At 42.5% G+C, this 108,816-nt stretch overlaps 1 protein-coding gene and 2 pseudogenes across 2 annotated transcripts; 1 reads left to right on the plus strand and 2 right to left on the minus strand.

Moving 5' to 3' along the window:
• Window positions 1–6,133: 6,133 nt before the first annotated feature.
• On the plus strand, window positions 6,134–7,843 carry LOC139043579 (ral guanine nucleotide dissociation stimulator-like). 2 transcript variants are annotated; one of them, XM_070503570.1, is made up of 4 exons: window positions 6,134–6,414; window positions 6,789–6,910; window positions 7,116–7,207; window positions 7,542–7,843. In XM_070503570.1, the coding sequence occupies exons 2-4, from the start codon at window positions 6,801–6,803 to the stop codon at window positions 7,601–7,603; spliced, it is 264 nt and encodes an 87-aa protein (XP_070359671.1). In that variant the 5' UTR covers window positions 6,134–6,414; window positions 6,789–6,800; the 3' UTR covers window positions 7,604–7,843. The 2 variants fall into 2 exon arrangements, with proteins under 2 accessions (XP_070359671.1, XP_070359672.1); XM_070503571.1 differs by lacking the exon at window positions 6,134–6,414 and having other exon boundaries at window positions 6,631–6,910.
• Window positions 7,844–22,883: 15,040 nt separating this feature from the next.
• LOC139043588 (sodium/hydrogen exchanger 9B2-like) lies at window positions 22,884–77,422 on the minus strand (annotated as a pseudogene).
• Window positions 77,423–79,259: 1,837 nt separating this feature from the next.
• Window positions 79,260–108,209, minus strand: LOC139043589 (dehydrogenase/reductase SDR family member 6-like; annotated as a pseudogene).
• Window positions 108,210–108,816: the final 607 nt, after the last annotated feature.

The raw sequence follows: 108,816 nt of genomic DNA on the forward strand, positions 1-108,816 counted from the left end.
TCAATGTGGAATCCTTCGCAGGACCAAAGTCAGATTGTGCTTTGAGAACCCAGAACTTTGCTGAGTTGGGACCCCTGTCTCTCCTGTCGCACACGTCTGGGAGGGGCTAGGAGTTCCTGGGTCAGCTGCAGACCCTGATAACGCTGGTGGTTGGCAGTGGTGACCCTGACTCTGTGTCCCTCCTCGTCCCACCCAGAGTGAAGATGAGTCCACTCTGTCTGTCACTGAGGCCTGCAGGATGCGTGCCCTCCGGGCAGGCATGATGCAGAGGCTCTCAGAGACTGTGCTGCCAGCCTTCCCCAGCAGAGTCCTCTGCAGTGTCATCACCTCCCTCTGCAGCTACTCAGGCTCCAGCACAGCCCACCAGGTGCTGGACCAGCTGTTTCCCAGGTGACTGCCCGCCTCCTCCTCAGCACAGTGGTGACTCTGCCCACTGCCAGCTGTGTGTCTTGCCTTGGGAATGTCACCGCATCTCTCTGAGCCTGAGTTGGCTCCTCTGAAACGTGGGGTAGGAGAGGATGAACTTGCTAGGCTTCTCCCAGGGATGAATGGGATCAGCCCTCCAGGTGCTGCCCTGGTGCCCGGCTCTGCAGAGAGGGTGGTGGGCCATGCTGTGGTTGCTGGTGGTGATTATTTCTCTGTCCCCCACAGAAAGTAGTCTTCCTCTCCCTTCACTGGCTTGTGGCTTTTTGAGTTTGGAAAAGCACCTGGAGAGCACCCTGTCAAGGAGTTTGAGATGCCATCCAGCTGGTCCTGGTGCTTGTCCTTGGTGTAGCCACTTAGGGATCTCTAGGGCCACAGAGGGGCCACAGGCCCACTCAGACACCCGGGGTGGTTCTGGTTGGAGGTCATTCAACAATGTCTATGAAGGACCTACTCTGAGCAGGACTTCTGGACACACTAAGTGTCACTCGGTGACTGAAGCAGACAGCCTCCCTGGCCCTCCCCTCTAATCTGAGAGTCAGACAGTCACACTTGACAGCATTCACAGGTCCCATCTACCCTCCATCCCGGGCGATGCCCTCATCCCCTTTGGGACACATGGAGGCAGCTTGGCCCATTGCGTGCGGGATGCTGGAGGACAGGACCACCTCCCAAAGTGAGTGGTCTTTGGGTCGAGAAGGAGGGCCTCCTGTCTCTAGCAAACAGGGTGTGGGGAGAGGATGGAGGCTGTGGCTGGGTCAGGCCTGGGAGAAACCTGCATCTCACCCATCTTGTGATTCCCATGGGAGGGCTGAGTTCTGGTGGCTTCCACTCCGGCAGGACTGGACTCAAAGAGAGCTGTGCATGGGTCCCAGGCCCCTTGAGAATTGGAAGGGAGGCTGGGCTGCGTTGTCCCCAAGAGACCCACTCCCAGAAGAGTCCCAGCCCCTCCTGCCTCCCTTTCTCCACATCCACACCTTGTGAGCACCACCGCCAGGTCCATAGTAGGAGGTGTGTGAGCAAGCTGCTCCCAAATCTGCTGGAGTCTTCATTCCAGTGGCCCACATTCATGCAGGGCTTGGGTGGGCTCTGTCCAGACCCTTGGGGAGGAGAGTATCGGTGGGAACAAGAGACTCTCACAGACTCTGTGTTCAGCCTGCTGGATGAGCAGGCCTGCCACAGCCAGGACAGCCAGCCAGGGCTCAGGGCTGGGATGGGGCCCTCCTCTGGAGGGGGAGGGTCTGGCAAAGGGGCGCAGATGCTAACAAGAGTGCCTTGGGAGGACGGTGTTTAAGGAAAGGCCAGGCCACTGACTCTCTGGCCCATCTGCCTCCACGCAGTGCTATCTATTTCCTGCTGGGAACTTGGCTGGGCCAAGGGCAGGATTGCAGGGAGCCCCTGCGGTTTCCCTCTTGGACCCTGCAGCTGGCCACTCTGCACATCAGCTTTGGTGGCTCCCACGTGGAGGGCCATGCCTACCTTCTGCCAGGCCACCTGGAGCATCTCAAGGCCATTGAGGCCGAACGGAAAGGTGAGGGGACTGGAGTCTGGGAAGACTGTCTGTGTTGAGGTTCATGGGCTAGCGTTCCCTTAGAGGCAGTGGAGCCCTTCCTATCTTTGGAAAGGCACAGAAACTGTCAGGTGTGTGGGTGCAACTTTCTCTTTATCCTGCTCCAGAGCCAGCTCCAAAGCTCCTGCCACTTCCAAAGCCAGAGCCAGTGCCAGCCCCCGGGCTGGAGCCAGCTGCACCTCCAGTCTCACCACGTGTGGTAGAGCTGGAGCCAGCAGCCCCTGAGTCGGCCACTCCAGGACCAGAGCAAGGGCCACCATTAGAGGCAGCCCCAGAGCCCAGCTGCCCCCGGGCCGTGACCACCGAGGACCAGCTGCGGGAGGAGAAGCTGAACATCTTGGACTTCCCTCCCCAGCTGGTGGCAGAGCAGCTGACGAGGATGGCTGCGGTGAGCAGAGGAGCTCACGGGGCGGGTGGCCCCTGCCTTCCCGGTGCCATGAGCCGCCCCACACCTGCCATTCCCTGCTCGGGATTCCGATGATCTGGGTCCAAATCCCTGCTCCCTCCCTTATCAACACTGTGACCTGGGCAGCTTTCTTTCTCCCCAAGCCTTCACTGTCCCCTAGAGAACAGAGGACAGTAGAGATGGACACTCAGAGCACCTGCTGTACAGGGTGGCTGTGCCGGTGAATGAGGTGGGAGAGAGTGGAAGGTGGGCAGAGTCTGGCCCTTTGGTGGGGGATGGGCACTCACTGAAGTGCTGCCAGGTCCTTGGGTGGATCCCCCATCTGTGCAGGTGGCCCGGACAGCCTCAGCACTTAGCAGGAAGGTGATGTGTATTGACTCCAGTGGAGACAGTCAAACAAAGCCGGGGGTTGTCCCTGCCTCAGGGGGAATGTGCATGGGAATGGGGAGTGGGACCTCAGGGGCACTGGGATGGGTGGATGATGGCCCTTCTGGTGGGCATGTGTGGGCTGCCTTCTGGAGCTTGGAGGAAGTGAGACGGGGCTGGGAGCAAATGTCCCCTCCCTTCCCCACAGTACTGTGTCCGGGGTCATCCTGGACTGGGTGCATTCAGTGGACACAGACAAAACCCAGGGACTCCCACAAGCCTCAGGCCACATGCTCTGCTTCCTGAGCTCCAGTTCTGATCTCAGCCTGCTGGGCCTATGGGGGAATGTGGACGCCGAGCTGGGGTGCGGCAGGACCGGGTGACACTCCGAATCTTCTGCAGGAGCTGTTCAAGACGTTGGTGCCCGCCCACTGCCTCGGCTCCATCTGGTCCGAGTGCGACAACAGGGAACGAGAGTACCTGGCACCCACTGTCCGTGACAGTGTGATGCACGACAACACCGTGGCCAATTGCATCCTCGTCACCTGCCTTGGGGACCCCAGCATGACAGCGCGGGACAGGGCCAGGGTGGTTGAGCTGTGGATCAGGGTGGCTGAGGTAAGCCTTGGCACGCTCTGTCTGGATGCGTGGGAATTGCCTCTTGTTTCTCAGCTCTCAGGATTGAAGTCTGGGGTCTTAGTCCCTGGACTGTCCCTTGACCCTCATGCCAGGGCCACGTTGACCTTGACTTGAGGTCCCAGTGGGGACAAGCTCACTTCCTCCCTTGTGTTGAGCTACAAATCCTTGTGCCTGGCAGTGTTACTCATCGGGTGGCAGGTGTGCCCTCCCTGGCTTCCCTGGGCATGTGTCTCCTCCAGGACAGGGGAAGTCTGTGAGGGGACAGAAACCAGAGGCAGCAGAGCTTCAGCTCCCCCTCACGGCTCCATCTCTTCGCTTCCCCAGGAGTGTCGAGGCCTCGGGAACTTCTGTTCCCTCCACACAATCCTTTCTGCCCTGCAGAGCCCTGCCATTGCCCGTCTCCAAGACACCTGGGGACAAGTTTCCAGGTGGGTAGTGGGTGGTCTGATCTCCAGCCAAACACCATGAGGGTGAGGTGGCCCAGGCAGCCTGATTTGGGCCGGCATGTCCCCCAAAGTCAGGTGAGACCACCTGGGAGACAGCGAACGCCGGGCACAGGGACTGACCTGGGTGCTGGGTCTCTGAGTCTCTCAGCGCCCTTAAGCCAGCAGTTCCGTCCCAGGGATTCATTTCCTTCCAGACCAGATCCTGGCTTGAGCCCAGGTGGAGATTCTCAGGTGTTTCCTTTGCAGCAACAGAAGCCTCTATGCAGCTGAAACCAACACTGTTCCAAAGAGATCTGTTTGGGACATCTGGGAATGGAGGCCCCAAGGGACAAGAGGAGAGGCCCCTCCGCAGTCCCATGGGGACCTTAGAGCTCAGAACACCCCAGTGAAATCCCTCATCCAGGCCCCAGGCAGTTTGGATCTGCTGGGTTCTCAAACAAATGGGATTTGCCTTCAAGCATCCCACAGTTTTTCTTGCTTGCTTGCTTTCTTTCTTTCCCCACCCCGCAGGGAGAGTTCTCGAACCTGGAAGAAGTGGGTCAGGAGAGAGAAACGCGTGAGCAGGGAGCTGCTAGTGCAGGTAACCTGGAGGCTGGAGATCTGGAAGGAGGCCAGAAGGAGAGGGGAGGGGAGCATCCTGAGGGGATCCTAGGAGGTGAGGCTATGGCAAGGCTTGGCCCAGGCTGGGTGTCAGACAGCCCTGTGAGGGTGGGGCAGGCCGGGGCCACTCGGCCAGGTCCCCCAAGACACCCTGCCCTCCCCCTCCCTGTCTGTTCAGCTGGGGTCTGGACGCACCCCTGGAGTCCAGAGGTCGGGGCCTTGGTCAGATTTGGAGCCAGGGCTGGGGTGAAGGCAGCGGGGACAGGGCCTGTAGCTGGCACGGGGAGCAGCCTCTCCCAGTGGGTCCTTGAGCCAGTCACTGCCCCTCTGGGGGCCTCCGTCTCCTCCTCTGGGAAGTGGAGGGAACTGATCAGTGGTGCAGACCTCCCAGCGAGGTGCTACCATCCAAGGGAGGACAGGAACGCAAGGAGATTTGTGCCGGCTCCTCCTCGAGAGGTGAGGGGAGAGCAGTGATGACACACAGATGACTCTGAGTGCTCAGGAGACTCCTGGAAGCAGGTGACATTCTCCTCACACTTTTCAGCTGAGGAAAGAGGGCCAGGGAGGCCTGGGCAGGCCCAAGGTCACACAGGGCTGAGTCCTGGAGCTGGGACTGGTCTAGAATCAGAGCACCCTGGAGGTGGGAGCAGCAGAGGCAGCAGGGGACTGGAGCCGATGGCCAGGGTCTGAGATCAGGGGCCTTGGGGGACATGCGGAGGGGAGTATGGGCGCACTGACCCTGTCCTCGGCCCCGACAGGAGGCGACCTCCGTGTTAAAGACTGCAGAGAGGGCCCGCCAAGGAGCCCAGGAGAGGCAGCGGCAGCAGGTGAGGGTGACTGTGGGGGAGGGGCCTAGGAGTCAGAGGAGAGGGGGCTCCCCCTCCCAGCTGGAGACCTCCCTCAGGAGAGGGGCCTTCCTCCTCAGGCGAATCTGCTGTGGCTGCCAAGCATGACGGGCCTGCAGTGGCAGTGAGCAGGAGGAGGCCTGGAAGGGCTGGCAGCAGGGCAGATTTGGGGTGGGGAAGGGCAGGGGCCACTGCCCCTGGGAGGGGCCAACAGCCAGCCCTGGGACTTGACTGATGGAGTTTGGTGTTCCTGGCGGGGAGCGGGGGAGGGAATTGTGTGTGTTGGGGTGTCCCGAGGATCCTAGGCTGCTCTGTGTGGGAGCGTGGGGTGGGCAGGAGGCTGGGCTGAGGGGTTTCAGGGGAAGGTTCATGGGGGCACCTGAGAGCGGGAGCTCATCACCATGCCCATCCCGATGGCGGCACAGGGTGTCGTCCCCTCCCTGGTGACGTTCTTCCATTCCCTGGAGCTGCTGGACGTTACGATGGAGGATTATGTGGAGGTGAGTGAGCCCGGAGGTGGGTCCGGGGGCTCAGGCTCCTGAGGGTGGGGAGGAGAGAGTCCTGTCCTGAGCCCTGAGCTCTCTGCGTTTGGCAAAGGTCCTCTCAGCAGGGCCTCCAGCCTCGTGTGGGAGTTGGGGTGTCAGGCCCATCTCCCCAGTGGGTGATGCAGGCTCTGCATAAGCCACCGTCCAGGTTCCCTGGGCTGCTGAGGCTCAGAGCTGCCTGACTGTGTGGCCGCAGGAGGTGGTGTCTGAGCTGGATTCAGCGTCTCCCTCTGGCCCTGCCAGTGAGGGAAGAGAAGTCGGGCCCCTCCCAGTCAGGAAGCACATCAGACGCTGAGCTGTCCCTTCCTGCCTGAGGCCTGAGTCTCCCCACGTGTCATCAGAGAGGGTTGGGTCACAAGGTCTGTTGCCTCAGTTGCTCTGCGCCCCCTGCTCTGGAGCCCAGAGACTGGCCCAGGTCCAAGTCCGGGCTCTGGATGGGCCTGCCAACTGGCAGTAGTGCAACATTGCAAGAGGTGTGGACGGGGGCTAGTGCTGGCCCCAGGGGGCTGTTTCTGATGGACTGCGGCTGTCTGCTTTCCAGGGCAATGTGCTCAACTGTCGGAAATGGAATGAGGTAAGCGGCTGCGGCCTCCCGGTGGGGAGGGTGGGGGTTGGAAATCAGAGACCCCCCCCGCAGTGGGCAGGACCCCCTCTGGCCCAATCCCCAGGGTGGAACATTTATTTGCCCACTTCGATATACAGAGCTAGGGATCCTATGGCATTGGCGGGTGGGGGAAGGGCTGGCATCAAAGACTCCTTCCTGGAGGAGGAGCTATTTTGGGCCAAGTGTGAGAGCAGGCAAGCTCTGACTGGAATCGCAGGGAGGGAGGGCTCCCAAGTGGGCAAAGGCCCCAGACTGGCCCCTTGCCCCCTTCCTCACCCCCTCCACGAGCCCTGCAGGGTCCCCCACTCAGGCCCTGTGGGCATCCTGTGCTTGCTCTGTCCTAGCAATTCAAACTGATGGACGAGATCGAGCTGCTCCAGGAGGCTGCAAATCTGTACACCGTGCAGCCCGACGAGCACTTTGGGGCCTGGTTCCAGGCCGTGGAGCCCCTGAGCAAGGAGGAGAGGTGAGTCGGGTCAGGAGTTGGGGGAGGGCAGGGCAGCCTCTCTCTGCTGACCAGCTCCAGAGCCCATGGCCGTTGCTCCATGGTCAGCCCCTGATCTGACTGCATGGCGACCCCTGGGGCCCTTCGACCCCAGCTGCTGGCAGGCTCCAGGACGCACATGTGATGTGTGGCTCCTGAGAGCTCCCAGCTCCGCTCTGTCCCGTAGCTACAGCCTGTCCTGCCAGCTGGAGCCCCGATACCACTGGGTCAGAAAGATTCGACTCTTCTTCAAAGGCAAGAAGAACCGCTCAGGCCAGAGTGAGTGTCCAGACCGGCAGTGGCTGAAACCATGGGCTCAGGAAACATTCAGGCTGAGCGTGGGCCTGGGGAGGCAGACAGCTGGCCCTGGGTTCCAGCTCCACTGCTGAGCAGTCCCGTCCTGGGCGATTGCACTCACGTTTCTGGGACTGGTTTCCTCCTCTGTGAAGTGGGTGACGCTAAATATCAGCCCCTGTGTCAGGGACAGATGGGGTGCTGTTGGCTGACTGAGCACTGAGCACAGGGCTGGAGCACAGAGCGCAGTGGGGGCCGGGATGCGGTGTGCACTGTGGTTCCAGGGCAGGCCGCTCAGGAAATGCCTCTCTTTCTCCAGACACCAGACCCCCAACCAAGGGCCCAGTGGTGGTGGTCGATGACCCTCCTGAGACCAGCTGAGCTACAGCGGGGACACAGCGTTGATACTCAGGGTGCACAGGGCCACCTCCCCTGATTCTGATGAGGAGAACTTTGTGATTCATTTCTTGGGGTCCCCTGTTGGCCACGAGGGAAGGCACCAACCCCTCTTCCCCCTCCCCCCTTTTGCCCAGCACCTATTTCCCTATTTGGCGGGGCCATATTTTGTTGTCAATGGTAAATGCTCCGTTTGAGTATTATATTAAATTGTTGCTTCTTTCTAATCCTGGGAGTGGAGGTGTGAGTCTTTCGCTCGCAGCGCTCATGGAAACCAGATCCAGAAACTCACATTCCTCCTCGAATTTAGAAATCTCCCAGAGTGAGCGGCTCAGTTTATGTGGAGAAGGGAGAAGTGCCAGTCCCCTCCCTGGCTACTGAAGGACGTGCCCAAGTGCCCCTCCCGCCGAGAACAGGATCATTGCAGTGTGGTTCACCCTGTCCAGGAGCAGAGAGGGCCCCTCCGACCTCTTGGGACTAAGCGGTTGGAGGCGTTTTCTCAGGCAGAGCCACAACCACTAAGCTGGGCGTGTCTGTCAAACTAGCACGTGCCTGTCCCTAGCACACGTCCTGCCCAGGACAGTGGCTGCCTTTCGACACTCTGCCGGAAGAGGGAACATTTTCCCGGTTTCTCTTGCACACAGATTAGGACCTTGTTTTCTGATTCAGTCTCCGCAATGGCTTCAGCTCTAAGTGGGGAAAATACCGTCAAAAGCTCAAAACGTGCACATAGGGAGGACGAGGCCAGAGGAAGGTCCTGTGGACATGGACCATGGGCAGGCAGGACTCTTCCTTCTCGGGCCCACTAGGGGCTCCCTGTTCACCTCTGACCTAGACTGGATCCCCCTGGGCTTCTGGTCCCTGACTCCGAATACCATTTCCTGCTTGTTGCCTATCCAAGGGGAAAGCTGTGGGATGCAGCTTTTAGGGCCTCAGCCAGGTCTCCCTCCAGAAACCTAGTGCTCCCAACAATCTGTTCCAGAAAATATAACCAGAGACAACACTTTCCAACTCATCTTATGAGCCCAGCAGTACCCTAAAAGCAAAACTAGAGTTTAAAAGTAGGGAAAACTTGAGAACAGCAAGTCTCAGAAATGAGCAATTACTGTCTTCTACAAATATTAGAAAACTGAAGCCAACAATGTAAAACAATCATACACCAGGACAAAGAGGAAATTTATTCAGGTATGCAAGGTTGTATCAGCATTCCAAAATCAAATCAATGTGCATCAATTCTGTGTTTGTGAGGCTGTATTCCTTTGAAGTCTTTGGAACTGTTGCTGTCTTTCAGACAAGTCTGAGTTTACATCAAAGGTCATCAACTAAAAACAACTACAGTATAAATCTTTTAACAAATGAATTTGAGAGTCATACCCACAAACAGAATATTCTTTATAAAGAGCATTCAAACTAGATCTATTTTTTCTTTTTTAAGATAATGACTAGCTGGCATTATTGTTCAATCAGAAAAATACAACTCTGGGCAAAACTACTATTCCAATTCAAATAGACTTTGCTACTGTTAAAATTCCTATAGTATTTGGTGTTTGTTCTCAATAATCAGATATTATCTTGAATTTATATTCTTTTCAAGTGCCTAGATCTTGTTTCCACAATAAAATGGCATTCCACGGTTCAGAGTATGCTTTATATTATTCTCTTTCCCTTAGCACCAAACACATTGGTTTTTCTCACCTATAGAACAGTTGCCAACAACTTACCCAGAATCTGTTTTCCACAACATGGCACAAACTATCTTGTCAGCTTTCTCTTGAGTTCTCTGGACCCTGCATTTCAGTCAATTAAACTGTTACATGTTCTCCCACGCATTATTTGTTTTCTTTTATTTGCTCAGAATACCTTCCCACCGCATCTCTTCTTTGTAAATGATATCTGTCTATCGCTTGAGGGTCACTCCAAGGAAAGCTTCCTGCAGGTGTACCACCAAACTGGCAGTCGTCTTCCCCTTTGGAATTCTTATATCATTTTGTCACTTGCTCTGTCTTCCTTCTCCCTCTGCTTGTCCCTTCTTGGTCTTCTTTACAGGCTTCTTTTCCTCTGTCCATTCCTCAATGCGCACTGAAATGTTAGACTTCCTCGGCATTCTGCCCTATGCCGTCTTCTCTTCTTGCTCTCCATACATTTCTTAAGCAATGTATTTCACTCCTGTGGCTCTAATGGTGACCAGTATGCTAATGAGCCTGGCCTAGAGAAGCTCTCTTGAGATTCTGACTAGCATATTTAACTATTCATTGGATATCTCTACCTGATTGTCTTTACAAGTATCTTAAGCTCAACATACGCACAACTGAATTCAAGACCTTTCCCCACCAAACCTATTCCTTCTTCAGAGAATTTCCTGTCTTAGAGATTGGAGCCACCATCTACCTAGTTGCTCAAACTAGAAACCGAGGAGTCATTCCTTCTATGGACTACCCCTCCTTGCTGACATCCACTGAGTTACTCGATCATGTTAAATCAGGCTCCTAAATATTTAAAAACTTTGTCCATCTCTCTCCATATAAATTGCCGTTATTTCAGTCCAGGCCATAAGCACCTTTCCCCCAAAACACCATAAGGGCCTCCAGTCTTGGTCCTCCCCAGTGGAATTTCCACAATCCAGAGTAATCTTCTAAAATGTAGGGCAATTATGAGAACTTCCTGCTTAATATTCATCAATGGCTTCCCATAGAAGAAAAATGTCCAAATTCCTTAAACATAGCTTACAGAGCCCTCTGTAATAAGGGCTAACCTTGTCCCTGCCTATCTCTTCATTCTTCACTTGACATTCTAAACTTCAGGCATATGAAATTTCAGTTCTTCAAACTTGCCATGCATCACATCTCTGAGACTTTACATTCTGTATGCTGCCTTCTAACCCCACACCCCTGCTTTTTGCTCAGCAAACTCTATGTCAGTGTAAGAAGTCCTTCTTGTGGAAGCTCTCTTCACTTTGCATTCTTTTTTTTTTTTTTTGGGGGGGGTGAGGAAGATTGGCCCTGAGCCAATATCTGTTGCCAATCTTCCTCTTTTTGCTTGAAGAAGATTGCCACTGAGCTAACATCTGTGCCAGTCTTCCTGTATTTTGTATCTGGGATGCTGCCACACCATGGTTTGATGAGCAGTGTATAGGTCCATGCCTGGGATCCGAACTTGTGAACCCCAGGCCACCGAAGGGGAGTGTGCAAACTTAAGCATTATGCCACCTGGCCGGCCCCCAGGATGCATCCTTATCATAGCATCTACCCCTTCTCACAGCATCCACCTTACTACTGTAATTGCTTGTTTAACTATTATCATTCTTTTATTTGACAAATATTCACTGAGAGTCCGCTATGTCACTGGTACTGCATTCTCCTCTGCATATAGAATTTAGTCAATTCAGGGTATTGTGTAAGCACATAAGGTATGTGGGAGACGGTCCAAGAAATGTCTCTTAATGTCTTGCATTTCCATCTATTTCCCTACCAGTTTAAATTTCATAATCATTTCCGAGTTCTTTGAATTACCTAACACAGTGGATGGTAGATAAATATCTAATCTCATTAACTGTTGGATTTTAAACATATACAAACAATTTTTGCATTGTAAGAGGACTGCACCCAGCCATTACTTTCTACCTAGCAGAGTTTTTCTTTGATATCACTTTGGATATAATGGAGTGTAAACACTTAGGCAAACTTCTGCAGTGAAAAACGTGAGCCTCAGTATCAGAACAGTGTAATAATGCTGCCGCTTACTAGGCTGTGCCCATGGCCAAGAGCCTTAACCCCTCTGAGCCTCAGTTTCCTCATCTGAAAAAGTTAGTTACAAAGTCAAATGAGATATGAGAAAATAAAAGCATAGCACAAAATGTAAAGGGCTATCCAAATGCCATTATTACGATTGTTATTAGAGTGAACACAGATCAGGCCTCCCTGTCACTGGTCATCCCAGCTCTACAGGCAACGAGATTTCCAAATCTCATCCTTCACCTTCCCTTTATCATTTAAGAGGTAGGCTTCTGTACTTTAATAAACACATATTGATGGAAATGGTTAAAAAAAAAACACCCCACAACACCAGGAAAACCAAGCCAAAAAATTTAACAAGTAAATATTAAAGGGACAAGAGAGACAGAAGCACCAGCCTATGAAGTCTAGAATTTGGATATATGGACCAAAAAAAATCAGGCCACAATTACTTTTTTATTTTTATATTAACTAGAAGGGTAAGTGGCACAAAAGAGTAATGATCTGAATCACTTCTCAGTAAAATGGTAACCCACTGAGCTGCAAAGTCAGGAGATTGGGTTCAAGAACTAGTTTAGCTACGAACCTAACCAGTAATCCCCAGGCAGTCTACCCACCCCACACTCTGGTCTTTCAGCTCCTGATCTCCTTGGCTCCTATCATCTTTTTTTCCACCCTATCTCAGCCACACACTCAGAAGGCCACAAATATCAAATGGCCACTCCATCGAGCCCAGCGATGCTACCATGCTCCTCTAGTATTACTATATACTGAATGTTTGTGTCTTCTCAAAATCCTTAGGCTGAAATCCTAACCCCCAACGTGATGGTGTTAGAAGGTGGGGCCTTTGGGAGGTGATTATGTGATGAGGGCAGAGCCCTCACGAATGGGATTAAGGCTCTTATTAAAAGAGACCCTGAGAGCTCCCTTGCCCCTTTTGGCCATCCATGGACCAGGAATTGGGCCCTCAGCAGACAGCAAATAGGCTGGCACCTTGATCTTGGACTTCCTAGCCTTTAGAACTGTGAGAAATAAATTTCTGTTGTTTAGGGGCCAGCCCCAGGGTTGAGTGGTTCGGTTCGTGTGCTCCACTTCAGTGGCCTGGGGTTTGCCAGTTTGGATCCGGGGTGTGGACCTATGATCAGGCCGTGCTGTGGCAGCATCCCACATAGAAGAACTAGAATGACCTACGACTAGCATATACAACTATGTCCTGGGGCTGTGGGGAGGAAAAAAGATAAAAGGAGGAAGACTGGCAACAGATGTTAGCTCAGGACCAATCTTCCTCACCAAAAAAGTATACTTAGAGAAAAAAAAATTCTTAAATTTCTGTTGTTTTATAAGCCTATGGTATTTTTATAACAGCGTCCCAGACTAAGACAAGTATGATTGCCTTCTGTCCTCCCAATGATTATTTTCTACTTTCCCTTTGCCCCTTAAACTGCCTACCCAAACATCCCTAGTCTCCTCTTACTGATCATGCTCATAATTCATTGAGAAAAAGTGAATCAATATCAGGCAGAAACTCTCTCACCTTCTAATCACTGAATCTACCCATCCACCTGCATCTCTACTTATACTCATTACCTTTCTTCCTATTACTGTAAATTTTATGTTCATATTTCTAAGCCAATACTTCATACAAGTTCTTTGGATCCTATTCCTTCTTGTTTCCTCAAAGACTTTACTCCTCTAATATACACATTCTCTGTTATACTATAATTTTTCCCCCTCTCTACTGGATCGTTCCCATCAGCCTTTTTATCCCCATCTTTAAGACCCTAATTTGACCCCACATATTCCTCTGTTACCTCCGTTTCTCAACTCTTCATAGTAAAGTATCTTGAGAAGTCTGTGCTATGTCCATTTCTTCACGTCACGTTTCGTCTTCATTGTGCTTGTCAGAGCACATCACCATATGTTGCCAAAATCCAATGGTCAGATCTCTTTATTTACGTGACTCTTCAGCATGTTTCAATACCATTGGCCATGCTTTGTTGTCTTGGCTTTTAAGTCATCATACTCTTCAGGTTTTCTTCACCAGATACTCCTTCTCCATCTCCTTTGGTTGCTTCTTTTCCTCGGCGTTACCTCTGATCATTGGAATACTCTACAAACACACTTTCTCTAGGTAGTTTTTCCTACATGCTGATGACTCTCAACTTTTATCTTTCGTCCCTTACACAGAACTCGACTCCCAAATTACTTTAGATTTCTAATAAGCACATCAAACTTAAGGTGAGCAAAACAAGAATATACCCCCCCCCCACACACACACACACACACACACTATTTCTTCCCTAGTCTTTTCCATTTGGTAAAGGGCACAACCATCCACTCAAGCTCAAGATGAAAATCAGGAGCTCCCCTTTTTTTTCTCACCTCTATATTTAAAACATCATCAAGTCTGTAGGCTCTGCCTCCAAATCTATCTCACAGCCATCTACTTCCTACCACTTTAGCCCAAGCTACTGTCCTTCCTTCCCTCCTGGATTACTGCAAGTGTCTTCTGCTACTAATCTGCTCCCCATCCCTATGACCCATTCACATGACAGGTGGAACAAACCTTTTCATAAAGTAATCAGATTACTCCCTTCCGAAACACTCTGTACTAGTTTCTCATCACACTTTACATACATTCCAAATGTATACCATGGGTATATTGCCATGGCTGATTCAGAGCACTACCTGATTTCGCCCCTCCCTATCTCTTCATGCTTATCCTGTACCGCTGTCTCTACATTCCAGCTACAGCGGTCTTTATGATGTTCCTTGAAAGAGTCAAGCTCTTTCATACCTTACGGCTTTTGCAATTGAAGTTCCCTTTACCTGAAATCCTCTGGCCCCAAATATTTCTGTGGCTGGCTTTTTTTAAAGATTTTTTAATTTTTTCCTTTTTCTCCCCAAAGCCCCCCGGTACATAGTTGTGTATTCTTCGTTGTGGGTTCTTCTAGTTGTGGCATGTGGGACGCTGCCTCAGCGTGGTCTGATGAGCAGTGCCATGTCCACGCCCAGGATTCTAACTAACGAAACACTGGGCCGCCTGCTGCGGAGTGCGCGAACTTAACCACTCGGCCACGGGGCCAGCCCCTGTGGCTGGCTTTTTTATATCACTGAGGCCAGCACAAATGTCAGCTCCTCAGAGAGGCCTTCCCTAACCAATCAATCTAAAGTAACCCCTCCCCTAGTCTTTCTCACTTCACACGGTTTTACTTCTTCACTGCACTCACCATTATCAACACTTCCTTGTTCATATATTACCTGTTTATTTTCTATCTTTGTTCACCAGAATTTAACCTCCATGAGAACAGGAATCTTACCAGTCTTCCTTACCGTTGTATTCACAACGCTTGGCAAAGCAGTAGATTCCTTAAAAAGATGTGACATATGCCCATCTCTGAGCAAGTCACTCAACTTCTCTGACTCATATTTGTGGGGCTACTATTGCTAGACTTAGCTCTGGGTGTCGGGATTACAAAGGTGAATAAGGCATGGCTCCTTGAGAATCTTATCCATTTATCTCTTCAACAAATATATACTGAATGCATATTTTACTATGTTCCAGGTCCTGTTCAATGTCATTATGTAGTTCCCTCTTCAGTAAAATGGAGTTTTGTTAACTAACTCTATCTCACAGAGTGTATAAACAGGATGAGTATGAAAATTATGCACAAAAAGAGGACTGCTATCAAAATGTTACCTTATATATTACTATCCCTGCACCTGCCTCTTTCTTTTTGTCTGGTAATGGGCAGGAGCTTATGACAAGAGAGAATCAACTGACAGAAACACAAGTATAAATTCTGGTACTCATAGAAAGTAACAAATATGAATAGCATTTCATAGGTTTTCATAATGTGCCAAACGACTAAGACGTTTGGCGCATTAATGTTTTAGATGTGATAGTAATCTGTTAATTTTCTGCATTTGTATTGCACAAATAACAGTTCTATTTACCTCCCTGCGAAAAACCAGGGAGTAGGGTGTGGCCTCCCTCAGTGCCACCGGGCCAATCGCCCTCTCCATCACTGCGTCTGATCTGTCACAGACTACAGGGCACACTTGGAGGGCGTCAGGGGCCTGGCGTGGGCCTGCAGAGCTCTTGGGCGGCCTCCTAAATGATGCGCCTGACACACGGTGCATGTGCAACAGCTGTCCCATCCTCTAAACGCACTGAGCTACAGCGCGGTCCACTGTGAGAAAGCCAACACCGGGAGCGGGGCAGGGTGAAGGAGCACGGAGGAGCGCTCTCCCTGCATCAGCAGCCAATCCTGGGCCACGTCTCCAGTCACAGGCGCGCGTGAAGGCTCCTGTGCAGGTATTCACTATTTGTACAACAGGCTGCGCTGAATAAAATGGATTGTGCGGTCTGGACTGACAGACCCACTTTTTTCTTACTTGTGAGTACCTGTAAGACGAGAGAGAGGAGGCAGCGAACAGGAGCAGCGATGCGAGGGACGCGAGGGCGTGAAGGACCGAGTCGGGGGAGAGGAGGGGTCCGCGGCTGTGCCCCGCGTCGTGGGGAGAAGACGGGCGCTCCCTCGAATGGAGGGGGAGCGGCGTTCCCGCGGCCGCCGGAAGGGACCAGCGCGGGGGACGAGGCGCTGGTGCCCCGGGGCCTGGAAAGGGGCAGTGTCGAGAAAAATGGACCCTACCTACAATTCCTTTAGCATCCCCCGCCGCCCCAGGAGCGGCCCTGGCACCCAGCAACCGCCGCGGAGACCGCGCGCCGCTCTGGCAGAAGCCGCCAGGAGCGGACCTCTGCGAGGGTCACGGGGCCAGGCTGAAGGCCGCGGGCGCGGCAGGGGCGGCGGGGCGGGGTGGGGCGGGTGGCGGCGGCGGGGCGGGGGCGGGGCCTGAGCGGGCGGGCCGGCCTGCGGGGCAGGGGGCAGGGGGCAGGGGTCGGGGGTCGGGGGTCGGGGGCGGGGCCTGAGGGTGCGGGCCGGTGGGGGCGGGGCGGGGCTGGCGGCGGCGGCGCCTTCCAGTGGCTTGGCGGCCACCTCGGCCTGCGGAGGCGTGGGTTCCAGGATCACCTGGGACCGCCTGATGTGTTTTCAGTCTTTTCTGACTATTGACCTACTGGGTTATACAAGTCCAGGGACAGAGTTGACGTCACAGAGCCCGTTAGCCAAAAAACAGCGCCAGGGGCTGCACGTGCCAGAAGTAATTTATCAAAACTCAGATCGTATTTCCCCTTAAATCAGCTTAAGTATAGTGCAATCGTAAAAGGGCATAGTCTGTGGGGTCATGACCGTCAGGGTTCAAAGTTCAGCGCTGCCACTTTTTAGCTATGGGACCACCGGCAATTACATGATCTCTTTGAGCTTCGGTTTTCTCACTGTAAAGGATGTGGTGGTGAGAATAAATGAATTGATACCTGGCAAGTGTCTGGAATAGGGCTTGGTACAAAGTAAACACAATATCCTGTTATCAGTATAGAACCTTTGGCTTTTCCCCCCTCACAAAATAACCTTCATAGGAAACAAATGAAAGCAGAACTGCTCTGGTTGAAGGTGGGCCCAGAAGCCTTGATTTCTCAATCCCAAAGGTTGTCTATAAGGTTCCTCTAATGGAATCTCCAAGCTTCCTAAAATATAGACAAAAACAACTATTATGGGAGAATATCCAAACTTCTTAGAAGGACAAACTGCTCTTTTGTATCTAATTTTTCTTGTGATAATCCGAACTTTTCCTCCTGCAGACAGTACTCCTTTTTGCCTCTGTGTTTTTTCTAGTTTGTCTATCGGCAGTGTTCTCTTTCTCCTTTTCCTATTTATCACTTAAGATCTGATTCAGATTACAACTCTTTCTTGGGTGACAATGAGAAATTCTCTTTTCATTGTAACCCCCTCCCACCTTCAGCATGGTGTAGACATCTCAGCAAAGATGGAAAGTTATTTTCCTCCTTGTTTTAGAAGAGTAGACAAAGTCTTTTGTGCTTATAGGGTTAAACGCTTTGTTCTCATGGTAGGGAAAGGGAAAGCAGGTAGATCCCCAAGGATACTGGGAGGAAGGACCTTTGAGAGAAGTCCGATGACCTCCAGGGCACGGCTCTGTGCCTCAGATGCAGTGGACTGCTGGAGGTGAAGTGCTTCCGGGTCCATCTAAAGAAGTGAAGGGCACATCAACAAATGGCGTTTTGGAATTCTCACCAGGTCAGAGGGCTCAGGCCAGATTTGAGTTAGTCAACTAACACTTGTGATGTTACTTGCTCCCAAAATGGCATGAAGCAATTCCCACCTGCTACGGAGAACTACAGAAATTATTCATATAGAAATACGTTCAGAAATGTTTAAAAAATAATGTCCTTCATTTATTTAAGGACAATGTGATGAACATCTAATAATGGATTAAACAACATCTAAAGAAACATCTGATATTTTTTCTCGTAAAAAATTAACAGCAACTTAAAAATAATTAAATTGTTTATATTAGCATCAATGCCATTGAAAGCAAAAAACTTCTGAGGAACAAGGAGAACCTTATTCATGACAGCAGTTTTCAATAAATTTAATATGATGAAAATAGTTTTTTTTTTTTAAAGATTGGCACCTGAGCTAACAACTGTTGCCGATCTTTTTTTTTTTTCCCCTGCTTTATCTCCCCAAATCCCCCCTGGTACATAGGTGTATATCTTAGTTGCAGGTCCTTCTAGTTGTGGAGTTTGAGACGCCGCCTCAATGTGGCCTGACGAGCAGTGCCATGTCTGCGCCCAGGATCCAAACCAGCGAAACCCTGGGCCACCGCAGCAGAGCACGCAAACTTAACCACTCAGCCACGGGGCCGGCCCCAAAAATAGTTTTTAAAATATCTTCTATATAAATGGTTCTGTACTTCTGAAAGCACTTCAATAAAAATAGAAATTTGGCTAATGATATATTTGGTATGAATTAAGTGCCAATCTTCTCTTCCAGTCTTACCTCTCACTAATTCTATCAACCTTAAGTGTCAATCATTTACTATATCCTAAGCTTTACTGTTTTTAAACTTTGCTAATATACTGGCCCTCCACCTACTTAACCCTTTCTTCACCTTACTCCCTAATATTAACCCACCAATGCAAACCATAGCCACCCTTGAAGGTCCAATTCAAGTGTCATCTCCTTTAAGAAGTTCCCCTCACTCAGACTCTGAATCCTTCCTTTGGATTACAGCTATTTGTACATATTTTATTTTCTTGTAAGGTTCTTGGAGGCAAGTATCATGTCTCATTCATATTTGTATTCCCCACAGGGTCAATCTCCCAACTAGAATACAAGTTCCACCAAACAGAGCCCTTGACTATCATGTTCATCACTGTATTCCCCAGCAACCATAATGCCTGGCACATAGTAGGCATGTTATGAGAATATTTCGAGTGAGTGAATGAATGGATTTTAAAACATAAGCTCCATGAAGGCAGGGATTTGTCTGTTTTATTCATTGCAAAGTGAATATTTGAATATTACCAGGTGAATAAATGATTTTTTTGGAAAGCTTAGCATTCATTATAGACAACAAAAATTCTTCAATCTATATATCTTCACGGAACTCAAATATAAAGTATTTATGTTACCTTTCACCCAACTAATTCAGTGGATGATATATCTTTCTGAAAATAAGACACCTCCCAAAACTGTAAGAGCAAAATTTAAAAGAATCATAAAATGGGTGTTTACATTAAGAGTAGTTTCAGTTTTCTTCTTTGCACTTTTCTGTGTTCTAAATTTTCTGCAATGGAAATATATTATTTTGTAATCAGAAAAAAATAATATTATTTTTAAAGAATGTAATGGATGAGATCATTTGCAAATCTATGGCTGAGGAAATTTTGAGGACACTCAAATCTCATCAGGGTTATTTGGAGTTAATACTTAAAGAGCTGAAACTTAGTCTGCTTAAAAAAAAAAAGAGCTTCTCAGAGGGAAGATGGATGACACCAGCCCTAGGAGAAAAGGGCACTGAAGAACAAGAATTTATTCTGTTTATCTAGCACCATCCTTGGAACTCTGACACCCCTGCTGTGGACTGAATTGTGTCGCAGCAAATTCTAACCTCCAGTGTGATGGTATTTAGAGGTAGGGCCTTTGGGAGGTGACTAGGTTTAGACGAGTCTTGAGGGTGGGGCTCTCATGATGGGATTAGTGCCTTATAAGAAGAGACCAGAGAGGCTGCACACTCTGCCCCAAACCCCTCTATTTCCCCACCATGTGAGGACACAGGGAGAGGAGGCTATCGGCAAGCCAGGAAGAGAGCCCTCATCAGAGCTTAATCGTGCTGGCACCCTCCTGTTGGACTTCAAGTGTCTAGAACTGTGAGAAAGTCAACGTCTGCTGTTTAAGCCCCTCCGTCTATGGTGTTTTGCTGTAGTAGCCCGCGCTGACTGAGACAGATGAAGCAGTCTAAGATCTGAACTCTTAAGTGGCAAGGAGTTTTCTGATACTGGAAGAGGATCTCCTGATTTGGTCAACAAACATTTATTAAATGCCTACTGTGTTCCATGCCCTGTGCAAAGTGCTGAGGATTCAAAGATGACCAAGGCAAGGCTCCCACCCCTAAGGGGCTGATTTAATAGGAGACAAACCTGTAAAAAAAAAAAAAAAACTGAAAAAAGGTTCTAAGTCCTCTGACAGAAGTGTGTGTAGGGTACATACAGCCTTCTTTCAGGCACCCAGAGGTTAAAGTAACCCTTTCTATCTGTGGTTGGGGTGGAGTAAATTAGCTTGGTGGGAGTCAACACTCTGTATCAAGTTAACTCTGAGTTCACCAACCAAGTCAAGAGCTGTGACTTAGGATGTGGTGATGAACCTGAGACTTCACACGGTGAGCCCTGCAGAGGCCAGTACTGGACAGAGTCACAGAGATTTAGACAGTGGCCATCCACCGAGGAGAGGGAGGAAAGAGCTTGCTGCCTGCTGTGCAAAATGGAACACGCTATCGGCAGGGGCTTAGTGGGCTCTTCAACTATTTCTTCACACTGAAGTTCCATTTCTGATACTTCTTTGGGGACTTGGATATTTATAATAACATTCTCATTTACTTATACTAACTGTACTTTGTATAAGTTAGTAAGTATTCAAAGCCTGGTACTTAAACTACTGGTGAAGGTGGGAACGAGCGCTAACTGCTGCGCCCTTCGGTCTCACGTGCCCTTTGCTGTCCAGGTCCTCATCGTCCCCCATGTCCCAGCCGAGGCCACCCCCTGGATTAGCTGGGGGCTCCTGCTGCGAGCTCCCTAGCACTCCTGTACTTCTTGCCTCACAGCACTTATCACACCATTCTTCAATCTCTTGTTTAATTGTCTCTCTCTTCTATCAGACTGTCAGATCCTTAAGGACACGAACAATATTAGTCTTAATAATGTGCCTGGGTCACCAAAGCCCTTTAGTAAGTATTTGTTGAATGGATCTAGTTTCAGAGTCTGTGAAAGTGGAGGACCAGACGAGCATTCGGTTTATGGTACCACCAAGGGGCACCTAACCAACGAAGTGCAGTTTGAAACATCTGTCTGAACTTTGGCATGAATTAACCCAGTCCAAACTGACAGCACAAACACTAAGGGAATATATTACCATGGAGTAACCAGTGTCAGGCTGACATAAAAATTAAGCCTGTTAAGGCTTCATATTGTGTTAGCTTAATAAGAATTAAGCTAGTTTTGGACAGGGGTGAAAGTCATGGTGGCAGTGGCTGGAATGGTAGTCTAATGACGAGAGGAGTGGACAGGCTATATGCAGATCAGCTTGGTGGGATCAGAAGATTCTAATTCATTCATTTAATACGTATTTAATATCTCCTTCAAGATTAGCTTCAACTTCAAATTCTAGATTAAAGAGTTTAGATGGGAAGTGATAAGTAATAAACGCTTCAGGTATACAGCATGATAAAAGGTGTAAACTGTATTTAAACATGATTATTCTAGCAACTAGGCAGGAGTTGACCTAGACTAAAGAGAAACTTACGGGTGATACACAAAAGCCAAGATGGTCTGTTGAATAAGTGGGATAAAATATGACCTATGCAGATAAGCCTTTCTTCTAATATCATCTCTGTTGTCATGTCACAACGTCTGAAATTCCTGCCACAGAAGTCAGTTTTTTGGTCAAAGGTACTATCTTTAGAAAGCCCTTGTTAACATGCAAGAACATGCTACTAAGTGATGGTAACACCCAATACAATGGTACCTCTGACTCCCAAATCTGATCTTTCCATCTTCATAGGAATGTGAATGTTTATTGACAGACACTTCTCAGCTTCCTCATAGCTGGGTGTGGTTATCACCAATAGAAGGTAAGAGAAGAGATGTGTCTAACTTCCTCACAACTTTCTTAAAAATAAATTGCTTGCCTTGGACTTTCTTTTTTCCTTCTTCCTGAAGGCTAGAAAGGAGACATGGGAGAGATCTACTTCCAACCTGTGTCCTAAGCTAGGGCGTGGCGGAACATCAAGACAGAAGGACACAAATCGGGGCTGGCCTGGTGACGCAGCGGTTAAGTTCGCACATTCCACTTTGGCGGCCCCAGGGTTCGCTGGTTCGGATCCTGGGTGCGGACATGGCACCACTTGGCAAGCCATGCTGTGGCAGGCGTCCCACATATAAAGTAGAGGAAGATGGGCACAGATGTTAGCTCAGGGCCAGCCTTCCTCAGCAAAAAGAGTAGGATTGGCAGCAGATGTTAGCTAATCTTCCTCCGAAAAAAAAAAGGACACAAATCTCAGTAGACCTCATGAGCAGAGTAACCCTGTCAGCATCGACCAGGCAGCCAGTTTCATGAGAGGTAAATAAATTTCCATTTTCTTTTAAGTACTGTATTTCTTGTTTCTTCATTATAGCAGCTTAACTTACCCTGATTAATATGATATTCTTGAGAGTGGCATAGATTTGAAAATTGGCTCTCTGTCACCTAGAGAACAGGAAGAGCCTGAAGACGTGGGTCACAAGAAACAACTAAGAAAGGGCTAGACCAGGGCACGTCTTAGCGGGAGGCAAACTCAGAGGGGCCACTGAAGTGGGGGACTCTGTGGAGCCAGGCAGGAAGTTGAATGAGGGCTTTTGTCATCCAAATAGGTGCAAGAGGAAGAGCCAATGAAGATACTTTGTGTACATAAAAATTTTGGTGGGGCCAATCAGTTACAATACTTCACAGAAAGGTAGTAAGAGGGGCAGAAATGGAGAAGAGGCAGATTAACAGGGAAAGCGAGGGGAGAAACTGATGAGAGATTACAATGTATTTAAAAAGAAAAGAGGATCCAAAAACAACTCAAGGCATGAGAGGCTAGGTGGCCACGCATCATAAAACTGTGGCGGCAACAGTCACTCAGAGCGAGCTGTTGGCCAGCAGAACGCCACACCGAACTCGGTCTTTCCCCTGTTAATCTGATATCGTGGTAGTACATTAAAGAGTATTTCTCCCCACACAGATTAAGATAATGATGGAGTGTTTGAAGCAAAAAGAAGAAGATAGAGAAATCAGGCTAGAAATGTAGAACATTACCACCTACATGGAAAGGGTAATGGCTGAAAATGCTGTTTAAAGAAATAACCACACTTTAAGTTCTGTTACATTTTAAGCTTAAATATTATATATTTCAATATCTATCTTGATAAAAGCAGCCTCTGGTACAGCTTTCTAATCATATATTTAGCATTCTCTCTTTTCACCTCTAAACTTCTTCAGAGGGCTCTCCTCGAACTTCTCCATCATTATTTTGATGTGCAGCTTTCTGGAGAAGCCTGGGGCCCAGCAAACCAATGAGGAGACTTCCAATTGGGGCTGTGATGAGGATGGACAAAAATGCCACTGTCAACACATCCATTCCATATTCTTCTAATTGTTTCTCTCCATGTGACCTTGCTGTGTCCAAGGCCACGGATCCTATTGCAGCCTGTAAAAGTTTAATGGTAAAGTTGGACACAGGCATATAAGACAGGCACATAGAAAAAAGGTGAATTATTTTATCATTTGCAAAAACAAACTGCTTGTTCTTTTGTTCAACTAAGAAAGTTCTTTCTTTCAAAGTGTACTGCAATTGGTTTTGGTATTCTGAAAATTCTCCTGCCCTGGCATGGGGAAGGGATGGTGATTCATATGTACTTAGTTGCAGAAGGCAGGGTTACAAAAATATCAGGCAAATATATTTCAAAACACAAGGTAAATACAGCCTCATGATATAATTGACTATAAGACGATTCTGTATACTAAATTCCTTATGAGTAAAGAAAGTCACTGGTCATCTCACTCTTTTATCTTCAGGAATCTGGAATTAAAAAAGAACAAGATGAAAAAGTGCAGTGAGCCCTGTGGCCGAGTGGTTAAGTTTGCATATTCCACTTCAGCGGCTGAGAGTTTTGCTAGTTTGGGGGTGGACATGGTACCGCTCATCAGGCCATGCTGAGGCGGCGTCCCACATAGCGCAACCAGAGGCACTCACAACTAGAATGCACAACTGTGTACTGAGGGGCTTTGGGGAGAAGAAGAAGAAGAAAAAAGAAGATTGGCAGCAGATGTTAGCTCAGATACCAATCTTTTAAAAAAAGTTTAGTGATACTTACTGGAAGATGGCAAAGTTTTAAATGAAAAAACATAAGAATATGTATTGCTATAGAGCTAAACTAATTGTTAAACATAAAGAAACCTGAAAGTGGTAGGCACTGTCAAAACTTGAAGGTAATCTTATTAGGTATTTGGTGAACTCTTTGCCTTAGGTCTTGGTGAAATGTTTTATTTAAAATTTGTCTACTGGGAAGTATTATGAAAACCTTCATTTTCTTTTAGAGGCAAAATGCCATATTAGTGCACTTGGGAAAATAATATATTAATCAATCTGGTTATTCCCTTATTCCACAAAACACAACAATGTTGTCCTCTAGGACAATGAATCAGAAGAGAGAATGCTGGTGTGGATGAGACACAATGGCAGAGACTACTAATTGCCCACAAATATCTGAATGCCCCTTTTCCCTTCTAAACTAGAACTCCTGAGTGTTAGCTGGTCACATTGCTGTCCAAACCAAGACTTTTTTTCATCCTTCTTTGCAACTAGATGAAGCTATATATCTAAGTTCTGGCCACTGAGAGGTGAGCAGAAGTGATAAATGCTACTTTTGGATTGTTCCCTGAAGAGAAATGGACACTTGCACATCATTCTTTTTCCCCTTCCCCCTGATGAGAAATGGTGAACTGATGGAAGGCACATGCTGAGGACAGTGTCACCCTGCCAGCTCTGGAGTGTCCATGCTGGACTGCTGGTGGGAGAGAAGGAAAAATCTATCTCACTTAGTCCCTGTATGTGAGGGCTCTTTGTTATTTCAGGTTCCTTGTACCATAACTAATTCAACATTTCAAGAATTCTTGGCAAGAACTGCACTCATTACAATGTATATTTCTCTTTCAGTTCTCCGTTGTGTGTGTATGTTTTGAGGTTTGTAGGTATGCTGATTTAAAATATATTGTGATTTAAAATATATTTCTTACAGCAGGTCATGGACCAAAAAGTTTGAAGAACACTAATATGGAAAAAAACATACAAGAAAGTCTTGTTTCTTAGGCAGTGGCAAAAGAAGAAAAAAGAAAATTCCATACAATACTTGCTTCACAGTACATACATTATTCACCACATCCAAGATAATTTCTCCTTATTATAAATTTGCTTTGACAGCAGGAAAGTGCTGTCTTTCAAATTTTAACCTTTAGAAACAAATCTTTCAAACCAAAGCTACTAGAGTAATTATTTTGATAGTTACCTAATAAAGTTACCAGAAGTAGTGTAGAAGCTGGAGACACTGAGGGAGAAACTATTCCACTTATTGTACCATATAAACCTCACAGTATTCTTAGCCATTATGTCCCAGACATCTTTCAAAGTCTGATGAAAAAAAAACTTCTCTGGGATAATGCCCAAACCTATAGCCACACCAAATCTGGCATATAGTTACAGAGCATACACAACCCTCAAAGTTTCCTAAATTAAAAATATCTGATTTTCATCTCATGAAATAGAAATTTACATATTTAAATAATTGCAAAATAATCAAGGATGCAACAGTTAGATCTTGTTTGCTATAATTAGTCTGAAAATATACAATACAATCAGGGCTATTTGCAACAAATGATAATCTATACAGTTCTAATTTAATTAGGTATTCTACCAAATGCATGGTCAATAATTTCAAGCACCTGTTAGTGCCTTGTTAGAGTGCACAGATTTTGGGTCATGTGATTGAGACAACTGACAGGAAGTACAGCTAGTTTGAAAAATTTAATATTAACTAATAATCTAGGAAATCAATAAAGCATTTTCTGAGTTGTTTCTCAATAAATCTTTCTCCATTATATATAAAGACCGAGGTTGAGCATAACTGATCATCAATCATATTGACAGTGAAGTATTTCCAAACACTAACATGGGCCGCGCTATTTCTGTTTCACTCTCTTCTTAGAAGACATCAAAACGAAAAATCTCTAGGTGATTCAGAGAGCTCTGACTGATGAAAATTCAAACTCTTCCCTCCCTCTACTACTGCTTTCTAGTAACATAGGGATTTATTGGATTTTCAGTTGTACCCTGGAGATCTAAAGAAATTTAAATGAGCCATCATATTAAAGGAATCAGCATACCAAAAATAAAACTTTTAGAGTAGATTAGTAAAAATTCTTTTCATAAATCAAACTTGTTACTTTTGTTCACCAAATTTGGACAAGCCCTCTTATTCAAAATTTTAAGGGATCATATTGAAATAGGAGTTAAGATCCATCATTACCTGGACTGTGGCCTTTGGAAGCCATGCAAATGAAATAAATATCTTTTCCTTTATGTTAAAACCAGCAAAACACACCATCAGAAATGTAGTCAAAATTCGTATCAGTACTGCAATACCCAGGGTGGCAACACAAAGGCCTGTAAGAAATACTCAATTTTTAGACATAACGAAATACTGGGGAAGAAATGGAATCTCCTGATTATTGATTCAAAATTCTATCAACAGAAATAATCTAAAAACATTAAAAAATTAAAAAGACAAAAATGATTAGGCATAATTTGTCAAAACATCAATATTAAGGATCAATCAGACCATTTGTTTAAAAGAAGGTATTTGCCCTAAATTAAAGCCAGAAATTAACTAAATATATTTGAATTTCCACAAAGGAGATTTGAATGTTATTTATCTTATGCTTTATAGCAAGAACCACACTTTTTCCCATGTGTTTATTTAACAAGAATTTATTAAACTATAACTACGCATAACAGAATTTGGACTAGGTTCTGATACCCAAACACGCATAACGTACAGACTTTGCCTCCATGAACTCCAAAGTCAGAGGAAGACAGAAACATAAAGAACCAAAAGGTGAGTGCAGTGTAAATATACCGGTAAGAGGGCGCAGAAGAGAAAAAACTTAATATTTTCATCAAAGTGGTTGAGAATTCTTTACAGAGGATAAGACCAGAGGTGATATTCAAAATATTTATCAGCAAGTATGGAGGCAATCAGGCAGTCAGAAGAGAGCTGGCTGGGCACTGACCAGTCAGAATAGACACTGGCTTCTACACCTGTTTCCCCATACTGGTGTGTGCACTGACTGCCCATCACCCTGGCTGATGTGTACAGCTACTTCGTTCAGTCCTTCAGAATCCTTTGCTGATAAAGGTAAGTTCATTCTGATTTGCAAAATAAGAGATTGTGACTAGGGCAAGGCAAGCTACCGGACCTGAGAAAGGCAAAGCTAAGGTGAGTACTAGGTAATAGGGTGGTTTTTGAAAAAGTAACATTTGTTGAGTTCTTGCTCTGTGCTAGGTTCTGTATTAAGCTTTAAATGCATCTCTTTACTTAATCTTTACAACCTGTGGAGTAATTATTCTCACTTTACAGTTGAAAAAAAATGAAGATCAGAAAGGATAAATAACTTTCTCAAGTTCAAGAGGCTGGTAAAACACCAGACAGACATTGCTTGATGCTCTATTGTGAATCTGCAACATGGTTTCTTTATGAAAAGGTTCTGTGGCTCTTTATTGGAGGGTATTTTTCCCAGCGTGGTAGATTTTCAAAAGTATTTGTTGCCTTAAGTACAAGATACAAAAGGGACGATCCCATTCCCAGGAGGGAGCAGTCTGGGGAGGATGATGAGGAAGCCTTGGACACACTGAGCCTCAAGTTTTGTGGGATTTACAAGTGGTGATGTCCAAGCAGCAACTGGCTATGTTGAATTCGAGATAAAGATTTTGCAATTACATAGTTTATAATCGAAGCCACTGAGTGTAGCTGAGCTCAGAGAAATGATACCCAGCGTGAAGTGTAGAAATCTTTTGAAAGAACTTGGAGGAAGAGCAGCACTTAAGCCATATATAGTGTAAAGGAAGACTCAGAGGGCACTGGAAAATGTAAAAATTCAACGTAAAAAGTGTTGTAAAGAGGTCAATAGCGTCCAATGCTGCTGAGAGATCAAGTCAAGTCAAGACTAACACGTATTTCGTGTATCCAGCAATACGACCGTGGTGAGGGCGGGGCTGGTTGTGGAATGGGGCAGAAGCTGGGCTGAAATGTTCTGAGGGAGGGCATGAGAGTTGAAATGGAAAAGGGGGACACAGTTACCTCTTTAGAAAAGTTTGAAAAGAGGAAGAGAGAGAGAGAGTGGTAGGTGAGGGGGGAAGTGAAATGAAGAAGGGATATATATATATATATGTATATATATTTATTCAAATTTTGACTGTGGTAAAATACACGTAAAATTTACCATCTTAACAATTTTTAAGTGTACAGTTCAGCAGCATTAAGTTAAACACTCACATTTTTGTGCAACCAATCTCCAGAACATTTTCATCTTGCAAAGCTGAAACTCTACACCCATTAAACAGCAAGTCCCCATTTCCCCGCCTAAACCCTGGCAGCCACCGCTCTCCTTTCTGTCCTTATGAATTTGACTCCTCTGGATGCCTCACAGGAGTGGGATCATGCGGGATTTGTCTTTCTGTAACTGGCTTATCTTACCCAGTGTAATGTCCTCAGGTTCATCTATGTTGTCACATGCGTCAGAATAGAAAGATACTATTTTAAGATAGGAGAGATTAAAATCTGTTTCAATTCTGCAGAAGAGAAAGCTGTGACAAGGATATCTGAAGATGTGTCAGAAAAAGGGGAGACTCTGTGTGAGATCTAGAAGGAGGTGGCAGGGATGGGATCCCTAGTATGGACGGAATAATACTGTGATGCAAGAAAAGAAGGAAATAATGAGTACAGGTCTTTCTTGATGTACGATGGGGTTACATCCTGATAAACCAATCATAAGTTGAAAGTCAACTTTAAGTCAAAATATTGTAAGTCAAAAATACACTTTGGGCTGGCCTGGTGGCATAGTGGTTAAGTTCGCACCTGCCGCTTCAGCAGCCCAGGGTTCCCAGGCTTGGATCCCAGGTGTGGACCTAGCACCGCTCTCAAGTCATGCCGTGGCGGTATCCCACATACAAATTAGAAGAAGACTGGCACAGGTGTTAGCTCAGCGACAATCTTCCTCAAGCAAAAAGAGGAAGATTGGCAACAGATGTTAGCTCAGGGCCAATCTTCCTCACCAAAAGAAAGAAAGAAAGAAAGAAAAAGAAAAAATGCATTTAATACACCTAACCTACCAAATATCATACCTTAGCCTAGCCTACCTTAAATGTACTAGGAACACTTACATTAGCCTACAGTTAGGCAATCATCCAATACAAAGCCTATTTGATAATAAAATGTTCACTATCTTATGTAATTTCTTGAATACTTACTGAAACTGAGAAACAGAAAGGGTAGAAGTGTATGGGTCGTTTGCCCTCATGATCCTGTGGTGACTAGAGCTGCAGCTCACTGGCGGCTGCCCAGCATCTCGAGAAAGGATCATATGGCATATCGCTAGCCGGGGAAAAGATCAAAATTCAAAATTCGAAGTATGGTTTCTAATGACTGCATATCACTTTCATACCATGGTAAAGTCAAAAAATCCTAAGTCAAACCATCGTCAGTCGGGGACCATCTGTATACGTGTACAAATTAATTTTTGAGTATGGTACTAAAAGTCAACAGTTTTAATATGATGGCTTTTGAATGTATGAATGAATAAAAGAATGAATGAACAAACATTTCTATCCCATGGATACATATTATAGAACTGCCTAATTATCTTTAAAATTCTGGCCCTTGATCAGGACAAGCCTAGATGAACATTCTTATCGTTGGAAAAAAATTTTAAGGCCTGCATTTTCTTGATAGTAGTTAAGAGCGACACTTTTCTTTACAAGCAACAATATTTAAGGCATAAAATTTACTGTCTTAGATTGACAAACATTCTTTTCTAACCAACTGCTTAAAAGATCAGTATTAACTTTTTATATAATTGTGACAATGGGAACCACCAAATATAAACCTACTACAGATACTACAACTGAATATAAAAAGTTGATTTTAGCAAAAACACTACTTTGAAATTCTCACCCACAGTTTCTGGTCTGAGAGATGCAATAGATACCTCTGCTCCAATCAGTCCAAAGAGAAGGGGCTGGAAGATATCCCAGGCCACTGCAATAATCTTTTCAACCTCTGCCTAAAAGAAACACACATACACATACAGGGATTTTTATTATGTGAAGTTAGAAGATCTAAGAATTTTACTAATTTGAAATCTGAGTCAATTTGACCTGAGATAGGCTTTATCTATGTGGCATCTATAAATAAGAAGGTAGCTAGAATACAGCAAAAAATTGCATAAAGATACTTCTAACAGTTAAGGTATTACATAAGGTGCGTTGGTGTTGGTTTGCAAAAGGATGTTAACTATAAAGAATCTCATCAAGTCATCTCAGGAGGACTTCGACTTCTGAATACATGATGTGTGTGTCCATAATACTTAGTATTACTTTATAGTTAATTTTCACTCAACAATATGATTAAAAGATCTTGTAATATTTATACATATATCTAGAAATGCACCTTATTGCTGCATAATAATGTATGATATGGAAGTACCATAGTTTATTCAACCATTTCTTTATTAATAGACCTTTAAGTTGTTTCCAATTTTATTTTATTATAAAAGAATACTGTTTATGACTATCTCAAATCATGCACAAAAATAAAATTCCGGTATAGTGAAGTGCTGTGCCAGTTATTAACTTACTGCCCCTCGGCTCCAAATCCTCCTTTCAATTGTTGCTCTGCAGAAGATGGAGCCAGGGGCTGGCCCAGTGGCCGAGTAGTTAAGTTCGCGCGCTCTGCTTTGGCGGCCGCGGGTTTCGCCAGTTCGATTTCTGGATGTGGACGTGGCGCTGCTCAACAAGCCATGCTGGGGTGGCATCCCGCATGCCACAACTGGAAGGACCCACAACTAAAAACACACAACTATGTACCGGGGGGCTTGGGAAAAATAAAATCTCAAAAAAAAAAAAAAAAGAAGATGGAGCTGGACCCTTTTAAGTCTTTCCCCTTTGCTAGCTGGACCATATTAAATTTTGCCACTAGAGGGCGCCCAAGAGCTACTCCAAGAGGAAGGCGCTCGTCTGGTTCGGTGGCTCCTCCTAGCAGGATGCTTCCGCACCGGGTCCTGCAGCCCGGGTGGCTTCTCCAGAGCCAGGCTCCTAGGGTGTATGGCGGCCAGCAGCACTCAGCGGTCAGCAGCTGCCCCCAGCCTCCTCCTCGGGTGATTTCATAGCCAACTGCCCTGGGCAACATACCACCCCATACACCTTTAGAGGGTAGATTTCCAGCAACTTCTGCAGGCAGGGTACCATGGTGACTTCTCTGCCATCCAGTGAACCAAGGCTCTAACAAGGCTTGGATTCTCAGCCCTGGGTGCCGAAGTAGGTGGGGTGGGGTGGGGAGGTGGAAGCGGATGCTGCATCTCAGCCCTAGGGGTTTATAGCTGCTATTCCTATATTCTTTAGGGGCCTCTTTACATCTTACAAGACAATCCCTAGTATGGTTAATAATAAGCTTTCCCTATTCCAGTTACTATATGGTTTCTCATTCCTTCTAAGACCCTAATTGATATAAGTACTAACTTTATGACACACAATACAAAAACCCTTGGAAAAGATTGACATAATTGACTAGAATAAAACGAAAATATTTTGTGGCAAAAGAAACCATAAAAAAGGATAGGTGACAAACCAGGGGAAAATATCTGTACCATGTGTAACAGAATAAGGAGCAATATCCAATCAATAAGAAAAAGACATAGAACCTAATCGAAAAATGGGCAAGGCATACACACAAGTAATTTGTACCAGAAGAAACACAAGGGCCAAAAAACATGAGATACTAAAACTCAGTAATCAGAGAAACACAAATTAAAATGATATACCATATATTTTTTTGGGGGGGGAGCCATCATATTGGAAAAAAACACTAAAAAGTTTTAATAATGTCTAGTATTTATAAGACTGTAAGGAAACTAAGCAATTGGTAGGAGAGCAAATTGATAATGCTTTTTTTGTAGGGCAATTTAGCAGTACCCTTAACAGTGTCTAAGAATTTACATTTAACAGATTTTTTCAATCAACTAATAAGAATCTATGTTTTTGAACGACATTTTAACATTTTTTTACCATTTTTACACATCTAAGGATCTATACTTTCATTTACGTACTCAGCAGTTTGACAAAGGAGGATTACCTCGTTTCCCTATTTTCTTAATTTTTGTTATTTCTGGTATGTTTATTAAGGTGAAGATTCTATTTCCTCTTAGTTTATAAATGTTTAAAGACACCGTATATGAGGGGTTGGTTGATTTATTTATATAGTTCTATTCCTATATCATTATAAAGTTATGTTTTCACATCGTAAGGAATCAGATCATGACTGAGGTTCAAATTCTGCCACACACCAACTGCAAGCCACTCGCCTCTCAGCACCTAATTTTCCTCATTTGTAAAATGAGAGGTTTACATTAGATAACGTCCAAGATCCTTTATCACTTAATGACAGTGAATCGTCTGCCAAACTAAGGTCCAGATGCCACCCTTCTACATATCTTTAAATTTTACTTTTTAATTTAGTTTTTAGAGTATATCATAGCTAAAGTTCAGACTTTAGCTGATATCCATAGTTGTAAAGAACAAAAATCAACTCTATTAATTTTAGGTTACTTAGCCTTCTGTTGCCATGACTAATGGCTTAACAGAAGTCCTCGAAAGTATTTCATGTACTGAGAACTCCAATGAAGGCAGAGGCATATTGAGTTTTCTCTATCAAATTGTTTTTATTTCTAAACTTGGACAAAGGCCACAATTTGGTTTTTTTTTTTTTTCTCGCTGAGGAAGATTCGCCCTGAGCCAACATCAGTTGCCAGTCTTCCTCTATTTTGTATGTGAGCTGCTGTCACAGCATGGCCACTGATAGACAAGTGGTGTACATCTGTGCCTGGGAACTGAACCCAGACCACCAAAGCGGAGCATGCTGAACTTAATCACTAGACCACCAGGGCTGGCCCCACGATTTGGTTTTTGATTGTAATACTGTAGACTAATTTAATATCAGACATGGCCCTATATATTGTAAAACTTAAAGATGAGAGAGGAGCCACAATGTACCTTCTTGTGGGTTTTTTTGTAACTTCAAAACTAAAATGAATCTGTTTATAAAGAAAATAGAGGGGCTGGCCCCGTGGTGTGGTAGTTAAGTTTGGCACACTCCACTTTGGTGGCCCAGGTTTGCAGGTTCAGATCCCAGGCGTGGACCTACACCATTCATCAGCCATGCTGTGGTGGTGACCCACATACAAAGTAGAGGAAGACTGGTGCAGATGTTAGCTCAGTGACAATCTTCCCCAAGCAAAAATAAAAAGAAGAAGATTGGCAATGGATATTAGCTCAGGGTGAATCTTCCTCAGGAAAAAAAAAAGAAAGAAAAAGGAGTCATCAAATAGGCTAAGTACAAAAGAAGACATGAGTTCAGAGGAATGAAGACTGTGGTGTCCACTGAAAGTTAAGGCCACTTTACCTATCTGTATGCACCATTAGTAAGAATCTTCAACAATGGAAATCACTTTCCATTATGGACAAAAAGAGAAAGTTAAGAGAAACAGAAGTTTCATCATGAGTTAAATATCTACTTAAGCTGACACTTCTCTTCTTAGAGAGAAGATTTCAAGATTCAGAAGATTGAAAATATATCAAGAAAAACATCCTGTAGCTGTTAAAGTCATCAGAAGAAGCACTGCATTTGAAAACAGATGAAAAATATAGATGAAAAAGGCCTTAAAAAAGTGAGTGCATTTGAATACAATAATGGCAAGATTATAAGGAAAACCAAGCAGGAAAGTATGAGATAATGTCAGAAAACTACAGGCGCAAACAAAATTTTATAAAATATTGTAGCTTGTCAAAGCATAATTCAACAACAATATAGCTACAGCACTGAGTTTACAAGTGTTTTATTTCCATTTTCCCACATAATAGCCACAATAATTCTTTAGTGATTATTATTATTTTTTTCAGTGTACAGTTGAGGAAACTGAGTATTAGAGAAGGTAAGTGACTTGCTTGGGATTACACATCTAGACAGTAGAATCTCTGGGACTGGAATCCCAATTTCCATAGATTAAATTTTATGCTCTTTTTATTACATTGTGCTGCTCAGAGATAGTCATAAAAATTATTAGTGTGTTCTGACTAAGCACTTTGCCTTATATAGATTATTTCACTTAATCCTCCACTCTATGAAGTTGTTGCTATTATCATTCCCCACTTGAGAGATATGGAAATCGAAGACTGAGAAGTCAGATACTTTGTACATGGGCATACAGCTACTCAGGTGTAGGGCTGAGCTTAATCCAGGAAGTCTGAGTGCTCAGACCCTATGCTACACCATGGAACAAGGAGGAAAAGCAGTCCAAAACCTGGACTCATTGATTTGGTGCCTCCAGAAGTAGGGACTTGCCTGAGTACTAAATTAGAAAAGATATGGAGAGTGTCTGCCATATAAGTGATTCAATGAAGGTTTTTTTACCCTGTCTTTAGGAAATCATTTTCATATACTCAAACAGTGTGTTTTCATCCTGGCTCTGCCACTTATTAGCTTGGTGACCTTAGGCACTCTATCTACTATCTCTAGGCCTTGGTATCCTCATTTGTAAAATGGGTCTCATATCTACCTCTCAAGGTTATTGCAAAGAATAAATGAGATAACATAGGTAAGATTTCACTAGGAAAGGAATCTTTAAGAAAAAATAAACTGAGGAAAGGTCATAATAAGAGATTGATAGATCGGACCACGTGAAACTATAAGATATTTGTGTGTTAAAAATGAACAATAAAAAAAGGCACAAAGGGCTAATATCATATATATAATCAGTACATTCAACTTTAGGAGATAATGGACAAAAAACCTATCAAAGAAAAAGAAAAAATACAAATAGCTAAATATATGAAAAAGCATTCAATTTTATTGTTAAGCAAGGAGGCATAAAACAAAAAAAGATACCACTTTTGACTATCAGTAAGGATAAAAATTAAAAACAATAATATTCTAAGGCAGTGTTTCACAAAGTGTGGTCCCCAGGGAAGCAGCATCAGCATCACCTGGTAACTGATCAGAAGTACACATTCTCAGGCCCCACCGTAGTCTAACTAAATCAGAAATTCGGGGTGGGGTCCACAAGTCCAATTTAACAAGACTTCCAGGTGGTGCTAAAGTTGGATAAACATTATTCTAAGCTGATGACGATGTAATGATATAGGTACCTCACATATTACTGGTGGAAAAGTAAATGGATACAACTCTAGAAAGCAACCAGTTTGGTAATACGTGTCAAAAACCTAAAAATGTTCATGTTATTTGACCCAAAAAATTTAGCATTAAGAATCTGCCCTAAGGAAACGATATTGGATTTCAGCATAATTTAAAATAGCAGAGACTGGTTTTAAAAAGCTTATGGTGCATCCACGTGTGTGTGTGTGTGTGTGTGTGTGTGTGTAAAGAGACATACATAGGAGATTAACCAGAGGTAAATATGAAAAAAAAAGCTGTCAGTTCTCTCTCCGGGTTTTGGGATTACATTGATCTTCTATGTAATCAGCCAGGCTGCTGGCAATTCAGGCAAAGTTATGGCAAATGCAGAAAAACAGATGATTTGTTTGGTTTATAACGGTCTTTTCTACATGACTCACATCCTCGTTTTCTGAAGAATCGTGTAACCGGAACTGGCCGGGCCCCCTCCCTTGTCTTCTGCGCGAGTGGCTCACGTCCACTTGCGGTGGGCACCCGTCTTCCCCTCGACGTCTGTTGCTAAAACTACTCTTTTATGTTCTATTCCAAATGATATGGTTCCTTTTCACTGTTTATTTTTTTATCCTATCATTTATTAATTTACAAACAATCTGAAATTGCAAAGTTTGGAAGTATAATGTTTTTAATACACTTGCTATATGTTATTCGAATAGATGTCGAAACATAAAAACGTGCCCTGCACAATGATGGTATATTCTGGTCACTTTGGAGTCGACAAACCTGAGTTAAATCCCAGTGCCACTTTCTAATTTTGTGACCTTGGACATGTTATTTAAGTCCTTCTGACTTACAGTCTCTATAAAATGTAAATGGTAATATTTTTTCAAAGGTTTTTTTGATGAGAATAAATGAGAATATCCCCTCACTGGCTAGCACAGGGCCATACGGAGTGGCAATAAAAATTGATTAATTCTCTTCCCTCTTTTCACCCATGACAGTATAATATAATGAGTTGGTTGTAATTTTTGAAGACTTTTAAACAAGTGACAACAGAAAGCATTTACCTATAAAATTCAATTTGAAGAAACTTACTACAAGCATATTTGAGAATTTTCCTGTTGAATAAATGAAAGGAAATAAACCAAAATAGTTTACAGAGCTGTTGGCTTTAGGTGGAGAAATTACAAATCATTTTTTCTTTCCTTTTATCTGACTTTTAAAAAATTTTTCAAAGTTCTACAATAAGCATATACCGCTTTCATACTCAGAAATCAAATAAACTTTATTCTAAACAATATTCTCTTTGGTAATTTATTTTTTTAAATGCTAAAAAAGGTTACCATTCAAAAGTGAAGGGACAGTTTGTAAAATGCTAATGTCAGGCAAGCTCCCAGATGCTCGACAAGGGTCACAGTGCACACACAGTGGCATGCCTTCACGGAGTGAAGACTGCGAGCTCTGTCCCGGACAAGGGGGCCAGAGTGCTCCGAGAGCAGTGCGCTGGTCAGCAGCCCAGGCAGGATGGAAGGCACTCAGCAGTGAGCGCTCAGCGAGGAGCCAGGGAGCCGAGATCAGACCCGAGACTGAACAGCAATGTGTGATCACCTGCCTCGGCCTGCAAGGAAAGTGAAGCCACGGAAAAGCAAATTTTGACAAGAGCAAATGTTTATAAGAGATGAGGGATGATAAGAGGACCCAATTTATACTGGGAAGTTTATGTTTTAGCTTTCCTCTTGTCAGATGTTAAGTTACGTGAAATCACAAAGGAGAATTTAATAATACGGGTGCTGCTAAGGAAAAAAAAGTAGACCTGAAATAAGCCTTACAGCCAAGCCTCCCCAGGAGGACGCAGCAGCCCTGGGCCCATGCAGTGCCTGCAGCAGGGCTCTGCAGAGCCTTGCTCCTTGCCTGCAAAGCCCAATCCACTGCGGCCTGCTTTCCTGGGGCCTCAGTCCCTTATCTACACAAGGCTCCAGGCAGCCCCACCAATCCACCCTCCTCTACAGCAAAGGGATGCCCAACTGCACATGTCTTGCCTCCCGAGAGTGAAAGCCTCCAACGGAGTGCCATGTGCCCACAGTGAAGCCCTGCCTCTACAGACCTCTGCAGAGACCGCTCACCTGCAGGGCACTGCACACCCAACCTCAGGACTGATAATCAACATATATTTTTCATGTAGTATTATTTTAAGCTGAATTATTTTCAACAGTTGTCTTTGGTTTTCCCAAATGATATATGTGTATTTAGTTTAGGTCACCCACATCTAATTTCTTCATGAAGCAGAATAGTATATGATCCTCTCAAGTTCAAATCCATAAAAATGTACCTTGAAATTAAATAAATGGCAACCAGCTAATTTCCATAATACACATAAAGGAAATGAATAATTTTAATGATCTTGAAAGTCAGTAAGAAAAACAGACAATCATAAAAAATGGGCACAGGCTTTTGAATAAACTGGCTAGTAAATATATGACAAGATGATTAGCTCCACTTGTAAAGAAATACAAATCAGATCAATAATGAGAAACATTTTTCACCTGTCAGATTAGCAAAATATCTAAAGATTGAAAGTACACAGATCAGAAAAACAGATCCTTTCACAAACTGTTGGTGGGAATATAAATTGGTACTGCTGTTTAAGAGGGCAACTCAAGGGGCTGGCTGCATGGCTGAGTGGTTAAGTTCGTGCACTCTGCTTTGGCGGCCTGGGTTCACCAGTTTGGATCCTGGGCACAGACCTACTACACACCGCTTGTCAGGCCATGTTGTGGCGGCGTCCCACATAGAAGAACTAGAATGACCTACAACTAGGATATACAACTACGTACTGGGGCTTTGGGGAGGAAAAAATGAGGAAGATTGGCAATAGCTGTTAGCTCAGGGCCAATCTTCCTCACCAAAAAATTTTTAAAAAGCATACGTTAAAAAAAGGGCAAATTGATACTATCAAAAGTATCAATGTGCATACTCTTTCATAGAGAAATCCTATTTCTAGAAATTAATCCTATAGATACACTCAAAGATATGCTATATTTTGTTGATTTTAAGAAACACACTTTTTCATTTCTGAAATTAGGAAGTGATGTCATAGTTTAATTGGCAGCATTCTTTTTCTCTCTTGGTGGCATGTAAAATAATGGTGCTTCTTAGACTTGATAGTGTCTTAGTGGTATATGCAAGGATATTTTATTGATGCACTTTTTGTCTTGGCAGAAAATTAGAAACAATTTAAATGTCTGTTAAATTAAATTTAGGCAGGAAACTGGTTAAATAAAGTACAGTACAGCTATACAATGCAATACTCTGCAACCCTTACAAAGAATAAGGGAGGCATCATGGAAATATGACCATGATACATTTTAAGTAAAAACATCAAGTTATAGATTGGTATGTAACAGGAAAAAAGGAAGTGTATGTGTGCATTTGGGCATACGTTTGCATATGTACAGAAAATAGCTCTTATGATTAATTTTATTAACTTGATATTATGAAAGTATCTGGAAAAAAACTAATCTAATCAGAAAGTAGTCATGAGAAGAAGAACTTAAAATGAAATTCACCTTTTCACTGCTCCATCCCATGCCTGCAAGGAAAGCCATGAGCAACGTACACAGTCCTCCTGACCCAGGGAAACCAAGATACACACTGCTGAACACCGACAGCACAGACAGCCCCAAAACAAGGCACGCCCGCTTCCATACAAGTTTGTCCTTGAGGAGAAAAAACGTGGGTTAGCTCAATTATTTCATAGAACTGATTTTTAATTATTGATTTTTCCATATTCAGGACTTAGTAGAAAATAAAAATGTCTGTATCTGTGCACATAAATGCATGACATAACATTTACTTTCTTTTCCTTAACAAAAGTAGAGTTAGCATGTGTACAAACGCAGCTTCCCCGTTCAGGAACCTCAGTGAGCCTCCTCTGAAGTCATTGACGCAGAAGTCCGCAGGGCTGAACGGAGCAGCAGAAAAGAGTGTGTGGGCTTTGGAAGTGGACAAATTAGGGTTAAAATGCAAGCTCTTTCCCACCATTGGCTATGCAGTGGCCATATTACTTAGCCTCTCCAAGCTTTGTTTCCTCCTCCTTGAAAGCAGTTACATCATGGGGTTTTTGTGAAGCTTAAAGATATGATATCTCTATTATTTTTAGGTTCTCTATTTACTCTTTAATGTGATGCTCTCCAGTTCTTCTTTCTAAATCTTTGAATACCAAGAAACTCTAGGTGGCTGTAGACTGAGAGGAGTCTGTGGTGTTGATTTTTAAAATCTAAGCAATGTGCTCCTCTCTTTCGTTACTTGTCCCTGTTCAGCCTTTAAACTTCTTGATTGCTTTAGAAGGCAGCAGGTCCTTAGAAGGGTTCGACTGGAAGCGCACAGGCCCTGGCAGTGGATGAACTGAGTTCATACCCAGCTCTACGGCGTTCTAGCTACGTGACCTTGTTTAAGTCATCTCTCCCTGAGCCTCAGCAGTGAAATGGTCATATTAAAGGTATTCTCTTCATGGGTTATTGTGTGGATTGCACTAGATCAGCGCTTCCCAACAGAACGATCAGTGATGCTGGAAATTTCTATGTCTGTACTGTCTCTGGAAATGTCCTGTGTCTGCTGGAGCTGCATGTAGATAGTCGCTGCCCTGATGAGCACAGCGGGACTTTACTCAACTCACCTGTCATTTTATACACAGTAAGCAACAAAATGTAAGCCATCATTTTTCTTTGTACTTTGTTGCATAATTAGAAAATCCTTGAATTTTCTTTTATGCATTCATAAAATCTTTTACAGACTATTTTACTTGGAGTTTTTTTGCAGCACAATAAAAATTCAAATCAACATACATTCTGATAATGCAAACATTAATTTTCTTAATTAAAGTTTTACTTCAGTTAAGATTTGAATTCCATTCAAAATGCTCTGAAATCTCAAAATAACACCAATTCTTTTAGAAAAGAAAAGGTTTTTATATGTTTACCTATCAGAAGAGACTAAAGAGGGTAAAGGAAAACAAACAAGCCTTTGTTTCTCATTAAGAATCACTATGTACAGTAAAGAACTTCAATCTACTTGGTGAGAAAGAGACTATATTTTAATGAAATGTTAAGGTCTATCTATTTGATAGTATTAGAATCTAAGGTATTTTGACACTAAAACCGTGGGCCCAAAGAACCATTTTATATCTTGATTTAGTTGAGTATTATGAATAATAATAAAAATAAAAAATAAATTAATTAAAAAAATAAGACTTGCGGGGCTGGCTGGGTGGCGCAGTGGTTAAGCTCGCACGTTCCACTTCAGCGGCCCATGGTTGGCCAGTTCGGATCCCAGGTGCAACCTATGCACTGCTTGTCCAGCCATGCTGTGGCAGGCGTCCCACATATAAAGTAGAGGAAGATGGGTACGGATGTTAGCTCAGGGCCAGTGTTCCTCAGCAAAAAGAGGAGGATTGGCAGCAGATGTTAGCTCAGGGCTAATCTTTCCTCAAAAAAATGAAAATAAAAATAAGACTTGCATATCCTATTAGTTTGGAATTCATGTTATTTGTTTTACAGTGCAAGCTGAAGTGTACAGAATATAAATAGGAGAAGAAAATCCCAGGACTGCATTAACATCTTCAAGGTTTAGCTGTCTTCCTAAGCCTCACAGACAGCACTGACAGAGCAGCAAGCAGTTTTAAAATGGGGGTCATTTGCTAAATCACGTCCTTCACATGGCTCTGAGGGAGTGTTCCAGAATGTTTTCCCGTGACATTTTAGAGCACGACTTTCCCACAGATGGTTTCCTTTACCTGGTCACTGCTTGGGAAGTACTGAATAAAAAATCCAAGAAGAGCCCCAGCTGCCACACCAATTACTACCTCCAAAATGCCTCTGAGGACATTAAAAACCGTGGAACCTTAGACACACATAAAAAAAAATCTTCAGTCAGAACTCTAAATCCATAAATACAAAGACTTTACTTCAATCATCACACAAAGCATCTGATTACACAGAAGGAAAAGTTTACAGATATTTCCTGCTCTCCACAGTCTTAAATATATGTGACTTAAAGTGTCTAATAAAATGGGCCTATCTTATAAGAAAGGTATGCATTATTAGAGATAAACTTCAAAATAGGCATAAACTATGATTTGTGCACTTTTTTGTACATTTACTTCAAAAAACTTTACCTAAAGGGCCTAAGAAAATATGAAAGATAAAATTCATGATTCAGAGCTAATTGGTATGATATGCATAGGCTGGGTGAGTAGACTGATCTAGTTTTCAAACAGCCATTTAATAGCCTGATTTTTTTTTGTGTGAGGAAGGTTGACCCTGACCTAACATCCGTTGCCAATCTTCCTCTTTTTACTTGAGGAAGATTGTCACCGAGCTAACATCTGTGCCAGTCTTCCTCTATTTTATGTGGGACACCGCCACAGCATGGCTTGAAGAGCAGCGCTATGTCCGTGCCTGGGATCTGAACCCACGAATCCTGGGCCACTAAGGCAGAGCACACGAACTTAAACCATTACCCCACAGGGCTGGCCCTACGAGCCTGATTTTAAAATAACAAATGTACACTGATTTTAGTAGGTTTGATATGTATAGAATACAGGAACTTAATTTGAGAATTAAAATCAAGAATCTTTTCTTACTATGATGAGTGTAAAGGACTCATTCCTTCTTGAATGTTTATTCTAAAAGCAAACTGAAAACAAATTATTTTTGAAATTGCTCTTAGAAGAATCTTTATTTCTTACTCAGCTTCTTTGAAATAATAGAGAGGTAAGTAGAACCAATATTTTCCCCCATATCATACAGAACTTAGGAAACTTTAATTAAAAAAACTTTGTGAACACATTGTGCAGAAAATTATATTAAAGTTGCTCAAAGGGGCCGGCCCAGTGGTGCAATGGTTAAGTTCACACATTACGCTTTGGCGGCTAGGGTTTGGCAGTTTGGATCCCGGGTGCAGACATGGCACCACTTGGCAAGCCATGCTGTGGTAGGCGTCCCACATATAAAGTAGAGGAAGATGGGCAAGGATGTTAGCTCAGGGCCAGCCTTCCTCAGCAAAAAAGGGGATTGGCAGCAGATGTTAGCTCAGGGCTAATCTTCCTCAAAAAAAAAAAAAAGTTGTTCAACACATAAAGCCCTTCTTCACACACTATTCTAAGAAAAAATGTACTAACTAGTTATTGTGGGTTTTTGTCATTGTGGTTTAGAGTACGCAATATGTCACCCCAAATATGCCACTGGGGCATAAGGATTATTCTGAGTTGAAGGCAATTGAGAAGAAGCAGATATAAGAAAAGCTCTCTGCCCTCTCACTATTTGCCCAAAAGCAGGACATACATTCATAAAGGTGTCCCCTCTCCTTTTTACCAGGAAGGACAGAAGTTAATCACTGAGACAACTTGGGACACTTATGGGCCCTTATCAGCCCCAAGACAGCACCAGAGGAATTCACATCACAAACTTTGCTAAAACAAGCCCTTATCTACCGTTAGGTCCCCATATGTTTCTTTTCCCACAATTTGCTGCCTCTAGAAGCTCAAAGCTCCTTTATCTTGTGCTTCTCCACATAATTATTGTTCTTTGCTAAAATGCTGAACAAGCCCAAATTCTGACCGCTCCTTTGACTTACTCATCTTTGAGGTCTTGTGTAAGCACAATGCACACGTTAATAAACTGTTTTTCTCTTGTTAGTCTGTCTCTTGTCAGTCTGATTACAGGGCCCCAGTCAACGAACCTGGTGTGGGAAACGGTTTTTCCTCCCCTACAGTTTCAATTATCTCTTGTATTTAAAAAAATGATTACCTCTGTAGTAGTTTTATTTAGCTAGGACAGCTCTCTATTAGGTAATAGTGTGACTGTCAAAAACATTTATCTGTGATAATAGTATACGTTGCAAGATATTACAGTAAATAATTTACTATAAATGTGTAGAAAGTAACTAACCACTTTCAGTCTCCCGTATAGTAAGATTGTTTAAAAGAAAAAAAGACTTCTTGGGCCCCACCTCTGAAAATTCTGATGCAGTAAGTCTGGCCGGGCCTGGGATCCACATTTTAAAGAGGCTCCAGGTAGCTCCTATCCAGATGGTCTAAGGACTGCATTTAGTAGGGCAGGGCAGAGGGTACAGAGTATTGTCAAGTAGGAAGGTTCTTCAGGCTAGCCCCACCCCCACCCCCACCCCTCAGATTATGAAAACCCCAGCAGCCGCTCCCCACGGCCCTCCCTACCCTGCTCCTGTGTGATTTTAATGCAAACTCTGTTGCTCTAAAGCTGTGGTTTCCATTCCCAAAGATTATGATTTAAGTGGCCTAAGGTAGGGCCCACATATGAGTATTTTTAAAAAGTTCCCAGGTAATTATAGTGTGCAGCTGAGGCTGAGAACTATTGTTTTAAAGGTGTATACCAGGAAGCAGGGAGAATGTACGATTGGACAGGTACAGTAGAGTTAAAATAGAGACAAGGGTGTAGATTCGACCTAATTGGTAATAGAGAATCCTTGCTGGTGCTTGAACAAGAAAGTAAGACTATCAAAACAATGCTTTGAGAAGATTAATTCACCAGTGATACACGGTGGGGACTAGACATAAGGCAACTTCAGGGTGTGGGAAGAGGTGAAGTACTAGGTAATTGGCATACGTCAAATATAGTCATAAAATGGGAGGATAACCATGGGGCAGAGAGACTGAGAACACAAGACTTTCTAAGGTGTGTTCCCACTAAATAATCTGAAGCTAAACTTAGCCCACAATTACATTTTGTCAATAATATGAAATTGCAAATCTTATCTTCCAGTCTTGGAAACAGATTAAAAAGTGAACTTAAATGTGTGCTGTCCCAAAGGATAATAAAGGTGTTGAATAACAGTAGGGAAAAAATGCCTTAAGTTCCTGTTTTATTACTACTTAAAACAAAATATGTCTGTATCAGACAGTTATTAAGTATTAATAAGATACACATTAAAATAATTATTTCCCCTAAAATGTTAAAGACGAGAGAACAGAAACTGTCCCTCCCACTTGGACTACTTTGTCCTTTGTGCTCACTGAAACACCTGCTCACCCTCTGTGCGCAGTCTCGAAGGCTGACCCTCCCGGGTGGCTGCATGCAGAAGCTGTTCTCCTTCTTTCGACTTTGCTCTTTTGAAGCCCCCTCACGCACCTACCACAGTACTTGAGCATTTTATATTTAGAGGGTGAAGGGAGTAAAGACAAGAAGCCACTGGTTTCTCCTTAGGTATAGAACTAACTCTTGGAGTTGCTTTTTCTATTTTAATTTGCCTTAATCAATTATCAAGGAAATATGCCACACTCACAACATCATATCTATGTCGCTAGAGCATAAGAGAACAGCACACATGAACTGATCAGTTTACCTGTGGAAAAGGCCATGCCCAAGCACGTGTTGAAGCCAGTGATGGCCAGAATGTCATCAAAGCTGCCAGCAGCCATGAGTAAGGTCGGGACACCTTTTTCAACACCATAGCCCCCTTCCTGCAAAAGGAGCATTGAAGGCACCACCACAACTGGAGACACAGCACCTAAGACAAAACTAAGCAGGCAGCACTTTAAATATTTATGATAGCATCTTCTTCATTATTACTATTATTAGTGAAATTATAATAACCTCCACTCTTTCAGAGGTTACACTTTAGACAATTACAGTCTTTCAAAGGCAGTGAAGTCCCAAACAGAAACACACGCACAGCTACAAGTTCTACAGAACACTTCTTCTGAGCGTGGCCATGGACAACTTGCGTTGGGACTACGCAGCCTGTCTGAAATCTGTATTTACGGCTGGTCTGGAAGACCTAATGGGGTGAGGCCCCAGGAATCTGCCTTCTATCTAAACAAAACATCCACGGCATGAGGTTTGAAAAACACGGCCATGGACTTTTTGGATTGGAATCCAGTGATGCGAGGCCTTCTATCAGGACCTGGCATGTAAAAATCAGACAACAGATTAGAAGAGGAAGGCCATAGTGACAGTAACAGTGACACTGATAACGGCAGCAGTAGGATAGCAGAAAGCATTTATGAAGCTCACTATGTACCTAACACCATTTTAAGCACTTCACATATATTAACTAATTTAATCCTCACAACCACCCTATGAGGTAGCTACAATCATTATCTTTGTTTTGCAAATGAGGAAATGGAGGCACAAAGAGATTAGGTAATTTGCCGAAGATCACATACTGGAAAGTCAGAGCCGAGATTTGAATCTAGGCAGTATAGCTCGAGAGTGTTAACCGTGAGAAGTAAGTAGTTCTTACTTCTTGCCTACTTATCAGCACCAAATTATTATTATTTTTTTTAAAGATTGGCACCTGTGCTAACATCTGTTGCCAATCTTTTCTTTTTTCTCCCCAAAGCCCCCCAGTACATAGTTGTAGACTGTAGTTGTGAGTGCCTCAGGCTGTGCTATATGGGACGCCAATGCCACCTCAACATGAGCCGTGGGGCTGGCCCCAACACCAAATTCTTACCAAGTACTTTCATATTTATTTACTTCTTATGGCTCTTAAATCTTAGAAGTAGGAACCGGGGGCTGTCCCAGTGGCATAGTGGTTAAGTTCATGTGCTCTGCTTCGGCGGCCCAGAGTTTGCTGGTTCAGATCCTGGTGTGGACCTATATACTGCTCATCAAGCCATGCTGTGGTGGCATCCCACATAGAAGAACTAGAAGGATTTACAACTAGGATATACAACTATATACTGGGCCTTTGGGGAGAAAAAAAAAGAAAAGAGGAAGCTTGGGAACAGATGTTAGCTCAGGGCCAATCTTCCTCACCAAAAAAAAAAAGAAGAAGAAGAAGAAGAAGAAGAAAGAACTAACAGCAGGAGGAAAATACAGCAGAACAGATAATCATAAGAGCCTGGTGAAAGGAGGAGGAGGCCTGTGCTAGGTGTGGATCACCGTTGAGCATTCGTTATCCTTTGTATGGACTTTGAGGAGAGATCTGGCATCTCTCACTGGCATGGAATCAGGCATAATAAAAGTCTATTACTTCCTCAATAGTTTAAATTATTATAAAACTGTCAAAGTTAGCACCTACAAAGACATACACTATATTTTGAAGTTATAATGTTTATATGCTGGTATATTAATAGTCATAATATTATGCTGGAATATCTGTATTGTATTTTCTGATGTCCTTACGAAAATATTATGCATTCACTTATATAGCGTCAGAGAAAGTCCTAAATGTCCGTGTGTATTTTCATACGACAAAGAAAAATCATTACCCCAGTATAAATCCCCATTGCCACGGCAAACCCATTAGGAAGTGGGCAAGAAGAGCAGATGAGCATGCCTCCACAAGACAGGGACCCATGGCTAATCTTACACAGACACCCTTCAGCTTCCTCAGGGCCTGAAATATAAAAATAGACATACGAAATAACCCTCTAAAGACACACAGAGAGAATGACATTAAATGCTTTTTCTTCAGTGTTCAGACTGTCTGGATCATCCATCATGAATTTTCCAGGTAATGAGTTTTATTTAACAAACATTTCAGTGTTCTAAGTGTTTTAGAGTTGGCTTATTAGTCCTCATAGCAACCTATGACACAGGGGATAATATTATCATCATTGTTTAGATTTTCTCATCCAAAAAGGCACAAGTTAAAGCTGTTCTCCAAGATCATGAAATTAGTGAGTGGTGGAGCTTGGTTTGAGCTTGGCCAGGCTGCTTTCAGAGTCTGTGCTCATAACCTCCACACTAGCTGATCTAACCGTCTCGGTGTTGGCCATATGTATAATTTGTGGCCCCAGAATGAACGGGATGTAAAGGCAATCCTCAAGAACATTCATTCCTGCTTTCAAAAGCAAACACGAAAAAAGCACACTTTGAGACTCATTCTGTATGCTAGGCAGTTTTCTGAGCCAGCATAGTTAGTCCTAAACACTCGTATAGGGCTTTCCACACCAAAAATATGATGTCTTCTCTCTCACAACCCTTATTTATAACTACGGCCTGTATCTCTGTCAGAGAAAAGGGGAGCCTTTATTCTTGGTGCTGTCCCTAGATAGACAGTAACTCCACCTTTCTCCAAGAGAGAGTATGGGAACATCTTTTGGGGACAGTCCTGTATGAAATAAATTTCATTCTGTCGTTCTGAATGCTGTGCAAAGTGTCCACATCCATTTCCTAAAGCTCAGTCATTCTAAATACTTGCAATATTGGAAGAACAAAATTCCAAGTCAATAATTAGAAATTTATACTTCAATACCTGTGGATCAAGCCCAAGGCCAGCACGAACCAATATGACAGATAGTGCTATGCTTCTCAAAGCGGAAGACCACTTCTGCTTGATCTGTACGTTATCATTGATGACAGGGATATTTCTGATGAGAAACCCAGCAAGCAGCATGCCTGGGATGGAGAAATCAAACAAATCTTTAGTTTTCAAATACAGAAAATATTTTCAGTACTTTAGATGTAGAAGAGACTATCCCAGGATTATAATCCCAGGAACCACTTCTTTTATGCTTAGTCCTTAGATGAAATTATGTCAAACTTTTAATGAAAAAAAAAATTACAGGAGCTAAGAAAAGGCTTTAATATGCAGATAAAAATGAAAGATTAGAATAATTAATAATTCATTAATAATTGAACCTGAAAGAGAGAAACAGGATGTAGTATTTGGGTAGAAAGTATGATCAAATTCTGAATATAAAATGTTTTAATACAAGGCCCAATTCAGTCATCTCTTTGTATGCAAACAGCAGAAAGATTCTAAAATTATTTACCATGCCAGATTACTTGAAATATCAATACCTATATGGGCTCTATTTTACCTATTTTCAAACCAGATAATTTAATAAAAAACATATAACCTGCTTTGCAAAGGCTTAGAAGTGAGTTATCATGAAATAGACATTGTTCTGTCATGTCAGCTGGTGACTCTTCTTTCCTTCAGCCATTCAACATTTATCAAATGCCTTCGGTACTTTCGACACTATAGTAGGTATTAGAGATATTGCAATGAACAAAGGCTCAGTACTATCCCTCAACAAGCTTTCAGTCTATGGGGGCAACCTCAATTTTATGGAAGCATGAGGAGGCCTTATACAAGCTGAGACAAGGAAGGGTGAGTCAGCAGGGGCCAAAGAAGGGGAAGGGGAATGAAGAAGGGGCTGGAGAAGTTGAGAAGTTTCTGGGAGAAATAACAGTTTCTTCCAAGGTATGAAGGGAAAGTGTGACACATTCTGGGAACTGCAAGTAGTTGAGTGTGCCTGAGGAAGCCGGGTAGTTTGTCAGAGAATCCTGCCCTCCCTGATACCACATGCCCAGATAGGGGAAGGATTTCTCCTCAGAGACTGCAAGCCGTCCACACTCTGTTCTTCTCCAGCAGGACTCTTTTCTTACCACGTCCTTATATGGACCACACTTCAAAGGACTAAATAAATTTACTAACTTTGGGTTGTTTTATATGTAAGCTTATGAGAATAGAGATGAATTACAAGTATAGCTTTTTGTGACTTGTTCCAGACACCATTAGGCAAGGAAGCATCTCTTCCAGGCATTTCTCATTGCTGCCATTTAATCTAGAAGAAGTTATGAATTCTGCAGTCATGATCTTTCTAGAATTTTTGAAAGTAAGAACCAGCCTACAATAGCTGTTTTTAAAAGAATAATAATATATTTGCTCATGATAAAATTAAACCATGACAGACAATGTAAAGTGACCAGTACATGTCCTACCCCAAGTGCAACTTTCCAGCTTCATTCCCCAAAGGTTTCCACTGTCCAGAGTTTTCTGTGCCCTTCCAGAAAGTTTCTCTACCTATTAAAGCATGCTTCTCTGTGTGTGTGTACGTGTGCTCTTTTGCACTGGACACAAATGAGAGCATGTTTAAATACCATTGTATAATCTGTTTCTTTTCCACTTAACAATATATCGTGGACATATTCCCAATGATGCACATATATATTTGCCTTGTTTTTTTTAATAGTTGGAATAGTTTCTCGTTGTGTGGAAGTACCATAATTTTTGGACTAAGTAAGGGACTTGAAGGAACTTTCCAGACTTTTCATTACAAACAGTGCTGAAATGAGCACAGTATTTATTAACTGCATGCCAGACCCTTACTCTACCCTGGTAATGCAGAGGCGAGCTACACCAACATGGGCCTTGTCCACATAGAGCTTACATATTTGTAGGTTTGTGCAGGTATATCCATAGGATAATTCTTAGCAGTGGAAATGTTAGGCTCCAGGGTACAGTGTATATCATTTTTATAGATATTAATGAATTACCAGCCAAAAATGCTGCACTAACCTTACATTTCATTAATTTGTCAACAGTTCTTTACTGAAACTTAAAATGTGAATCTAAACCAGCCCTAAATTGATTATAGCATACAACTACCTGAAATCAAAAGGAATAATAGTCTAATAAGAACTCACAAATATGTAGGAGTTTCTTTTGGAGTTTTGGAGGGGATGAAGGAGCATTTTTCATTTCTGAGATGAATGTACAAACAATTTCCCTGAGACAGTTCTGTTTGCCGATGGCCTCCGTTGATGTGGCCACCTGACTGTGATTAGGAAGGCGCCCCCTCTGGCCTCTGAGCCCCTGGGGGGGGCCTTTCCCTTGGGTGTGGAGAAAAGAATACCTTCTTTGATAAGGAGTATTCTTCTTTCCTCCTTAATTTCTATTACGGAAATTTTTTAAAACATGCAAAAATTATCAATACATGGCCAATCTTATTTCATCTACTCTCAAGTTATTTTGAAGCAAATCATTATTGAAAAAAATTTCCAGCAACCCAGACCATCAGCAAAGGAAACAGTGTCCTAGGAAAGTTGTTTTCACATTCATTTTTGGAATAAAAAATGCTCCTTCATCCTCCATCTCTGGCAATTATTTCAATGAATTTTTAAAAATATGGAATAGGAGATCACCACACATGTCTGTCTTAACAAGTCTTCTTTATGGATTCAGATAATGTTTCAGTTTTAGATACTGGCCCTAATACGCTAAGAGCCAGTAAACTTCTGTCACAAGCGTACCACTATAGAAAGGGATGGTAAGACACATTACGTACGTGACTTTTAAGAATGATTTCAGTGACCTCAGGAGATTTCATGTAATCACAAAGCCCAAGGATTTATCATTTTGCAACATGTGTATTTTGCTTGTTGCAATAACAGGCATGGAGTGGAAAAGAGAAGGATGAGGTGTAAAGGGCCTTTTCATGGCGTCTAGAACAGTAGTCCTCAACTTAGGTTGCATATTAGAATCACCTGGGGAGCTTTTAAAAATTCTGATACCCAGGGCTACTCCATTCAATTAGTTCAGAATCTCTGGGGTGGGTCCCAGGCATCAGCTTCTTAAAAAATTTCCCAGATGATTCCTACGTGCAGCCAGGTTTGAAAACTTATGATTTTTCTGTGGAAAGTGTGGTCTTTGAGCTTATTAGAAAGGCAGAATCTCAGGCCTCACCCCAGACCTACTGAATTAGAGTCTGCATTTTAACAAGATCCAAGGTCATTCTCTGGATAATAAAGTGTGAGAAGCTCTGACTTAGATGCAGGGGTTAGTAAACATTTTCTGTAAAGCGCCATACAAGAAACACTGCAGGCTTTGTGGGCCACATGGTGTCTGTTATAAGTTCTCAGCCCTGCCACTGTAGTATAAAAGCAGCCACAGACAATATGTAAATGAATGAGCATGAGTGTGTTCCAATAAGATCTTATTTACAAGAAGAGATGGTTTGCCAACCCTTTATCATAGCACACAGGCATATTTAGAAACAGCCCCCCTTTTGTTTTTTGGTGAGGAAGATTTGCCCTGAGCTAACATCTGTGCCAAGCTTCCCCTATTTTGTATGTGGGACGCCACCACAGCATAGCTGACAAGGGTGTAGTCCACAGCCAGGACCGGAACCCACGAACCTGGGCCACTGAAGCAGAGTGCACGGAACTCAACCACTACACCACCGGGCTGGCCTAGAAACAACCCATTGTCATAATAATTCAATTAAAAACTTTAACAAAAAGCACCCATGATAAACAATATGAATTAAGTGAAATAACTTGAATTTTACCTAAATTGAAAAATATATTGAGAAACAGTGTAGAGTAAGATGTAAATAATTCTACTTCTTTTTACATTTAGTTTCAATTGCTCACCACAAATTCACAAGAAAATAATTTTGGTCTATGTTAACCAATCCTGAGGTCCTCACTAATAGAAAAAAATTTTTACTTAGGAAATGTGTGTGTGTGGGGGGGTCTGGCCCTGTGGCTGAGTGGTTAAGTTCATGCACTCTGCTTTGGCAGCCCAGGGTCTCACTGGTTCGCATCCTGTGCACTGACCTAGCACCGCTCATCAGGCCATGCTGAGGTGGTGTCCCACATAGAGGAACTGGAAGAACCGACAACTGGAATATACAACTATGTACTGGGGGGCCTTGAGGAGAAGAAGAAAAAAAAAAAAGAAGATTGGCAACAGATGTTAGCCGAGGGCCAATCTTTTGAAATAAAAAAAGGAGATGTGTGCAAATATGCATGTGTAAAAGGTACATGGTTTTTAAATAAAACTTAATGATTTATAAATCTGTGAGAAAGGGACACAAAATGTCTTTTGTGGTATACTGAAAGTAGTACACTGAAATTTTGTAATATGGAATTTTTAAAAGAAACATTAAAGATATAATACCTAGTTTTAAGACTAATTTTTACGTGTCGTATCTGCACAGTTCTCATGGCCTCTGGAAGAATAGTTTTGTAATACATGTTGGAACTTCACTCGTTTGTCAATGATGTGAGTGACTGACAACATATTAAGCCCTGGGCTGCAGCATTTGCTGATTTCTGTATTACAGATACTTCTACCAGGGCTGATGTTAACCTACCAACCTGACGTCATTGAACGTGGAGCTGGGAACAGATGGGCAGTGACACACCGTGATATAGTATTTCCATAATCTCAAGAGGAGAGATAAGAGGAAAATGTAGTAAAATAATTAAGAAGTGATTGGTTTTGAGTATTGCTCTTGTGTTTAATGCAAGTTATTTAATTGTAAGTATATATAATTTAATTTTCAAATTGCTGTTTACCAACTGGCTCATAAAACTCATCACAATTTAACAATCAGCTTTAAGGGCCAGCACAGCAAATACAGAAATAGTTTATTCCTTTATTTCCCAAACTACTATTTTAAAAATATGATTTACTCTGAAGGACACAGGAAGTGTTTGGTACTTACCAAGAAGAGGAGGCAGTGGAGGCAATGTAGGTAACTTAATGAGCCCCAAAAGTTTCCCTCCAAAGATGGCACAATAGAACAGGATTATAATTCCAAATAGGTTTCCTCCAGGAAGACATTCACTGCCAGTAATTGACCACACTACAGCCCACAGAAGAACAAGGATGGTAACTGAAATAAACCAGGAAAACTTCTATCAATAAGTTGTCATATGTCGGTTTTGATATAATCTAAAAGTTTTTAAAAATAAATACTGAATACACATACAAATATTTACAACCATGTGTAAGTTTTGAAGAACACCAGTGATATGAACAACTGGGTAATTACCAACCATCTGAAGAAATAGGATACTACCAGTGCCTTGAAGGCACCTCTGTGTTCCTCTTAATCCCATCCCCCATCGCCTTCCACACTGCTACAACTACTACCTTGAACTTTTTTCTTTTTACCATTCCCTTATTATTCTTTTTAATTTTACTATAAATATATCAGTAGTTAATAAAAAGAGAAACAATCACTATCTTTAACCTCTTCACAGGAGCATGAGAATACTTGAACAACCACACTCCCCTATTTTAGCTCTGCCTTGAATTAAACATTATCATTGTTTCTCTTCTATGTTGACGTTTGTTTAGAATTACTCAGATACTTACCTTTTTGGGGGGGACATCATTCATTGTGGCACCTCAAACCTTTCCTCTGGGACAATCATCTGGTTACCTGAAGTATTTGCTTTAGTAGAGGCATTTCTGTTAGAATGCAAAATATGTTTCCCTGTTTCAAAAACCTTGTGTTCTACAAAATCAGACACTGAAAACAAAAAGACTTATGGGAAAAACAGAGTTGGAGCAGACGACCCAAAACTCAAAACTCAAAACTTGTGACCAAAGCACTAAAAAACAGTAACAATTCTAATACAGTATCAGCACAGTTAAATCTCTACTGACATCGCATCTAAAGTCAGTCTCTTCTTTGCAGACTTAAACCCTGGAACCACACTTCCTTTTTCCCGAGATGTAGAATCTTGAGGGCATTTGCTTTAAATAGAGAGCAGCTCCATCAAAATCTTATGCAGATTGTAGCTTATTCATCAAACAAAGGTTTGTTTGTTTTTAACTGAGGGAAAAGTGTTGGCAGCTTCTTCACCTGTACTGTCAGCTTCTTCATCCACGTGTGGTTTCATTAGATAGCTTAACATTGTGGGAAGTTTCAAAAGTCTTTGAAGCCCCTAAACCAGCAACTAACTGCCCAAAAAGAACGCACTTTCACAGAGATTTCAGCTTTTTAAAAGGTCCTCAAGTTGATAAGGCTTTATCTTTAATTGTAAGAAAACATCTATCTGATTTTTGTTTTCAATTCACTTTGTATTCACTTGCTATTGCTTGATGATGAAAAATACTAAGGTGACAGGAAAAATTATGTACAAAAATGCAAATTCCATCTGGCACTCACACAATTCCCTATTTACCATCGCATAAGAGCTAATTGATGGTACAGAAACTCTCTGTAGCAAAGCATGTTATGTTTCTCATAAGGCTCTGTTGGTAGTAAAGTCTTAGTTTTGTCTGAAATTATCTTCATTTTCATTCTTAAGACAGAGTTTTTCTGCATATACAATTCTAGGTTGAGAGTTACTTTCTCTCAGGTCCTTGAAAATATTACTCTTTGGCTTTCTGGCTTTCATTGCTGCTTTTACGTCTAATTTCTGCTTTTTTAGGGAATTCTTTTTCTTTGGCTGTTTTTAAGATTTTTTCCTTTTCTTTGGTTTTCTGCAATTTCAGTTTGATGTATTTAGGTATGACTTCCTTTCGGTTTGCTTGGGATTTAAGTTTTTCACTAATTCTGGAAAATTCTCAGTCTTCATTTCTTCAAATATTTCCTCTTCTCCATTCTCTATTCTCTTTTTCTGGAACTAAGATCAGACCGTCATACTCTTCTCCATGTTGCTATCCCTCATTTTCACATTTTCCATCTTTGTGTGAACTGCATTCTAGATAATCTCTTCAGATCTCTTACTAGTTCACCAATTCTCTTGTCACTTAACCCACTGCTTCATCTATCCACTGAGTTTTACATTTCAATTACTGTACTATATCTTTCATTTCTAGAAATTCGACTTGGTCGTTAGCAAAATGTTTATTTTTTAAAAATAGTTCCTTGTTTTGTACTTATATTTGCTATCTCCTCTTTAATTTCTTTACAGATACCAAAAATATTTTCTATTCTATTTTCTGATAATGCAAATTTTTGAAATCTCTGTTTCCTTGTGCATGTTGTGATCTTTTAAAATTTGTTGTGACAGTGACCTCTTCCTTGGAACTTTACCTTTGGGGATTGTTGGAACCTTAGGTTGAATGTGAGTTTTCCTGGATCGGATCTGCATTTGCTTCTACCATGTGCTTAGAAGCTTCCAATCTGGGATCACTTTTAGATATATTTTCAGCTTGTGTTTTTTATGTGAATTTGGAGCACAGATCAGCATGGAGTTACACATTTTTAGTGGGACGCTCCTCTCCCCCAGCCAGCACCATAGTTGAGATAGGTGTGGGTGCAGGCCCCATCTGCAGCTGCCACGCTGGGCTCCAGCTTTGTGTGGGTGAGGGAGGATGAATGCTCCTGAGACTTCTGCCCACCTGGACCAGCTCCAGCGCAGCCCCCTATGCTCTCAGGGCCTCAGAATGACTCTCAAGCTCACAGGTGTTTTGCAGAAGCCTCCAGGGTGAAGGCCAGCTTGAGTGCATATTTATCTCCTCTGCTCAGTTTGGTTTTGGTGTCCAATGACTTCCTGTTTTCTTCACAGAAAAAAGGTACATTTAAAAAGACTTAAAATACTGTTTTCATCTTGGCATAAGTGAGAGAATTGTTCACTGAATCTTGTCTACCATACTGCTAGAGACTGAATCTAATGCCCCAGTTTTTACATCCTCACAGAATTCTTCCTGATTTTCTAGGCTTATGATGATGTTATAATGAAATAAATAACTTAAGGCCTTCAGTATTTTCCAGTTGGCTATAGGGGCTGAAATTTCTATACAGTATTGAAGGTATAATGGGAAAGTAGGAATTACCAGCTACTAAATTTTACTGTATCACAGCATGAACCTGATTTTATACTAAATTCAGCAAGGTAGTTTTCTACTTCAAGACCACTTTTAAAAAAAATCTCTAATTTTCCTTTCCTCTCCCATACTCAAAATTCAGTTCTAAATACACAGTAAATATATGTGTATAAGGTTTCTCTAAATCATCTTTAATTTAGTTAATAATTTACTTCTCATTTATGATTTTGGAAAATCATTTTTTCACATGTAAGATTGACTTCTTAAGACAAATACTTATGTATTCTAAATGGGCACAGGAAGGAGTACAGGAGAAAGCCCTCTTGTGAGCCTCAGGAACAGAAGTACAGAAAACAAGAGAAGAGGCGCTCACACACGTGAGTCCACTTCTCAGGCAGCTGATGGACAACGATTACAGAACTCCAAACAGTGAGTCTCCAGACCACATCGTTCATTTACACCTTTCCTATGTCAATCTGTATCAGTTTTCCTGTAAATGTTTTAACTAGAAATGTGCCATAATTTGAAGGGTAAAAGTTTAAAAAAATAATAAAAAGGACAGAAAAGGTATTAAATTATCTGTTGCCTTATGAACTAGTGTACATTTTGGAACCTGGTTTTCTCCATGTGTTTTAAATAAAGTTTGAGATTTTTTTCTCATGCTAGTTTAGAAAATTAACTAATTTCAGTAAAAACATATTCAGAGTCTAAAGTATAACATACCATTGTTCCAGTTGAGAATGGTAAAATGTCTTTCATTTTCATTTCGTGAGCTTCAGAGCGTACATACACACACAGGTACATTCACACACTTCTTTTTTGAACAAAAAACAGCATTACTGAATCTGAACATCCATTTATTAATCAAATTGATATCAGCTTAATGTTTGGCTGCCTCCAAAGACCAAATCCATTCCTAAAAGACAAATATACCCCAACTCTAACAATATCCAAAATTGTGCTGAGATAAATTCTCAAGGAAAAATCTTCCAAATATTTTGTTTTTTTAAAATTGAGATTCATAATAGTTTGCATCATTGTGAAATTTCAGTTGTACATTATTTCTTGTCTGTCACCACATAAGTGCTTCCCTTCATCTCGTGCCCACCCTCCAGCCCCCTTCCCCTGGTAACCACTGAACTATTTTCTTTGTCCGTGTGTTTGTTTATGTTCTGCATATAAGTGAAATCATATGGTGTTTGTCTTTCTTAGTCTGGCTTATTTCGCTTAGCAAATAATACCCTGCAGGTCCATCCATGTTGTTGCAAATGGGAAGATTTTGTCTTTTTATGGCTTAGTAGTATTCCATTGTATATATGTACCACATCTTCTTTATCCAGTCATTGGTCGTTGGGCACTTGGATTGTTTCCATGTTTGGCTATTGTGCATAGCGCTGCAATGAACACAGGGGTGCATATGTTACTTTGGATTGTTGATTTCAAGTTGTTTGGGTAGATACCCAGTAGTGGCATAGCTGGGTCACATGGTAGTTCTATTTTTAGTTTTTTGAGGAATCTCCATACTGTCTTGCATAGTGGCTGCACCAGTTTGCATTCCCGCCAGCAGTGGATGAGGGTTCCCTTTTCTCTACATCCTGTCCAACATTTGTTGTTTTTGGTCTTGGCAATTACAGCCATTCTGACTGGTGTAAGGAGATATCTCATTGTAGTTTTGATTTGTATTTCCCTAACAATTAGTGATGTTGAGCGTCTTTTCACGTGCCTGTTGGCCATCTGTATATCTACCTTTGAAAATGTCTGTTCATATCCTCTGCCCACTTTTTGATCGGGTTGTTTGTTTTTGTTGAGGTGTGTGAGTTCTTTATGTACTTTGGATATCAACCCCTTGTTTGATAAATGATTTGCAAATATTTTCTCCTAGTTGGTGGGTTGTCTTTTCATTTTGTTGATGGTTTCCTTTGCTTTGTAGAAGCTTTTTAGTCTGATGTAGTCCCATTTGTTACCTTTTTCTTTTGTTCCCCTTACCCGAGTAGACACGGTATTCAAAAAGATGTGGCTAAGACCAAAGTCAAAGAGTGTACTGCCTGTTTTTTCTTGTAGGGGTTTTACGGTTTCAGTTCTTACATTCAAATCTTTAATCCATTTGGAGTTAATTTTTGTGTGTGGTGAAAGATAATGGTCTACTTTCATTCTCTTGCATGTAGCTGTCCAGTTTTCCCAACACCATTTATTGAAGAGACTTTCCTTTCTCCATTCTTTGCTCCTTTGTCAAAGATTAACTGTCCATAGATGTGTGGTTTTATTTCTGGGCTTTCAATTTTGATCCATTGATCTGTTTGTTTTGGTGCCACTACCACGCTGTTTTGATTACTGTAGCTTTGTAGTATGTTTTAAAGTCAGGGTTGTGATACCTCCAGCTTTGTTCTTTTTTCTCAGGATTGCTTTGGCTATTTGGGGTCTTTTGTTGTTTCATATAAATTTTTGAATTCTTTGTTCTATTTTTGTGAAGAATGTCATTGGGATTCTGATTGGGATTGCACTGAATCTGTAGATTGCTTTAGGTAGTATGGACATTTTGACTATGTTTCTTCTTCCAACCCATGTGCATGGAAAATCTTTCCATTTCTTTACATCTTCCTCAATTTCTTTCAGTAATGACTTATAGTTTTCAGTGTACACATCTTTCACCTACTTGGTTAAGTTTATTTCTAGGTATTTTATTCTTTTTCTTGCAGCTGTAAATGGGATTGTATTCTTGATTTCTTTTCCTGCTAGTTCATTGTTAGCGTATAGGAATGCAACTGATTTTTTAAAATTGATTTTGTACCCTGCAACTTTGCTGTAGTTGTTGATTATTTCTAGGAGTTTTCTGGTGGATTCTTTAGGGTTTTCTATATATAGAATCACATCATCTACAAATAGTGAAAGTTTCACTTCTTCCTTTCCAATTTGGATTCCTTTTCTTTTTCTTGCCTAACTGCTCTGGCCAAAACCTCCAGTAATATGTGGAATAAGAGTGGTGAGAGTGGGCACCATTGTCTCGTTCCTGTTCTCAGAGGAATGTCTTTCAGTTTTTCCCCATTGAGTATGATGTTGGCTGTGGGTTTGTCATATATGGCCTTTATTATGTTGAGGTACTTTCCTTTAATACCCATTTTATTGAGAGTTTTTATCATAAATGGATGTTGGCTCTTGTGAAATGCTTTCTCTGCATCTATTGAGATGATCATGTGATTTTTATTCCTCATTTTGTTAATGTGGTGTATCACACTGATTGATTCATGGATGTTGAAGCATCCCTGCGTCCCTGGAATGAATCCCACTTGATCATGGTGTATGATTCTTTTAATGTATTGCTGTATTCAGTTTGCCAATATTTTGTTGAGGATTTTTGCATCTAAGTTCATCAGTGATATTGGCATGTAGTTTTCCTTCTTCGTGTTGTCTTTGTCTGGTTTTGGTATCAGGGTAATGTTGGCCTCACAGAATGTGTTAGGAAATGTTCCCTCTTCTTCAATTTTTCAGAATAGTTTGAGGAGAATAGGTACTAAATCTTCTTTGAATGTTTGGTACAATTCTCCAGAGAAGCCATCTGGTCTTGGACTTTTGTTTTTTGGGAAGTTTATGATTACTCTTTCAAGCTCTGTACTTGTGATTGGTCTGTTCAGATTCTGTTTCTTATTGATTCAGTTTTGGGAGGTTATATGAGTATAGGAATCCATCCATTTCTTCTAGGTTATCAAATTTGTGGGCATACAGTTTTTCACAATAGTCTCTTATAATCCTTTGTATTTCTGCCGTATCTGTTGTAATTTCTCTTTCATTTCTAATTTTATTTATTTGAGCCTTCTCTCTTTTTTTCTTGTTGAGTCTGGCTAAGGTTCTGTCAATTTTGTTTATCTGCTCAAAGAACCAGCTGTTAGATTCATCAATCCTTTTTACTGCTTTTTTAGTCTATATTTCATTTATTTCTGCTTTGATGTTTATTATTTCCCTCCTTCTGCCGACTTTGGGCTTTATCTGTTCTTCTTTTTCTAGCTCTGTTAGCTGTATGTTAAGATTACTTATTTGAGATTTTTCTTGCTTGTTGAAGTGGGCCTGTGTTGCTATGAATTTCCCTCTCATGACTGCTTTTGCTGCATCCCATAAGAATTGGTATGTTGTATTTTCATTTTCATTTGTCTCCAGTTATTTTTTAATTTCCTCTTTGATTTCTTCAATGATCCAATGGTTGTTCAATAGCATGTCCACATATTTCCGACTTTCCCAGTTTTGTTCTTGTGGTTGATTTCTAGCTTCCTAGCATTGTGGTCAGAAAAGATGGTTGGGATGATTTCAATCTTCTTGAATTTATTGAGGCTGCCTTGCTATCCAACATATGGTCTATCTTTGAGAATGTTCCATGGGCACTTGAGAAGAACGTATATTCCGCTGTTTTTGGATGGAATGCTCTATATATGTCCATTAACTCCATCTGGTCAAGTGTTTCATTTAAATCTGCAATTTCCTTGTTGAATTTCTGTCTGGATGATCTGTCCCTTGAAGTAAGTGTGGTGCTGCGGTCCCCTACTGTGATTGTGTTGCTCTTAATTTCTCCCTGTAGGTCTGTTAATAATCGCTTTATGTACTTTGGTGACCCTGTGCTAGGTGCATATATATTAATAAGTGTTATGTCCTCTCGATGGAATTTCCCTTTTATCGTTAAATACTGCCCCTCCTTGTCTCTCATTGTCTTTTTTAACTTGAAGTCTGCCTTGTCTGATAAAAAGTATGGCAACCCCTGCTTTCTTTTGTTGGCCATTAGCTTGAAGTATTGTCTTCCATCCCTTCACTCTAAGCCTATGTTTGTCTTTGTAGCTGAGGTGCGTTTCCTGGAGGCAGCATATTGTTGGGTCTTGTTTTTTAATCCATCCAGCTACTCTATGTCTTTTGATTGGAGAGTTCAGTCTATTTACATTTAGAGAGATTATTGTTATATGAGGGCTTAATGCTGCCATTTTATCTCGTTTTCTAGTTGTTCTATGATTCCACTGTTTCTCTTCCTTTCCATTTCTGACTGCCATTTCATTTTGTTGGTTTTCCAAGAGGGATTTCTCAGTTCTCTCTCTTTGTGAATTGTGGTTTTGCTCTGATTTTTTTGTTTAGTGGTTACCGTGAGGATTGTATGAAAGATATTGGAGATGAGACAGTCCATTTTCTCATAGCCTCTTATCGCCATTAACCTAAGCAAGTTCCTTCCATTTCCTCTCCCCTTCTGGGTAATTGCTGTTACACAATGTTCTGTTTTTAATTTCCTGAGTTTGTGGCTAAGTTGAAGTGTTTATCATTGCTTCTGATGCTTTCTTTCCCTTTCTCTTTTAAGTTGTAATTGAGTCTTTACCTTCCTATTCTGGTAGAGAGCTGCAGGTTTCTGATCATGTCTGTCTATTTACCTTCTTGCTCAGAGCTTTGTAGACCTTTGCCTTTTTGTTGCCAGTGTGAGGGCATCTTTAATTATTTCTTGTAGGGGAGGTCTGGTGGCAGTGAACTCCCTCAGCTTTTGTTCATCCGGGAAAGCTTTCACTTCTCTATTGTATCTGAGGAAAAGTTTTGCTGGATAGAGTATTCTTGGCTGAAAGTTTTTGTCTTTCAGTATTTTGAATATATTATTCCATTCTCTCCTAGCCTGTGAGGTTTCTGCTGAGAAATCTGCTGAAAGCCTGACGGGGCTTCCTCTGTAGGTTATCTTCTTGTACCTTGCTGCTCCTAATATTCTTTGTTTATCCCAAACTTTTGCCGTTTTTACTATTATATGCCTTGGAGAGGGTCTTTTCACATTGATAAAGTTGCGCATACGATTAACTTCATTTATCTGTAAATCTGAAACCATCCCCATGTTTGGGAAGTTCTCAGCAATTATTTCTTTGAATAAGCTCTCTGCTTCTTTCTCCCTCCCTTCTCCCTCTGGGATACCTATAATCCTTATGTTGCTTTTCCTAATTGAGTCAGATATTTCTTGAAGAATTCCTTCATTTTGAAAAAATCTTAGTTCTGTCTCCTCCTCCACCTGTAGAATTTTTACATTTTTATCCTCAAGAAGACTAATTCTTTCCTCCATAAGATCAATTCTATTTCTTAATGATTCTAGATTATTATTTGTGTTTTTCATATCCAGAATTTCTGCTTGATTTTTTTTATAGTTTTAATCTCTTTGGTGAAGAGATCCATTTTGTTGCTGGGCTCCTTGAACTGTCTTTCTGTGTTTTCTTGTAAATCGTTGAGTTTCCTTATGATGGCTATTTTGAATTCTCGGTCATTTAGCTTGTATATTTCTGTATCTTCCATGTTGGTTTCTGGAGAATTGTCATTTTCCTCCTGGTCTGAATTGTTGCTGCAGTTTCTCATGGTGTTTGATGAACTAATCTTTTGTTGTGGCATTTGTGGTATTCTTAGGATGCAGATTCCCCCTGTTACCGCTAGCGGGGAGCAGGAGTAGTGTTTCTGGCCGTACCCCATCTGCTGGAAGCTGTGGGGGTATTATGGGTGCTTGCCCCAGCCTGGGATGCATTCAGGCACTTGTGTGGACTGTCCTTGTCAGGCGGGGCTTCCTCACTAGGCTAGGGCCACTCTTTGGTGCCTCAGGGGCACTCTGAGCTCCCCCTCTCCACCGGAAAGTGATCACCAGTGGGCTCAAAGCTACCTCACCTATTCCCACAGCTGCCTGGGACATGTTCCCTCTTTGGGAGCACTCATGTGTGCCTGGAAGTGTTTGTCCCAGCACAAAAATCTGCTGAGGTCCCTTATGATCCACAGTCCGTGGTGCTACTGAGCTTGGTGGGCAGGGCTTCCAGGCAGAGACCTGAGCTATGGCTGCTCCTTGACAGCCCTGGGGCATGGTGGGCTCCCCCTCCCCGCCAGGAAAGTAAGTGCATGTGGGTTCAAAGCTGCCACACCTATTCCCACAGTTGCCTGGACTGGTTACCTCTTTGGGAGCACAGCTGCACTGTGAGCATTCATGCACACCTGCGAAGTATTTGCCCCAGCTTGGAAATCTGCTGAGGTCCCTGTTTACGATCTGCAGTCCGTGGGGCTGCTGAGCTTGGTGGTCAGGGCTTCCCTGCTGGGACCTGGGCTATGGCTGCTCCTTTACCGCACAGGGGTGTGGTGGGCTCCCTCTCTCCACTGGGAGATCAACCACGAGTGCAGGCTAAGGGTTACCGCCGCCTCCTCTTATGGTTGCCCTGCTGCGTGTTCCCACTTTCCAGGTGCTTGCACCAGGTTGGAGTGTTCGTGTTGCATGCACAGGGTTAGCGGGGAGAACAGGGTGTGCTCACCTGTCTCCATCACTTCCTGGGGGGCCAGTCCACCCACCCTCAGATTTATAGCTGCGTGTGTCTCTCAGGCATCCTGTTGTGCTGTGTGGGTTTCCTCTGTTGGTCAGTAAGTGTCCATTTAGTTATAACTCAAAAGGGAGAGCGAGGAAGGGACTAGCTCACTCAGCCATATTGCTGACGTCACTCCTCCCAAATGTTTTAAGTAATAGCAGCTCTATGGGAATAAATTGAATTGCAAACGAGGATTCTTCCTTATAAAATGATGTGACATTTGGAAGTGTAGCTGTGTTGGCTTAAACCTTAGTTGCATTACTTAACAGTAATAACAACCAACATTTATGTAATGCTTTTCTGTTTACAACTGATTTCTCAATCACTTTTCTCATTGGAGGTCTAACATAATCCTGTGAGATTACTCTGACGCAGAAGAGGAAAAGGTCCTTGATCTCTGCTCTTTTCCTCTTTCTGACAGCTGGAATGGTGGTGACCACAGTGCTCTTGGAAGCCCTCCATGTTGAAGATGGTGGAGCTTTTCAGCCTGGGCCCCTAGTGACTGTGTGGAATAAAGACACATACCATTGTGAATTGTTCACCCAGTAACTTTTTTTTTTCTTTTCAGAAGGGAAGCCCACCCGTTTCTACTCTCCCCTTTTTTTCTTTAAGATTTTATTTTTCCTTTTTCTCCCCAAAGCCTCCTGGTACATAGTTGTGTATTTTTAGTTGTAGGTCCTTCTAATTGTGGCATGTGGGACGCCGCTCAGTGTGGCTTGATGAGTGGTGCCATGTCTGCGCCCAGGATCTGAACTGGTGAAACCCTGGGCCACCAAAGTGGGGCTTGCCAACTTAACCTCTCGGCCATGGGGCCGACCCCTCTTTTTTTTTTAAATATGGTTTTAAGGTATCCTTTTTTTGGTGAGAAAGATTGGCCCTGAGCTACCATCTGTTGCCAATCTTCCTCTTTTTTCTTGTTTTTTTCCTCCTCAAAGCCCCAGTACGTAGTTGTATATCCTAGTTGAAGATCTTTCTAGTTCTGCTGTGTGGGACGCTGCCTCAGCATGGCTGGATGAGGGGTGCTACGTCTGCACCCACGATCCGAATGGTGAAACCCTGGGCTGCTGAAAGGGAGCATGTGAACTTAACCAGTACACCACCTGGCTGACCCCACCTAGTAGTTTTTATGTGTGAGAGAAATAAACTTCTTTTTGTCCTTTAAACCATATTATTTGAAATCTTTCATTATATGACAACTTCATCTTTTACCATCTTTCTGAATTCACCCGTACCATTTACATACCATTTGTTATCACTCTATCCAGTAAACCATGTGGAGGCAAGCAAATGTTTGTCTCAGTCTTTGCAAATGAGTTGATTCAGTTGGTGTTTCCTGCAGCCTTTTTTCACTGCTACTCAATAGGTTACTTCCTTCTGTTGGTTCATTTCCCTCTGTACCTTTGAGGTTCATAACTGTCTCCTCCTGTGTTTAAAGCAATTAAAAAAATACTTAAAACTGTACATTTGCTGTCCATTTTTATACTCACTGAGCCACCACATCACGAATAAAATTTCCATTATTAGAATTAAGGGTAACAGTTCATAGGGGAAATATACAGCTTCATTTCTAGCTAATCAGCTACTGCTTGGAACAAGAACTCTCTTAGGGGTGTTTACCACTGAGTCACTATTGTAGCATTATAAATGCCTGAGTCACATACAATGTCATTACATTTGCAATACTGTTTAAAAATTAGCCTATTTAAGATATGATTCAAAGCAATAGTTGGTAAATATATCAAAGTGGTTCAGAAAAAAAATAACTATCTGTGATGAAAAACAATTCACATTCATTCATCTACTTAAATTTAAGCAATAAAAACAGAGAGGGAAGAAACCAGAAGCATTCTAGGGTTTAGGCTGCGAACACAAAGCATTTCACAGGCTCTCTATTTCTGCAGTTTTATGTAGGGCTAGCTGCTAAAATGACTGGGAAAATTGGTAGTCACACCTACTGTACAAGCTTGGGGATTAAGAATGGGAGAATTGTTAACTGAGTGACAGAGAACGAAGAGGACACGTTGCTATCATAGATTTGGAAGTCCCTTCCTTAAGGAAATGGTTGAGACGGTCTACACTTGATCACAGATTTACCTGGGTTTCTTGATCCGTAGAGGCTATGTTATTCATCTCTGTGGATGGTGCCAAATCTTCATGTTCAATTGTCTTATCTTCATTCTCCATGATTGATAATTAAGAGTAAGATGATAGAGGGAAAAGGAACAAGATCTGTTCTGAAGGAGAAACAGTATAGATATAGAATAGCAATTTGGGATTTAAATAAATGAATCAGACAGCAATTTGAGCCATTTAAAGGAATGAATTGTACTTATTTTTCCCCTTAGAACTCTGAATGGCTAAGATATTTTAGATTATTCTTAACTTTCAATTGCTAATCTTTTCTTTGATTACAATATATTATCCTATTGCTTATCTACCTTTTTATCTCTCTTAAAAAAGCCCTTGTTGACCATCATATGTTCATGATTTCTCTCCCATCCTGTTTTTTGAGTTATACTTTACACATTCCAGGCAATATTACTGTTAAATTGTCCTCTGTAATGGGCCAACTTGATGAAGCAGGAAAGCTCCAGGTAATTTTCCAATGTTGATAGAGGAAATGAGTCACCAAAGAGAAATCTATGGACTCCATCATTTTCAGAGAAACCAGAGTCACTAATTCCTGCCTGGCTCTTACTTCTGAATTAAAGTAAAAAAATACAACATTGATTGAGTAGCCACAATGTCTTAGACACTATAAGTGCTATGGTAGTCTCCTGCTGGTTATTATGGGTAACTCAAAGATTGCCAAAACACATTCTTTGTTTTCCATAGGCTTATGGTATGCCAGGAAACATAAACTTATACCAAGTAACTAAAAACTTGTAGGGCAGACCTACAAGGTTGGCTTCGTAAACACCCACTTCAACCTTTTCTCCCCTGGCTGCCCAGGCTATAGAGGCTGAAAAGCCACATAATCCAATTCTTAGCCATGTTTGCAGCTAGAGGTAGCCATGTGTCCCAGCTCTATGTAATGAAACATAAGTGGGAGTCCCTGGGAAGGGCTTTCATTCCCAAATAATAAGGGAAGGACTTTTGAGAATCATACTGTTTACTTTTCACCTCTAACATTTCCCTTTCTCCTTCCTTGGATGCAGATACACTACCTGGGGGACAGCAGCCCTCTTTCCACCAAGAGAATAAAAAGCCTTATACCAAAGAGAGTACAGAAGTGGAGTGGGTTCCCTGATGACATCCTTGAGTTGCTGCATCAGTCTTGGGCTGCCAAGCTTTGAGGTAATGGTTTAAACCACTATTAGTCAAGTTTTCTTTTTACTAGTAACCAAAGTTATTCCTAATGCAACATGTATGATGAATATTATAGTAGAGGTACAAACTACAAACCTAGGTAGGACCAAAGGAAAAATTATGTAAGATAAGGGAAAATCTAATTCAACACATATTTAAGTGCCTAATATGTGCCAGGCACTATGCTAGGCCATAAAGACAAAGATTAATTAGACAGGACTCCTGCCTCAAGGAATCATTTTCTGTTTAACAAAGTGCCAAGATGTTTGAATTTAAAATTTCAAAGAAAATTATATCCTTTCCACCACGACCACCATCACCACCACCATTTTTCTTCCTTACAAAACACAGTGTTAGCCAGAAAGGCATCTCAAAGAACCTTCAGCTTGATTTTTATTATGTATAATAAACATATGCATATATGATGACATATTATATATATGTATATATAATTTTTTGAATTAAAAAACTTACTCCAAAATTTAGACTCATAATGAGAAAGAACAGCATTTTGACAGGAAAATGTTGGGCTCAGAAAACCCTTGTCTTAAGGGCATAGAAGCATGAAAGCCAGTGGGGTGTGAGGGAAACTTTGCTGCTCCCACTTTGCATGTAGGAGGAGGCTGAGAGTAACGGGGGAGGAGGGTAGAGATTTGGAATATCACGTCCAAAACCATGGGGCTTGGCCTTTACCCTCTGTAGAGAATGACCCTTCATCTCAGAGTAAGTGACCAGGTCTGCTGGCTCTGGAGTTGGACAAACCTGGGTCTGAAGTTCAGCTCCATCATATACCAAATCGCTTAGCCTCTTTCTAACTAATTCCTTATCTACAAAATGGAGACGAGTAGTTCCAACCATGCACACGATAAGCATCCAACAGTGTTGGTTATAAGCCACTCATATTCCTTCTCTCTAATTATCATAAATCTCTAAGAATCCTTCTGCTTTTCCTATTAACCTTGAAGAATTTATTACTTAAGCCCATTGATTTTCTTTGACCATATTTTTTACTTCTTTCTGTCAAGGCCAGCTTCTTGATTAGGTGGATGTAACACTCACCACTGTCATTTCTTCACCTTTTTCTTTAGTAGAATTACATAGAAACTCTTGGGCAGCGCCACTAGAACTACCTCCACCAAATTCTCAAAATCAGCCAATTATGCTACTTACGAAGAGTATTTTTAAACAGCCAACAAGTACAACTGATTATTTCTAGTAGAGATAAACTATTAACTAAAATGAAGCCTTTGAGAATTTATTTTATTAATGTTATTCTGGTCCTTTTTAACATAAATGATCAAAACTTGGTGTGTTGCACAGTATATGATATTTGTGGAAATACATAGTTTTGTGTTTCAAAAAAATTTCCCTATTCTCCCCTAAACTCCACCATGAATGCTAAACTACTTATCTGCAATCAGAGCAGTATTACAAAGAGGAAAGGTAAAATAAAATGCCAGTCTTTTAGTAAGTCCAGTAAAGCAACTTACAGCTGCTCAGCTTTGTTTATTCTCTGCTGTTTTCATTTCCAAAAGAACACGTAAGCTATCGTCAGAAACCCACTTAAATTTAGAAAAATCACAAAAATGTAACTTTTACTTAAAGCAACTGTGTTCATGGCATTTACTGTTCATAGTCATTGGATCTTAAAATTACAATAGTATATCACCTATTAAGAAAGCAGTTTTGGCAAAGAAATCAGAAAATATGCAGAAATGACTTTTTTTTAAAGACTGGCACCTGAGCTACCAACTGTTGCCAATCTTTTTTTTTTTTCTGCTTTTTAACTCCCCAGATTCCCCCCAGTATACAGTTGTATATTTTAGTTGTGGGTCCTTCTAGTTGCAGCATGTGGGACGCTGCCTCAGCGTGGCCTGATGAGCGGTGCCATGTCTGCACCCAGGATCTGAACCAGCGAAACCCTGGGCCGCCGAAGCAGAGCGTGTGAACTTAACCACTTGGCCACAGGGCTGGCCCCCAGAAATGACTTTTGAAGGGCCAAAAGAAATGTGATGAAATCCATTAAAAAGTAGAAAGTTTATACCCCTTACTCAGAGAGAGGCTCTCCAGTCCTCATTCAGAGCCCATTAACTCTTATTTTGAAAACAACTCTAATGACTCTGCTCATCTGGTTTCCAAACCCTCAGAAGATAAGACGTTATAAATTAAAACAAACAAATGAAGAGATTGTAAAGAAGCAAACTGACAACAGCACGAGTGACAGCTGACAGTGAAAGAGATGGAAAAGAGCAATCTAGGTGTACAAAACGTGGGGATAAATGTCTTTTCCACAGGAGTATTTACAGTTTTGTCCTGCCAAGTGTCTCTTCCCCTCCTTTTTTGGCAACAGCACACTAATTTTCTCTTGTGGAATCCACAGCTCCCCTAGTCTCCATCCATGGTTCATGTGAGGCTCACGTCATCCTCACCTCCCCAACCCCCTACTGCACCAATGTTCCAGAGAGGGGGACAGGGCTAGACAATGAGGAGCTCCTTCCCTGGTCACACTGACTGTTCTAGGCATGAGCAAGTGACTCATACCTGGCTAATGAGAGTCAGCTTTATGGTGTTTCCTGGAATCACTGGGAAAGAGCTTGCTTTCTTTTAGAGTTGCTAAGCCCAGACTTGCTGTTGACAATCTTTGTGACATATAAGAAAAGCCTTCCAAAGAATGATCATAGAGCAAAGCAGATTCTGAATATGCAAAGAGAGAGAGAGAGAGAGAGCTCCAGATTAATACTCATATTGTTGGTACACCTAGAAGCAGCTCCTTTCAGTTAGGTGAGCCAATTAATTCCTCACCAGTTCGAGCTGGGTTCCTGTCACTTGCCACCAAATGCATCCTTCATAAGAACCTTCATACCTGAACTGCCCTGAAAGATCCCCAGTATTATAAGAGATGTTTAGAAAGGTGATTCTACATCTCCAAGAAAAAGAAAAGAAAAGAAAAGAAAATGATGTGGAGATATTTTCTGTTATTAAAGGCATTAAAATATATAATACAATTTAGAGATTTTCTTTAAAGAGAATGTTAAAATAAGCAAAAATCTGGTATTCAATAAAATAGGTGTCAGTTATCCAAAAAATAAATTTAAGTGAAATGCTCTTTCTTTAAACAATGTTGGTTAAATAAAATACTCTAGTTAATGGACCTTAATTATTTTTTCATTGTGTTCACGGAAGACTTTTGAAGTCCTCAGTCCCAGGGAAGTTTTAAGAGCTGTTAAGCATCTGAGATGCTGAGTATCTGGGATGGAAAAATGAAAAAGTGGGGAAATTCAGAGAAACTAGGTGGTTTCCAAGAAATTAAGAATCACAGGGTAATGGAATAAAAAAAGTTGGAAAGGTCTTTAGAAATATCCTAGTCTAATCTCTTTAACATTCAAATGAGAAAACTACTGCCTAGAGAAGCTAAGTAACTTTTTCAACTAATAGCCAATGTCAGCCAAGCCTCACAGTAAAACCGTGTAAAAACTTGTGAAATGAGTTGGTTCTTTAATCTGTATCATTGACTTCATGCATCGCTACCAAATCACTATATTATATTTTTACATTTTTGCTATAATATTTTATTTAAAATCCCACTCATATATACTCATAGTTAATTCTAAGTTTGAAAACACATTCCACAAGAAGTTTGAAAACATCTTCTACAAGCAAATACAAATATTTTTATTTTCTACCTTGTATTATGTTCAGCTTTACTCTTTCCCATTGTTAGAAATGTTAATAGAGTTTATTATGAATAAAAAATTGTACTAACCTAAATGGTTGTACAACATTGGTGACAAAATGAATGGAACAAGAACTTTTGTCCTATTCTCATGACAAATATTATTTACATATTCTCAATTAATAGTTAACTGGCTGACACCTTGCCACTTAACCATGTCTTAAGATTCTAAGAATTAAGGAGGTTTTCTTTTAAAAAAATCCAGTTAAGCTGAGAGGCTTTGAGAGATTTTTGTTTATCAGAAAATTACACTGAGAACTCGGAAGATATTTTAGATAAAAGCGCCTATACACAGAAACAAGTTTTTTTCTGCTTCTCCATCAAGGTAGTGCCTTATTCAGACTGATATCACAACCTGTACACTATATTAGGAAAAAAAACCTATCCTGCGTCAAATGGTGAAATTTTATAGATTTCATAAATTCAGTAAATAACATGAATTTAATCAAATTCTGTGACTCAAATACAGATTTCAATAGAAGAAGGAGGTTTGACCTGAGCCCAGGGACGTGGCTGCTAAGACCATCTGCCTGTCCACTTGCATGTAGGTCAGTAGGTCAGGTGTCACCTGCATACACACGCCAACGGCTGCTGACTCTCTAGCATTCTTAATATACAGAATTTCCTACAGGACTGACCCAAACACTTAGAAACAATCTTGGCTCAATTTGAGCTTTGCTTTCCAGTATTACGGATATATGCCACCAAAATCATAGAGCTGTGGACCTGAACAGTTTCCTTAGTCTTTCCTCCAAACCTGAGAGAAAACTGCACATCAAGAAGATGAGCAGTTCTGTATATGAGTATGGATGTAAATAGAGAAAAAAGGTCTGTTAATAGTAGTTGCCTTTGGGGTGGAAAATGGAATTGAAGAGGTTGAAATTTCATTTTCATTCTCTATATTTCTGTACTGTTAGGATTTTTACAAGAAGACTTTCTTACGCAATTTAAAATACATTGAAAAAATTTATGCAATTCTTAAAGCTTTAGAGAAAAGGAATACAGCTTTCCTTGGTAACACTATTTTTCAGAGATAGAATCTCGTCATTTGACTTTAGGTAACTTAATCCCACCCGCTACAATTTAAGGTCATTTTTGTTTTTGTGGTTAAGAAAATGGAGAACTGCCTAGAATCTTCTACAGCAGTTTTCAAATATTTCTTAAGCCAAAAATCTTTCACCAAATGAAACCTTTTCCTGAAACCCAACAAATGGGACAGAGAAAAGGTGGAGCTGAAGGAGCCTATCACTTGCCCTGCTCCTTCTGGCAAGTGAAGCACAATTAAAACCCTTTTGTAAACACGCTTTCACATAGAGGAGATGTTTGTTAAATCAGCCTTCTCTTTTTCAGGTTATCTTATTAATCTAAATGTTTAAAGGTGCTTTCTGCGGGCTGGCCTGGTGGCACAGTGGTTAAGTTCACACGTTCCACTTCGGTGGCCTAAAGTTCCCCAGTTCGGATCCCAGGTGCGGACCGACATGCCACTTGTCAAGCCATGCTGTGGCAGGCGTCCCACATATAAAGTAGAGGAAGATGGGCATGGATGTTAGCTCAGGGCCAGCCTTCCTCAGCAAAAAGAGGAGGACTGGAGGCAGATGTTAGCTCAGGGCTGATCTTCCTTAAAAAAAAAAAAGTGCTTTCAGTAATATTTCAGAGGAAATAAAAGAACTATGATTTGCAAATGTCCAAAGGCTTACTGCTATCGACTGAATTACTGCTAAAAGATCATTACATGGATAAAGGCTGATTATTCCTGTTGTTTGTTGTCTGTGATATGGACTGTCCAACATTTACTGGGATGTTCTTATTGAGAATTTACATATATTGTTGGAGTACAATATGTGCTGTATTCGTACATTTGAAGGAGCATCTCCAGGACTGTTCATGAAGCCTTCTATAATGATTACAATGATAAACATCACCTACCTTCGGGGTTTATCCATTCACGTGTTGAAAGGGGGGGTTCTCAGTCTCACGCAGTACTTCTATATAGAACATACAGAAACCTTCCAGTTCCTGGGTCCTGCTAACCAACTCTGATCTAAGGCTCATTTTTCCAAAAGGAGCACTGCCCAGCCGTGACGAATTCAGATCAAGTGAAGAGTAGGGCTTAAAATGTCCTTGATAAATAAGTACTGAAACGACTGAGAATGTTTTCCTGAACAAGAACGACCTCATCTGAAAGTGTTAGCGTGCCAACCACATGGGACCAAGTTATCAGAGAAAAACAACTGCTCTGCTGTTTGGTTAACTGATACAGACACGTAAAGTAAAACACTGTATAATGAGATATGAATGAAAGGAAATTATCCCTAGGTAAGAAAGGACCCAGTACTTGCTTTTCTCCTTTGTAATCTCTCTCCTCACCTAGGAAAAAAGCATTTAATTGAAAGTTTAAAATATTATTTCTAGGCCTACTACAATCAGAATCTCCAGAGACTGAACCCCCCAAGTGTGGCAGACAGGACTTACTAACTACCTAAAACCACTGCTCAGGCATGCCGGTGGGGCCCTCCTCCACCCCAAGGGGTAAATCACAACTGGGCTAAATCAATCTCTCTAACACCATTCCTCTCTGCCGGCTGGTGGTTCAGAGCTGAGCGTAATTCACTCTGTCCAATGAAGTTTGTGAGCAAGGCTATTGGAGGCCACTGGGTAAGACTCCTAATAAAAAGACAGGGAAGCAAGAGAACCCTCTCCTCTTTGTGCCTTTAAATTGTGTGTGTGTGTGTGTGTGTGTGTGGAAATGGAGCTGTGGAGGGGCACTATGTTTCTTGGAACTCTAGCAGCCATCATTCACCCATGAAGAAAAAGGCAAGATTGGCTCATAGAAAGTGACCTAGAGCCTGATATCACTGGGGACCGAACAAACCCTGGACGCGCTTACCTTCAGACATCTTGTTGTGTGGGAAAAATTAAACCTGTATTTTTGAAAGTAATTTTGGCCAAATATCCTGTTACTTGCAGCCAAAAGCACCCTAACCAATCCAACAGGTGATTCTGACGCAGAGCCAGCTCTGAGAAGTTCTGATGAGGAGCAGTGATGAGGGACCTTTGGCTCACACATATCTATCTCCCTAGCTTCTTGACATGGTGCAAAATCTTCAGAGGACACACAACCAGAACACTGCCTTTGTATTGATATATCTCAACAAATAAACCGAAAATAACAATTTTAGTAGCTAAAGACCAATACCAAGGTTTTTAGGACCACCCTTTTAGTCAATAGAGATCATATACATTGTAAAGTTGTATATTTTCCCTCCCCATCCCTGAAGTTCATTTGTAATATTTGAATATCGAATTAAAAAAAATTGGGCTTATAAACATGTGATTGTTTTCTAAATTTCTACCCATGAAACAAACAAAACAGTAACACAACACCACTACCATCCCTGCCTGCACTTCCTTTTTGCTCTCTCTACTTGGTAAAATTCTATCAGTCATTCAACATTTAACTTACAAGTCACCTTGTCAATTAGTATTTCCTAACTCCACATAGACTAGCTCTGTCCCTCTTTCTTCTCTCTGAGGACTCACTCACTTATTTGACAAACATCTATTAAGCTCTTGCTATGTTCTAGTCCTTGTGCTGGGGATTCAAAAGTAAACAGTCTGACATAGTTCCTCTACTCAGAGGTTAAAACCTAATCAGAGAATGACAGATCATTCCTTAAGCAACCATAATAGAATGTAGTAAGTTTCAATTTGGGGCACATAAGACAGCAACCCCATCACTTCAAAATCAGTGACGTTCATCAGACTTTCACTGGATAAGATACCAAGATGACTGAGATGCAGTCTCTATTCTTTAAGGGAGGCACAGAGACTGATATGTGTTCATCAAACCAGTTTCCCCTGCTGCCTGCGCACACAGGTATTTGACATTTCCTAGCCTCTCTTGCAAGTCAGTGTGGCATGTTACTGAGCTCTGGCCACAGGACGTGGGCATGAACAATGTCTGCTACTTCTACTCTTCACTTGTAAGAAACCTCTCATGCAGTCTTCCACATACCCTCTCTTTTCCTGTCCATTGCCTGGAAACTAAGGACTCGACGGTCTTAGGGGATGGCACAGCCATAATATAAAAAGAGTGTGGGTTCCTGAATCACTGAGTAGAAGGCCACTAGCTGAACACCTGATTGAACTTTCCATGAGGGAGAAATAAGCTGCCTCTGTGTTGTTACTGAGATTTTGAGTTTATCTGTTATAGCAGCTAGTGTTACCTCAAGGTAATTTAATTGTGATGTGAGAAGTACAGTCACATAGTTAAATGGAGAAAGGAGGTATTGCCTACTTGGCTGGGGTCAAGCCTTGAAAGAGGACCCACTCTTGTGAAGAAAATAAAGACCAGTACAGGCAGAGAAACCACAGGATTAAAGGATGAGAGGTGAAAGAGAATGTGTCTGTAGGGAACTCTGTGTATATCTGCATCAACTACACCATAAACGGCAAGATGCGGAGTGGTTAGAGGACAATGGGATTAATCCTTACTGTAAATCCTGTGTCACTGCCTCCTAGTTGGGCCATTTGGGGCAAGTTACTTAACCAGTACAGATAAGTTTCTTCATCAGTAAAATGGTGAAAATGCCTATGTCACAGAAAATCTTAAAAAAGTACTAAGTACATCATGCAGTCCCAAAATAGTCCCCTCAATGCTTTCTCCTCCTTTTATAGGATTTTCCCTGAGAAGAAAGCATACATGTGCTGAAGGGACACTGGTAAATTCAAACCTTTCAGTCCTTCATGTAAAGCACAGAAAAATAAAGGAATGGATTTCGAAAAAGGCAAAGAGCTTTTATGATATCAACAAGATATCTTTAATAACTTTATAAAGCTGTTAAAAACTCTTTAGAACTTATCATAATTGTGCTTTCTTTAACATGCAGGATACATGACTCTAAAAACACTGAGAACACCACCGCCTCACACAAGTGCATATACAGGCAGCTCCATTCCCCACATACTGTGTTCCTAGGCTTTGTGTGCAAAAGATGTAAATCCTTTCCCCTAGAGGAAACATCTGTTCTATCATTGGGGTCTGTGAGCAGCCTATCAATTATCAATAGGACTAGGAAACAGTTGGGCATGAACCAGATACTCAACAATTTCTTGTTACAGAATACATTCTGTAAATGTTTTAAATGAAGAAGGCGTTTACATTATATTTGTACAGCAAGAGATGTCAGAGATAATCTAGTCTATGCGTAACAAACTCAAATACCTTCAGGGATAAACTCAATGTGGGGTCTGCAGCACCCGGTGAGGGCACAGCCCAGCTGAAGGCATCAGATCACTGCAGGCCCCTGGGCCTCATCTCATGTCTTCACTTCCCATCAAAAGAAACTGAAGAGATTAGGTTTAGATGACTCTTGGAGGCTACAGAGCAAACATATTAATGAGTCAGCGCAGAAAATAGAAACCACTCCAGGTATTTTAAGCAGAAAGAGATTCTACAGGGAATTGAGTGAACTGTTGAAAAGGCTAGAGAGCAGGGTCTACGCTGGGCCTCCAGGAAGGACTTCTAGAACACTAGTAACTGAACCACTGGGGAATGTACTATTTTTGCCTCAATCAGGAGACCCCACAGGGACTACAGCGTTCAAGAACAACACTGTAGCTGAGACCCAGAGAGGCTGGGATCTGGAAGCTGCCTGGACAGAGAACACAGAAGATGTTTCCCACCTCCCTCAACCACCTCCGGACAGCCAGAGAGCTGGTGCTTCAACACGACAACGCTGACCTGGCTGTCCCTGCTGCTGTAAGGCCCTCCCAACACCCACAGTTCTGGAGACTGGACACTCGCATCTCCTGCACCGTCCTTGTCAACAGAAATTCGCCAAAAATAGCAGGGAGATGCCTCTGCCTCATCCCTGCCTTCGAAATCTCAGGCAAGTCATCTACTTGCCAGACGCTAATTTTACATCCAGAACTCTACCTGCGAGGGAGTCTAGGAAATACTTTAGCTTTCCAGTTTCGCCTGTACAAAGAGGCATACAAGAAGCAAGCAGGAATGGATGTGAGGGCCAAACTTCCACATCCAGGATAGCAACTTTTGGTGTAGGCCCCAGGGCTCAGACCTACATCATCGACCTTTTCCCACTTATTCTACAATGCCTTCTAGGGAAATCCTAAAAAAAGGAAAAAATTAAAAAATAAAAATACAGGCAAAATATGCTGGAAAATATATTATGCGATTCAGTCACTTTGCTCACATCATTAGCATACCATGAATCCACTACCTAATTTTTTGTTAGGTATATTCTGATCCATTGGATTTTGAGTTACTGAATGGCAGAAACTTTATTTAATTCATATTTGTATCTCCTGTCCCCATGCCTGCGTGGCCCAGAGAAGACACACGGGTACTTGCTGAATTGAAACGTTACATTCTTGACTTGGAGAGAAACAGTAAACTAGAATTTCACGAGAGCACTTTGTAGCAGCAATAACTTCAGGCGGAGGCCCCATTAGAGAGATGGAGTGGGGTTGAAAAGGGCTTTTAGTCTTTCAGTGGAAACAGAGGTTGACTTGTCTCAGTAGGGTATCTGCCTCTCTCTATCCACTCATGTTATCCATTTCTTGACCGGAGGCTAAAGGAAATGTGGCTTCCTGCTGTTAATCTTCTAGGGCAACAAGTACACCAGCTTCTAGGGTGAGATAACAGGCTGCTGCCTGGGAAGTACAGTCACTTGACATGTTGATAGTTCTGAGAAATGCGTTCTCGGGCAATTTTGTTGTGCAAGCATCAGAGTGTACTGAAGCGGAACAAAATGTGTGACCCCAAAATGTGTTCTTTCAACATGAACATTATTTTAGGATTATTTGTAAGAAAAAAAAGACTCAGAGGTTTTTCTTGTTACCTTCACTTTAAGCGCCTAAAAGTGATACAAAAACCTGTCTCAGGAAGCGAGCTATGTCACCTTGGTGTGACAAGAACGAGGCAGTAGAGCGGGAGGAGCCTAGAAAAGCCTGTTTGCTGGGCTCCCCTCTGTCTTCTGTTTCTGCGTGGCCAAACACTTGTTTTCCAAATGTTTGCTCCTTTTCTCCTACCTGTGAACTGCCTTCCTACCCTCTGAAGCCCCTGGCTCTCCCCACCCCCAACATCTTTTGTCTTCAGCTGAGGATGGCATTTAAGGCGAGGGCCTCGGCCATTTTGGCAAGTTACTTGTTTTCCTGGGTTTCTCTCGTGTACACACGCTATTAGGCTTTCCTTCTCCCGTTAGAGTCTCTCGTGGCGATCTGATCATAGAGCGGCCAGAAGAGCCAGAAGGCAGAGGAGCATCTCTCCGCGCCCCGCAGCGCGCACGCAGCCCCGGCGGCAGAGCCCGCACCGCCGGCTGCAGGGCCGCTGACGCCCCCGCGGGAGGCCCGGGCAGCACGGCCGCCCCCAACTCGACAGTGGTGCCGGCTCCAGCGGCGGCGTCTGGGCGCAGCGGCACCTCGGCCCACAGGAGCCACACCCTCCGGTTGTTTTAAGAACTAAAATAAACGAGAGAAACCCACGGCAGCAACAACTAACAAGTGAGCGCGCACACAGCCACGCACCCCAGGGCCGCGCCCGCCTCCGCGCCCCCGGCCCGCAAGCCCTGAGGCCCCGCCGGTTCCGCTTACCCTGGCGTCTCGGGGGCCCAGCTCGCGGCCCGCGGGGGGCCCGGCTGCGCCGCGGCTCAGGGACGGGCGGGCCCGCGGGGGACCCGGCTGCGCCGCGGCCCAGGGACGGCCGGGCGGGCGCCCGCACGCATCGCCCCAGGCGGCGCCCCGCCCTCTCGGCGCGGGAGACCCGGGCGGGCCCGCGGCCTCCACGGGTCCGGGGCTCGGCGGCGCGGCGCTGGCGGCCTTAGGCGCTGTGCGGGCGGGGAGCCGGCGGGAAGGGTCGGGCGAGGCCGCGCGGGGAGGGCGGGCCGGCAGCCCGCGGCGGGGAGCCCGGTTCCCGGGCCGGGCCGTCGCGCGCTCCGGGCGCACCGCGGCGCGTCTTCTCCGAGGCGCCGCGAGAACAGGACCCTTGCAGCGAGCGGCGTGGCGGGCGGCTCGTCCCCTCGGCCGCGTGTTGGCTCGAGCCTCCCGCTGGCCCGCGTGGATGCTGCGGTGCCGGCGGCAGCCCGCGTCCCTCCCCTCCCCTCCCCTCCCTTCTGCTTCGGGTCTGCCTTCCCTGATCGACCCCGCCACCCGAGTGTGAGCCTGGGCGCGCGCCCCTTCCGGGGCATTTCCATGTCCTTCAGAAATAAAGAATTTCTTACCTGTTTTTTACTCCTTTAAGCAACTGCCAGTTTTAATCACCGCTGTTCAGGCGAGACAGACAGTGTCCAGGACCGTCCCCAGCAGACAGGAGCCGCTCCTCCTCGTCTCTCAGGTGCTCCTTTGTGGACAGGATGGAGGAACCCAAGTCCCGTCCCATGACCTGGCTCAGGCCGTCTACAATGGTTATTTTCCTACACTGACTCTTCCTCCCTAAAGCTTGAAAGGCTTCTGGTGACATCCAGCTTCCTCTTACCACAGGAGTGAAATGTATTTTTCCTTTTCTTTCAGTCATATGCTCCTCATTGATCCATCAACCTGATTAATTAACCTTACTTTAGAGAACATGAACTTTTGGGCTCCAGTTTACTTTTATTGTTGACACTGTTTTATAGTTCACAGTTAGCTCTGAGAGAACTGACCCTGAGGGTCATGTGTTAATGTTAGAATCCACTGCAATTATTATAACAAAATGTTATCCTTTCATTGTCCATTAAAAATTTCCTTGTTAATATTAATTAACATTCTAAGAGAAAAGACTGCTCATTTATTATCTATATGTGCATCATACCATTTGGTCTTTTGAGGTAGCTACAAATAAAAAACAAACACAAAACGCTAAAACTAAAAGAACAAGAAAAAACTTCCTAGTACTCTCTCATACATGAATTTACTTGAACTTTTTCTTGGAACTTTTATTTTCTTTAGTTTTGTTTCCTGTTATATGATTCATTTATATTTATTTATCCAGAGACTATTTCTAAGTTTTATATCCTCCTGTCTGTTATCCTGGAATTTGGTGAAGAAATCTATACTTAATCTAAAAAATATCCCTCAAACTGATGATACTGCTGATGCAGATCAAGGCTGCCCGCTGGAGAGAAGCCCAAGGCGTCCTGGCCTACATACCGATCTACATCATCCTCCGGGAAGCACAGGACATCCTGACCTCATTGATCTGATTCTTACCCAAAGTTCTAGGACCACCCAATAACCAGAGCCACCTGCAAAGACACCATTTTAACATTTTTTTCATGATCTTTCCTTTGTCTTGTAAAGAAATAACTCACATACCTATGCCTTATAAATTTAGCCCTACCGTCAACCCATTGCAGCCCTTCACCTCCCCTGGGTCCTGTCCCCATGCTGCAGCTCTTCACCGCCCCTGGGTCCTGTCCCCATGCCTGCAGCTCTTCACTGTCCATGGGTCCTGTCCCCATGCTACTCCATGCTATTCTCTTAATAAAAGAGCACTACTGCCAGACCTCGAGAGTCCAAGAAATCTTTCTTTTGACTCCTCGGCTCGCCAAGACTGCATCACTGCGTTAGTTAACTATTATGTTTCTTAGGCTCATGTCAAATGTCATTGTTTATTTTAATAAAGATCTTTTAGTTAGACTAAGAAAATAGTACTTAATTACAAGTGATAACATCCATTAAGTATAAACACCTGATGATTATTTTTATTTTATATAACAGACCAACATATAGTTCTGAATAGTCTATAGTTCTTTTAACATAAGTTAGTGAAGCCAAACTCCTTCCTACCTTTGCTGTTCATTTATAACGGTGTAAAAATTTTAAATTAGTATCCACATACAGACCAATGCAGACCTGAACAAAAACATCTGAATATTGGGAAATAGAAATGAATACACTTTTCTTTTAAAAAACTTACTTTTTTCCTTCATATTTTAATTTTATATGCTTACAAATTGAGGCTTATTTTAAAAACTATTCTTTTGCTGTGATGTTATTAAGCTACAATGATTTCAAAAGAGATTAATATATTTAAAGAATCAAATTCTTGTGAACAATGACATCCTTAAAAAGGGCTTGTTTTCATTAATATTCCATTAATAGGAAAGAGATGATGAGTGAGTTTTCTTCATAGCCGGGTTTACAGTGTATAGGAAGGGCCTGCCTTCCCAGCAAGGAGATCCTGAATCACAAGCTCCAGCCTCCATCAATGATGACAGGATTACCTGTGATGTAGGCAGACTGTAGTGATAAACACAAGGAGACCCAACAATTAGCCAGGTTTAACACAGGTTGTGTTTCTTCAATTTTTGTATGACTGAGATAACTAAACAATTTACTCTCCTGGTAACAGGAAACTTCACTTAACAAACAGAATTTAGGAAAATTAGAATTAAGTTTCGGGTGATTTAAAACTTCTGAGTGTTCTTGTGATCCAGAGCTAAGTGGCCTCTAGCTGGTGTTTGAGCATGTATCACATTCTACGCAGGGGCTATTAGGTATTTGGTCTCAGAATCAGAAAATTAAGCAGTTTGGTGATATATACCCATTCTCCAAATTAGGATAAAGTCGAGGCTAAAATAGTACACTTTAATTTTGAGACTCAGAACTATTCTAAACTAGCTGAGTTTTATGCCACTAATAAACTTTTGAACATAATCAAGTGTGTCAGTCATAAAGTGGTGGTGTCAATTTACAAATAGAATTGTTTTAAAAGATGGTGTATATTTAGTTGGTCAACATACACAGGTAATTCCACGAACTGGAGCATGCTAAATGTGTTTTTAAAATTTATGTGAATACTAATAATTATCTATTGAACTACAAAAAAATATTCTATACTAACTTCAGACATCTAAATCTGTGTAAAACTAAAGGAGTTAAAAATATTACTGTTTTTTCCCCACAGAATTTTTCATTTTCTAAAGAATTCAAGGTGAAGTGATCCTTATGGTAGAGGTTTAACAGTCTTTTAACTTAAACATGGATAATAAAGACTCTAATTTGTGTTCTTAGTTTTAAACTCATCTAAAGCCTGAGACAATGGAAGAGGCAAGAAGGAAAGACATCATAATAGAAGAACAGAAATTTTTTTTTTTAGGAAGAGTAGCCCTGTGCTAAGATCTACTGCCAATCGTCCTCTTTTTTTTTTTTTTTTTTTGCTGAGGAAGACTGGCCCTGAGCTAACATCCATGCCCATCTTCTTCTACTTTATATGTGGGATGCCTGCCATAGCATGGCTTGACAAGCGGTGCATAGGTCCACACCTGGGATCCAAACCAGTGAACCCCTAGCCACCAAAGTGCAGACTGCAAACTTAACTGCTGCGCCACCAGGCTGGCCCCAAGTTCAATATATGAAAACGGATCATATAAAGCAGATAAATCAGTTTATCAAGAAACAACCCCAATTCCCTCAAGTTTTTTTAAAAAGGCAAGTTCTCTGTTTTATATATGGACTCCTCTGGTCTCCTCTAAAAGGCCAATGGTCCTTTTGTTGCACATTTCAAGCCAGAACATTTCTAAATATTTGGTAACTTAAGTTCTGGCTAAACAAGGACAATTTAGCTTATCAGCAGTACCTCAAAATCAAGTGAGCTCTTCTGAAGATATAGATTCAGAGAAATCACAAAAGCCAATGTATGCTCCATTAATCAAATGCCTAGCAATTTCCCCAGCTATTAACAGCTGTTGTAATAGTTCTGACAAGTAGTAACTGCTCTGTCACTAAAACATTTCAACCCTTCTATCTGCCACATTCATCAACCACCTCATGTGCACCAAATCACTGTAAAGAGGAGCTAAGTGGCCAGTGACACACCTCTCTCCTGCCTGCTCCCTTTTCCTTCTTTCTGCTCACACGTTAGTTTCCAGGGCATGTAACATTTCAAGACATAACATAGGGGGATATTCTTGTGCTCTATTCCTTATAAATGTAGTTTCTGCCTTCACAGTTGTAAGCCATTTAAAAATATACAATAGCCATTAAGGAAGAAACTGGGGGGCTGGCCCGGTGGCGCAGTGGTTAAGTTCGCACATTCCGCTTCTCAGCGGCCCGGGATTCGCTGGTTTGAATCCTGGGTGTGGACATGGTACCGCTTGGCATGCCATGCTGTGGCAGGTGTCCCACATATATAAAGTAGAGGAAGATGGGCACGGATGTTAGCTCAGGGCCAGGCTTCCTCAGCAAAAAACAGAAGGACTGGCAGTAGTTAGCTCAGGGCTAATCTTCCTCAAAAAAAAAAAAAAAAAGGAAGAAACTGGTTACTAAATAGATGCAAAGTGGAAAGAGACAGAATTAGGAATTTCCATATATGATGACAAACAGTAAAAATTCATAGGAAAAGAGTCAGTGGGATTCTTCTAAATAAGTTTCCAGTAAAACTAAGAACACCAGATGCCAATTCTGTGTCTCCTGGACACAATTATATCTGGTTAACTCTCTCCCCATTTCACCTGAAGCTCTCATGATTTTGGAGGTTCGTTTGATTTACACTTAATCAAGGCTTCCCCAACTGTAATTTTTGAAAGTAACTGTTTCTCATAAAATTGAGTGATTTAATTTTTTTCCATCCTCCATTTTATTTGCTACAAGATTTGGTGACATATAAACTTGAATGAGGAAGAGTTAGTGGCTCAGATCAAAGTGGTCTTTCTTTGAGCAAATTAAATCAGAACTTATCCCTACCTCGTAAATGCAGCAACTTAACGATCATATGCTGTAACTCTGTAAAATGACATTACTTGATGAGCAAAAATAGCGGGCCAATGTGATTGAGAATAATGACCTCCCTGGGAAGAATAGCGCTTACTTCATCAGAAGCCAGGTACACGCAGAGCAGGGCTATTTCTTCTGCGGTTGCAAATCTTCCCGTCCTCTGTCTCTTCAGGAAGTCGCTCCGTGCCTGTGACCAGACACCACACCAGACATCAGTGGTGTGAGCTAAAGTATGAACTCACTGGCAGCTCCTTCAGGAGGCAAAGCAAGAGAGATCTACAGAGGCCACTGGCCTGCTGCCTCGATTATTCACGCATGATACATGAGAGTATCATTAATATTATTAACTGTGGGCCACGCAGGACTATGGTGACTCCTACGCTGCTCAAACTATTTGTGTTATACTAAAACCTACAGACACTGTGACAGATCAGGAAGTTAATCTTAAAGTAGAGGGTTTTTAAATTTTTCTGAAAATGTGGTGAAATATACATAATATAAAATTTATCATCTTAACCATTTTTAAGTGTACAGTTCAGTAGCATGAAGTGCATTCACACTGTTGTGCAACCAATCTCCAGAAGTCTCTTCATCTTGCAAAGCTGAAACTCTATGCCTACTAAACACTAACTCCCCAGGCCCCTCCCCCAGGCCCGGCTACTACCCTTCTACTTTCTGTCTCTATGCATTTGTCTACTCTGCGTAAGGAAGAGGGCATTTTTTTTAACTAAAAGATTTAAACACATTTAAAATAGGAGACATACCTCTTCAGGGTTTGGTCTGGCTTGTATTCTTTCTTGCAGAGATGGGGTATCAACGGTTCCTAAATCAAAGGGTGACATTCAGCTTGGTTACTTACTTAGACTGAAAAAGAAATTGGCAACTCAACTTTAAACTTCCTTTCCGTAGGATACAGGTACCAGAGAAATCCTGTCCATAACTTGGAACAGCAATTTCACCTCTTCTGCCTGCCCTTTTATTTCATAGGCTTATAACTTCTTTAACAGCATTTCCATGATTTTTAAAAGCACAGACTACAATTCACTATGACACTAGGCAGGGACTCTGAGTGAAACACCAGCATTTTAGTCGCATTACACTGACATGATACTTTATGGACTGTATGCAGTTTTACAGGTATTATCTCAGTAATCCTCACAACAACCCTGAGGGCTAGGTAATATCACACAATTCTTTACCAGTACAAGGACCCACATTGTCTCAATGATCTCAAAACCATTCTTTGCTGTCACGTTCACTCTGAATCCTCAGGGACAGCTCCATGCTTGTCACAGTCCTTGGTTCTAAATTTTCCTCATTATCTTGCCAGTTTTCATTGGCTTCAAATTCCTATTTTAACATTGTTTCATGTTTTTCATTGAAAAATATAATTTACAATATTTTACTTAAAAAAAGAAAAATAAGAATGACACTAAAATTTTTACAACCCCACTTAGTTCACCTTCCTACAGAGCAAGTTCCCCAGACTTTTTTTGTTAACGTATGTAACCTGTAAATTCTCAGGAAGCCTCTTTCTGACTGACAGTACTCCAGGAGGCCACACGGTCTTCCTACGGTCACGGAAAATGATCTGCAGTCATCCTTCAGGTCCATCTTTAGAGCGGGCTCCTCACAGCACTGCAGATTTGAGGTCTGCTCAGAAATAATTCCTTAATTTTATGACCATTTGCCATTTCTCTGGAGAGGCTGGGAAGCTTCAAAATTTGCACTTTCTGACACTTTTCTGTCTAAGAACCCTTTCTTTAGCTTCTTTCTCCTCTCACATTTTACTCGGAGGGGCGGCACTCTCCCCACTCTGGGAGGAAATTGCCTTCGCTACATTGCCTGGTTCATTAGAAACATTTTATACCTTCCATGTCACTGCAGCCAATAGTGCTGATAAAATTTCTGAAACCACATAACAAAGACCCCCTTGTATCCAGTTTCAGACAACATTTTTTTTTTTAAAGATTTTATTTTTTTCCTTTTTCTCCCCAAAGCCCCCCGGTACATAGTTGTATATTCTTCGTTGTGGGTCCTTCTAGTTGTGGTATGTGGGACGCTGCCTCAGCGTGGTCTGATGAGCAGTGCCATGTCCGTGCCCAGGATTCGAACCAACGAAACACTGGGCCGCCTGCAGCGGAGCTCGCGAACTTAACCACTCGGCCACGGGGCCAGCCCCTCAGACAACATTTTGCTTACTTCTCTCATCAACAGCCTCCTTAAAGTCCAAAATTTCACCAGCAGTGTGCTCAAGATGCCTTGAGCTTCTCTAACACTCTCCTCAAAATCCTTACAGCTTCTACAGCTTCCTCCCACTGAGGAAAATGAGCGTCACATCTTACATGTGGCCAGTATGAATGGCCATTAAATGAGAGCTGTGGATCAAGCCTATGCCTTCTGCTTCATTCCACTGTCACCTGACTCTGCTGTGTCCATGGCACAGGCTGACACACCATGCTACTGTCTACCCAAGTCGTGCTGACCAGCTGTGACTCTACAGCCATCAGCACCATCCCACACACACTCATTCCCCATCATGTTTCCTTCTGGGACTGGCTCAGTGAGTCACAGCTAGTTCCTTGTCCCAGAGAATTTGATAACATATTTTCCAATCTTCTGAAAAGGCTAGCTGCTAAAACAATCACATTTTCCAAATCATTTTGCCATTTATTCCACCGGGTAAATGGTACCAAGAACAGATAGGCTCAGGTATCACCAGTTTGTATGTTAAAACCAAGTGAAACTGTCTCTTCTGTATCCTCCTGTTTCTTAGTGCTACCGATGTTTACCTTTTTAGTCCAAGAAAAATTATACACAACACCTCCATAAGGGGAATGCTGTAGCTTGAAAGTGACAAGAAATTTTCACATATTGAGGTATATGGGGTAGCTATTTTGGTTTAAAACTGATTTGGCTTGAACTAAAGACACCTGACTTATAGCCTATCAAACATCTGCCTTAACCATTAAAGAGGGCATTATGCATTATCTCAAAGTAAAAGAAGGCACTCTTTGAAGATAAGGATGCACACTTCCCCTCCTGTGCCCACCAGTATCAGAACTCTTTAAAGATAAGTTCCCCTTCCTGACATCAGGGTCATGTTGACCTGCTTGCTAATTTGCAACTGAGTATCTCTCTGAAACTTTGATGAATATGTATCCTGGGTGTGTTTTATGGATGTTCTGTGTTCTAAAAAGGTATAAAACTGTACTGAAAACCATGCCTCTCTGGAACGCTTTCTTCCTTTGTAGAGACTGCCTGATTCAAGTAAAACGCACCTTATCTTTCTTATCTATAAAATGGTTATTGGTTATTCTGTGTCAACAAAAGGTATATAGTCGTCTTCCCTCTTTAATAAATCAGTGGTTTTCAACCTGAGGGGAGACCAGGCTGGATTACATCAGAATCTCCTGTGGGGCTGTCCAGCCTATTCCCCGTCAACTCCCCCCCAGATCCTAGCATACCCTCCAGGTCGTGAAAGGTCCCACAGGGAACTGCAATGCTTCCCCTCCTCAATCCCCACACCAGCTGTGAACTACTGAGAAAAACCTGGATCCTGGATGTTCATTTCATTTCTTTCCAGAGAGGAAGTTAGTAATTCTTCTTAGGTAGCCTATATTCATTTTGGTCAGTGGAACCAGGTGAAAGGGCATATCTAATTAATAGACACACCTACAGATATTAAGAAAATGAGAAGTCATTCCTAAGAAATAGGTTATTGAATGCTTTAGTTTGGACACATTGAATGTCCTTGCTACTAATAAGTTCTGCTTTTCTCCTTTCTTTTATGAGCGGTCAGCACATTTGGGTGAAGAGCCAAACAGTAAATATTCTTGGTGTTAAGAACCATTTGTTTTCAACTCTGCTGTTGTAGGATGAAAGCAGTCATTGCCAATACAAGAAGCAAACTGGGTGTGGATGTGTTCCAATAAAACTATATTTACAAAATAGGCGGTGGGCTGGATTTGGCCTGCAGGCCATAGTTTGCTGACTCACTTTGTATAGCATCAAGGAAGGTATTAATCCCTCCTTTTTATCCCTGGGCCAACCCAGGTGATTTCCACGGCAGAGCCCCTGTGTTCTGGGAGGCTCCTCTTACTTTCTTCCGCTGTCCTGTGAGCATGGGCTACTTTTCATCTTCCCCCCGACACAGTCATCCCTGGTCTGCTTCCAAAACAGTAAGCCCTGGTGACTCATGTCTCTTAACCCAGTGGTTTAGAATTGCCGCCACGTGCATGAGCAGCATGTAAACTGTTTGCCTCAGTGGCTTATTCCTGATGACTTAGGATCTCTCTCCCAACTGACTGTTAGACTGTTACCTTAACAGGATGGGACTCTTTCCCTTTTGAACTTGTCCCAATGACAGGCCACAGTAACAGGTAGTAAACAAGCTTATGGAGATCTCTCTCACAGTGGCAAGTGGGATGTCACAAAGGACAATTTCATAGCCCTGTGGAGCCTAACTCACCTGGACACACACAGTTGCACCTGATCCCCTGCTGGATGAAGTCTGCAGCCACGGACTTTGTGAGGCCAATCACGGCTGCCTTGGTTGTGCTGTAGACACATCTGTTCACAACTCCTGAGGATGAAGAGAAGGTTCGACAAGTGAAGGAATGAAAAACACAGTCTCCTCTAGAAAGGGAACACAAATTAGTGTCCCCAGTAACCAGTGTCATGCTTCCTCTCACCCCACTGTTTTTTAAAAATTGATATCAGGTTTTCTCCCTTAATAGGGTGAGTTTCTGAATTTAGGAAAATAGTATCATTATCGGCACAACTCAACTGAGACTCAGGTGTTGAGATGCTGCACTTAAATGACAAGTGGTTTTAGTTTTTCATCATCAGCTGGGAGAAACCTTAGGCAGATTCCAAAAGAAAATTAGGAGTGACATCGGCATCATGGTGGAGTGAGCTGTTCCCTTTGTCTCTCCCTCTTCGAACTACAACTAAATGGTCATTCATTGATCAGCAGAAGATACCCACACAGCACCTCAGGATGCCTGAGAGACCTGCGCAGCTATACATTTGAAGGGGGATGGACTACCCCTGGAGAGGTGGTGGAGATAGGTGAGTACTCTTCTGGTCCCCCAGCAGACCTGTACACGCATGCAGCTGCTCTCCCAGCTGGAGGCCCATAGTACTGCTGCAGCCCCAAGGGTGGGAGCGTGCCTCGGCGTGACCACAGGAACAGGTGATGGCAGCCCTGAGCCCCCGCACGATCACTTTCTCGTCTGGTGGGAGAGCCCAGAGCCACTGCAGTCCCAGGGAATGGCTAGGCTCAGACCCAGTGGGGAGGCCCTGCCCACAAAGCACTAATGGCTGGTGTGACCTAGGAGCAGATGGCAGTGGAGCTGTGCACCCAGGCAAACAAATTCCCAGCTGCCTTGAATGCCCATAGTACCACTGCGGCCCCAAGGGGTGGACTGCAACTCAGTGGGACTGTGGGAGCAGGCAGCAGCCCTGAGCTCCTGCATAATCGCTTTCTTGTCTGGTGGGAGAGCCCACAGGGCCTCTGCAGTCCCAACAAGTGGCCCAGGCTCGGACAAGCAGGGCTGACAGGGATCACGGTGGGCTCAGATTACACAGGTGCTGCCCCCTCTCCAGTGGTGGCAGGTGGAATGTATGACCAGATACTATCAGTATGCAAATGCACAAATCCACCCCATTGAATGGTATGAAGTATATTAATACTCCTGACCAGAAGGAAAAAGACAAATACTCAGAAAGCAATCCTGAAGGCACAGAAGTCTACAATCTAAATGACAGAGAATTCAAAATGGCCATCATAAAAAACTCAATAAGTTATGAGAACTCAGAAAGACCGTTCAATGAAATCAGGAACAAAATTAATGAACGGAGAGAATTCTTCACAAAAGAGATTGAAACTATAAAGAAAAAAACGATCAGAAATGTTGGAGATGAAAACACAATAAATGAGATAAAGAAAAATTTGGAGACCTTGAATGACAGAGCTGATATTACGGAGGATAAAATTAGCAATTTAGTGAACAGAAATACAGGTATTCCAGAGGGAGAAGAGAAGGAGAATGGAGCACAAAACTTGTTCAAAGAAATAATAGCTGAAAACTTCCCAACCCTGGGGAAAGAGCTGGAATTAGAAGTAAAAGAAGCTAAGAGAACTCCTAATTGCATCAATGTAAAAAGACTTTCTCCAAGGCATGGATTAGTAAAACTGGCAAAACTTAATGGCACGGAAAAAATACTAAGGACAGTAAAGCAGAAGAAAATCACCTACAAAGGAAACCCCACCAGGCTTTAATTGGATTTCTCAGCAGAAACCTTACAGGCTAGGAGAGACTGGAATGATATATTAAAAATTCTGAAAGACAAAAACTCTAAGCCAAGAATACTCTATCCAGCAAACATATCCTTCAGATATCATGGAGAAATAAAATCTTTCCCAGATAAACAAAAGCTCAGGGAGTTCATTGCCACAAGGCCCCCTACAAGATTTGATCAAGAAGGCCTTCATACCTGAAAAGAAGAAGAAAGGGTTTACACAGCCTTCAGCAAGGAGATAAACAGGCAGACAAAATCAGAAAACTGCAACTCTTTATCAGAACAGATTAGCATAACATTAAAGATGAAGGGAAGGAAAATATCAAGAATAAATATAGTCTCATCATTTTAACCACAAACTCACAACACAAAATGGAACAAGTTGTGACAACAATAATGCAGAAGGCGAAGGGGAAAGGGATGGAAACTGCTTAGTCAAAAGAGATAAGAGTCTATCAGAAATGGACTATCTCATCTATGAGATCTTGTACACAAAGTGCAGGTTAACCACTAAAAAAATCACAACTGAGACACAAATGATAAATAAGCAGAAAACTGAGAAAACCATCATAGAGAGCCAACAAACTGAATCATCCGTCTGAAATACACGGGATAAGAAAAAGGGAAATACAGAACAACTGGGAAACAAGTGATAAAATGGCAGCATTAAGCCCTCATATATCAGTAATCACTCTAAATGCAAATGGATTAAATTCCCCAATCAAAAGACATAGAATAGCTGGATGAATTAGAAAACAAGACCCAACAATATGCTGCCTCCAGGAAACACGTCTCAGTTCTAAAGACAAACAAGCTTAGAGTAAAAGGATGGAAGACAATACTCCAAACCAATGGCAAACAAAAGAAAGCAGGTGTTGCCATATTTACAGCAGACAAAGTAGACTTCAAGATAAAAAAGACAATGAGATGGGGCCAGCCTGGTGATGTAGTGGTTAAGTTCACGTGCTCTGATTTGGAGGCCTAGGGTTCATGGGTTCAGATCTTGGGCGTGGACCTACACATTGCCCATCAAGCCATGATGTGGTGGCATCCCATATACAAAAGAGGAAGACTGGCATGGACATTAGCTCAGGGCCAATCTTCCTCACCCAAAAAAAAAAAAAGGCAATGGGAGACAAAGAAGGGCAGTATATAACAACAAAAGGGACACTCCACCAAAAGGATTTAACACATATGTGTATGTAACCCAGGAGCACCAAAGTACATAAAGCACCTATTAACTGACCTAAAAGGAGACATTAACAGCAACACAGTAATAGCAGGTGATGTTAACACCCCACTTTCATCAATGGATAGACCATCCAGAGAGAAGCTCAACAAGGAAATAGTGGAACTAAATGAATTACAGACCAGACAGACTTAATAGATATATATAGAACACTCCACCCAAAAGCCAGCAGAATACACATTCTTCTCAGGTGCACGTGGAACATTCTCAAAGAAGGACCACATGTTGGGAAATAAGGCAAGCCTCAATAAATTTAAGAAGATCGAAATCATATCAAGCATCTTTTCCAACCATAATACTATAAAACTAGAAATCAACTACAAGAAAAAAGCTGGGAAAGAGATAAACATGCAGAGACTAAACAACAACCTACTGAGCAACCAATGGATCATTGAAGAAATTAAAGGAGAAATCAAAAAACAACTGGAGACAAATAAAAATGAAAATACACAATACCAACTCACATGGAATGCAGCAAAAGTGGTCCTGAGAGGGAAATTCATGGCAATATAGGCCCACCTTAACCAATAAGAAAAATCTCAAATAAGCAATCAAATTACGCCTAACAGAATTAGAAAAAGAAGAACAAAAAAGGCCCAAAGTCAGCAAAAGTAGGGAAATAATAAAAATTAGAGCAGAAATAAATGAATTGAAACCAAAAAAACAGTAGACAGGATCAATGAAACTAAGACCTAGTTCTTTGAGAAGAAAAACAAAATTGACAAACCCTTGGCCAGACTCACTAATTTAAAAAAAAGAGAGAAGGCTCAAATAAAATTAGAAGTGAAAGAGGAGAAATTACAATGGATACCACAGAAATACAAAGAATTATAAGAGAATACTATGAAAAACCATATGCCAACAAATTGGACAATCTGGAAGAAATGGATAAATTCTTAGACTCATACAACCTCCCAAACTGAACCAAGAAGAAACAGAGAATCTGAATATACCAATCACAAGTAAAGAGATTGAAACAGTAATCAAAAGTCTTCCAAAAAATAAAAGTCCAGGACCAGATGGCTTCTCTGGAGAATTCTACCAAACACTCAAAGAAGATTTAATACCTATCCTTCTCAAACTATTCCAAAAAATTGAAGATGATGAAATACTTCCTAACACATTTTATGAGGCCAATATCACCCTGATCCCAAAGCCAGACAAAGACAACACAAAGAAGGAAAATTACAGGCCAATATTGCTGATGAACATAGACGAAGAATCCTCAACAAAACATTGGTAAACCAAATACAGCATCACATTAAAAGGATAATACAACATGATCAAGTGGGATTTATTCCAGGGATGCAGGGATGGTTCAACACCTGCAAATCAATCAATATGATACACATTAACAAAATGAGGAATAAAAACCACATGATCATCTCAAGAGATGCAGAGAAAGCATTTAACTAGAGCCAACATCCATTTATGATAAAAACTCTCAATAAAATGGGTAGTGAAGGAAAGTACCTCAACATAATAAAGGCCATATATGACAAACCCACAGCCAACATCATACTCAATGGGGAAAAACTGAAAGACATTCCTCTGAGAACAGGAACGAGACAATGGTGCCCACTCTCACCACTCTTATTCCACGTAGTCCTGGAGGTTTTGGCCAGAGCAATTAGGCAAGAGAAAGAAAGAAAAGGAATCCAAATTGGCAAGGAAGAAGTCAAACTCTTGCTGTTTTCAGATGATATGATTTTATATATATAAAACCCTAAAGAATCCATAGGAAAACTATTAGAAACAAGCAACAACTACAGCAAAGTTGCAGGGTACAAAGTCAGCTTACAAAAGTCAGTTGCATTTCTATACTCTAATAACAAACTAACAGAAAGAGAACTTAAGAATACAATCCCATATACAATCCCAACAAAAAGAATAAAATATCTAGGAATAAATTTAACCAAGGAGGTGAAAGACTTACACAATGAAAACTTTAAGACGTTAAATGAAAGAAATTGATGATGACATAAAGAAATGGAAAGATATTCCAGGCTCATGGACTGGAAGAATAAACATAGTTAAAACTTGCATACTACCTAAAGCAACCTACAGATTCAATGCAATCCCAATCAGAATCCCAATGATGTGGAAATAGAACAAAGAATCCTAAAATTTACATGGGGCAACAAAAGGCCCCGAATAGCCAAAACAATCTTGAGAAAAAAGAATGAAGCTGGACACATCACAATCCCTGACTTCAAAATATACTACAAAGCTGTAGTAATCAAAACAACATGGTACTGGTACAAGAACAAGCACACAGATCAATGGAACAGCACTGAAAGCCCAGAAATAAACCCACACATCTACGGACAGTTAATCTTCGACAAAGGAGGCAAGAACATACAATGGAGAACGGAAAGTCTCTTCAATAAATGGTGCTGGGAAAACTGGACAGAAATATGCAAAAGAATGAAGTTAGACCATTATCTTTTGCCACACACAAAAATTAACTCAAAACAGATTAAAGACTTGAAGCTAAGATGTGAAACCATAAAACTCCCAGAAGAAAATATAAGCAGTACACTCTTGGATATCAGTCTTAGCAGTATCTTTTCGAATACCATTTTTACTTGGACAAGGGAAACAAAAGAAAAAAATAAACAAATGGGACTTCATTGGACTAAAGAGCTTCTGCAAGGCAAAGGAAACCAGGAACAAAACAAAAAGACAACCCACCAACTGAGAGAAAATATTTGCAAATCATAAATCCAACAAGGTGTTAATTTCCAAAATAGACAAAGAACTCATACATCTCAACAACAAACAAGCTGATCCAAAAATGGGCAGAGGACACGAACAGACATTTTTCCAAAGAAGATATATAGATGGCCAACAGGCACATGAAAAGATGTTCAACATCACTAATTATTAGGGAAATGCAAATCAAAAATACAATGAGATATCACCTTTTACCTGTTAAAATGGCTATAATTACCAAGAGAAAAACCAAAAAATGTTGCAGAGGATGTGGAGAAAAGGGAAGCCTCATCCACTGCTGGTGGGAATGCAAACTGGTGTAGCCACCATGGAAAACAGTATGGAGATTCCTCAGAAAGTTAAAAATAGAAATAACCATACCACCCACCTATTCCACTACTGAGTATTTATCCAAAGATCATGAAAACATGAATGTGTAAAGATATATGCACCCCTATGTTCACTGCAGCATTATTCACAATAGCCAAGATGTGGAAGCAACCCAAGAGTCCACCGACTGATGAATGGATAAAGATGTGGTATATATACAACGGAATACTACTCAGCCATAAAAAAGACAAAATTGTCCCATTCACCACAACATGGATGGACCTGGAGGGTAATATGCTAAGCAAAATAGGCCAGATAGAGAAAGACAAACACCATATGATTTCACTCATATGTGGAAGAAAAACTAACACATGGACAAAGAAAACAGTTTAGTGGTTACCAGGGGGAAGGGGGTTAGGGTGTGGGCACAAGGGGTGAAGAGGCACCATTTATAAGGTGCACAGAGTTCATTGACCTCCCCACCTTCCAAGGATACTGGGCCTGGGCCCTACACAAAGGAATGTGTCTGGGCTCAGGGCCACTTCGGCCCTGACTCTAAGGCACAAGTTACAAAGAATGAGTCCTGTGTCATGTTCCTTGTCTGGGCTGGCCACCCTGACGGGCACCTGACAGGACTTTAGAAACATCCTATCCATGGGAACGAAAAAGATAGAAGCACCCCATCTGTGGGAACAAGAAGAAATAACTCAAAATATCCAAATGTCTAAAACCCTGAGTCAGAACCCAGAGAAACCTTAGGGTAAAAGGGAGTCACAGGCATAGAACAATTGGGAGTCTCACTGAGGAAAGGACACCTTGCCTCAGACCCGGACAATCGGCACTCCCACCCGCCGTACAAACTATTGGGACTTCCCCAGCTGATTGTGGTGTGGATGTTGTAAGTACCGATTTGTTGTTCTCCCTTATGCCCACTCCTTGTTCTGTTTCCCTTTATCCAAAACCTTTGATTGCTGAAACAACCAAATAGCCTTGGCGGTGCCTGTCATTCCTTGCCCTTTGCGGCTGCGGGCAACATATGGTGACTGAAAAATAATAATGCACAACTGAAACTTCACAGTGTTATAAACTATTATGACCTCAATAAAATAAAAAAGATAAAAAAAGAAAACTGGCGCAGTGGTTAAGTTTGCACGTTCTGCTTTGGCAGCCAGGGGTTCGCCGGTTTGGATCCCGGGTGCGGACACAGCACCGCTTATCAAGCCATGCTGTGGCAGGTGTCCCACATATAAAGTAGAGGAAGATGGACATGGATGTTAGCTCAGGGCCAGCTTTCCTCAGCAAAAAGAGGAGGATTGGCGGCAGATGTTAGCTGAGGGCTAATCTTCCTCAAAAAAAAAAAAAGAAAGAAAAGAAAAGAAAATTAGGGTAAAGCAAAGCAAAACAAAAGACCAAGAAGCTTAGGCATTTCTTTGCATTTCTCTCTCATGCAGGCTTAATGTGTGTATCCTCGCAAAGAGAAGGAATGTTCTCTCAGCAGTGGCTATTTCTTTTTTTGTTTTTTTTTTGTAACAGAGCTTTGTATGAAGTGCTGTGACAATACGGGAAGTAACTCTGCCTGTGGGCTTGGGGGGGTGCTTCACAAAGACAGTTGATCTGGGCCCTAAACGAGAAGTCAAGTTGAAGGGCCAGGATTGCAGTGCAAGATGGAGATAAGGGCACAGTCTGGCACACATGGATTTTCAAGTTTAAAATGAAATAGCTGGGGCCAGCCTGGTGGCTCAGTGGTTAAGTGCGCGTGTTCCGCTTTAGTGGAACTATCACATGGTGGAAGACGTGTGTTTGCCTGAGCCTCTCCCCGCTCCCCGTTTTGGACTGTGAACTCTCTGGGGGCAGGGGCACACAGTAGGTGTTCAATACATTTTTGATTAATCAAATGAATAAATGTTTCCTTCTCCCACTTTGATCTCCACTGCCATATCCATTAGAAGAACTAAACGGGAGAGCACAAAAAACAAACTTTCATTTAATGTCACTGGATCACATGTAAGGTGAAAGGACTGGTAGACAAGGAACTTAATACTAATTTTAAAAGAGCAGTTTTGAAGTTATGGGTAAGTTTTATCATATCTGCTATGCTTGTTTCCAAAACCCTTAGCTTGTGAAGATTATGAGTATGTTCATCACAACCCCCAGAGGAAAACAGACTTACCTTTGATGCTGGAAGCCACAGAGGACATGTTGATAATATTGCCAGATTTGTGAGCAAGCATCTGCCAAAATAAAACAAATAATAAAAAAAAAAATGCCACTCTGCAGGCTAAAAATACTACCTCTTTAAAAGATCTGCATTTACTCTGGGTTTGCAGAACCATCTTATTAGCTGTTAACATGAAGTACTATTAAGCAGTCTTAACAACCTCCTCATCACTGCTGGGAACTGATGGCAGAGTACACTCTCACTGGCAAGAACATCTCCCAGGGGGACTACCACCTTCCCTGTCACAAGAGTATCAGCAAGACCGAGGATGAACTCTAAGCCAGTGCAAATGAATGTTCATATTTACTGTGTTCCTGATGTTAGAAAACTCTTACTCCAGTGAACACATTATTTGATGAATACCTACAGTGGCTGGGTATTGTGTAGGTCCAGGAGATTCAAAGATAAGTGACACAGTCCCTGCCTATGGAGAGCTGCCAGTCTGACTGGGTGGCTGACATAATCAGCATCCAGAGACAGCATGGGCCTTCACAGAGAACAGGTGGTGGGTGGTAGGAAGGGGCCAATCCACTGTTGGACACTCAGAGGAGGGCTCCTAGGAGGAAATATGTGGGTCGATTTTTGAAAACTAGAGTATTAGTGTAACCGTGGGCCCTCCAGGACCAGTTCAACTGACCCCGTCTTACCAACAGAGTAATAAGAGTGGGTTTTCAGGAACTGAGAGTCCCCCCTTGTCCAGTTCAGGCCAGGTAAGACCACCATTCCATCAAGTGGGCCTGCGCAAATGCCTGTTAAGTAATCTTTTTGACATCAAAGGGCTGAAAACTCCACCCTCAGATCATGCCAACATCACCATTCTGTGAATATGCGTCCTATGAAGAGCCATGGAGCTGACTGCACTTGCACAGATCATCACTCACCTCATTTCTCACCTCCAAGTATCCGTCTCCACCCTTCAGACCACCCTGCCCTTCATCCCATAAATTTTGCCCCAAGTCCTTGATCAGGGAGACAGATCTGAGAGAATACGCCTCCTGTCTCTTTGCAGATCAAGCTAGCAATAAAGCTTTTTTCTTTCCCCAAATCTGATGCTGTAATTAATTGTTTTTTTTTCCACGTGCATTGGGTAGGAGAACCCCATTTTTGTGGAGTAACAGTCAGAAAAACAAAAGAGAAGCGTGTTTTAAGGAATGAGAACCATAGGTATAAAGGTTCTATTATGGAACTGGGGGGAAGGGATGGGTCTGGCTGGAAGGCAGGCCCTGGGAGGAAAGAGGCCTTAGAGGCCAACAGGGACTAAATTTAGGAATTTGGGATTTCCCCTGAAGATAAGGCAGGCCTTAGTGCAGAGGAGGAGCGGTATGTCTAGATCCGGGGATTACAGGTTCCTCTGGCAGCCTATGCTGGAGACGACTGGAAGCTGCAGTAGTGGTTCGGGAAAGGAGTGGTAAAAGCAGACACAGCAGGCAGAGCTCAGTCCATGGCCACATGCACTGATGGCAGCCTCCTGTCAAGGGCAGTGTTTCCTAAAAATACGTCCTGCAGGATTTCCCCACTCAATTGTGAACTTTGAGAGAGGAGGGTCTGGGGCTGTGTTGTCCTCCTAGACAAGGGGCACAGTAGGCGGTCAATACGTTTTGATGAATTAAGATCTCCTGAGGTGCTAGTTTAAAGTGCAGATTACTGGGCCCTGCCCCAGACCTAAAAGAATATATAATGAAACAGGCTGCTATGACTTAAAAAATGTTTTGTTTTCAATGAACTTACACTTTATTAATTATAACATATACGTATGTTTTCAAGATAATATTATGTACATGCAAGGGCATGGGTACTCATAAACGTTTTGGAGGAAGAAGCAAGAGGTTGAGAGAATGGGCCTAATGGGCACTAACTTTTCATGGAAGTCAGAGGCTGGGAGGATGACTATAGAGAACAAGGGGAGATGGTGGCCACGAGAGAGTGGGGAAGAGTTCAAATAACTGCCGGGAGGAAAAGGGAGAATATCAACTAGAGAACAGAGGAAGGAAAACCAGGATATACTCTATCATGAAAATCAAGTGAAGTTTCTAAAAGAGCAGAGTCTTGAGAGGCAGTGTAAAGGGTCTAGAGAAAAAAGTCACTTCCGTTGGGGTGAGTTTCTCCAGTAGCTTTCAGACAGAGGCAGGAATGGAGACGGTGAATGATCGAATGGATCAGGGATGAGGCTGCCAAGATTATACATCTCTTTATGGTCATCTTCCTACTTTCCGTTTTGATACTTAGCTACCAATCATACTAAAAGCAGAGAGTCTGAAACCAGCCTATGGCATGGTGCTGGAGACAGCGAAGGACACCGGGAGAGGCTGAGGTGACCCACCAAGTCAAGGAAGATGGAGGGGAGAATATATTTAACTCAACTTGTGTGTCTATAAAATAAAGAGAATCATAATGAAATGGGGTCCTCATAAAAAACACTAGGAAAATTAGTAGAGTAGAATGGTGTTGAAAACTAAGCCTTAAAATTATTCTTTCTTATCCATTTTAGCAAATAACCCATTTTACTTTATTGTTCCAGTTTTATTGAAATATAATTAACATACATAATCCATTTTTAATACATACAGCCCAACTTAATATATAAAAATGGGCTATTAAGTGAGTTCAGTCTCCAATCTTCTGAAATGCAATAATCTCTCAGGCAAACTAGAATTTCGCGCCTAGAGATGCTACTGCTGCCCCAACACTGGTACCATACATTCGGCTGGGCCTGTCTGCTGATTCTCCAGCCCAAAGTCCTTGCCTCCCTCCATGCTGCCTTCCTACCCCCAGCTCAGAACCTGCTGTCCCGTGTGATGCTCCCTCTGCCTGCCAAGCAGCAGCCCTCTGTGGCCCATAAAGTGGAGTGTCTGTACATAGTAAGGCCACATAGGACTGATCTTCCAGAAGCTCAGGCAGGGCTACAAAGGTCTCTAAAGATCTCCTCTAGCTGTATCTAGTCAGTCCCACTCTGACTCAGCTCTTCTGTCCCCATCAACCAGAACTCAGCTCCTAAACTTGGCAGACCTTGGCTCCTTGGGTCTTCAGTGATTCCATGCCTGACCCCAACCTGGACTGATAACCTAGATTCACTTACTCATTCAACCAACATTTGCTAAGCACTTCCGTGTGCTAGGGACTCTTCTACAATACAGCAAAGGAGGAAAAATCCCCAAACATCCAAGCCCTCCCCAGATCCTTGTCGTAATGGATCTTCTTTTCTAGTGGACCTTGGATTCTGCACTGACCTCTTACAGAATCTTCAATTTGTCCTCTGCCTTTTGACCGATCTTTCAGTCTTGGAATGTCTATCCATGAACAGAAATTTCCTACAAGTGTTCCTATATTTTGACCACCTGACCTTGCAGATCTGCTTGGACTCCAAATCCTGGCTTCCTCTGGAAAGTTCTAACTGGGTATATGTGTGTCATGGTTAACGAACACAAGAGGATCCTAGACAATTACTGCTGGAAGGGATTGTGTAATCTATCACCCTCATTTTAAACAGAAGAAACATGGGGCTGGCCCTGCGGTTGAGTGGTTAAGTTTGCGCATTCCGCTTCGGTGGCCCAGGCTTTTGCTGGTTTGAATCCTGGGTGTGGACATGGCACTGCTCATCAAGTCACGCTGAGGTGGCATCCCACATGCCACAACTAGAAGGACCCACAACTAAAAGTACACAACTATGTACCGGGGGGCTTTGAGGAGAAAAAGTAAAAATAAAATCTTAGAAAAAAAAAAAAGTAAATAAATAAATAGAAGAAACACATGCTGAGAGAGCCTAAGTACCATCTCCTAGGGCACCTGGCGAATTAGGGGCAGAGCTCAGGCTGTGCCGAAGGTTTTTTGACACCAGAGTCTGACCTTGGGGTCAGGTTGGTTAGGGTCACCTTAACAAGTGGCACTGACTCCTTTTGATTCCCCATCCCACTGGTTAATATTTTGGGGGATTTTTTTCTTTTCGTTTTTTACAAACGAGTGTCATTGTTTCATATGGATTATTGTTAAGGTGCTTTAAATCACAGGCAAACTCACTAATTTGCAAGTTATTGTTCGATATTTTAAAAGTTAACACTTACAAGTGTAAATTTCAGCTCCACTGTGCCTCACACCTACGTTCCTCACTGATACTCGTGAAGCACTGCAGACACGAACAAGCTCATTTTACAAATGAGTCTCACACGTCTCACCAGCTGTGACGGACGCTCTCCCCTTTTACCACAGCCTTTGCTTCTCCCCAAATCCTGTGTTAAGGACCAGCCTTCAAAAAATGCATCCAAGTTCCAAATAACAGATTTTCATCACCTCCAGATAGGTAAAAAAGGCAATTTATATTTTTAAAAAATTTGCTAGTTCAACAATCTGTGGGCCCACCCAAAGATCCCTTCTAGGCACTAAACAAATAGATTAAAAACAAATTCCTTTGTTACTAAGTCAATTTCTCTAACTTTCCTTTTAGCATTCATCTGCATCCTTCTTGACATTAGGTTGAATGTTCAGAGCAAAGTATCAGTCCTGCTGCGCCATTAAAAAGCTCTTCTCCTGCCCCGCACAGGGCAGCATTCAGTACTCCAGTCATCTCATCCAGCAGGGATGGATGGAAAGAATGGCTCTTCTGCATTTCACTAGGATTTAATTTACAACCTTGAACTGAGCTGGTTCTGTACTCAGTCAACCCGTCCATTGTCTGAGCCCGTGCTGTCTGCCACTGCTGGCTTACAAGCTCATTTGAAGTCAACATTTTTCATATTTACACCTGTCTCCCCTAGAGCACCTGGTGTGGTGCTTTGTATCAAAAGGTACTTAAAGCTTATTTGTATAACAAAATGAAAAACATTGATGAGCTGTGTGAAGGCTGGAGAATTCAAGGGTGGCAGACTCAGGAGGAATACTCTCTCTTCAGCACATGCTGTCTCTCACCTCTCTGGAACTTCAGTGGCTCAGCTAAAGACAGGAGAGTAAGGAGGGTACTCAAGGTACAGAAAAGCAGTGGGGTACATCCATCCTGAGAGCGTGTGCCTAGTCTTAGCTCTAACCACTTGCTAGTTATGTGATTTGGGCAAGTTACTTAACCTCCTAGTTTCTTTCTCTGTACAGTGAATGGGACAAAGTAGTACCTACCTCATCGGATTGTTCTGGTCCCACAGGCCTCCTGCTGTCCCTCTCCCTGGAAGCTTCTCCCCAAACACCTGAATGGTTAGCTCCGTTGCTCCATTCGGCCTCTATGAAAATCTCACCTTATCAGTGAGGCCCTCTGGGACCTCTCTAATAACTGAGCTTTTTTTCTCTTCATAGTACTTATAACTACCTCACATGTTATATGTTTATTTGATTACATATTATCCTGTCTCACCTCTCCAAAATGGAAGTTCCCTGACAGAAGGGACTTTGTTTAGTTCTCTGATTTGTCTTCTGCACCTAGAATGGAGCCTGGCATGTAGAAAGTGCTTAATAAATATTCTTTGAATGGATGAACTGGAAGGTCAGACGAATTAATTTATACTAAATGCCTTGGTATTTATGTTCACTACATGTTAGTCATTACGTTAACTACCATTACTCTTCAGCACATGTGAGGATTCTTTCTGGATGCCCAGGATGGAGACCTGGAGACTAACGTGGTGGTCATCCTGGTGGTGGTCACCTTACTTTAGGAAGAAAGGCCTTGATCATCAGGTACATGCTGCGGACGTTAAGATTCATTGAGAAGTCCCAGTCTTTCTCCTCACAGTCCAGGATGGTTCCATGATGAACAAAACTGGAAGAGTAATTAAACAATGGGGAAAAATTATCATTAAAAACGATTTCTATTCCACTTCCTTTTCATTTTTATTTTCATTTATTGACTTAGACCATTGTCCCTTCCCTAACCAAGACTTTTAACAATTCAAACATAGTATCACTTGGTACATTAGGTAAGTAAGTGTCTCAACAACTTAAGGTAAAAAATTTGTTATTTGAAAACAAGATCCTTCTTTTAAAAGAAGGCGGCAAGTGTCTGGAGCCCCCAAACATAAGAAGCTCTATACCAAATGCACAGGAAATATCAACGCCATTACAAACAACTGAGGACACTTGCCCCAGTGGACTCTGATTTCAAGAGCAGCAGTGCCCTCAGGTGGCAAGAACTTATCATTCTCAAGGGAAATCAAAGTTGCAGGGAAAACAAGTATCTCACCATCTCAGGGCAGCAAAGTAATATCGCTACTGTACAGTTCTGACATACTGAGTAAACAAAGCAGAACAAAAGAAAACCCTCAAAATAGCCTTTGCTATTTTCCAAGTCACATTTCCTCAAGGAAGCTTTATAACAATGGGGTCCTAATTGATTTCACTGTCCCCTGGACCAAAATTATGTAATTACTTATAAAATATTGTCAGTTGTGATTCCCATGTACCACTGTACTTCCAGTTCAATCAAATGACAGCAAGAACCACATGCTATATTTCTATATCCCTTACTTTGCTGAAAATTTAATAGATGCTCAAAAAATAATTTTGCTAGTTGATTTTTTCATGGTTCTGAATATATTCTTCTATGAAAGATGAGCAGATTATTTATAAAATAGATAATCATAAATTGTTGCTTTAATTTCCATACATTGTAACACATGATAAACTATGAATAGACAGACTTTTTTCATACTGAAACATGATTAGGAAGAATCATAAAAATACATAAGAAGGCTCTAGGATTTTTCTATCAATGCCACAGTATAAACGTTAACACCACACAAGAAAAGTGGAACATCAGACTCTATCTACTTAGTCCTGCGTAAGCCTCAACTGTCCTCATCTCTACTGTCATGCCTGAAAAGGGAGAGTGAGCACAAGCACTAGCTGCTCCACATGGGGCTGCTCCAGCTCCAGTCTCTCATCCTTCAAGCATGGTTCAGCAAGTTTGGTACTACTCTATCAAGTTCAATTAAGCCATTCTCTTTGTGCTGTATATAAAGCAACAGAGTGAAACTTCTTTTGCTGGGATTAATTGCCCTAATAAGAAATGCTGCGCTTGGGAGGTAGAAAGAACTTGCCAGAATGTTGTGCCAACAAATGGGGAACATTCGCATTTCAATAAACTGAGTACTCAGTTTTTGGCAGATATACTTTGCCTTAAAGACACTCCTGGAAAACAGTTTTTAATTTTATTTTATAAGTCTTAGTGGAACATCAGTGACAAGTCCACTGGTGTGAGCCTGTCCCCAGCCTTAGGTAGATCAACAGCGTTGGATTGGTAGCAGTTGTCTTGAGTATCCTTAAGTGCCTTTAGGCCCCAAGCACATGTCAACTTCTATGGCTGTTTTACTTGCTGAATCTTACTTGTAACAAAAATTCTGTCCAAAATCCAGCTTTATTTCCTAAGGAATATATTAGGGTTCACAAAGAATAATTTGGCCATATTATCAAATTTCTTTTAATAAAAGACATAGAAAACTTTCTGTGAGGAGAATGAAATTAAAAAGTTATGAATTACCCAGCAACATTAAAGAGAATGTCAACTCTCTCAATTTCATTGGCAAACTCATCAATTTGTTTTTTTTTTTGTGACATCCAGGACTCGAGTCTGAATACCTGAAACATAAAACAAGGGAAACTATTTACTTATACCCATAAAAAATGTTTAGTCTTGTAGATGTAGCTGCTTTGAAGTACAAAGATTACAGTATCTGTCCATTTTGCCTTCATAGGATTGTTGACCATTGGTAGGGTCTTAAGAATCTTAAGAATCTCATTAATAAAAATCTTAAAATCCTCCCCATCCTGAACTCCCAATAACACACCTCTCTTTCCCTCCCTTTCTCTTCACTCTCTAAATTGAATACTAAAGGCCTTTTCTGAGAAAAGACTTTACAGTGAAGTATGAATGATCTATATTAGATGCTTCTCAGTGAGCCAGCAGTAATAACAGAGCGCAGGCTTGCTCTTTCCCCAGAGGCGAGTCACTGCCCCAGGAACACTGAATCCTATCTGAGTGAGGGGTAGGGAAGGGCAGGGCAGTGAGACAGGAGACTGTTTCCATTTGTGCACTTTACCTTCATGTCAATTCCATTATTTATTGGAAACAACTTTGTCAGTCAAGGGTATAATCACTTATTTCTGCACTAAATTGCAAGGAGAAGAAATGAGGGGCCAGGAGAAGGGATGAAACACTTGAAAGCTAGACATGAGAGATCCAGCATTGGATCTCAGAGACACACTGTAATAGTTACTAAAAAACCCCAAACATTCTCTAATAAAAGAAAGTCACTATTTTAATGTTTTTAAAAAAAATATGGTTTATTATTCTTTTATAGATATAGAAAGAAAAGATTATAAACATAGAAAAGGAGAGAAAGGGGAGAAAGTTTTGGGAGGACTTTCTTCCCTTAGTACTTTTTCAATACTTTTTCAGTACAACAGCGTTTTTCTGACTTGGAGTTAAAATTCCCTATTATTAAAATTAAATAATTTTCCAATAATAAATAAACAATCCAATAATTAAAATAGCATAGTCTAATTCCGTTCATGAATTCAATGTGCTAATTTGCATTTGATTATATAACCTGTTCTATTTTGCTGGAAGAATTAACTTTCAAATGAGCTGTCTGTTCTGATTTCTTTCAGAGGAACTCTAGTTGAAGTCCTTTGATGCTGGAGTTGAGTTCAGTGTGGTGCAGTAAGGGGTGATACACAGCGAAATAATTTGCATACTCTCTTAGGGTTTCTGATCATATGTGACTTTAGGGCTGAGCTGTCTCCAATATGGTAGCCACCAGGCACATGTGGCTACTAAGCACTTGAAATGCAGCTAGTCAGAACTGAAATGCGCTGTAAGTGTACAACACACGTGAATTTAAAAGATTTAGTATGAAAAAAGAATGTAAAATATTCCATAAATTTTTTTTATATTGAGTATGTTAAAATGGTATTTTAGATATATTTAGTTAAATAAAATACATTACTAAAATTAATTTTCATCTGTTTCTTTTTACTTTTTAAATGTAGCCACAGGAAATTTAAATCACACACGTGGTTCACATCATTTTCCTACTGGACAGCACTGTGCTGAGTAGGGCACAGAAGTGAAAGTTGTCATTAAAAGTTAACGCAACAACTGTTAAATTTCACATACAACTTTGTAATTAGGTACAAAATCCTTCAACATGCTGGATAAAAAAAATTTTAAGTATACAACTTTTATATATTTAAGTATACAGATTTTTGTCTGTAGGTTCACAGAATATAGATTTGATATCAAAGAATCAGGCTCTAAGAAGAAGGCCGGTGGAGCTGACCAGCCAAGTAATTTTCTTTCAGCAGACGAGTACTGTTTTTTATAATACCTTATGGACTCTGAATCCCAAGTTCAAGCTGCTGAGTTGCTTACCCGGGTACTTTTCCAGTTCTTGAAGTTTGGACTCATTGATATCTGTGGCTATGACTTGGGCACCTTCTCTTGCAAAAGCCTGGAAGACAACACACAAATGAATCCTTTGTTTACTTGGTTAAGCTGCTCTCATGAATAGAAAATCCTTTAGCCTTTTCTCCCTTTATCTTATTTTCATTGTTTTCCTTATACATGGGTGGAATTTCAAACTATCTAGTCTCACTTAGCCCTTCCCATTGTTATTTTTATCATTAATTAGTACAACATGACATACATTGTGCTTGTCATCTGACTTTGTCCCTTTTAGTAACATCAAATACAATAGTGTTTTTAAAAAACTAGGATTCTGTTATTAACACCTCTCAAAATACTACTATTCTGTGATTTGACAGCCTTTATTCCATTTCTGAGCAGGTGACTAAACCCCAAATAATGAGAAAAATGGGTTATTTCAACACTTTTCCTCCTAAGAGTATACTAGTGTTTTCACAAATATCAAACTAATCCTACCGTTACAGTTAAGCTGCATTATTAGCTCAAGTGAGGACTATAATGTGCAAGAAGCTGCTATAAATTACAAGGTAAAGGTAACCTGATAGTCTTAGAACTCTGGAGTCCTATGTCTGAACTGAGGTGATTTCAGAGGGCTATGTACTCCTTTAGGCCCGCTGTAACAAATTTATTACAGTGCAGAGAAACTGAGGCAAAGAAATAAGTTCTCAGCGTCAAAAGTTATGAAACGTCACATAATAAATATGTGAGGTAAGCCTTGCTTCATCTGCCTGGGATCAAGAGTAGCAACTTTTATTTTTGTAACTTAAGACAACAGAAGCACAAAAGCCAATAAAAAAAAGAAGTAGAGCAGAATTAAACAGCCATGGGATCTGTCCACGTGATTCAACACCTCCAAAGGCAGGAAGCAAACAGAGATAGTAACTTACTATGGCAGTGGCCCGGCCGATCCCCTGAGCAGCAGCTGTCAGGACGATGACCTTCCCATCAAGTCGACCCATAACGGAACCTGCGGTTTAATCTACAGACACGTGTATTTAATGGCATGCACTGTAGACATGGTCCTATGCAGTAACATCTAGAATGAATGGTTCAATGTACTCCTTTAAGAACCTGAAGATGGCACCTCAGCACAAATATTCCCACCATGAGAATTCTCCAAGAGCGCCCACTCTAGATACCTAGCTTTGTACATCAAAACCATTTGGCACAGCCCACTCAACTGATACTCAGTAAGAGACAGACATTGGACTTGACCCACCTTTCGGTTTTTTGAGAACCCAATGCTGATCCAGAAGGGGTGGAGTCCTCCCCTCCCCATCCTCCCCGCTGTGCCCGCACGCACTGCTATGCCACTGGGCATGTCCTTCCTGCTTTCTGTCCTGTAAACTTCCGTTGGGTTTGCACCATCAATCATTTCTAGTTTGTTTATTTATATTCTTATTTTTGCAGGGGAAGATTCGCCCTAAGCTAACATTGAACCAGGAGGCTGAAGTGGAGTGCACCAAACTTTAACCACTAAGCCATCAGGGCTGGCTCTCATCTGTGGTTTTTCCTTGTCCCTTGGAAAGATTTCACCATCGGCCTCAGAAAGTCACTGAACAAAAGAACCGGAAAATCAAATCATGTCCAATACCCCCATTTTACAGATGAGGAAACTGATGTGGCCTGGTCCAGGTGAGAGAGACAGACGAAACGCAGGCCTCCCCATAACGCTGCCGATCCTCTTCTCAAGCTTAAGCCGGCGGGAGTTAACGCTTTAACAGCCACAGTCAGTCACTTCTGACAGGCAGGACTGAGACACTGTGACCGGGGGAAAGGTGGCGTGCATCAGGTCTGACCAGTGCCGACTGCAGGGCGCGCGGAACGGCTAGCGCTGAGGTCGGGGTGGCGAGGAGTCAAACGATGATCAAATGAGGTGGTCTTCAAGGAGCCAGGCTCTCTCCCCCATCCTGCTGTTCTCAACGTGTGCCTCTGACCTCGCGCCAAGTCACAACATGGCTGCTATGTCCCAAGGCACCATATCTGCATCCGCCCCAAAAAACACCAAGGGAAGGAGCAAAAGCCAAAGGTCTTTCTACCCAAGAAGGAAGGCCTGCTCAGAACCCCGGCCCACGGTTCACCCGCCAGCCCTAGCAGCCGCGGGGGCCGGCATGTGGGGGCGCCGTCTTCCCCCCTCAGGATGGGAAAGGCAGGGAAACGAGCTGGGAGGGCGTTGAGCGAACGCACTCAAGCAGCACGCGCGCACACACACCGCGCCCGAGAAGGCGCAGGCGGCTTCTCCGGCCTGGGCCCCTAAGCCCTTTCCTCCTGAGCCCCACTCCGTGCTCCTCAGCCACGCGCGGCTCCGCCCGCCGGGGGCGCTCACGCGGGCAGGCGTCAGGCAAGCGGGGGCGGGGGGTGTCAGGCAGGCGGGGGCGGGCGCGCCCGGGGGGGGGCGGGGCGGGGTGGGGGGGCGTCGGGCAGGCGGGGGCGGGCGCGCCGGGGGGCGTCAGGCAGGCGGGGGCGGGCGCGCCGGGGGAGGCGGGGCGCGGGGCGAAGGCCCGAGGTGTGGCCCGGTCTCGCGCGCTCCTTCCCGCGTCCCAGCCGGCGTCGCACCCGGGCCTCCCACCAGCCGGTCCAGCGGGCCTCGTGTCGCCCGGACCCCTGCCGTCCAGCCCTCGGCCGCCCGGGGCCCGCGGCGTCCACGCGCGGACAGGAGGCGGGCGTTCCAGGGGGTGCCCCGCCGTCCCCGCCCCTGCCCGGGCGCTCGCTCCCTCTGCTCCCAGCGCTGCCCCGAGCTGCCGGCGCCCGACTCCGGGACCAGCTCGCCGCTGCCCGAGGCGCTCTGACCGCGGCCGCCCTCGCCAGCCACCAAGAAGCCCAGCCACTCTGAGGCAACGAAATTTTCACTGGTTTTCCCCCTTCTTACACGAGAGGTTCATACTCACTTTAAACTTGGGGAGAGTTGAGATATTTTCAATATGTACTTTAGGAATGAGAGACTCCAGGAACCTTTACCCACCCCCAGTCCTGAGCGTGCGGATCAAACGCTGTGACTTGAGCCCGTGCGCCCTGCGGCTCTGGGCGCCGGGCTCCGGGCGGCCTCCCCGCCTTTCTGGGCCCGGAGTTTGGAGCCGAAGGTTTACTGTTAGGTCAACTGCACTGCCACGCTAAAACAGAGTTTTTGGGAAAATGAGTTGCAAACATGGCCTGAAATGGTAAATTCCAACATGAAAAGCAAACGTGATGGCTTTCTTACTGTAAACACTGGAATCAAAGTGTTAATTTTTCGTTATCAGAGGCAGAGCATTTTCGGGAATTCTGTCTTCATGAACCCGGAAGAAAAATGTTCACTGAAAAATCCTCTCTTCTTTGGTTATTTTGAAAAACTTAAGATACCAGACTTCCAAATGCACCCTAATCCTGATCTAACTGCTAAGATTTCCTGAAATAAGTAACGTGCAGAGCAAAGCAACACATAAAAATTAAACATTTCCTTTTCCCAGTCCATTTAAAGTTTCATTGAAAAAATACCAGGAAATCTTACTTTAGAGTAGCAGCAGGTGGATGGCGTCCTCCAGGTCACTGCGCGAGCGGCAAACGGAGACCGACCTTCGTGCAGACAAGTCAGGCGCTTAATGATGAATGCTGGGATGTGTAGTTCAGGTTTCTTCCGAGTTTGCTGGTTCTGTTTCCTTGAGTTTTTAAGGATTCGCACATTGGTATACTCAATGTGTGTACGTGCTGCCGTCTAGTGGAGCTCAGGTCGAACTGCTAACTCCGAGTAAACGGTGAAAAGCGGAAAAAGCCCCCGCAGCATGCTCAGGACTGGAAACCACTCCCTTGGCTTTGACCCCTCTCAGTCCCTGTCGTTTGTGTCTACTACGTGCCGTTCTGCGGTGTTCAAGATGGAATGAGGCAGAAGTCGCATGTGGAAGACGGCAGAGCCGCGAAACAGAAGGAGCCCAGGTCACTGAAGATACTAGAGCCTTCTCTCCTGGCCCTTGACATGATTGCTGAGAGGGCAGCACACGTTCTCTCGCGTTGAAGGTATGGTTGTGGTTCTCTTGTGACGCGCCGTCTCTTCTAACACTAATACACGCTTAGTGGCGGAATGCAGGCGTCCTGACTGCACTGGCGGTGGCGTCAGGGAGCAGGTTGAGCCTCAGTGGGAGTGTGGAGGCTTCAAGGAAAGAACATGCTGGGTAAGAGCAAAAAGCCAAGTCTGGCTGAAGAGAACAGAGACACAAGAAGGAAAAGAAAGGACTGGGTCA

The sequence above is a fragment of the Equus asinus genome, unplaced genomic scaffold, assembly GCF_041296235.1.
Source record: "Equus asinus isolate D_3611 breed Donkey unplaced genomic scaffold, EquAss-T2T_v2 contig_3, whole genome shotgun sequence".
NCBI lineage: Eukaryota > Metazoa > Chordata > Mammalia > Perissodactyla > Equidae > Equus > Equus asinus.

What these genes read in the sequence shown, in the direction of transcription:
- LOC139043579 (XM_070503570.1), top strand. Translation starts at nt 6,801, where the DNA reads ATGGACGAGATCGAGCTGCTCCAGGAGGCTGCAAATCTGTACACCGTG. An exon ending in CCCCTGAGCAAGGAGGAGAG is followed by an intron (nt 6,911 to 7,115) that starts GTGAGTCGGGTC and finishes TCTGTCCCGTAG; the next exon opens with CTACAGCCTGTCCTGCCAGC. An exon ending in GAAGAACCGCTCAGGCCAGA is followed by an intron (nt 7,208 to 7,541) that starts GTGAGTGTCCAG and finishes CTCTTTCTCCAG; the next exon opens with ACACCAGACCCCCAACCAAG.